This window comes from Capricornis sumatraensis, chromosome 9 (genome assembly GCF_032405125.1).
Source record: "Capricornis sumatraensis isolate serow.1 chromosome 9, serow.2, whole genome shotgun sequence".
NCBI classification, from domain to species: Eukaryota; Metazoa; Chordata; class Mammalia; order Artiodactyla; family Bovidae; genus Capricornis; species Capricornis sumatraensis.
Window position 1 is genome coordinate 6,112,907 of NC_091077.1, and position 137,847 is coordinate 6,250,753.

General features: G+C 54.6%; 6 protein-coding genes and 1 non-coding gene across 14 annotated transcripts; 5 read left to right on the top strand and 2 right to left on the bottom strand.

Moving 5' to 3' along the window:
• The first annotated feature begins 20,137 nt into the window (after positions 1–20,137).
• HOMER3 (homer scaffold protein 3) lies at positions 20,138–30,695 on the top strand. Of its 3 annotated transcripts, none has more exons than XM_068981341.1 (10): positions 20,138–20,175; positions 22,312–22,393; positions 22,478–22,634; positions 23,086–23,217; positions 24,872–24,979; positions 26,057–26,178; positions 26,733–26,889; positions 27,223–27,333; positions 27,443–27,526; positions 28,640–30,695. In XM_068981341.1, the coding sequence occupies exons 2-10, from the start codon at positions 22,380–22,382 to the stop codon at positions 28,829–28,831; spliced, it is 1,077 nt and encodes a 358-aa protein (XP_068837442.1). In that variant the 5' UTR covers positions 20,138–20,175; positions 22,312–22,379; the 3' UTR covers positions 28,832–30,695. The 3 variants fall into 3 exon arrangements, with proteins under 3 accessions (XP_068837442.1, XP_068837439.1, XP_068837440.1); XM_068981338.1 differs by lacking the exon at positions 20,138–20,175 and adding an exon at positions 20,522–20,613; XM_068981339.1 differs by lacking the exon at positions 20,138–20,175 and adding an exon at positions 21,176–21,294.
• On the bottom strand, positions 29,693–37,460 carry DDX49 (DEAD-box helicase 49). The gene is made up of 13 exons (XM_068981337.1): positions 37,320–37,460; positions 36,104–36,227; positions 35,372–35,457; positions 35,161–35,282; positions 34,402–34,589; positions 34,120–34,260; positions 33,104–33,179; positions 32,734–32,810; positions 32,471–32,568; positions 31,203–31,277; positions 30,502–30,590; positions 30,322–30,393; positions 29,693–30,223 (listed from the first exon to the last, which is right to left on the bottom strand). Exons 1-13 carry the CDS (start codon positions 37,432–37,434, stop codon positions 30,035–30,037), a joined length of 1,452 nt encoding a protein of 483 aa, XP_068837438.1. The 5' UTR covers positions 37,435–37,460; the 3' UTR covers positions 29,693–30,034.
• A 339-nt stretch (positions 37,461–37,799) lies between these two features.
• Positions 37,800–55,442, top strand: COPE (COPI coat complex subunit epsilon). 4 transcript variants are annotated; one of them, XM_068979628.1, is made up of 10 exons: positions 37,800–37,965; positions 44,771–44,833; positions 46,446–46,546; positions 49,629–49,781; positions 50,909–50,962; positions 51,419–51,521; positions 52,528–52,683; positions 53,877–53,945; positions 55,010–55,084; positions 55,251–55,442. In XM_068979628.1, the coding sequence occupies exons 1-10, from the start codon at positions 37,840–37,842 to the stop codon at positions 55,296–55,298; spliced, it is 948 nt and encodes a 315-aa protein (XP_068835729.1). In that variant the 5' UTR covers positions 37,800–37,839; the 3' UTR covers positions 55,299–55,442. The 4 variants fall into 4 exon arrangements, with proteins under 4 accessions (XP_068835729.1, XP_068835730.1, XP_068835733.1 ...); XM_068979629.1 differs by having other exon boundaries at positions 51,419–51,500; XM_068979632.1 differs by lacking the exon at positions 52,528–52,683 and having other exon boundaries at positions 51,419–51,500.
• Positions 40,192–40,264, top strand: TRNAG-CCC (transfer RNA glycine (anticodon CCC)). The gene has a single exon. It is a non-coding gene; the product is annotated as a tRNA-Gly (tRNA).
• Positions 55,443–58,217: 2,775 nt separating the features above from the next.
• On the top strand, positions 58,218–77,262 carry CERS1 (ceramide synthase 1). Of its 2 annotated transcripts, XM_068979626.1 has the most exons (7): positions 58,218–58,454; positions 60,643–60,802; positions 65,765–65,945; positions 68,054–68,215; positions 68,605–68,752; positions 68,960–69,069; positions 77,220–77,262. In XM_068979626.1, exons 1-7 carry the CDS (start codon positions 58,218–58,220, stop codon positions 77,260–77,262), a joined length of 1,041 nt encoding a protein of 346 aa, XP_068835727.1. The 2 variants fall into 2 exon arrangements, with proteins under 2 accessions (XP_068835727.1, XP_068835728.1); XM_068979627.1 differs by lacking the exon at positions 77,220–77,262 and having other exon boundaries at positions 68,099–68,215; positions 68,960–69,073.
• Positions 77,263–77,603: 341 nt separating this feature from the next.
• GDF1 (growth differentiation factor 1) lies at positions 77,604–79,327 on the top strand. The gene is made up of 2 exons (XM_068980047.1): positions 77,604–77,928; positions 78,543–79,327. The coding sequence occupies exons 1-2, from the start codon at positions 77,604–77,606 to the stop codon at positions 79,325–79,327; spliced, it is 1,110 nt and encodes a 369-aa protein (XP_068836148.1).
• Positions 79,328–79,736: 409 nt separating this feature from the next.
• UPF1 (UPF1 RNA helicase and ATPase) lies at positions 79,737–112,745 on the bottom strand. Of its 2 annotated transcripts, XM_068979653.1 has the most exons (24): positions 112,524–112,745; positions 100,967–101,109; positions 99,258–99,347; positions 96,821–96,988; positions 96,223–96,403; positions 94,926–95,087; positions 94,215–94,299; positions 93,933–94,031; positions 93,357–93,465; positions 93,040–93,199; positions 92,820–92,938; positions 92,236–92,400; positions 92,031–92,145; positions 91,093–91,236; positions 90,513–90,726; positions 87,421–87,538; positions 86,836–86,992; positions 86,520–86,662; positions 84,975–85,149; positions 84,370–84,451; positions 82,924–83,085; positions 82,575–82,792; positions 82,143–82,265; positions 79,737–81,556 (listed from the first exon to the last, which is right to left on the bottom strand). In XM_068979653.1, the coding sequence occupies exons 1-23, from the start codon at positions 112,743–112,745 to the stop codon at positions 82,146–82,148; spliced, it is 3,351 nt and encodes a 1,116-aa protein (XP_068835754.1). In that variant the 3' UTR covers positions 79,737–81,556; positions 82,143–82,145. The 2 variants fall into 2 exon arrangements, with proteins under 2 accessions (XP_068835754.1, XP_068835755.1); XM_068979654.1 differs by lacking the exons at positions 99,258–99,347; positions 100,967–101,109; positions 112,524–112,745 and adding an exon at positions 97,077–97,347 and having other exon boundaries at positions 94,182–94,299.
• Between the last annotated feature and the right edge of the window lie 25,102 nt (positions 112,746–137,847).

A 137,847-nucleotide genomic window follows, 5' to 3' on the forward strand; every position in this document is an offset into this window, starting at 1 on the left:
GCGCTGGTCACCACTGAAGCGACCTAGCAAGCAGGCAGTAACTACTCAGTCATTCCCGACTGGTTCCACCCTTACTGCAGGAACATCTGGGAACATCTATGGCTGTTTTCCAGCAGACCCCAGATGGTCCCTTAGAGAACACTGCCCTAGAAAGGCATAAAGCCTGGGATACGCCTGGCGCCTTTGAAGACGAGATTGTTGAGGGTGGCTGGGGTGGGGAGGGGCAGGTGCTGGGAGACTGAAAGCTGAGACGGTATGTGGGCTGGGGAAGCGAGCCCAGAGCCTCCTGTGAGCAGGACATGCTCCCACGTGCCCGGGGTCGGGGAGGAGGAGGGTGCATCCAACCTGCAGTTTCATGGGGCACGTGGCGAGGGAGGCGCTGAGCAGCCAACTCTGGGAGTTGCGTCCTGGCCTGGAGTCTGTCTGACTCTCCTCAATCTGTCCCCCCGGAAAGACACCTCACCCCGACTCGCACCCCAAGCCCCAGACACACTGAGCCACTGGGAAGAGCTGGGAGGATGGGAAGGGTTTGGCAGCCCACGCCCGAAGCCCTGCACTGCCGCTGTCTCTCCTGCCCTGTGGGCCCTTGGCCACAGCCATCACAGTCCATGGGTTAGATTTCTGCGTCTGTGTCATGGAGATCACCACACTGAACTTGGGAGGTTCAAACGCCGCGGAGGTGGGGAGGGTCTGGTCAGGTGTTGGGGAGCGCAGGGCCGGGGGTGGGGGTGGTTCTCTTTAAACGGCTGTAGGGCGAGCAAATCCAGCCCGTTCAGTTTGGTCACTGCTCATTATCAGTAGCTCTGTTGTTTAGTTGCTAAGTAAGTCGTGGCTGACTGTTTTGCCACCCCATGGATTGCAGTGTGCCAGGCTCCTCTGTCCATGGGATTCTCCAGCAAGAATACTGGAGTGGGTTGCCATGCCTTCTTCCAGCCATCTCCCCACCCAGGGATTGACCCATGTCTCCTGCACTGGCAGGCAGGTTCTTCGCCACTGAGCCACCTGGGAAGCCCCAGCGGCATTTGGGGGCCCCTCAGACTGACCCTAAGACAAGGACTCGACGGTCCCTGGATTACTCGGGAGGTGACCCCAGGAAGAGCTGGTGGGGGGGTGAAGACCTCAGATGCGGGAGCTGGAGGATGGAATTCTGCGGGCAGTGCTGCAGGCTACGGGGGCTTGTGTCCATTGAGTCTCGCAAGACGGCCTAGAGCACAGCTCGGAGCTGTGCCACCCCAAGGCTGACGTCAGAGTGGCCTGGGCTGATCTGGTATCACTGGCCTGGCACTTCCAGCCGGCCCCCCAGGTAGGCAAAGAGAGCCACGGCCACAGAAATGGTGCTGGGAGCTGAGCAGGTGCAGGGGGTACACAGGACGCCCCGTCAGCGGCTCCTCTTCACATCTCATCCCAGCAAACCCTCACTCAGCCCTAGAGCCTGGTGTCAGTGTCCACTGGCATAGCTGAAGCGAGTAAGGCCCAGAAGGGGGGTGCACCCGCCCCTGTCACACTGTCATGTGGACAGCCGAGCTTCCCCCCGCCCACGCCGTGGGGTCCCTATAGCACAGACTGGCTCTCAGCAAAGCCCTGGGCACTTCCTCACCGCTCTGTTCTGCTCCCAGAGGACAGGTACCCGCACAAGCTCACAGCCACCATTCAGAGACCGTCATCATGAAAGAGCCTCCTTAATCCCCAGTCCATGGGCTCTGTGGAGCTGTCTCCCAAAAGAGAAGGCCACTCCCTCCTCAGTCCTTGCTTGGCCCATGGCCAGCTTCTCCCTCAGAACAAATGACTCCTTCAGACACCTTATCCCCAAAGATGTCTTATACAGTCAGCCCTCTGTATCCATGGGTTCCGCTTCTTTGGATTCCTCCAACCACAGATGAAAAATATTCAAGAAAAACAAATTCCAGAAAGTTCTAATAAGCAAAATTTGAATTTGCTTTGTACCAGCAACAACCATTAACATTTACGTTGTATTAAGTATTATAAGTAATCTAGAGATGATGGAAAATGTGCAGGAGGATGTGCCTGACTCATATGCAAATACTACACCATATTATATAAGGGACTTGAGCTTCCACAGATTTTGGTATCCAAGGGGGATCCTGGAGCCAAGGCCCCATGGAGACTGAGGGACAACCGTAGGACATCTTCTTATCCCAAAGACATCCCGACTCAGCCCACTTCTCTCCACCCTGATGCCCCCACCCAAGCGGCCCCAGTCTCTTCTGGGAGGCCCCAAGCCCTGCTTCCTCCTCCCCCTCCCTACTTCTGCTGAAGGGTGCTTCTCCAAATCCTCCTATGCACCCCCAGCCCACTAGGGATAAAACCCCAGCTCCCCATCAAGACCCTGCCCCATCTTGCCCCTCCTGATGGCCCCAGCCCGGAGAGTTCAGGCTCTGCCTCCCTCTGGTCACAGTAACATCTACCTCATCCCCACTCCTAGGCCTTTGCACAGGCAGCACCCTTCGTCAGAAACACCTTCTCCTGTGCCTGCCTCTGTCACTGAGTTCTCCATCCCTGAGCTCCCACCATCCTCCAAAAACCTTCCCCAGCTCCCCAGCCCAGCTTAAGTCACCTGATAAAGCTCTCATGGAACTAATCCTTTTCTTCCCAATAGCTCCATTCAAACTTAGACATTTATTTCTCTGACTGTGTCTTCTGTGGGCTTCCCAGGTGGCCCTAGTGGTAAAAAACCCGCCTGCCGATGCAGGAGACATAAGAGATGTGAGCTCGATCCCTGGGTCTGGAAGATCCTCTGGAGGAGGCAATGACAACCTGCTCTAGTATCCTGGCCTGGAGAATTCCATGGACAGAAGAGCCTGGCGGGCTCTTGTCCATAGGGTTGCAAAGAGTCGGACACAACTGAAGTGACTTAGCACGCAGGCACAGATGTGTCCTGCACTGAACTGTTACTCCGTGATAATAGACCCAGGTCTCTATTTGTCCCAAGTGGCATCCCAGGCTCAACCCAATAGGATTCAATGCATGCTGAATAAACCTCCGCCGCACTCCCCCCAGGCCTGGGCCTCCCTGTGTGTATAGCCCTCTCCACTGTCTCCCAGCCAGTGTTTATTGAGGAATGACTATGCCCCACATGATTCGCAGGATTGCAGGCTGGGAAAGGACTTGCATCCCAGAATCCCAAGCCAGAAGTTCCCTGGATGTCCCTCTCTCAATGCCATATGTCTCCAAAGCATCCTTGGTGTCAGGCTGTCGTCCTCATCCACTCCAGGCCCCTGAGACCAAAACCCCTGTTGCCTCTCAAGCCCAAACCCACATTCACTCAGGCCTCTCGTCCTGACAGCTCTCCCTCCTCAGTCCTCAGCTCCACCCTGGTGGCTGTGCCTCAGTTCCTCCCCACACCCTGCCTGGGCTCACCCTGGAGGGTCACGGCTCCCCAGCACCCTCAAGCATTAGAAGGGTGCTCTGTCTCAGCCCTGCCCACCTCAAGGCCCTGCCCAGGGTGCAGAGCCTACTGGAGGCTAGGAGGCCCAGGAGGAGGCCAGAGAGGAGACTGTGGGTTCCTGTAGGCTATTTGACACCCATCCACTCCATCCCAAGGCTGCTGACTCACAGAGGGAGCCTGTTTTTGGAGGTTGGAGGCAGGCTCCAGCTCAGAAGCCCCCAGTCCAGGTGCCCCGAGGCCTCCTATTTGTGTCCTTATGGAGCTGCACAGTGGCGCGGAGCTGCTACCAGCTCACCTTTGACAGAGTTCCCTCCCTACTGTTCCAGGGCCCTGCACTTTGTCCACTGCACCGCCCCCCCGGCCTGGCCTCGTCCCCTAGTTCTCGCTGGCCCACGGAGGCAGAGACCAGGGGTATTCCTTGCTCCCTTTTCACAAGCAAGGGAATCGCGGTGTCATGGCACACTGGGATAGGAACCCTAAATTTAGGGTCCTCAGCTGTCTTAACCACACTCATATAAGCCCATCACAAGAATTCACAAGTGCTGGGACTTAACTGGTGGAAGACTTAGCCTTCCAATGCAGGGGGTGCGGGTTTGATCCCTGATCGGGGAGCTAGGAACTCACGTGCCTTGGGGCCAAAAAACCAAAACATAAAAAACAGAAGCAATATTATAACAAATTCAATAAAGACTTTAAAAGAAATTCACGAGTATTGAGTCACCTCAAAACCAGGGACATCCTGTCTATTTAAAGAGTGGGTTCAAAGACTGAGCATGGTTTTGCAAGGAGGGAGGGGAAAGGGCATTCCAAGTGAAGGGCACAGCATGGGCAAAGGTGTGGTGGTGGGAAGGGCTGGGGGGTGTGTGGTTCTGAGGCCAGGTAATAGGACTGATGTCACTGCACTGGAAGAAATGGCAAGAGAGAGCAGAGCTGAATCACAGAGGCTTCTGAGGCCTACGAGACCCATACTGGAATCGACAGCACCTACCGCACACAGGCCGCTTGGCACTCAGCGCTGTTTGTACGTGACGACTTGGAAGCCTGTGCTCATCCCCACTTTTCCTTCCTCTTCCTTTTAAGTTGTATTTATTAAATTTTGGTTGCCCTAAGTCTTCATTGCGGCACCCAGGCTTCCTCTAGTTGCAGCGAGCGGGGGCTGCTCGCTGTTGCTGCGCTGGTCTTGTCATCGCAGCGGCCTCTCTCGCTGCAGAACAGGCTCTGGGGCACTCAGGCTTCGGCAGCTGTGGCGCACGGACTTCGTTGCTCTGCGGCATGTAGAATCCTCCCAGACCAGGGATCGAACCTGCGTCCCCTGCACTGACAAGCAGATTCTTATCCACTGTGCCACCAGGGAAGTCTATGTCCCCACTTTCACACAAGCCCACGAGGCTGGGAACACAGGGTGGAAAGGGTGGCCTGGCGGTGGGACTCTACCCCGCAGCCTGCTTCCTCCCTGCTTTGCGTGTGTGGGGGTGGGGGATTAATTCAGAGCATCTAGCTCGACTAAGGGAAGGGTGATGTCCGGCCGTCCTCCAGGTAGTAGGGGACACACGATGGAAAGACTCCTCTGCCACCTCCACGCAGCTCTCTAGGCAGAGATTGTAAACTCTGACCAGGGACCAGGAAACACAGTCAAGCAGCCCCAGGGCCTGGGCTTTGTGTGCAGGGACCAATGTGGGTGTCATCTTAAGCTCTAGGAGAGAGTGACACCTCTCTCTCTGGCCACCGCCCCCTGCTGAGCCCCGCTGTTCAGCCACTCAAGACCCAGCAGTCCCTCCTTTGGGCCAGGGTCCCCCAACTTGTCACCAAAGACACCTTCCTTCCCTCCCCTTTAACCGAGGGGAGCCACTCTAGAAAATTTTCTCCCACCTCGCATACTCTGTGTGATGAAACACACACTGTTCATTTTCCCTTTATAAAGACAGACATGAGGAAAATACATGAGACTTCCCTGGTGGTCCAGGGGCTAAGATTCTGCACTCCCAATGCAGGGGACCCAGATGTGATCCCTGGTCAAAGAACTAGATCCCAGGTGCTGCAACTAAAAAATCCAACATGCCGCAGCTGGACTCGGCACAGCCAAATAAATTAAATTTTTTTAAAAAGGGGAAAGAACAATCAGGGAGGGCTGAGAACTGTGCTCTCTAGCACCTCCACTCCCTTGCCTCTCCCTCATCACCCCTCCTAGCCTGGATGACCGTTTTGGGGTGGATTGTGGGGGTTTTTTTTGCCTGGGTGGGATTTTTCTGTGGTACACTGTGTCTGACCTTTTTGCCTGGCAGGGTGGCAATAATTGGGTCATGGATACTATTGTCATAAACATCGATTTTTACAAATATTCCCTAAGGACCTACTGTGTGCCAAGCACAGGTAGTGAATGAATGAATGAATGCCAGGAAGTAATAAGAGCTATGAAGATAAAGAAGACAGATGGAAAGTGCTGGAAGAGATGCAGGGGCTTGGATGTGGTAGTGAGGAGAGGCTTCCTGAAGGAAATTTGAGCAGGGTTTCGGGGACTTTCTGGAAGCCAGAGACCCCAGGTTGGGGTCTCTGGTTTGTTGGCTAATTGGCTGGTTTTGATGTAAAATTCACATAACATGAAATTATCCATTGTGGGGCTTCCCTGCTGGTCCAGTGGTGGGAATCCACCTGCCAGGGCAGGGAGCACAGATCCAGTCCCTGGTCGAGAAGATTAACTACGCACAGGCAACTCAACTACCGAAGCCCGTGCTTGGCAACAAAAGGAGCCGCTGCAGTGAGCAGCCTGGGCGCTGAAGCTAGAGGGTGGCCCCGGGCCTCTGCGAGGAGAGAAAACACACGAGCGCTGCATCAGCAGGCTCGACACAGCCAGAAATAAACAAAGCTTTAAAAAGCAGCAGAAAGAAAGTAGCCATTATAAACCACACAATCCCGTGGCGTCCGGCACACTCAGTGCTGTGCCGGTCCACCATCACCGCTATCTAATGCCAGAACATTGCTGAAATCACTCCCCAAAGGAAACCCCACACCTATGAAGCACTCACTCCTCAGGCCCCCTTGGGTCCCATTGCGCACCTCTGATTTTAACCCGCATTTTGCAAAGTAAATGTCTCTAATATTTATTTGCAAATGTCAAATGTTCAAAGAAATGGACAACGTCTCCCCAAACACTGGCCGAATTTTGGACCAAGAGGAGGAACTGAGAAATGGAATATTACCTGCCAAATCAATCAACAAGGATGACACAGTCATCAGCCATTCAAGTCCTCCAATGTGAGCTGGTGAGCCCTGAGGGAACCCAGGAAGGAGAATACCTCCCAAACCCATGTCCATTGTGTCGGTGATGCCATCCAACCATCTCATCCTCTGTCATCCCCTTCTCCTCCCACCTTCAATCTTTCCCAGCATCAGGCTCTTTTCCAATGAGTCAGTTCTCCGCATCAGGTGGCCGAAGTATTGGAGTTTCAGCTTCAGCATCAGTCCTTCCAATGAACACCCAGGACTGATCTCCTTTAGGATGGAGTGGTTGGATCTCCTTGCTATCTAAGGGACTCTCAAGAGTCTTCTCCAACACCACAGCTCAAAAACATCACTTCTTCGGCACTCAGCTTTCTTTAAAGTCCAACTCTCACATCCACACATGACTACGAGAAAAACCATAGCTTTGAGTAGATGGACCTTTGTTGACAAAGTAATGTCTCTGCTTTTGAATACACTGTCTAGGTTGGTCATAGCTTTTCTTCCAAGGAGCAAGTGTGTTTTAGTTTCATGGCTGCAGTTACCATCAGCAGTGATTTTGGAGCCCCCCAAAATAAAGTCTCTCATATACATAGAAAGCACTAAATTCCTTAACTTGGGATACCTGGTTTTCTTTTTTCCCCAGATTTTCTTCTCTTTACTCATGCTGAGCCGGGTCTTTCTCTCGCTGCGGCGAGCGGGAGTTACTCTGAGTTGCGGTGCCCGGGCTTCTCACTGCAGTGGTTCCCTTGTTGCGGAGCACAGGCTCTTGGCACAAGGGATTCAGCAGCTGTGGCCCACGGGCTCTGAGGCACTGGTTCAGCCGTGGTGACCCTGGGTTTAGTTGCCCCACAGCACGTGGGATCTTTCCAGACCAGGGATTGGATCCGTGCATTGGCAGGCAGATTCTTTAACTCTGAGCCACCAAAGAAGCCCCTGGTTTTCTTTAGTTGGCAATAATCTTTTGACATTCAGACCACCTGCCCTTTGTTGCAAAACTTCTGTATAACCTGGCTCTTCTCCTCAGAGCAGTTCTCTCAGGGTTACTTGAGATGCAGTCTCAGCTTGAACTCCTAAAAATTTCTGCTGCATAAAATATAACTCTCAAAAAAAAAAATACACACTCACCCAATGGGACTGGAATGAGATATGGGTACCCCTATGGAAATACAGAAGCAGGTGTGGCTCTTAGTATCCATAAGAAACCCTGAAAAATGTACAACAAAGTGATTCCACTTTTAAGGCTTTCTCCAAAAAGCACTCATCGAGGAAGCAACCTAGATGCCCAACCATCGGGGATCAGTTTCGTAAATCATAGAAGAGCCTTCAGCTGGACAATGATGAAGTCTTTCAATGTAAGAGAGTCTAATGGTACTGATTGGTGTGGGAAGTAGGCCTTGACTGACAAGTCGTACAGTGTACGTACACAAGTGTACGATGTGATTCCATTGTAGCTGAGAAAAAAGAATCTGGAGTGAAATAGACAATCATGTTAGTAACAGTGGTTTCTGGACGTTGATTTTATTTTTTAAATTTCATTCACTGGACTTTCCTGGTGGTCTATTGGTTAAGGATCCGCTTGTCATCTGCTGTATAGAACAGGGAACTCTATCAATATTCTATAAAAGTTAAATGGGGAAAGAATCTGAAAAAAATTCTACATATAATATATATGCGTGCTTCATCACTCATTCGTGTCTGACTCTCTGCGACCCCATAGACTATAGCCCACCAGGCTCCTCTTTCCACGGGATTCTCCAGGCAAGAATACTGGAGTGGGTTGCCATTTCCTTCTCCAATATTATATAATATACACATATACATAACTGAATCACTTTGTTGTACCGCAGAAACTAACACAACATTGTAAACCAACTATACACCAATAAAAAAAAAATAGAAAAATTAAAAAAAATCAGCAAGTAAAAAAGGTGGGTTCTTTTTAACCCACCTATCAAACAGGGGACATGGGTTCGATTCCTGGTCGGGAAAGATTCCGCACGCTGTAGGATAACTAAGCCCGTGAGCCCCCAACTGCTGAAACCTTCGGGCTCCAGAGCCTGCGCTCCGCAAAGGAGAAGCCACCGCAATGAGAAGCCCACCGCGCGCGCACACGCGCACAGCAACCTCGCCCGGGAACAAAGACCCAGTGCAGTCAAATAAATAAATAAAAATGTCATTCACTCAACACTTCGCCAGTGATTTTTTTTAACTTAACAGTGAGCACTGGGCATATCATAGGTACATAATAAAAATTCACTCAGGAAATTAAGTGCTATGACAAAGGACCTATTTAGATTATTTATGTTATGCTTGCTGCATTTTCTGAAACTCTTTTTACACTGAGCATGTTACTCTGGCAATCAGGAGAGAAAATACATAAAGCTAATTCCATTAGAAAACGTGTGCTGGTATCTTTCACCCCCTCCTCACCCATCATCACTGTGGCTTATCTTCCTAACCACCCCCTCTCCTTTCCTCCAGTCTAGTTATTCCTGGCCTCTCATCCAGAGTAAAGCTGGTTCATCCCAGCTCCTGGGGTCTGGGGCTGCGCTGGCACTTCTAGAAAATATGCAGTTAGGATAACAGAGAGGTAATTCCCTGGCAGTCCAGTGGCTAGGCCTCTGAGCTCTCACTGCTGAGGCCCGGAATCAATCCCTGACTGGGGAACCAAGACCCCGAAAGGCTCGGGTTGAGATGGAGAAATTTCCAAATGGGGGAACTGAGGCTCAGAGAGGTAGTCTGACCTGTTCAATGTCACGCAGCACATAAGTGTCAATGGCAGCTGTCTGCGCTTAGAGCTCCTGCTCCCTGGAAAGGACTCAGGCCAAGCCTGGCTTCCTTCCGTCCCTGAAGCCATTTTATTAGGCTTATATGATGGTGGCTTTATTATCGATAGCCCACAGGGAGTTTGATTTCTCGGTGGGTCATGAGCAGAAATTGCTCGTCTTTTCCATCCCCGGTGTCTTAGTTGGTAAAGAATCAGCCTGCTGTGCAGGAGACCCGGGTTCGATCCCTGGTTCGGGAAGATCCCCTGGAGAAGGAAATGGCAACCCACTCCAGTATTCTTGCCTGGAGAATCCCTTGGACAAAGGAGCTTGGACTGTAGCCCACAGGGTCGCAAAGAGTTGGACACAACCGAGCAACGAACACTTTTGCTTCGACTTTTCTTCGTCAACACCTCACACTGGTACTGCCAGTTCCCTGAGAAGCCTCAGCGCCAGGCCTGGGGCTGCCAAAGCAGATACATTTGCTCTCTGCTCCATGGGATCAGGCCTGGGCCAGGTGCTGTGTCTGAAGAATCTGGAGGGCTGCGTAGAGGAGGGGACATAGAGTTGGGGCTTGAAGAATGAGTAGAAGTGTGCTAGCCTGAGAAGTGGAAGGCTAGCTGGCTGGGTGTATGGACAGAGGAGCAGGGGGTGGATCATGGGTGGTGGATCATTTCTGGAAGGTAGGTGGGTGGATGGGTGACTGGGTAGGTGGATGGATGGACAGATGGACGAGTGGATGGACAGATAGTGAGCGGATGGGTGGATGGATGAATGAGACAAGGCAGGCCACTCCCAACCACTGACTGACCACCTGGCCAACCCTGTGGGGGTCACTCAGCCCCTCCTCTCTCATGTCTCTGCTCTTCTCCCTGGAAGTTGCCCCCAGGACAGCAGAGACACTCCCAAGGACTCAGTCCAGCAACTAGACACATCCTGCGTGGGCCCCAGGCTGCAATGGTGGTGGTGGTTTAGTCACTGCTGTGTTCGACTCTTGCAACCCCATGGGTTGTAGCCCGCCAGGCTCCTCTGTCCGTGGGATTCTCCAGGCAAGAACACTGGAGTGGGTTGCCATTTCCTTCTCCAGAGGATGCACTGAGACCCCAAGTCTTTTTTTTAAATTTTTTTTATTTTTGGCTGTGCTGGGTCTTAGATTGCTGCACGCGCGATTTCTCTGGTTGCAGTGAGCAGAGACGACTCTTCATTGCTGTTCTCGGGCTTCTCATTGCAGTGGCTTCTCTCCTTGCAGAGCGTGGACTCTAGGCACTTGGGCACTTGGGTGGTTGCAGTTCCCAGACTCTAGAGCATGGGCGCAGTAGTTGTGGCACACGGACTTAGTTGCTCCACAGCATGTGGAATCTTCCCGGACCAGGGATTGAACTCTACACTGGCGGGAGGATTCTTATCCACTGTACCAGCAGGGAAGTCTGAGAGACCTCAAGTCTTGATGTGGCAAGACTAACACCTCTTTCCCAGACTCTGAATTCCCCACTCAATTTGGGAATTGTAATAGTAGAGAATTAAAGGATTTTGAGAAGAATACCACATCTTTGGGGGCTCCAAGATGTGACAAGAAGGCTGAGTCTCAACTGCCCCTGCTACACTCATCACACTTGTTACCATTTCAGGAGGCTGAGGGGGTCAGCTTCTGAGCTTATGGCTCTGATGTTACAGTCTTTAAAGATCTGAATAATTTTTTGACAAGGGGCCCTGCACTTCCTTCTGGCACTGGGTCCTATAAACCGCACAGGCTAACACAGCAATGTGCTCCCGCTGCCTCAGTCAACAAGCATTTAAGCTGTGCCAGGTGAAAGCAAGCAGAGCCAAGCCATGGTTCCCCTCCCTGGAAGCATGTGGCCGCTACTCTCAGGCCTCCCAGCCAGAATAAGACAGAGAAAGATTCGAACCCAGGCTTCCCAGGTGGAGCTTCTGGTAAAGAACCCACCTGCCAATGAAGAAGACTTAAGAGATGTGGGTTCGATCCCTGGGTCGGGAAGATCCCCTGGAGGAGGGTGAGGCAACTCACTCCAGTATTCTTGCCTGGAAAATCCCATGAACAGATGAGCCTGGCAGGCTACAGTCCATAGGGTCGCAAAGAGTTGGACATGACTCTGGGGGCTTCCCTGATGGCTTAGATGGTAAATAATCTGCCTGCAATGTGGGAGACCCTGGGTTCAATCCCTGGGTTGGGAAGATACCCTAGAGAAGGGAATGGCAACCCACACAAGTATGCTTGCCTGGAGAATTCCATGGACAGAGGAGCCTGGTGAGCTACAGCCCATAGGGTCGCAAAGAGTCACACACGACTGAAGTGACTCAGCACGCACACACGGATTCGAACCCAGGCCCCTGACTGCAGCCGGGAGGTAGTGTCTCCGCTATATGTGGTTGGGGTCCAGTGTGTGACCCTTTCTCTGTCCCTTATGGTCCCCCTCCTCCAGCCCAGGGTAAAGCAGGCCCCTCCATGACCTCCCTTGGTACTAGAGGATCTGTGTGCTCCGGAAACCAGATGTTTCCGGCCTATTGGAGGCCTGGGATTTCAGTGATAAGGCCAGAGCCAGCGTCAAGAGTTTCTGAGAGAGAAAGAGGAAGGCCAGACAAAGCAGAAAGGGGGTTGCTGAGATGAGCTTCCTCCTCAAGGACCCGGGAGGGCCATGTGCTCAGAGCCGGTGGCCGTCCCTAAAGATACAGTGATAGCTGATAACAATGTCTCTTGTTTGTCAAGCACGGTCCAGGATGCCCTCTGCTTCATGATAACGAAGAGGAAAGTATTAGAATCACCCTCCTCTGTCCACTTCTGGCATCCTGGCGAATCTTACCTCAACCTATAAAAGCACATCCTGTCCCTCTCCTGCTCAAAAGGCTCCCATGCCTCCCCAGTCTCCATTCTTCACCGGGCCCAGGAGGCTCCTCCTGACGCCCAGCCCACGCGGCCCCCAGCTGTGCCCCCACTCACTCTGCTCTAGCCACACCTGATGCTGCTCCGAGAGGCTGAGTGCGTTCCCACCTCAGGGTCTTTGCACATGCTCTTTCCCCTTGACCCATCATCTCAGAGCAGCCTTTGCCAACCAGCTGTCTTTGTCCACTGTTTTGCTTGGCTTTCCTTCCTTCTCATAATGCTGACTGAGATCAGCCCGTTCTGTCCTTCGCTCGTCATCCATTTCGTCCACCCGACGGCTGTGAGTCCCCTGAGGGCAGAGCCTCCCAGAGCACTAGCATATAGTAGGTGCTCAAGAAACATAAGTTACAAAGAGAAGGGACTTCCCTGGTGCTCCAGTGACTAAGACTCTGAGCTCCCAGTACTGGGCCCAGGCCCGATCCCTGGTCGGGAGCTAGATCCCACATGCAGCAACGAAGAGTTTGTATGCCGCAACTGAGACCCAGCACAGCCAAATCAATATTGTTTTTTGAAAAATGAAGAACCTCCTTCTTAAAGAGGAGGAAGCAGGGAATTCCCTGGTAGTCCAGTCCAGCCATTAATACTCCAAGCTCTCACTGCTGAGGGCCAGGTTCAACACCTGGTCCAGGAACCAAATCCTGCAAGCTGCATCAGTTCAGTTCAGTTCAGTTCAGTCACTCAGTAGTGTCCGACTCTTTGTGACCCCATGAACCGCAGCACGCCAGGCCTCCCTGTCCATCACCAACTCCCGGAGTCCACCCAAACCCATGTCCATCGAGTCGATGATGCCATCCAGTCATCTCATCCTCTGTTGTCCCCTTCTCCTCCTGCTCTCAGTCTTTCCCAGCATCAGAGTCTTTTCCAATGAGTCAGCTCTTCGCATGAGGTGGCCAAAGTATTGGAGTTTCAGCCTCAACATCAGTCCTTCCAATGAACACCCAAGACTGATCTCCTTTAGGATGGACTGGTTGTATCTCCTTGCAGTCCAAGGAACTCTCAAGAGTCTTCTCCAACAAAAAGCATCAATTCTTCAGCTCTCAGCTTTCTTCACAGTCCAACTCTCACATCCATACATGACTACTGGAAAAACCTTAGCCTTGACTAGACGGACCTTTGTTGGCAAAGTAATGTCTCTGCTTTTTAATATGCTGTCTAGGTTGGTCATAACTTTCCTGCCAAGTAGTAAGAGTCTTTTAATTTCATGGCTGCAATCGCCACCTGCAGTGATTTTAGAGCCCAGAAAAATAAAGTCAACCACTGTTTCCACTGTTTCCCCATCTATTTCCCATGAAGTGATGGGACCGGATGCCATGATCTTAGTTTTCTGAATGTTGAGCTTTAAGCCAACTTTTTCACTCTCTACTTTCACTTTCATCAAGAGGCTCTTTAGTTCCTCTTCACTTTCTGCCATAAGGGTGGTATCATCTGCATATCTGAGGTTATTGATATTTCTCCCGGCAATCTTGATTCCAGCTTGTGCTTCTTCCAGCCCAGCGTTTCTCATGATGTACTCTGCATAGAAGTTAAATAAGCAGGGTGACAATATACAGCCTTGACATACTCCTTTTCCTATTTGGAACCAGTCTGTTGTTCCATGTCCAGTTCTAACTGTTGCTTCCTGACCTGCATATAGGTTTCTCAAGAGGCAGGTCAGGTGGTCTGGCAAGCTCCATGGTGTTACCAAAAAAATTTTAAAAAAGAGAGGGAGAGAGAGGAGGAGGAAACAGAGGGCCAGGGAGGTCCCCAGGGTATCCACGGAGATGGGACAATTGGAATGTTTGAGTCTGAGCCTAGATTATGCCAAATCTACCTGCAGGCAAGTGAAAGCCCTTTGGGTAAACAAGACTCTGAAGGTTTCAGGGAGCAGAGTCTGGCCTGTCAGATTCAGGTTCCAGGCCAAGCTTTTCCACTCAGCTAGTTTTTAATTTGGGGAACTGGCCTGAGTCCCTTGAACCTCAGTTTCCTCTTCTATAAAAACAAAGTTAGAGGATGAGATGGTTGGATGGCATCACCAACTCAGTGGATATGAGTTTGAGGAAACTCCGGGAGACAGTGAAAGACAAAGAAGCCTGGCGTGCTGCAGCCCATGGGGTCGCAAAGAGTCAGACATGACTGAGCGACTGAACAACAAGAGGGACTTTACTGGCGGCCTGCTGGTTAAGCATCAGCTCTCCCACTGCAGGAGACGTGGGTTCAATTCCGGGCCAGGGAACTAAGATCCCACATGTCACACAGTGTGGCCAACAACCAAAAAATGAAGTTAGAGATCAGATCAAAGAGGCAACCTGTGGGGTCCTGCCTTGGGCTGCCACGGCAGCTGTCTCCCTTTCTCTTTGTACCCCACACTGGGGGACAGCGGAACCCCTGAGAGCCCTTTACTCAAGTCAAGACTCTGAGGGACTCCCAGTCTGGGGTAAGGGCAAAGCCAAAGAGAGATACCCCTGTGTCCTGGAGGGTCAGGCTTGGGGTAGTGGAGGGAAGCTGGAAAGGCTTCCTGAAGGAGGAAGTTTAGCAGAGCTCATATTCTAGGCCATAGATGGGGTCAAGTACAAAAGCTCAGAAACGAGGCCAAGTGCAAAAGTTCAGAGATGGGGTCCAGCAGCTTGGCCAATGGAAATGAGGTGCTAGATTCTCCCTCTGAAACCTCCAAGAGACTCATGGAAGTTCCTGGAGCAGGAAAGTGAGCCATGCCACCAGTTAAGGGATCCTGGGGGTGGAGATGCTGGTTTGGGGGCGGCCCAGAGGGGTGAATCCTGACTCTAGCCTGTGCCTGGGGACCAGGAACGACCTCCCCTGGCAGACCGAGGGAGGAGGCTGAGGCATCTGAGTCACCCAGTTCCTGCAAGAACATTCGGCACCCAGCGGCCTCACGTGGGCTGTCACCAAGCGGGAACACTGCCCCCGGAGCCCCTCCACGCAGCCTTCCCCGAGGCCTCCCGCTCTCTGTTCCCGCAGCTGTTCCTTCACGGCCACAGAAGGCGAGTAGGAGGAGAGGGCAGGCGGAAGGGAGTCCATGTAGGCTGCTTGGCCGGAATTTGGGAGCTTGGGGTGGGGGGAGGTTCCCTGGCTGAGAGTCCAGAGTGCCCTGGGGCTGCCAAAGCCTCTGGACTCAGTCGGGACTGGGAAACTGAGGCCCAGGGTCTGCCACTGTTCTGCACACTGTATAGTGTTCTGTGTGTGTGCTAAGCCACTTCAGTAGTGTCTGATTTTTGTGACCCTATGGACTGTAGCCCACCAGGTTCCTCTGTCCATGGGATTCTTCAAGCCAGAATACTGGAGTGGGTTGTCATGCCCTTCTCTAGAGGATCTTCCCGACCTAGGGATCAAACTCGTATCTCTTGTGTCTCTGGCACTGGAAGGCAGGTTCTTTACCACTGGAGCCACCTGGGATGCCCATAGAGATACCTAGTTCTCTCCTAAGAGTTGAAACCCTGGGGAATTCGCTGGTGGTTCAGTGGTTAGGATTCTGCACTTTCACTGCCAAGGGCCTGGGTTTAATCCCTTGTCTGGGACCTCAGACCCTACCAGCCTGCAGTGCACATCCGCTCACATCTCTCCCTCTGGCTCCAAACTCTCCTATGGCTCCCCAGTACCCTCAGAAGGAAACCCACCTGCCTCACCACCACCCATGAGGTTCCACCTGGCTCCTGTGGCCTCCTTAGCCCTCAGCATCCCCTTGCTTTCTTCCTACTCACGCTGTTCTGACCACCCTGCCGTTCTGGCTGTTCCAACACGCTAGTCCACCCTCACCTCAGGGCCTTTGCACATGCTGTGCACTCTGCCCAGAGCACTCTTTGTAATTTGTGATCCCTGTTTGATCCCTCAGGAAAGATGCAAAGAGAGAGGGTCACGTGCCCAGGAACACACATCAAGTTGGAATGACTCAGGACTTAAACCCAGACCTGTCTGACTAACACCCGCAATCCAAACCCTCTCTCACCAGTTCTTTCACATTCAAAACAGGCCTCCAGACCAATCCACCATGGAGACGAATGAGTCTCAGCCTCTCCAGGTTTTGCTGCAGGTAAGTGCCAAAGACCCTCAGCTTTAGGCCCAGATCCCCTGCTCAGGGGGCTCCTAGGCCAACTGGACTCTCAAGTCTCCCACTGTCTCTCCTGATGTGGTCCTGGTTTTTCTGCCCCACTTTCTGCCCTTCACATGAACGGATGGTAGAGCCTTCAAGGACGGCACAGCCAAAAATAATCAGGCCCCGACCTACCTCCCAAAAGTGGGGCAGCCCCGCCCAGCCACCTGGTACAACGGAGGTAATTAGTACATGTGGCACATGAGGGTAATTAGGTCTGTGGGAACCAAACCACGGATCCAGGTTTGGAGTTTGGAGGGGGCTCAAGTTCTGCTTCCCTAACCCCCAACCCACCCTGGTCCTGGGAGGTCTAGTCCATAATCCAGTGACAGACCCCCTGCCCCAGCCCCTTCGTGCCAGGGCTGGGGTGGGATGGGGTGGGGGAGGTGGGTACCTGACTTCATTACTTCCTGGGGGCTGTTTGTTTAATGAATTAACCTTGGCCTTTGGCAGAAATTGAAATAGATCTGAATTTAAGGTAGAGTCAGTTTTTGTGTGTGAGTTGAGAATCATCAGACTTCCCTCTGCCATGAATCCCAAGCAGCTCACCCGTGCTGAAAGATGCCAAATCCAAGAGATGCCTCAGCTGAGCCCTTAAGATACCCTTGGGCTTGGGGAATCAGCCCTGAACACAGACACTTCCACCAGGAGGGAGGGTGTTAGGGAGGGTTTAGCAGGAAAGAAGCCTTCTTAGAGAAGAGGGCATGGGGTGGGGGTGGGTAGGGGTTTGAGGAATGGATAGGAGTTTGCTAGGAGGATATGATCCTGTGGCTGTCCCAACTGGCAAACCTGGGGGCATAGAGAGCAGGAGAAGGAGGGTGGTTAGAGAGGCACATGAAGGGCCCAGAGCTAAAGATTTAGAGGATATCATGCCACGTTGGACCCATTTCTGTCCTCAAGAGCTCACATCTGGTTGGGACCCTTCAAACCCTGAAAGTCTTAAGAACTTGGCTCAGTATCAAAACCACCTGTCCAGATAGCCAAGAATAACTATGATGTTTATAACTAGCAAACATTTATTAAGCTCCTGGCCCTCTTCATGCCAGGCCATATTGGAGCCTTACAGCAAGCCTCAGAAGTGGGTACCATTCTTAATGCATGTTTTATAGATGGGGAAACTAAAGTACAGGGAAGGAAAGTGATTTCTTTAAGGTCACCGTGCTGCTAAGAGGCACCCTGGCTCATGTGACATTGAAGGCCACCAAGGACCTAGGCAGGGCCCTTGGGATCCCTTCCTTCTGGCAACATTTACAGAGTTCCTGCTGCAAGTCAGGCTTGCTCTAGGTGGCAGGACAGAGGCTTGAACAAAGTGGGCAGTAACCAAATCATGACATAAACAGACCTGAGTGGTCCCTGTAATCCATGCCATGAGGTTGGGCACGTGGTTTTGGGGAAGAGTGACAGACATCTCCCCTCTTTGCTGCTCTGGTGGGACAGGAACCCTCCAGGGAAGAGAGACAATATAACTTCAGCCCAAAGTCTGGGTCAGAGTTAACGAGACAGAGGCCAGAGCCTCACCTGTAAGAGCTGCTCTGTAGTGCTGCAGTCCATGGTGTCACAAGAGTCAGACACGACTGAGCAGCTGAACTGAACTGAGCTGAGAGCCAAATAAGCTGCTCTGTTTCCTGCTTGGTCCCTCCTACGGTAGGAAGCACATTCCCTCATGTCCTTCCTCAGCCCCAAGAGGAAGCTGTCATTTCTAGTCAGCCACCTTGGGTTGGTGGCCTCTGTTCACCCCTCAAGGACATTCCCAGTCCTTTGTAAGAGAGGCCCAAGGACCACGCAGAGGAGGGCTCAGGCTGAGGTGGGAGTGGCCGCTCAGGGCAGCCTCCTACTCATCTATGCCCAGGGAACAGTGAGAAGCTGATGGTGTTGCCTGGATTCTTCCTGCCTCCTCCTCCCACCCCAGCCCCATGAGCATCAGCCCATTCTCCAGGCAAGAAAGCCCAGTTTACACGGACAGAATCATTCTCTCAGTTTGAACTGGCCTAAGACAACTGCAGGTCAGGGCTGCTCAGGGCCAGCTCCATCCCAGTCCTTCCTGGAGACTTGAGAGGGGACCCAATTCTCCATCACACTGTTGCCTCCTCGCCCACCCGCCCCCACAGAACAGCCACCTGACCCCAGTTCTACAGCTGGCCAGTACTCAGCACACGCTGAGTGGCCTCCAAAAGCCTCAGCCCTGCCAGCACCTTTCCAGTTACATTAAAAAAAAAATTTTTTTTTTTTTTTTTTGGTTATAAGGAAAAGTCACTCTCTGCACGGAACAGACGGTATTTTCTTTGTTCCCTACAGTGTTCAAGCGTTGTGTGGCTTCGGGCCTGAGAGCGAAGCCAAATCCTTTGCTTATGCAGATGCCGTGTGAAGTTAGAGGCAGGTGGAGAAAGTGAGGCTGTGGCTCTGTTTCCTGAGCAGGAGTGATAGTCCCTCTCACGCTGAGTGAGGTTCAGGCTCGAGGATGGGTCAGTTCTGGCCACAATCGAACCAGTAAATAAGTCAGGGACCCCAAAGAAAGGGATAGGGTGGTGCAGCAGGGGTGGGCGAGGTCCCTACCAAGCTCAGGATAGTCAGAGAAGCATCTGGGAGGTGAGGGGGCAGTGGAGCTGAGCCTAGAAGGACAAAACAGAATATGGGCCTTTGAGAAGGGCATTCTAGGTGAAGGAAACAGCTTCGGCAAAGGCTGGGAGGGAGGAAAACTCAGATCTTGGCCTGGGATGAAGGCTCCAGAAACGACGCGACCTAGGATTCACCTACAGGTAATTTGAAGGGAGCGACCAGCTCAGGTGTGGAGGAAACAGACAAGAACGAGTAAAGGAGACAGAGGAGAGAAAAAGCAAGAAACCTTGAATGTGGGCTTCCCAGGTGGTGCTAGTGGTAAAGAACCCGCCTGCCAATGCAGGAGACATAGGAGACGCAGGTTCCATTCCTGGGTCGGGAAGACCCCCTGGAGGAGGAAATGGCAACCCACTCCAGTATTCTTACCTGGGGAATCCCATGGACAGAGGAGGCTGGCAGGCTACAGCCCACAGGGTCACACAGAGTCAGACACGACTGAAGCGACGGAACATGCATGTACACGACGCTCAGAGCTTCATGGAAGTGCAGGCAGGCCTTCCTTGGTTCAGTGCCCCTGGCCGTGAACCGATGGCACTGTGTGACTCTGGAGAAGTCTCCAGAGAAAGGGTGGAGCTGGGACTGACAAGGGGGCTCCACAGGCTTGGAGCAGGAGATCCTGGCTCAGCTCTAGAAGGGCTGTCTCCCAGAAGTGTAGGAAGGAAGTAGTGACAAGCCCAGGCCTGTGGACCTCCAGGCAATTCACCCACTCGGTGGCAAGTGGACATGGACATTCTCCCCACCTGGGATTTGGGGACCGTTTAACAGCATTGATAATCCTAATCCAACCTCATCAACGCTGTGACAGCTGTTTGGGGAGACACAGAAGCCCCAAGGTGGCAGAAGCTCCCACCTGGGGATCAGAGTGGTGTGGGAGAGCAGGCAGGAAGGAATCTGAGCAGGGCACCTGGGATCAAGCCCCATTAGGGGCCTACTGGTTGCCTCTCTCTCATCTTCCAGCCTCCTCTCAGCCAAGGTCTCTTCATTTTCTGCATATCGGCACTGAGGACCAGCCACGCCTGGGTCCACCAAGGGGCAGATGTGCCCTGCACCTGGACTCCCTTCGGGTGAAGAGGGACCTGACTCCTCATCACAGACAAAAGCAGCCGTGGCCCAGAGGATCGGGGACACCCCCCCCACATACACCCTTGAAAGGAGGACGAGGCCACATTCTCCTTTGTCCGCCCAGGTCTGTCTGCCTGTCGCCTGTGTCTCTGCCTCTCTCCTCCGTCTGGGTCCGGGTCTCTGGCTCTACCCTCTGACTGTCCCCCTCCGCACCCTTCTTAACCTCTTGCCCCCCACCCTCCCCCTCTTTCCCCCTGCTCCTGCCCCTCCCTCTCTCCCGCCCCCCCGCCGCGGAGGGCCGGCAGGGGGCGCTGCGGGGCGGCCTCGGCGGCCCGGGGAGGCGGGGCGGGCGGCGGCCGCGTCGGGACCCGCCGCGATGGGACCGGAGGCGGCGCGGGCGGCGGCGGCGGCGCAGACAAAGGCGCGGGCGGCGCGGAGGGCGGCGCGGAGGGCGCGGGCCCCGGAGCCAGCGAGCGAGCGGGGCGCCGGGCTGCGGGGAGTCGGCGCCGCGGGGCGGCACCCGTCTCGCGCCCGGACACTTGCGGGGCGCCGAGCCGGCAGGGTGAGCCCGGCCAACCGAGCCAGCGCTGGGGGTGCGGGGGGCCCCGAAGTTCGAGAGCCCCGGAGAGGGTGCTGGGGGGTCGCCGAAGTTCGGGATACGGAGGCTGGGGGCGGCTGGGGGAGCCCCGAAGTGCCCGAGCTTGAGAGGGCAGGGGACCCCGAAGTTCCGGAGTCGGGGTCAGGGAGGGGACATTGGGAGGGGGTTCCGAAGTTCCGGCCCCGTCGTTGGAGAAGGCTGTGAAGGTGTCTCCGAAGTTCCGGACCTGGGGTGGAGGGGCGACCCGAGGGAACCCCGAAATTCCCGACCTGGGGATGGAAGGGTGGCAGGGGGTCCCCGAAGTTCAGGAGTCGGGGACAGCGCTAAGGATCCCCTAAGTTCTGGACCTGCGGTTGCAGGAGGTAGATAACGTGTCCCCAAAGTTCTGGACCCGGAGTGTTGGAGGGCCGTGGCAAGGGATCTTGGAAGTTCCAGGGCTGGGGGCGACACTTCCTGAAGCTGGGGTGTCCTGGACCTGACGCGGGTGGGGTTTTGATCCCGAATGAATATCCGATCCCCTGGACAGGGGCTCGTGGGGTGGGACTTCGACCACCGAACGCAGTGTTGGATCCCGGACACCGGGCGCGGTCGGGCTCCCTTTGGGGAGCCCCGCGGCCGGCGGCGTCCGAGGCGCATGACTAGTTGGTGAGTAACTTTCCCCAGTGCAGCAAGTCGTGGCAGGAGCGTCCAGACGGGCAGGAGGGACCTGAGTGTCTAAGACCCCTGCGCCCCGGGAACCCCGGCTCGACCCGGGACCCACCCCCAAGGCCGGCCAAAGTCACCCCCCCTCCCCCACCCCAGCTCCGGTTTCAGACCCTGTGACCAGGACAGCAGCTGCCCAGAAGGGAGGGGGTGCACTCCCCACTCTGACCACGGGGGCTACGGAGTCTGGGCCTCCCTTCCCTCGGTCTGCCTGCCCTCACCTGGGTCTCTCCAGGACCTGGTTCCCGCCCAGCCGCAAGTACTGGGATTCAGTGGTGATGGGTGGCCACCACAGTGGACCTGTTCAGCCACCTCTTGTCTCTTTAACTAGGCTGCAGGCTCCCTGGGGATTTTTGGACTTTGACTCCAAGGCGTGCCTCTGCTCTAGAGTGGAAGCTGGGGGGTCTCTTTGGGGGTCCTGTGGGGGACAGGTCTCCCAGTAGGCACCCGGTAACACCCCACTCTTTTGATGGAGGCCCTGCTTTGAAGAGTGCTAAATGAATTTGTCAGAAGGTGCTGAAGGGGAATTGGCCTTGGCCTCCTCGGCCCAGCCCAGAGATAGAGAAGACTTCACTGGGAGTCCTGTAAGCAGGAAGATGCAAGGTTTATGCTCAGGATGTCAGGTGCCACCTGGGTCCTGTCAGAGGCCATCTCCATCTGGAGGATGCTCCTGCAACACTCAGGACAGGAGATGGCCTCTGGTGGCTCAGAGGGTAAAGAGTCTTCCTGCAATGCAGGACACCCGGGTTTGATCTCTGGATTGGGAAGATCCCCTGGAAGAGGGAATGGCTACCCACTCCAGTATTGTTGCCTGGAGACTTCCATGGACGGAGGAGCCTGGCGGGCTACATTCCCTTCACTTTGGGGTCGAACTTCTGTGAATGGTGTACGTGGGGTTGGACGTGCTTGGCCTCCATCATCCTGGCCCGGGGGACACTCACAAACCCCCTCTCCCTCCAGAGGCCAAACCGGCAGTTCCTACCATCCCACTGGCTGCTGCTTGGAGCCCACCCAGACCAGCCTGACCAATGTCCACAGCCAGGTGAGCCCCTGCTTCTGCCAGCTTGACCCTGAGTCCTGGGGGTGGGTGTATTTGGCCCCCACTGAGCACCCTCTCCCCACACAGGGAGCAGCCCATCTTCAGCACACGGGCACACGTGTTCCAGATCGACCCGGCCACCAAGCGGAACTGGATCCCTGCGGGCAAACACGCACTCACTGTCTCCTACTTTTACGATGCCACCCGCAATGTCTACCGAATCATCAGCCTTGGGGGTGCCAAGGTCCTGGTGGGGCCTGGGTGGGGTGGCAGGGGCCAAGGATCCCAGGACAGGACTGGGTCCATTTGCTGCCTTGCTGTGTGTCTTGGGGGCCAGGGGATACTCTGAATTTTTCTGGGTCTCCATCTTCCTCCTGAAATGGCTCAAGCCAAGTGGTGCCAGTGGTAAAGAATCCACCTGCCAATGCAGGAGACGTAAGAGACATACGTTTGATCCCTGAGTCAGGAAGATCCCCTGGAGGAGGGCATGGCAACCCACTCCCATTCTCCTGCCTGGAGAATCCCATGGACAGAGGAGCCTGGTGGGCTACAGTCCATAAAGTTGCAAAGAGTCGGACAGGACTAAAGCGACTTGGCACAGAAGGACTAATAGAAGGCGATTTTCTCTGGGGGTTTCCTATTGATTATTATTACCAGTTCCATGAACTTTTCTCCCTGACCTCACCTTCCCCCAGGCCATCATCAACAGCACTGTCACTCCCAACATGACCTTTACCAAAACCTCCCAGAAGTTTGGACAGTGGGCAGACAGTCGTGCCAACACTGTCTATGGTCTTGGCTTTGCTTCTGAACAGCATCTGACTCAGGTGGGCCTGCGGGGGTACATGGTGGGAGGAGCAGGGCTGGGGTTGGGTCTTCTCTTGTGTGTACTGTGGGACCCTGGACAGATGCTGGGCCTCCATCTTCCCAGCTACAGAATGGGCATAGAGTTGGACCAGCCTATAGCCCCTTCCCACTCCCCTGGTCCACATCCCAGCTCAGCTGGCCACCTGCTTTGATTTTGAACACACCCTGCTCCTCTCTGGGTGCCTTTAATGGGCTGAGTGCTTCCCCACACCCCTGGCAGTACCTTCATCACCACCTCCTTCCACCCTCTGCTGTTTCTAGAATTCGGCGTTGTCTTATGAATTGTTTCCCTGTATGGTTCATGCTCTCTGCAATGCTTTTCTTCTCTTTTCTTCTAGAAGCATTAGTTTCCCTTTCAAATTTAGATCTGGAATTAATTTCTGCAGGCGGTATAAAGTAGGAGTATTTTTTTCACATATGAGTATTCAGTTGCTCTTGGGACTTTTTTTTTTTGGCCACACCATGTGGCATATGGGATCTTTGTTCCCCACCTGAGGATTGCACCCCCTGCACTGGAGGTGTGGCGTCTTAACCACTGGGCCACCAGAGAAATCCTGGAACAGTTTTTGAAAACACTGCCTACCCCCAATACCCTCAGTGAATTGCACTGGCCGCTTTGCACAACCCAAAGGGGGTGTATATCTATAAATATTTTAAAAATTACTTTCAAGCTAAGGAAATTTATTTTAAAATTTTAAAAGGGCTTCCTTGGTGGTTCAGTGGTGAAGACTCTACCTGCCAGCACAGGAGAAACGGGTTCCATCCCTGGACAGGGAAGCTGTTAGACGCTGCAGAGCAAGGAAGCCCGTGCACCATAACTATGGGTCCCGTGCTCTAGAGCCCGGGAGCTGCACCTGCTGAGCCCACGTGCCCCAGAGCCTGTGCCCTGCAACAGGAGAAGCTGCAATGGGAAGCCTGTGCACTGCCACCAGAGAGGAGCCCTTGCTCGCTGCAACCAGAGAAAAGTCTAAGCAGTGATGAAGACCCAGTACAACCCAAAATAAATAAATACATAAACAAAAATTTTTTTAAAAAGGGCTCTCTGGTGGCCTAGTGGTTAGGATTCCAGGGTTTCACTGCCATGGTCCAGGTTCAATGCCTGTTCAGGGAACTGAGATCCCACAATCCACTTGGTGCAGCCAAAAATAAATAAATAAAATGGAAAGCAAAAAAGTGTATCCTACTCTAGCTGGAAAACAGGTATGGGAGATTAATGTAAACTATGACAAAAATGAGAACAGGGGGATTACTTTCCCACTGGCTGCAGGTGCGTGTCAGAGGCTCCAAGTCCAAGACCTGCTTTCTCTTTGTCACAAAGGATATTCACAAGCGTCCCAGGCACGAAAGACAGATTAGCACCCACCTGAGGCTCTCCTTACTGAGATAAGCTGATTGAGGGGAAAAGGGGATCTCTTTCTCAAGGTGGCCTCCGTGAACACCCCACCCCTGCCCTCTAGCCGGATACCCACTCTGCTCCTTGGGTTTCATTTTCCAAGCCTTCTTCCCTCTCTTGCAAAGTGACAAAGCTAGTGCTGGGTGGGAGTCATGTGGTGGGGCCCTGGTGGAGGGGGCTGGGAGTTTGTTGACTGTCTGTTCCTAACCCTCATCCCTCAGTTTGCTGAGAAGTTCCAGGAAGTGAAGGAAGCAGCAAGGCTGGCACGGGAGAAATCTCAGGATGGGGGAGAACTCACCAGTCCAGCGCTGGGGCTCACTGCCCACCAGGTCAGCACTCCTTGTCCCAGAACTCAACTGCCATGGAGGGGAGGGGTCTAAACGCTATGCCGGTGCTCAGGACCAGATGCTCACTGATGATGTAAACCTAGAGCCATGACCGTGGAAAAGGGTCGTGGGTGCCGTGGGTGCCGTGGGGGCATGTCGTAGGCCTGCCTGAAAGGAAGGCCAGGAAACCAGCTCATGTGGCAGCGTGGGAATGTGAAAGTTGAAATGGCCAAGTAGTGGCACATGCTTGCACACTGTCGCTTCAGTCGTGTCCAGCTCTTTGTGACCCTATGAACTGTAGTCCGCCAGGCTTCTCTGTTCATGGGATTCTTCAGGCAAGAATACCAGAGTGGTTTGCCATGCCCTCCTCCAGGGGATCTTCCCAGCCCAGGGATATCGAACCTGCGTCTCTTATGTCTCCTGCACTGGCAGGCGGGTTCTTTACCACTGAGCCACCTGGGGAGCCCTAAGTAGCGGGGTGGGGAAAAACTGTCCCTGAGCATCCCCCCCACTAACCTATTCAACGTCATTGACTGACCACCTACTGTGTGCCAGGCCCAGGACTGGGCACAGGGCTTAAGCAGATAAAAGAAGTAGGCTGGTCCCCGCCCTCAGGACTGTGGTCCAGTCACCAGGTGGATTCATAATGAATTTAGCCTAATAGAGTAGGTTTCTCATAGGAATTTTAAATAGCTGTTGCAATTTGGCCCCAGGAAAGGTCATTGCGGTGAGGGAATAGCACCGAGGCTTCAGATTGCTCCCCGATTTGCAGATTATGAGTATCTGTCTCCCTGGGTTTAGGCTAGCCTGCATTAGGTTGGTTGCTGGTGGGTTGGTGAGAGCCCAGCAGGCAAGGAGGCGGGACAGGGCGCCAAACTACAGCCCAGGGGCCATGTGGGGGCCGTGGATGGTGGGGGGGGGGGTGCGGGGAGAGGGACGATTGGATCCCAGTGCTGGGAAGGACCTCCTGCGCCCTCTCAGCCATGACCCCTGACATCAGCCCTGACCCCAACCGTGACCTAACTGGCCCTTAACTGAAGCCACGCCCTACTGTGACTTCACTTCTATCCATGCCCTTAGGTGCCTCCGAGCCCCCTCGTCAGCGCCAATGGCCCCGGCGATGAGAAGCTATTCCGCAGCCAGAGCGCGGATGCCCCGGGCCCCGCTGAACGCGAGCGGCTCAAAAAGATGCTGTCCGAAGGGTGAGGGGGTAGCACAGGGTGCAGGGGCGTGACAGGACGAAAGGTGGGGGAGGCGGGAGGAAGTTCTCAGAAATTGCTGGGACTTGTTCAAGTGGCGCAATCTGACAGTGGATCCATGCCTGGGATCCCAGTACAGGCCTGGGTTGGAGAGGAGACACCCAGATTACGCCCCTTCCAGAGCCGACCCCGCCTGCCTCATCCATTCCTCGGGGCTAGCCCTGGCCCGTCCACACCTCCCCCAGCTAATTCTAAACCCACGGATGCCTCCCCACCACCTGGTTCTGTCCACATCCCATGGGTTGATACTGAGCTCCATGTGGACTGTCTCGCGGAGCGGACACAGAAGGGCCTGCTCTGACCCCACCTCCCGGGAAGACCCCGCCTCCCGGGAAGACCCCGCCTCCCGGGGAGACCCCGCCTCCTGGGGACGTCCCCACCCCCTTGTCTCGAGGTCTCTTGACCCCGCCTATAGCACCGCCCCAGCCCCGCCTTCGCCCCGCCCCCGGCCCAGTGAGGCCCCGCCCTGCTCTCTGCCGACTCCGGCGTTCTCGCAGCTCCGTGGGCGAGGTGCAGTGGGAGGCCGAGTTCTTCGCGCTGCAGGACAGTAACAACAAGTTGGCCGGCGCCCTGCGAGAGGCCAACGCGGCCGCCGCCCAGTGGAGGCAGCAGCTGGAGGCCCAGCGCGCAGAGGCTGAGAGGCTGCGGCAGCGGGTGAGGAAGCCCCACCCTCCCAAAGACCCCCAAGTGGCCCAAGGGTCACTGTGAAGGCCCTGCCTCCTATTTGTGTGGGTTCAACTGGCTGGATGTGTGATCTCGGCAGGTCACTTCCCAGAGTCTTAGTTTCTTGCTCTGTAGTATGGGTCTGAAGTACTGTCGGCCACAGAGGGTCATCAGACCCTGGAGTCCTACCTGCCAGAGGTGAGGTAGTGGCCCGGATTGAAGGGATGAGTTCCCTGTCATGGGCTTGACTGACCAGGAGGCGTATCCCTGGGGTGAGGAGGGTCCAGACTGGGCCATCCGGGACTGACCTGCCTGTCTGCACAGGTGGCTGAGCTGGAAGCCCAGGCTGCGGCGGAGCCACCTGCAGTCAGTGAGAAGGAGGGACCCAGCCAGTCATTGGAGCAGCTGGAGGCGCTAGTGCAAACTAAAGACCAGGTGTGTGAACGCACCTGTGTGCACGTGTGCTTCCTCGGGCCTTGCCGTCCTTGATCTCCCGCAGCGGAGCCAAGGACCGCAGAACAGATTCTGGGAACTTTTCCACCAGGAGATCCAGACCCTGAGGAGCCAGACTAGTGGATCCCGTGAGGCCGCAGACACCGAGCGCGAGGAGACGCAGCAGAAGGTGCAGGTGTGTGTGGTTGCTGTGTGGTGGGGTGGGGTGACTACCCGTGGCAGCCAGTCCCTGGTACGGGACGGACATGATCTTCCCTTCCCACGGGTTCTGGGCAGCCGTGGGCCTTCCTGAACCTCTGTTTCTTCACCTATAAATGGAGTCAGGAAGACATCTAAGGTTGTGAATGATTCAGATGACCAGGTGCATGGAAGGACTGAGTCAAATGATGGTTATTAGGACAATGTTTCATCTTCCATTCATTCAACAAGCAGTTTTTGAGTCTCTGTTGAATTTCCATTCTTGACCCCTATCAAATCCTCTCACATCCCCGTCTGAGGCCAGAAGCTTGCATTTGTACCCAGATGTGGCTGGCCTCGGAGAAGGCAATGGCAATCCACTCCGTACTCTTGCCTGGAAAATCCCATGGACGGAGGAGCCTGGTGGGCTGCAGTCCATGGGGTCGCTAAGAGTTGGATATGACTGAGCGTCTTCACCTTCACTTTCATGCATTGGAGAAGGAAATGGCAACCCACTCATGTTCTTGCCTGGAGAATCCCAGGGATGGGGGAGGCTCGTGGGCTGCCTTCTATGGGGTCGCACAGAGTCGGACACGATTGAAGCGACTCAGCAGCAGGACCAGCAGTGGCTGACCTGGCTTTCGCTGAAGACTTTATCTGAGGAACGTTCATAGGGGCATGTCCTGTGAGTCCAGCAGGTGGAGAAGTTAAAGGATCTGGTGCCTCCAGAGAGAGAGTATTTGAGGGAACGCTCCCTGTTGTCTCCTGGGCAGCGTGCACAGCAAATGCAGAGGCCCTGAGGTGGGGAGAAAGTATTCAAGGAACCACAAGGAAGCCAGAAAGGCTGAGCAGGAATGAGCAAGGAGAGGAGGGAGGGGTCTGAATTTCATTCCCAGAACAATGGGTGACAGGAGGATTTCGAGGAGGAATGTGGTCAGTTCAAATTGGCTGGGGCACCACAGACTGTCTTGGGTACAGGTAGCTGGGAGAAAGCCAGCAGACAGGAAGAGTTTGGCCAAGAGTGGGGGCTGTGGTCCCCAGCATCTGCTTTGAGATGCTGGACCCTTGAGACTTTCTGGGGCCCCCAACACTGCCTGCCCTCTCCCTGTAGGATCTGGAAACCCGAAACGCAGAGCTGGAGCACCAGCTGCGGGCCACGGAGCGCAGCCTGGAGGAGGCCCGGGTCGAGCGGGAGCGGGCACGGGCCGAGGTGGGCCGGGCCGCACAGATGCTGGACGTCAGGCTGTTTGAGCTGAGCGAGCTGCGCGAAGGGCTGGCCCGCCTGGCCGAGGGCGCACCCTGAGTCCAGCCTCCGGGTCTGCATAGAGGAAGGGGCCTGTGGGAGCTGGTTTTACACAAACGGCTCCGCCTGGGGCACAGGCCAAGCCGCAGGCGGCACGGTGGGCCAAGCCCCGTGGCAGGGACTGGGGCCCAACTCAGCCTGGGGAGGGCTTGTCCACAGGACTCCAGCCAGCCCTGGCTGTTCACAGCTCAGAGGCTGTTTTTGAGCTTTTCATTGTGTAGAATTTCTAGACTCCCCAGGGCGCGTGCTGGTGCCCAAATTACATTTCTAAGTGTGGCTGTGTGCGTGGTGTCTGAGCAGCCCGGATGTACCCAACCGCCAGCACTGGGCCCTCTGTCCATGTGCCCTCAGCCTGGTAAGCCACCTGGAGGGCGAGGTTCAGAAAGCCCAAGGGAGCGTGCCCAGGACACATGGCTCTGCTTCCCCATCTCCTTAAGCCCTGCCCATCTTGTCTGGACCACCTTGAACTAACGTGGACCCTGATTAATCCCCCCGCTTTCACTTCACTCTAGCCACAAACCCCAAATACAACCCAGTGGGCAAGTGGTGAAGCTCCTAGAATGTGGCTGTGTTCACTAGGCATGGAAACGATCTCTCCAAAACATCATGTCTACATCTGGGTAGTAGAGTGGTTCCCCATTTTCCAGATGAGGAAACTGAGGCCCATATAAGGGACTTCACCCACCCAAGGTCACTCGGCTGGAATGGTCAACACTACAGTCCAAAGCTTTGGGCCTGGCCCGAGAGAAAAGAACTAGTGGGTGGGGTGGCAACATGATGTTCCGGGGGGCTTGAGAAGCACAGGCAGCCACACCCTCTTCTCACTGCCCCTGCTCCCCAGAGTCAGACTGCAGAAGCTAAAAAGCCTCATTTATTAAGCACCTCCTGCAAGTGACACACCTTTGCTCACTGCACATCCAGGGTGACCCTGGGCTGGGGTCACTGTGCCCCAGGTGGACCGGGGCCCAACCTCACAGCCAGTGTTCTTTCTTCCTCAGCAGCCCGCCTCTTGGCCAAGGCTCTGAAAAGGGGCCACCAGAGGCTGCAGGGTGGAGGGCTGTGCACTGTACAATGTGTGTGTCAACGGGCTCTGCTGAGGGGCACTGGGCAGGTTGGGAGAGGGTTCTGTCCTCAGGGGAGGGCGCTCCAACCCTCAGCTTGATGAAGGAGTCCCAGGCTGGGCAAGTGGGCGCTGTGCGGAACTCAGGCTGGACCCTGAGTGGGTGCTGGGGACAAGGAGGCCTCAGGCCGGGTCCTGGGTGGGCGCCCTCTGCGGTCAGCCCTGCTGGCCTTTTGCCGCTGCAGTGTCTGCTCCACTTTCTCCTTGAAGCGCCGGTTCTTCTGCTTGATCTTGGCCAGCTCGGCCTTGCGCTTCGCCTCCAGGTCGGGGTCCTGGCATGGGCAGGACCAGAAGGTGGCTAAGCTGAGCATCCTCCCTGGGGACCCTTGCGCCCTGCCCCTACCACACAGACAGCTCAGCCAGCCCTTACCTTCCCCTCCAGAATCATCTGCTTCCTCTTGTTAATCTCCTTCTTTTCATCGAAGTTGGCTGCCTCCAGTTTCTGGGCAGAGGGGGAAAGAGTAGGGGAAGGGCGAGACCATCACGGCGGTTGCCACCTTCAAGGAAGCACCCTGAGTCCCTGAGGACGAGCCCCTTCCCTGACACTCACAATCTCACACTCCCTCCGCACCACGTTGACCTGTGTGAGGATCTGTAGGACCTGGGCTTCCTCCACTGGGAACTCCTCCAGCTTCTTCTCTGTGGGGACAGCAGGGGCCTGGGGTTGAGAGGGGGCAGGGAAGGGCAGGCACCACAGGGAGGAAGATTTCAACCATGTAGCTCTCCATGCAGCAGGGCACGCAAGGCCATAGAGAGTCATATCAGATAAAGATCAGGTGGGCAAGAGCTACGTACAGATTGCTCTCTCTTTCTGGTTGTTAACAACACTATGAATTTGATTAGGAGTTGTCATTTTTTCTGAAAACAGTGTCCATTAAAGTCAAGACGTTTCTGAATCGCAGGACAGTCTGTGCAGTGGTTGGAGATGCCCCAGAGCTTCTCGGTCCACCCAAGGGGATTTTTAAAAACCTGCCTAGGCCACAGCCCTGGGGCTTCTGACTCATCTGCAGGGACCACCCACACACTCTGGTCTGAGAAACCAAAGTCCCTTCCCATCAGTTGTAGTTTTCGGCTGCTGGAGGCCATGATGGAGTTTCTGAAGCAATTGCTGGGCCAAAGAAACTTCTATGGGGGTTGCGTAGGAAGGAAAGTGCAGTTTAAGCCTCTTCACATGAGCAGACAAGCAGGCATTGATAGAGTGAGTGGACGTCTCACCCGGAGGCACCACCCTCCCTTCCCCGCCCCACTCACTGATCTGCTCCTCGATGGCGTGAACCAGGTGGATGTCATACTGCGTCACCAGCGTGATGGCCTGTCCCTGTCGCCCTGTGGGGACACACCCAGACTGTGTGCTGGAGGCCAGAAGGGGCCGATACAAGCAGGTCCTGACCGCTGGGCGGCTCAGAGCTCCTCTTGATCAAGGAGAACTGTACAGGAGCTCAATGGGTGGAGGAATGAGTGGAAACCAAGGAAGCTTAGAGCATCACGTCTCAGCCCCCTGCTTGACCTCTGTGTGGCAGGCAGATCTGTCCCAGGGGAGCAGCAGGACTCCAGGGAAAGGCAGCTCTCCTGCCAGCTTGGCCTTAATCAGGGGCTGGCGATGTGGCTGATTTCCCTTTTTGCTGTGGCTGCCAGGGAGCTCAAGCCCAGTTCTGTCAGCAGGAAGCCCAGACAGGCTTCAGCTCCAAAGCCTACATGCCACCTTCTCTGTTCCCGGCTTCCATGAGACAATGCGCTAGAACAGCCCTCGGAGCTGACCATGCCTAAGACCCTCAGGGCAGCCCCAAACAGGCGTCACATTCTTGTCACCCATCGTTGGACGAGGTGGTGGGGGCCCAGAGACCTGATGTGACTGACCTGAGGCCACAGTGCAGGAGAGAAGGGCCAGTCTGGCCCCAGAAACCACGGCTCTGCCCTCTCCAGGTGTGAGAAAATCTCCTGGACTCTGTGCCCCTTCCAGGTGGGGCTGAGGAGCAGACACAAGGCTCCTACCGGGAGCCACAGCAAGTGGTAGAACTTGAACGCTGAATCCCACAGGGCAGCATCTTACCCATCAGGACCCGTACACCTGCTTGCTGCTGGGCTGGACGGCCAGCCCTGACAGGCAAAGGGGGCGCGGGTGAGGCAAGAGGTAGTGGTGGGGAGGGGGTTGTGTGTGCCGTGTCCCCAGGGGACACCTCAGTGCTGCCTGGATCATGTGGAGAAGACAGCACCCTCACCTATGTCTTTTTGTTTGTTTTGGGGGGGGTTTTGGCCGTGGTGTGCAGGATCTTCCCCAACAAGGGATCAAACCCGTGCCCCCTGCATGGGAAGCGCAGAGTCTGAAGCACTGGACGGCCAGGGAAGTCCCCACCTGTGGTTCTGAAAGGAGGATTCCCCCAGCTTGCAAGCACTGCCTCTGGTACCTCTCACCTGCAGCCTGTGGCCCTCCCATGCCCCACCAGCTCGCGACTGGCTCTGCGTGCTGTGGGCAGGCAGGAGGGTGGGTGCCCAAAGGCTGCCCTGCCCTGTCTGCTCACCTGCGCGAGCTGTCCGGCCAACTCGGTGGATGTAGATCTTTGGGAGTCCGGGGGTGTTGTGGTTGATGACCACCTGCACAGTGGGAATGTCCAGGCCCCTGGAGGGAAAGGTCAGTCAGCGCCTCTGTCCATGTGGGGAAACCGAGGTTGGGACTCACCCAGGGTCACTCGGCGGTGAAGCTGGGGCTACCTGAAGCCAGCCTCCCTCTCTGGCCCTTTTGTGGGGGCCACCGTGGGGGAGGGAGCACCCTGGAGCCGCTCACCGGGAGGCCACGTCCGTTGCGATCAGGATCCGGTAGATGCTGGACTTGAACTTGGCCAGGGCGGCGAAGCGTTCTTTCTGTGCCACATTGGGAGAGAATTGGGGTGGGGGGATATCAGGTAGCATCCCAAGAAATGTTTCAGAGTTTATGGTTACTGTGTGAGGCCTGGGGACACGCACAGCAGAGGCCAGGACGGTCTCTGCGCTCAAGCGAGAGAGATGACCTTGAGGAGGCCAGAATGGGGCAGATAGGGTGGCAGGAAGAGTGTTCCAGGCAGAGGAGAGGGCCTGAGCAAAAGCCCGGGGGCCGGGAGGAGGCCCCAGGGCGAGGCTGGTCGGGGAGGGCTCTGGGCGGCCACCTGGCACCTCACCTGCTTCATCATGGAATGCAGAGCCACAGTGGGGAAGCTGAACTTGCGTAGCATCATGCATAGGATCTGGCAGGTCCTGGTGGGAAGGACAGGCTGCTGGTCCTGGGAAGGTGCTCTGCCCCCGCCTCCCCGCCCCGAGACCTCTAGCAGTGGCCCTGCATGACTGGGGAGGAGCAGCAGGGGTGCCACGTCCTGCCTGCTGACCCCTTCCCTGGCCTGAGCCAACAAGAGAGTGCTCTACGTCTAGCCTTTTCTCTCCTGGTAGCCCAAGAAATTCTTGGGGGGCAGTGGTCAGGAGGTCTCCTCCACGTGCTGTGGGCTGCCCTTCTATGCTGGCTCAGGCTAGACCAGCCTACAGCTCCTTGATGCTCTCCCCAAATATGTCAAAGGATTTTGAAATCCCTGGGTCTGTGGAGAGGACAGCCGTGGGGGTGATGTGCTGGGCCTCAGTGAACCCCTGAGACCACAGCGAACTGGCTGCTTCAAGGCCTTCCCAGCTGCTGCAGGGGTCTCCTGGGGAGGGCCCAAGGCCCTCAGCTCTTCCAGTTAAGAGCAGGTCTGAAAAAGTCAAAGTGTTAGTCCCTCAGTCTTGTCTGCCTCTTTGCAACCCCATGGACTGTAGCCCACCAGGCTCCCCTGTCCATGGAGTTCTCCAAGAAAGAATACTGGAGTGGGTTGCCATTCCCTTCTCCAGGGGGTCTTCCAAACTCAGGGACTGAACCTGGGTCTCCTGCACTGCAGACAGACTCTTTACCATCTGTGCCCCCAGGAAAGGGCAGGTCTGAGGACCCCCAAATCCTGGCTCTGTCTTGATGAGGGTGACCTTATTAGCAAACTGCCTGACCTCTTTGAGCCTCCTTGAGTGAATCCTCTGAAACGGTCGGAGCAGAGGCCCTGGAGTGCCAAGACTGGCCCTGTGCCTGACACCTCCAACCACAGACCACCTGCTGGACCTCCAAGAGGTGCAGGGGCAGCGATGCCCGGGGGACGGGAGTGGCAGGCCCGCCCATGCTCACTTGCACGTGTTGGTGAAGATGATGATAGACCAGTCCTCATGCTCGTCCTGGAAGTTCTGGATCAGGTGGACCAGGTAGGCATCCTTGACCTTCTCAGGCACTAGCAGGTAGCGCTGGTCCAGCTCTTCTACGGTGCGCACCCTGGGCACGAGCAGATTTATTTCCCCTTCTGCTGAATGAGGTCAATGCCCACCCCACCCACAGTCAATGACCTTTGTTGGACACCCCTGCCTCCTGCTTGCCCTCCCCCAGCCCCCCGCCAGAAAGTAGCTGTGGACTCACGGGGCCTGAGCCTCCCAGAAGAAGGGCTGGTTGGTGGCCAGGCCCTGAAGCTCCCTCAGTGTGTCGGTCAGCGTGGCGCTGAAGAGCAGCGTCTGCCTGCGGGCAGGCACGGCTGCCAGGATGACCTCCAGGTCGACGGTGAAGTCAGTGCAACCCTGCTCCAACAGCCTGTCCGCCTCATCCATCACCTGTAGCATCAGCCGCAGCAGGCATGGGGTGGGGACCCAGGGTGAGGCCGCTGTCCGAGGCCTGACCACCACCCGGGGCCCAGCCTGCCTCCTCCATGTGCCTCCTTCCTGGGCTGAGATGTGCACCCTGGAGCACTCTCCCTTAAGGTCTTGGAGGCCTGCTTTCTTGCCCATCTCAGCTTCAACGTTAACTCCTCAGAGAGGCCCTGCCCTCAGCTAACTTTTTTAGCGTGTGCATGCACGCGTGCTCAGTTGTGGCCAACCCTTTGTAACCCCAAGGACTGTCGACCTCCAGCTTCTCTGTCCATGGGATTCTCCAGGCAAGAATACTGGAGGGGGTTGCCGTTTCCTCCTCCAGGGAATTCTCCCCACCCAGGGATCGAGCCCACGCCTCCTGCATTGGCGGGTGGACTCTTTACAACTGACCCACCTGGGGAGCCCGTCTCCTCTGGTGCAGGCCCCCTTTTGTCGGTCCCCGAGATGTCACTGTCACCACTCCTAACTTGGTAACGGACGGCCAGCGGGACACACAGTTCCCAAATGGAGGAATCGGGGCCCCAGGCTGACTCACCAGGAAGCGGATCTTCTTTATGCTGAAGGTGTTAGAGCTGCGGAGGTGGTCAGCCAGGCGCCCTGGTGTGGCAATGACTACGTGTGGTTTCCGGGAGAGCTCCAGGGCCTGGGCCACCATGTCTGTGGGTGGAATGAGAGAGGTGGGGCTAGGTAGATGGTCTGAGGCTGCAGCAGTCCCATGCCCAGACCCTCCTTGGGTCCCGCCATACCCATGCCGCCAACGATGATGCAGTCTTTCAAGCCCAGTGGCTTTCCCAGGACCCGGAACTGCTCTGCGATCTGATAGGCCAGCTCCCTGTGGGCATGAACGGGCCAGCCTGAGTCAGATAGGGGGTTTGTGCCTGCCTCTCATTCCTGTCTCCATCAATAGGGCCTCCTGCTTGCATCTTTCCTGGTCACACACCCTCCATGGCTCCCAGTCCCCTTTGGACAAAGGTTCTGATACTGACTGTTGGAAGCCCATTGTGGCTCCTGCCCTCTCAATAGGCTGGGTGCCCGAACAGAGTATGGCTTGTCCTCGGCCAGCCCCACCCAAACCGGCCTTTCCTCATCCCATGTCCTCAGCAATGGCCTTGACACCACAGTCATCAAAGCCCGAGACCCAAGTGTTAACCACCCCCCGCACCCGTACCCCCCCCAATCCCGAGGCTGCTCAGTGGCCAAGTCCCCTCCTGTCTGCCTCCAGCTCTGTCCAGGCCTCTCCTCTGGCCATTTGCCTACTTCCTGGCCTTCTTGCTTGCCCTGAGTCAAGCCCTGTGCTCAGCACTTTTCACACACCGTCTTGCTAATTCTTCAGCACCTCTAAGGGTTGGGCTAATTTCTGTGCCCATTTTCCACACATAGCAAGTGTATTCAGAGAGGTAAAGGCACGTGCCCAAGAGCACACAGCTAGTTCACTCACCTGAGAGGCATGTGTGTGTGTGTGGGGGGGTGGGACTCACCTGGTGGGTGTCAGCACGAGGCAGAAGATGCCATAGGGATCCTCAGACAGCTTCTGCAAGATGGGCAGGACAAACGCTGCTGTCTTGCCGCTGCCTGTCTTGGCACAGCCCAGGCAGTCCCGACCTGGGCAGAGAACACAGCAGCGTCACAGGTGCAGACAAGTATTCCATCAGGCACAGTTTACAGCAGCTAACATTTAACGAGCAATGACTATATGCTCAGGTTTCCCTGGTGACTCAGTGGTAGAGAATCCACCTGCCAGTGCAGGAGACATAGGTTCCATCCCTGGGTCGGGAAGATCCCCTGGAGAAGGAAATGGCAACTCGCTCCAATACTCTTGCCTGGGAAACCCCATGGACAGAGGAGCCCGACGGGGTACAGTGCACGGGATCACAAAAGACTCGGGCATTACTTAGCAACTTAACAATAATGACGAGAACTATATGCTCAGTAGCAACCTGTGCCCTTCCTGTTGAAGACATTATGACAACTTTCCATTTAGAGTAATTGACACATTTAAGGAGAGTGAGGCCATCATTGTCCCCATTTAACAGAAGGGGAAACGGAGTCAAAGGTTTGCCCAGGACATACAGCCAGTAACAGCATGGACTGAAACCCACATCCATTTGACCTGAGATACTTGCTACTAACCACAATTTCATTTTGACTCCTTCCCTGGGATCAGAGCTTGGGAAACTCAGAATGTCCTCCTCAGTCCAGAATGCCCTCCCCCAACCTGAATCCTATTTTCCCTACTGACTCTTCGTCCCTATTTAATGCCTTAACTTGTCACATCCTAGGCTTCCTGAAGGCGTCTCTTTAACGGCAAAACTGGGCTGGACCAAAGGGGTAGAGAGAAGAGCAGTCTAGGGACCAGAGTCCTGGATTTACCAATAGTCTTGACAACCTCAATTACCATTTGTAAAATGAAGATAGTAAAGCAAGTTGTACCTAATTTTCCCAGTACTATCTATTAGTTATTCACCCTCCCAGTGATGATGCTACGAAAGTTTCAGAGATTATATCACTTGTGCAGGCGAGTCAGTCGTACAGCCTAAACGCCAACATTACCTAGTCGTCCTCCGGAACCCAGGATCGCCCGGAAGGCCCAGGGCTGCCCCCTGCCTCACGGGACCCGCGTGGGCAAAAGCTGAGAGAAGGCAGGAGAAGCGACAGTATCGGGGAAGCCTCCTGGAAAGGCCAAGCCACACTCACCCTCCAGGATGGCGGGGATGCAGCCCAGCTGCACGGGCGTGGGCTGCTTCAAACCCATCTGCCGACACTGTTCCACGAGCCACGAAGACAGCCCGAGCTCCGCGAAGCCTGCCATCCTCGCAGCCGGGGCAGTGCGAGCGCTCGTGTGAACGGTGCTTCCGGCGCGTGTCGATGACGTCAGAAAGCGTTGCCGTTCACTGGATCTGCCTCCGGCTTGGTCCCACCCTCTCCAACTCACAGTTCAAAGCCTCGACCACATCCTTACCCTGTTTTCCCGGACTCCCGCGGGGCGAGGGGGGGGGGGGGGGGGGGGTCTCAGCCTCGAGTTAAACTACAGTTCCCAAGATGCCCTACGAGACGCACTTGCGTCTCCCGCCCCTCTGTTCCCCTTTACGAGTCTTCTATTGGCTCCTCTCCAGGGAGGAGCCAGTAAACTACATTTTCCGGCGTGCCCGTAGGTGGCTGCCTCCTTCCGGCCGACGTGTCTTTCAGGAAGGGGAGCGAGAGAGAGGGCAGCGGTATGGCTCCTCCGGCTCCTGGCCCGGCTTCTGGCGGCTCCGGGGAGGTGGACGAGCTGTTCGACGTGAAGAACGCCTTCTACATTGGCAGCTACCAGCAGTGCATCAACGAGGCGCAGCGGGTGAAGGTGCGGCGGCTCCGGGGCTGGGAGACGCTGGGGGCGGAGCCGGAAGAGGCTTCCTGGTGGCCGCGGGTCGGACTCTGATTTTAAAAACCCTACCTTTTCTCCTAGCGCCGTTTCACCCCCCACATCTCTTCACAGCGCGGTGAGGAATTGTCTTTGTCCCTTGACAAAACTCAGAGCAGTACTATTTCGTGATAATTCTCACTTTGACCGCTCACTCTGCACCTTACGAGGCGTTTGAATAAGAGAGAGATTCATGCTTCTATAGTAATAGTAACAAATGTAATACTACGCTGCGGTAATAATAATAGTAATAACAATAATAGTTCTCATTTGTTTCCGCCATGCCCTCAATACCCCTAAAGTAGAGACTATTATTTATCCTCATTTTACAGATGAGAGAACAAGGAGGCTCAAGAGAGAGATGACTTCTCGCCTGTTACCCTGCCCCACTAGCCAGTTTATTTCTCCCCAGACTTGCTCATTCATTCATTCCTCACTGATCATCTGTATGGGCCAGGCCGTGTATCCGTGCTAGGCTCAAAGCTGTGACAAAATAGATAAAACTATCTTTCTTGGAAACCTCAGGTCCCAAGGGAGGCAGATAAACAATAAGAAAGTAAATAAACTACCAGGGGCATCCCTGGTGGTCCAGCGGTTAAGCCTTGGCATTTCCACCACAGGGGGGCATGGTTCCAACCCTGGTTGGGGAAGTTCCCAATGCCACGCCAAGTGCAAATACAAATAAATAAAAGTAAGTCATTTAAAAGGTGTCAGGAAGTGGTGTGATGGAGAGTGGTGGGAGGGAGCCTGCTTGAGAGCTAGAACCTGCAGCTGGAAAGGCCCAGGCAGTGAGTGGGTGACAGGAGAGGGGGCAGCCAGGACTGCTAGCAGCACCTTTTTGGGAAAGGAGATGGATGGTACTGTCTGTCACTTTGAGAGTGAGCTACTGGAGACTTAAAAAAAAGTATTATTATTACTATTTTGTATATTTATTTTTGGCTGTGTGGGGTCTTCATTGCTGCTCAGGCTTCTCTCCAGCTGCAGAGCGCAGGGACTGCTCGTCACATGAGCTTCTCACTGCGGTGGCTTCTCTTGCTGCAGAGCACGGGTTCTGCGTTTAAGGGCTTCAGTAGTTGGGGCTTGCAGGCTCTAGAGTGCTGGCCCAGGGGTCGTGGCACATGGGTTCCGTTCCTCTGAAGCATGTGGAATCTTCCTTGACTCATCACTGGCAGGCAGACTCCCTCCCAACCACTGGACCACCAGGAAATCCCGAGGATTTTTAAGAGCCGTGAATGGGACAGGGTCTTTGCCTGGCCTCATGGTCTAGTGTTCTGAAGAGAGTAAACAAGTAAAGAATCGAGTGAATACATAATTACAACTTGAGCCCTGCGGGGATAGGAGATAGAAAGTGCTGATCACATACTGGGAGGGTGGGCCGCTGCTTCATGTGGGAGTGGTCAAATCAGACCAAGCTTCTGTGACTGTCATCTAACCCTGTGACCAAACCTTGAGAAGGCTCTCACTTCATGGGTGAGAGTCCCAAAGGTGCTGAGGCAGGGGTGAGCTCTGTGTAGTCAAGGCCTAAGAGGCTGGGGTTGCAGAAGTGGGGTGAGCACAGTGGGAGAGATGAAGATTGAAGTGCGCAGAGTGAGGGGCAAGGCCTGGGGGCAGGGGTGGGCACAGCAAGGGTTTGGAGTTTATTCCGAAGGTGTGGGAGGCCGTAGGAGCACCATGCAAGGGAGTGGCAGACGTCTTCACGGAGGCGGCCGGGGGTTGGAGAAGTTTGGATTCTGAAGTGGAGAAGGCTTGCTTTCCCTTTTGGCCCTTGGCAGTGAGCCCCACGTCCCTGCGTGTCATCTGTGGCATGGAGGGTAAAACCTCAGGCTTCAGTAAGAGGTTCCGATTCGTTGAAACGCCGTTTGCGTGATTGTATTATTTTTCCATTGTCAGTGTGAGAAAGGACAGCTCAAGGCAACACACGTTTACTATCTTGCAGCTTCTATAGGTCAGAAGTCCAACCCTGCTCTCACTAAGCTAAAATCAAGGTATCGGCAGCCCGGCTGTGTTCTTCCTGTAGATTCTGGGGAAAAGCCACCTTCCTTACTCATTGAAGTTGCTGCTTCTTGGCCAGGGGCCACCCTTAGCTCCTGGAGGCTTCCAGATGCCTCTCTCCAGCCCTCAACTTCCCATACCACCCTTCCATCTCAGAATCAGCCATGGGGGGCTTTTCTGGTGGTCCAGTGGTTAAGACTCTGTGCTCCCAATGCAGCGGGCCCAGGTTCGATTCCTGGTCAGGGAACTGGATCCCACATGCTGCAGTGAAGATCTCCTGTGCCGCAACTAACATCTGGTGCAGCCAAATAAATTAAAAAAGAGAAAAAAAAGATCCAGGCATAGGGGTTCTTGGAGTCTTGCAAGTTTCCCCTTCCCCTTCATTCCTTTTGTCTAAAAGTCCTCTGCTTTTAAGGGGTTCTGTATTGGACTGGACCCTCCCAGATTACCCAGCATGGTCTCCCCACGTTCAGGTCCATAATTTTAATCGCACCTGTGAAGTCCCTTTTGTGACGTAAGGAAAGCTGTCCCAAGGGCTGCCGTGGACATCTCCCGGGGCCTTTCTGCACTCAGCGTCACAGTTGTTAACGTGCCTCCCTGCCGGGTAAAGCAGACCACAGGAGGGTTCAGACAGGCCTGGCTGCCTCAGGTTCTGGCTCTTCTGTGTGCTCTCTGCAGCCAGGGCTGTCACGGCACCCCCGAGCCTTGCTTTCCCCTCCTGTCGGATGGGAGCCATGACTTTCATCTCAGTAGGGCCCCACGAGGTTCTGCGTCATACTCAGCGATCCACCTTCTGTCTTCTGTTGCGTGTCTGTTCTGTGTATGTGATAGCAATGTGTTCTTTGAGTCTTACTGTGTCTTAATATGCAAATTTTACTTCCCTGCTGAAGGAAGCAGCGCGACCTGCTGTATGCAGAGAGCTATGGAAAGCAAAGGAAACCAGATCAGCTGTCAGATCACTGTTGGAGGCAAGGCTGTGGCACAACCTCTGAGCTGGGGCCTGGGTACCCTCTTCTGCAACATGGTAAAGATGCACTGGCACCAAACCAAGAGATCCTCCCTGACACGGCCAGAAGAATGGGAGTTCCTTCCCTGCTGAGCCCTTTGGCATGCGTTAATTCTGGTCCACAGGCCACCTGAACCCTCCTCGGCAGCCTGTATTGGGTTAAATGGTGTCCCTGATGAGATGCATCCACTCGGAACCTGTGACTGTGACTTATTTGGAAGAGGGTCTTTGCACACTGCCAGGTGGTGCCTGGTAAAGAATCCGCCTGCCGACATGGGAGACACAGGAGATGAGGTTCAATCCCTGGGTCAGGAAGATCCCCTGGAGGAGAAAATGGCAACCCACTCCAGTATTCGTGCCTGGGAAATTCCGTGGACAGAAGATTCTGGCAGGCTACATCCATGGGGTCACAAAGAGTCACACACTTCTGAGCAAACATGCATGGAGTTGTAATCCAGTGAAGGATCTCTGGATGAGATTAGCCAGGGTTTAGGATCGGCCCTAGACAAACCTAGACAGTGTATTAAAAAGCAGAGATGTCACTTTGCCAACAAAGGTACCTATAGTCAGAGATATGGTTTTTCTAGTAGTCATGTATGGATATGAGAGTTGGACCATAAAGAAAGCTGAGTACTGAAGAATTGATGCTTTCAAATTGTGGTGCTGAAGAAGACTCTTGAGAGTCCCTTGGATTGCAAGGAAATCAAACCAGTCAATCCTAAAGGAAATCAACCCTGAATATTCATTGGAAGGACTGATGCTAAAGCTGAAACTCCAGTACTTTGGCCACCTGATGTGAAGAGCCAACTCACCAGAAAAGACCCTGATGCTGGGAAAGATTGAGTGCAAAAGGAGAAGGGGACGACAGGATGAGATGGTTGGATGGCATCACCAACTCAATGGACGTGAGTTTGAGCAAAATCATGAGATAGTGAAGGATAGGGAAGCCTGGCGTGCTGCAGTCCGTGGGGTCACAAAGAGTCGGACATGGCTGAGCAACTAAACAGCAACTAAATCCAATGACTGGTGTCCTTCTAAGAGAAAGGCAGAGAGAGGCTTGAGGGAGAAAGAAAAAGTGGTGGCAGAGGTTGGGGTGATGCAGCCGCCAGCCAAGGATGAGGCAAAGGCGGGTCCTCTCGGCCTATGGGAGGAGCCCAGCTCTGCTGGCACCTTGATCTCAGACCTCTGGCCTCCAGAACCACAAGAGAACAAGTTTCTGTTCTGAACCCCGCCCGAGGTGGTGGTTGGTTATAGCAACTTCAGACAGGCACCCCCAGAGGTGGCCCCAGGTGGAGCCCCTGGTGTGTCGCGATGCTGGCACCGTCATGATGTCTGTTTCCCTGCTTGTCAGCCGTTTCTCGAGTGCCCACAAGATGGCAGGCACCGCACAGGTGTTAAGGGTGAAGCAGCTAAGAAAGCCTCCAGGAGCTGATGGTCTGGTGTGGTCGGGTGACACTGATGGCCCGTCAGAGGATGGGATGTGGTCCCCTTCCCCAACCCCATCCCTGGCCTCCCTGGACAGTTAGCCTGGCTCTCAGGCCTGGCTGCACCTCTGAGCTGTTTGCAGGCAGTTTGATGTCACTGGTGGATGTGAGCCTCCTGGCTTTTCTGATCTTTGAGCTCCCAGCTGGTGCTGATGAGCCGTCAGGACTAGGCACCAGGGCACTCCCCTGGTGACATGCTTCATGGTTCCTGGGGTTCCTTGGTCTGTACGCCTGTCTTCGTTCTTATGCCTCCCAGAAGCTCTTCTTTTTGGCTGCTTGGGAAAGTCCTGAGGTCTGCGTGTGGGGTCTCACTGACCCCCCCTCAGCCATCCTGCGGGGTCGGTGGTGTGCCTGTTTGACGCAGAGGGCAGCTGAGGCTCAGGGTGGCCTCTGGTCCCTCGCAGGGCATCTCACTGTGTCTATGCTTCAAAGATACCAAGAGCCAGCATTTGTCTATCTCTTTTTTTGAAGAAAATAATCTTATTTATTTTATTTTTGGCTGTCCTGGGTCTTCGTTGCTGCACGCAGGCTTTCTCTAGTTGTGGTGAACGGGGGTTCTCAGTGCGGGGGCCTCACTGCAGCGGCCTCTCTGAGAGCTTGGGTTCTAGAGCTGGGGCTTTAGTAGCTGTGGCACACAGGCTTAGTGGCCTTGCAGCATGTGGCTATTCCCGGATCAGGGATTGGACCCGTGTCTCCTGCGTTGGCGGGTGGATTCTTTACCACTGAGCCGCCAGAGAAGCCCCTTGTCTGTCTCTCTTTTTATACTGAAGGTGGTGTGGGGACCCCAGCTGGGTTGGCCTCACCAGTGTCCAGCTTTGAGGGTCTTTTGAGAGTCACTTCTTTAGGAGACACTGTGTTCCAAGTTCTGGCCAGATCCCGGCTGGCCACCGTGGCTGGAGCAAGCTGCCGAGACCCCATGGCGAAGCTGGCTGGAGTCCAGCTGGGGCCAGGAGCCAGGCTTCTTGTTTGCAGTCTCCAGTGGCATAAGAGGAGGACATGTCCGCCGCCCTCACACCCTGAGGCTGGGAAGAAGGCCCGGGCTCTTGGAGTCTGGTTCTCAGCCTCGGGGAGGGCAGTCCTGGCATGCTCACACTGGTGGGGCTCCAGGCCATTGTTCCCCAGCTCGGGGAGCTTGGCAGGCCGTTCTCTCAGCTGGTCCCCAGGCCCCGTGGTTTGGAGTGGCGGCTCCAAGGTGGCCAGGCCCACTTGCCCGGTCACTTTCCTCTCCCGGCCCCCGCGTGGCCTGTCCCAGCACCCCCGCACCCTCTGGGCTGAGTTGCTCTGTGCCTGCCCACCCCAGGCACCGTGGGGCCTCCAGGAAGTCGGCCAGCACTCCAGGGCATGGTCCAAGGCTGTTCCCCCGAGGAAGGGCCCCTCCCGTGCCCGCAGCCGCACAGGGGCCCTCTTCAGGGTACTGCAGGGAGCTCTGCATGAGCTCGCCTTACAGCTGCTTCTGGGTTCTGTGCGGTGACTGGGCTGACTGAACGTGGCCTGTGGACCTCGGCCCTATGGACACGGCGGTCCCCAAGGACTCCCCCCGCCTGGCTAGAACCCAGCATCGCTGTGCTGGGGCAGCCAAGCTGAGCTCTTCCAGAAAGGTCCTCTGAGTGAGGCGAATCTTTGTCTCTCCTGTTTGTCACTTTTAAAGAGCATTTTGAAATCAAAGCAGCATGGAAGGATCCGCTGCAGACAGTAAAGTCCCCTCTGCATGTCCCCCACCAGGTCCCATCCCTTCTCCAGCATCAGCCATCCATCTTCAGATGGGAGTCTTCCCAGGCCTGCTTTCCGGACTTGTACAGACTTAGGCATCAGTGCACGCCCAACCCCGACCCCACTGCAGGCGTCCTCGGACCACCTGGACTGTTGAGCTGCTTCCATTTTGGTCCGCTGCGCCTCGGGTCCTTCCTCATCGGCATGAGCAGCCCAGTGTCCCGTGGTCAGAAGCGTGGCTTCTGCCCCGGCCGCTTCTGTATGGCTGGGGCTGTTTCAGCACTGTTAGTGTCCCCGTCCCTCACCCAGCTGGATGGGAGTGACAGTCGAGCCTCCTTTCCCAGGAGGATGTCCTGGGGGCACAGAATGGGGTGCCCAGCATGCTGCGTGCCGTCCGTGGTGGCTGCTCTCCTGTGGCCGAAGGTCCTAAGGCGGCAGAGAGCCAGGGCGGGGACTAGGGCCCAGACTCCTGGGAAGGCTTCCTGTGGCTGGCCTCTGTGGGGCTGCTGGCTGCACGGCCCCCACGAGTCCTGACCTGCATTTGCTTCCGCAGCCATCCAGCCCGGAGAGAGATGTGGAGCGGGATGTCTTCCTGTACAGAGCGTACCTGGCCCAGGTGAGCGTGGGCCCTTGACCATGACTGCCGGTGCCCTGGGACAGGAGAGTCAGGAGCAGAGTGTCGGCGGGGGCAGGAGCCACGCAGCCGGTGTGGCCGCTGCAAGTCGGTGACCGCGTCACTGAGGCCCTGCAGCACCAGCTCAGGAGACCGGTGTTGGGATTTCTTGTTTTTTTTTGTTTTTTTTTAACTTAATCAGTAGATTTTACTCGTTTGGTATGGTACTGGGTTTACAGATAACCGAGCAGATGATAAAAAGAATTCCAAATCCCCAGCCCCACCCCACAGGCATTTTCTCTCATTAACAGTTTGGGTTCGTGGGGTGCTTTTGTTAGAACTGATGCACTGGTATTGATGCTGTTATTAACTAGAGCTGGCAGTTTAGATGCTACAGTTAAAGTTTTAAAAGCATCGTTGCATGCTCTGCTCAGTCCTGTCCAACTCTTTGTGACCCTGTGGGCTGTAGTCCACCAGGCTCGTCTGTCCATGGGATTTTCCAGGCGAGAGTACTGGAGGGGGAGCCATTTCCTGCTCCAAGGCCTTCCCACCCGGGGACGGAACCCACGTCTCTTGGTGTCTCCTGCGTTGGCAGGCGGGTTCTTTACCTGGGTCTTAAAAAGCAGCATTCCCCTGGGACATAATGCAGTGAGAGTTCATCCCCGTGTTGTATAGACAACCCAGACTCTGCAGAGAGGATTGAACTGTGCCCGCCGTGTTCCCCCCCCAGGCCCACAGCACGGGTGTGGCCACCAGCCTCGTCCCCTTAGAGCAGCGGGGAGAGGGCAGGCCTGGGCTGCTGTGTGGGGGGCACATGGCTCCACAGGTGCCCCCACCTCGCGTCAAGCCTCAGGTGGCTTCCCAGGTCTGTTTGCATCTTTCCCTCTGCGGAGCATTCTAGACCCTGAGGGGCCTCCCGCTGTGGCCCAGGTGCTCCTCCCCGCCACCTCCCTCCTCCCGGGTATGTGTGCCCCCGTCAGAGGAGGGTGCCCCAGTGCACTGCAGAGTCTCCTCGGACGCGCTCTTGTCTGCACGTGTCTTTAAAGATAAGCACAGGTAGGGACTCCCCCGGTGGCCCAGGGGTTAAGGCTCTGTGGCTTCCATGCAGGGGTCACGGGTTCTCCACCCCTGGTCGGAGAACTAAGGCCCCACATACTGTGTGGCAAGGCCAAAAAATTCTTTTTTAATAAATTTTTAAAAATTAAACGTGAAGACACGTAGAAGGCAATGAACACACTGAAACTGCCTAGAAAGGAACAGGGAAATGGGTCCCTGATGCCGGTTTCCCTTCGCAGTGACCTCCCTACTGGGTGTCTGTGGGTGGGGCGAAGCACGTGCCCAGACTCCCTGACCCTGGTGACCCCCTCCCCTTCACCACTTGGGGCTGTACAGTGACCGGCCAGGGTCTGCAGCTGGAGCAGCGGGCACTGTGGCTAACGGGGGATGCTGTGGTGGCTCCCGAGGGCCAAGGGGCGTCCCTGGGAGCGGTAGGTACTGGGGCTTCACCAGGGCGATGCTGTCACCAAGCAGCCCTTGTATGTTCCCTGGGGTCTGGGACACAGAAACTGCACCGGGAGGTCGGGCAGGGCTGACGACGTCCGTGTCCTGCCCACAGAGGAAGTACGGCGTGGTGCTGGATGAGATCAAGCCCTCCTCTGCCCCTGAGCTGCAGGCCGTGCGCATGTTTGCAGAGTACCTGGCCAGCGACAGCCGGCGGTGAGGCTGGGGCGCTGTGGGCGGGCCTGGGTGGGCCGGGGGTGTCTGGTGGCTTCCTTGCTGTGCCCTCTCGCCTCGCTGAGCCTTGGTTCCCCTCACCCGCACAGGGCGGCAGTGAGGGGCCCTGCTTCCAGGAGATCTCTGCGGGGGCGGGGGGCCAGAGGTGGGGACTGCACAGCTGCCTAGGGGCTGCGGGAGCCTCGTTGCCCAGAGAGCCTCCCCGGGACACGCGGCGGGGACCCTCCCCACCTTCCACTGCTGCTCACCTGTGTTGCGGGGAGGCGCTGGCGGCTGCGCTGCCTGTCATTCATCTCTGCAGACGGGTGGGAGGGCGGACACCGCGTCCTCACTCTGAGCTGCATGTCCGCCTCGTGCCGCTCATCAGCTGTCATCAGACTCCGTCAGGCGGTGGCCGGGAGAGGCGAGGGTCAGGGCTGTAGGGACCCGGAAGCGCTGGGTCTTCCAGGACCAGGCCTGCCTGTTCTCTGCTGCCCGGCGTGGGGTCCGAGACCGCTCACGGTCCGGCCCTTCTGGCTTCAGGTGGCTCCTGCGCAGGCAGGTCTTGGGCTGGGATGCTCACCCAGGTGCCTGTGAGCTCAGCCTCTGGCTGGGAGCTGTGTGGCCCTGCCTCACCTGTGCGTGGAGCACCAGCCTGATGCAGCAGGCTTTGTGGTCCCCTGCACCTCGGTTCCCCCCACCCCCAGAAATGGACTGCTCACAAAGCCCCCTGGGATTTCAGAGGTGAAACACCCCCCAGAGGGTGGCTGGGCTAGAAGGCGGGGCAGCACAGCGCATGACAGGGAGACGCTCTGCTCTGTGAGCCGACCCCAGCTGCCCGTCCCAGCTCTGGGGCCTCGCTCACAGCACTGTGATGCCTCGGGGAGTCTCAGGGGCTCCTCTCCTGAACGCTGCCCCGTGGAGCTTGTTAGACCAGGATGTGGGCCTGACCTCATCGATACTACGCCTCCATCGTGGGCTGCTGCAGCCCTCTGTGGGTCCCAAGTGTGGATGTCTCCTGTGACCCCCACTTCTGCTCCTCATGAAGGGCAGCACCCCGTGCGCAGCCTCCTTTAATCTGGCTCCTTAGTCCACAAAGAGACCTGAGGGGTTTCTTCAAAGAGGCTTAAGCAGTGGCAGCTGAATGGGGACCCCCAAAAGCTGTGAACCTGACCTCGTTGGAAACGGGCTTTCTGCAGATGTAAGTGGTTAAAGACCTTGAGCTCATCTTGGATGTAAGGTAGGCCCTAAATCCAGTGACGGGTGTCTTCAGAAGAGGGGGAGAGAAGACGCAGACGCGGAGGCCACCTGAAGACGCAGGCAGAGATCTGGACAGAAGGACTGCCACAGCTCCGAGAGCCGGGGGGAGGCGGCCCCGGACACGCTGTCCCTTGGAGCCCTGCAGAAGAAACCAGTCCTGCCAGCACCTTAAAAAAAAATGATTCGGCTGCACTGAGTCTCAGTTGCCACAGGCAGGGTCTTTGACCCTCACTGCAGCATCTTCAGTTGTGGCATGCGACATCTTAGCTGTGGTCCTTGGGGTCTAGTTCCCTGATCAGGGATTGAACCAGGGCCCCCTGCGTTGGGGGCATAGAGTTTTAGCCACTAGACCACAGGGAAGTCCCCTGCCAACACCTTGATTTCAGCTGCTGGCTTCTGGAACTGTGAGAATACGTCCTGCGTTTCACTGTTTCCTGGTACCTGGTGCTTTGTGATGCCCTGGGACAGTTAAGACAGGCGCCCTCTCTGCACCTCACTAGCCTGGGTGATGCGCCCTTTGGGAAGGGGAAGGAGCTCCGGGGCTGCTGCGAGCATTACAGGAAAGAACCCCCAGGAGGCCCAGGGCATGGAGCTGGTGCTCAGAAAAGCAGAGGTGCTCACAGTGCATCCGTCCTGACAGTGCAGACTGCCACCCCACGCAGACTGCCTGGCAGGCAGGTGGTGGAGGAAGCGCCAGAGCCCACGGGATAACCGCAGCACCTTCCAGTAACAGCGTACGCCGCTGACAGGAGGACAGGCAGGCCACGTGTTCACTGCCGGTGCACCGGGAAGCAGGCAGAAGCTTTGTGAGGTGGCCTTGGGGTGGCGCATGCCAGCCCCGTGGGGTCCCTGCACAGTCGTGCCGCATGCGCGGCGGGTAGCACACGCAGCTGTGAAGTCACGTGTCTGTCAGGCCCCTCTCTGGTGGGCGCGGAGAGGCTGACAGACCCGTCCCTGGCCTCCAGGGACCCTGGGGTACACCACCCCTCAGCAGCCCACATGAGACATAGGCGTTTGCTGAGACGGCATCGGTCCCGAGCCACAGCGTTTGTCCAGTAGTGACACAGGGCCCTTCTCTCGTTCGTTAATTGCTCAGCAGCCCTTTGAAACAAGAATCCCAACTCCTCAATTCAGTTAAGCAGTTCATTTCTGGTGTAATGCGACGTGTGGGTGCACCCAGCTGGTCCTCAGGCCAGCCTGGACTCCGGCCTGGTGCTAGCACCCAAGCCCCAGCCCAGCACACCACCCACCTGTCGGAAGCAGTCAGGCTGGGGAGACAGGGACGTCTTGGCCGCGGGGCATCCTCCCACACAGCCGCCCTCAGGACCCAGGCCCAGTGCTGACCGAGGTAGATCTGGCCCCTCTGCTGAGACCACCAGCCTCCAGGGGAAGCTGGTGGCGGCATGAGGTTGAGGTGCCCCTGTGCAGCCTCATGTCCCTGCAGCGGGAGGTGCCCCTGGCAAAGCCAGCCCACCCCTCTGCATTGGGGTGGTGTGGACACCTCAGCCCTTGAGCGCTGATGCCGGGGGAGCGTGGGGCCTGAGTGGTCATCTGTGGGCAGGGCCAGGCACGACCCTACCTGCACCGCATCTCCCCACGAGGCCTGGCGCACCTGACCCCACTTCTGGCCTCGGTTTCCCTGTCTGTGTGAAGGCTGAGAAGTGCCTGATGAGGTGGGGAGACTGGCACCCAGAGGGGCTTGGCGCAGACAGCTGGGCCCATCCTGCCCACTGCTGCTCTGTGCCTGCGGGGGCCTGTCTGTTCCCCCTGGGGGTGCGGCCACCTCCTGCCCCTGCCTTGGGCCATGAGCAGCTGTGTCTCACAGGGACGCGATTGTGGCCGAGCTGGACCGGGAGATGAGCCGGAGCGTGGATGTGACCAACACCACCTTCCTGCTCATGGCCGCTTCCATCTACTTCTACGACCAGAACCCAGACGCAGCCCTGCGCACCCTTCACCAGGGGGACAGCCTGGAGTGGTGAGTGGCCATCCTACACGGGGGTTTGCGGGGGGGGCTGTCTGAGAGGCAGCTCAGAGCCTCATCAGCCGTTGTCATAGGAACGGCGTGGGGGGCTGCTTGGAAAGTGGGCCTGGGGTGGGGCGCAGGCCTCTCGTTCCAGCTCCAGCTCTTGTTCCCAGTCCCAGAGACGCTCTCTTCCGCACGGCTGGGCTGCTGCTCTGAGGACAGGGCACCCTCCGCTGAAAAGCGTCTGTTCCCAGCAGCAGAGCTGAAAGCACCTTTGTCTCTGCCCGAGGCCTCTGTGCCCGCCCTCCCTCCATGAAGCCTTGTGCTCCTCTGTCCAGGGCCCTGGCCTGTCCACCTCTTCCTTGGGCCCTCAGCACCCTCCGCTGAGGCCGGCCCTCGGGCACTGCAGGCCTGGGCCCTGGAGCCCCCAGCCCAGGAGGCGGCTCTGGGCTGTGCTGTGACCCTCGCTCTGGCCAGGGCTCCACGAGCGCTCTGGTTTCTGCCTTCCCCTGGTCAGTCTTCCTTCTCGCTCGCTTATATCCCACCTCAGTCCCAAAGGGGGTGTGCAGTTGGCCTGGTGCGTGGCTGAGGTGACGGTGGATCCGCGAATGTTTCTCATGCCCCTCCCCAGGCTCTCCCGGGCACTGGGTCACGTCCTGGCGGGAAAGCTCTGGCACAAGAGGCCACAGTAGTGATCGGGTCCCAGCTGTCTAGGCCTGAGAAGGGGTGGTGGGTGTGATGCTGAAGGCAAGGACCACGCGCTTCCCTGCAGCACTTCATCCGGGAGCACTGGGGAGGGACTGTGTTTGGAAAGAGGAGGGGGGTGCAAACCTGGTGGCTGGCCATGGGGTGGGCAGGGAGCGGGCCGCAGGGCTGGGGACCCCGTGGAACTCTCGGCCTGATCCTGCTTCACGGAGGCACAGGGCCTGGGAAGCGATGGGGCGCTGGTTGCGGCGAGCAGTGCCCACAGAGTTTGATTTTACTGGGCTGATGGTCAGCCTCAGTTTTCCCCTCTGCAAAGTGGGACTGGTGGCCCGAGCACTAACAGGAAGTTTCGGGAAGATGGTGCTTACAGAGTGAGCTCCCAGTGGGAGGGTACGGTGGGGCGAGGGTTCACGGACCACACGCCTTTCCCGCAGCATGGCCATGACAGTGCAGATCCTGCTGAAGCTTGACCGCCTGGACCTTGCCCGGTAAGCCCGTCCCTGCCGGGGCTGCTGGGTGACGGCCTGTGCCTGGGGGTGGGAGGCGGGGCTATCTTAGCAAAGGCCAGGCTGTGCTGGGACCCTGAATTCTCCAGAAACCGGGCCTCTGTCTTCAGTGGGGACCACCCCGAGCACGCCCCCTGGCTCAGATCATCAGCAACACTAATGTTTCTCCATGTAGTGCGTTCTGGTCCACGGGGGTGGTGGCACCACTGGTTACCTGCCCGGCCCTGCACGGTGCTGCCTGGGACGAGGGGCGTTGCTGCCGGTGCCTCAGCTTCCTTCCGAGAGGCTGGCAGCAGGGCCCGGCCTACAGGGTGGGTGTAGGCTTCAGGCGTGTGCGGCCGCAGGGGCTGCCAAGGCCTTGTGAGCAAGGACCTCGGGCAGGGGTGGGGGACAGCGGCCGGGCCCCGCAGCCACTGGGCACCTCTCCTCTGCCCCCAGGAAGGAGCTGAAGAAGATGCAGGACCAGGACGAGGACGCTACGCTCACCCAGCTGGCCACCGCCTGGGCCAGCCTGGCTGCGGTGAGCCCCTGCCCAGCCTGGGTGGGAGCACGGGGGCAGGAGCAGCTGGGCTTCACGGACACCCAGGGCCTCGTGCTTTCTTGGGGGGCCAGTCTCCTGGAAGAGCCCAGAACATTTTCCCCATCACTCAGCCTTGACCCCTTCTGGCTTCCTATAGCCCAGTAGCTTGGCCAGAGCCAGGGTGAACCGACTGGGGGGCTTGGAACTAGACTCGGCGTGCCTGTTCCTGCACGCACTCCCACTCCCACCCGGGTGCGGGGAGCCAGCCTGGCAGCACACCCTCCTCTGGGGCCTGGCCCCAGGCTCGGCTGCTGCTCAGCTTGCTCTCCAGGCTCCTGGCACAAAGCTGGGGCCCGAGTCCTCCCTCGCGTACTCCCTCCTCGAGCCCAGCCCCGCTACCCCCACATGCCTGGGCACCCCTCTCCTGGCAGCAGCCCCATTTCTGTCTTGGGCTTTTAACTTCCTTTCTCTGAGTTCACGCTCTTGTCCAGGCTTTTTAAAACGTGCTCCTTGTCTGCGTGCATCTGCACGTCGTTTTGCACGGCTGAGGCCTCACCCCGTAGGATCCATTCAGTGCAGGGGACACACCCCAACAGTCCTCTCTGTAGCCTTGCATTTGTTCACAAGTGCATCTCCGTGTCAGGCTCCCCTGCCAGCGTGACACTGTGTTTCTACCAGGCAGACAGAACCTGCTATTCAGAGTGCGGGCGGGCAGGCTCAGGACCGACCATGGAACAGAGGCTGGTGGGCCGTGTGTCCCAGCCCAGACCTTGGCCCAGCTGCCAGTGCGTTGATTCCTCTTCCTCGAAGCTGAGCCTTTCAAGTCCATAAACTGAGGGCTTGAGGGAGCCGAGTTTGAGGGGTCTGGACATTGCCTCGGCCCCTTCGCAGCACAGGCTGCTCAAGGGCCTCTGTGTGGAAGGGGACGGCGTCCCCAGGATGCCTGCCCTGAGATCCGTCCAGGAGGGAGCAGGCTGGGGCAGGGCAGCAGGGTGACAAGGCGGTGATGTCCCAACTGTCCCCGCAGGGAGGTGAGAAGCTCCAGGACGCCTACTACATCTTCCAGGAGATGGCCGACAAGTGTTCGCCGACCCTGCTGCTGCTCAACGGGCAGGCAGCCTGCCACATGGCGCAGGGCCGCTGGGAGGCCGCTGAGGGCGTGCTGCAGGAGGCGCTGGACAAGGTAGGGGCAGGCCCAGCCCCACCCCAGAAACAGGTGTGGCAGGGGCCCCACGCCGGCCTGCCGGCCTGCTGGCCAGGCGGGGATTCTCACGCTGACTCAGCTAAAAGTCGGGACTGTGAACCACAGTCCTCATTCTGACTTCTCTTGAAAATGGGAGGATCCCGTCAGCCCAGGCCTGAGCTGAGCGGACACATGTCCCGTCTTCTCACTGATGCCGCTGCTGCCTGGCCTGGGCCCTTTCAGGGTGATGACCCCTGACCTGGATCTGTGCTTGAGAGAGACCCCTCCCGTTGGCTGCTGAGGAGCGAGCACAGCACACACACGTGTCGCCTGTGCCCGTGCTCGCCGAGCGGAGGCCCTGAGCGTGCCGCCCGCGGGGGCTGGGGGCCGCCGTAGTGGCCTGCCTTCTCCTGACCGAAAGCTGAGGCGGTTTTTGATACAATGAGAAACTGATGTCAGTGGGCAGCCCCTCCCTCTTCACCTCTGTGAGGGGCCAGGCTGTCACGGCAGGCCATTGGCCATGCAGAGACAGGCCAAAGGGCGGTGGTGGGGTCATCAGGCTGCGCGTGTGGAGCTGTGCCCTGTGCCAGCCAGCGGCCAGGGTCCACACGGCCCCTTGAGCCTGCGACACCCCGGGCAGCATGTCCCTGCCTCGCCCCCCCATCAGGGCCTTCGGGCTGGTGTTCCCGGCCAAGGCAGCGGCCGAGCCCGTTCCCAGGATTCCCCGGGCTTCAGCGCCCAGTGTGGGCGGGTGAGGGGAGGTCAGCTGCTTGGAGGTTCTGGTAATTTCCTGCAGTTTCCTGTCAGGTCCCCTGGGGAGTGGGCGGGCCCTACCCCACGGTCTCAGGCCTCATGGCTGCAGCGGGAAGACCAGCTCGCTGGGCTGCGATACGTTGAGGCTCCCTTGGCCTAGACTCTGTCACCTTAAGATTTGTGATAAGTAAATAGGCCCCTTGGAAACTGCAGCAAGCGGAGTCTCCGTGTCAGTCTGGCCTGTTCAGGAAGCACCAAGCCCCTGGGGAAAGTAGCTGGTGTGGGGAAGCAGAAGGGAAGCCTCCAAGCTCACCACCTGGCCAAGCATCCAGTCACGGGGCACACTGCATCTCGTAGCCCCAGCCCTGTCTGAGTTGGGGGTGAGTGGGCCAATCCAATGGCCTGGAGAAGCTGACCCTGCCCGTCCCCTTTGTTGCCAGGACAACAGCCACCCTGAGACGCTGATCAACCTCGTCGTCCTGTCCCAACACCTGGGCAAGCCTCCTGAGGTAGGCCCCTCCCCGCCCCCAGCCAGGTGCAGCAGGGTTTTCTGGTTCTCACAATGCCAGCCTGGTGTGGGCAGGGGTCTCCAGCAAGGCCCCAGCTCCACAGGGAGCTTGAGGTCACAGAGTCTGAACTTCAAGGCTAGCCTGGGGTTGGGGCAGGAACCTGCTCCCCATGAGTGGATGCGGCTGTGGTTGACCCTGGGAAGTTGGTGGTACAGTCACTCCCCCAGGGCCCCACCCTGCCCGGAGCTCTGAGTCCTCTGGACATGTGAGCTGAGGCTCAGGGCTCACAGGGTGGGAGCCAGCCTGTGTCACCTCACAGTCGGGAGCAGGCAACAGGACAGAGAAATGGGGCCCAGGGGAGCCATCCCGGTGAGCCTGTCTTGTCTGATGGTGCAGGGGAAGGATGCGGGGCACTGCCCATTAGGTGCCAGGCCCAGGCGGCCAGGGGCCCGCCACCCCAGAGCTTCATGGGGGTCTGTCCCCAGTGCCTGTGGAAGGGCCCACTGGGCAGCCTCAGGGCTGGGGAGGTGCGGGACAGATAGGACAGCGCCCCCACTCAGCACAGAGACACCCCCAGACTACCAGTTGGGAAGAAGCAGAGCTGCACAGACGCCCACAGCCCTGTATGTCGGGACTGGGCCCAGGGGTAGGGCCAGGCTGGGTGCGAGGCTCTGTCTTGGGCCCAGTTCCCATCCCCAGGCCTCTGAGGTGTCTCCATACAGTGCGCCCAGAACAAACCCATCTCGTGTCCCAACCCCATCCCCCGACCTGCCGTCTACTCTGTCTGGCCGCCTGCCTCTCCCTGGGCCTGGGTCCCCACCCAGCCCCATCCCTGAGCCTGGGGCATCCCTTCAGTCACGTGCAAGTACAGGCTCCTGGCCCCACCCTCCAGGGTCCCCTCTAATTCAGCATGATTCCGGGGTGTTGGGTGATGGAAAACCTTTGGGGAAATTGGGGCTCTTGCTTGGGTCTGGCTGGGTGGCCCTTGTTTCATCCCATTCTGCTCTCCAGGTCAGAGCCAACGTGGGGTCCCCATGTTTAGCTAACCTTGCCTCCTCCCACAGGTGACAAACCGCTACCTGTCCCAGCTGAAGGACGCCCACAGGTCCCACCCCTTCATCAAGGAGTACCAGGCCAAGGTGAGCCCTTGTGGGTGGCCCAGCTCTGTGCCCCAGATCCCGCAGGCTCTACTAGGTAAGGTGGGGACTCGGGGCCTGGCTCACAGGTTCTCCTGTTTCTCTGTCTCTCTGTACTGCACCCCCCCCCGCCCCGCCCCTACCCCTGCACCCCCAATTCGCATCGAAGGAGAACGACTTTGACCGGCTGGTGCTGCAGTATGCCCCCAGCGCCTGAGGCCCGCCCCAGACGCACTTCCGGAGGAGCTGTGGGAATGCAAGGCCAGGGCTCTGCTGCCCTCTCTGCCGGGCACTTGCCCTTTGGTTAGAAGTACAGGCTGGAAGCCCAGCCCAGCCTGCCGTTTTTCAATAAATGTCTCCCTTCCAGGAATCCCCATCCAATCCGTGTTTGCTCCAGCCACTTTGAAGGGGCAGATAGGAGGGACCCCTGGTGACCAAACAGCTACCCCCACACTCAGTTGGCATCCAGAGAAGCTGAGGCGCAGGGAGGTCACAGCCATCACAAGGGGTACCAGGATTTAAACGCAGCACCCTTGGGAGGTCTGGAGGTGGTGAGGGTGCCGGAAGTACTCAGGCCTCAGCTCAGTTAAGTGGGGAGGGGCCGTGCCAGGTCCTCACAGAAGTAAACATCACCCTACCGCCCCGGCCCCTGCTCCTTGCTGCCGTGTGGTGAGTCAGGACAGGCCCGCCATGATGGGGGCGTGGGTGCCAGAGCAACGCTGTGGCCGGAACACTGAGCTCCCTGCCCAGAAAGATGAGTGCCTAGTGAGCGCCCCTTGATAAGTAGAAGCTGGACAACAGAGGGAGGGGGAGTGGCCGGGGCCTCTGGGATGAGGTCACCGCGGAGCTGTGTCCGCCTGAACAAGGAGGATCAGTCAGCCCAGGTTCTGGGGGCTGAGCCTCCTGTGCAAAGTTCCTGGAGCCGCACTAGAGTCAACAGGCCGGATGGGGCTTTGTCTCTGGGCCCTTGCCTGGGGAGGGAGAGAAAGAAGATACTTGGCTTCCCCGAGCCTGGCCTCATCTGCCTCGGAGGTGGCCTTTGACTGCCAAGGCAGGACAGAGAGCAAGGGACCCCCGGCCCCTCCCCTCCAGGTCAGCAGGGGATTGAGGTGGCAGAGGCCTTCCGGGGCAGAGGCGTCAGTCAGGGGCAGTGGTGTGTACGAGGGTGAGGGCTGGGGTCAGCTCTCTGGGGAAGAGGAGGCCTGCCCTTTCAGGAAGGGCAGGGTACAAGTCCCTTTCTTGGGACTTCAGCAGCCCCCCCTCGGAGCCCTTGCCTGGGAGCTCTGGTTCCCAGCTGCCAGCGCCAGGAGCCCCCTTCCGTTTCTGCTCTGCACCCACCCGTTGGCAGCCTCCTATCTGGGCCGTGCCAAAATGAAACTTGAGGCTGGGCTGGGGCTGGTGTGGGGGGCAGCTCTCCCCTTACTGATGGGTGCCATAGTGACCAGATAGTGCCTGGAGGGGTGGGGGCAGAGATGGATGGTTGGGATGGTGCAGGGCTGCCCGACTGGACTTACGGAGGCATGTCCAGCAGCCGGGGACCCCTTAGCTCCCCTCAGCTTGCCAGGCCGGCTATGGAATTGGGTATCTTTAATGGACAGAATTCTTGCCCACACGGAGAGCACATTAAAAAATAGGCAGAGCAGGACAAACGGTGACACGTGCCACGGAGAAGGCTGATGGGGCAGGGGGATCCGGGAGGTGCAACGACCAGGTGACGTTGTAGGTAAAGCCTGAAGGGGAAGGAAGAGCCCCGCCAATACCTGAGGAAGCAGCCAGTGCAAGGGCCCTGGGGGAGGACTGCTTGTGGAGAGCCTCCTCCAGCTGTGAGGCCAGTGCAGCTGGAATGGAAGCAGCAAGGTGGAGAGAGGAGGCCGTGAGGGTGGGCTGTGAGTCACAGTGAGAAGGTGGGCTTTCACTCTTGGTGATGGGAGCCATGGAAGGCTGTGAGCAGCGGAGGAGCAGGTAGGTTTCCTCTGGCCTCTGTGTGGGGTCAGGAGGAGGCACAAGGGTGGCCAAGGGTTCAATAAGGCTGTTCAGATGCAGAGACTTCACGGATTCTGGAAATGTCTGAAGGTGGAGGGAATTGGATGTGCTGGAAGACTAGGGGTCGGGACAGGCAGTAAGGGAAAAGAGGGATGGGGGTCCTCTTGACCCCTCTCTTCCATTTTCACCTGTGTGCTTGAAGGCCAGGTCAGGCTAGTGGCTGTATGGAACCCAGCGGGGCTCCTGCAGGGCCCACACTGATTGCTTAACTCCGCACCTTGAAAGGTGGTGGGAGGACTCCTAGGTAGGGGGAAGGGAGGGGCACAGGTGCACAAGAATCCCGGGGGCTGGAATGAAGGCTATCAGTGGCAGGAGAGACGATGTCCTCGAGAGGTGACCTTTGAGGGCTTTGGACAGGGCCTGGTGGGTGGATAATAGACCACGAGGGTTGGTCCCAATGAAGCAGTGGTTTGGATTCAACCCAGGTGGCCCCCACACACCTGGGGCACCCACTCCCTTGGCCTCCCTGAAGGTCTGTGAACCTGCTGCAGTGGCCCGCCGGGTCCTCAGGGGGGAGAGCGGCAGGTGGCCCTCAGGCCAGGACGTGATGAGGCGTGAGTGTGGGGCAGGGCAAGAGAGACAAGCCGGAGGCCTGGGAAAGGGGATCGCGGGTCCCGGGTGCGGTCTGCTGGTGCTCGCTGTGCCTGGTGGTGAGGGTGAGCAAGGGCATACGAGGGGGGACGAGGGATGGGGGCACGGACCCGCTCCGGTCCTTCTTGGGTTCAGGCCTGGCCGGCGGCAGGCCAGATGCCCGCTCCACCTCTGCCCCGCCCTCCCGCGCCTGGGTTTCCTCCACTGGAAAATGAGCCCGAGCGCTGGCCCGCCTCCAGGACGCGGCGCGACAACGCCGGGACTTGTACACCCGAGGTCGACGCAGCCGGTGCCTCCGGGGGACCCCGCTACCGCGCGCCCCGAAATCGTAAACGCCGCGCCCCCTCCCTGCGGGGCGGAGCTAGCGCCAGTCCCGCCCCTTCGTCCCAAGAACTCCCGCCAGCGCGCCCCCCGGCCCAACTGCAGCGCGTGACGCGGGGCGCGCGGCTCCGGCGGCCACCGTGGGCGGGCGCAGACTGCTGGGGCGGCGGGGAGCGGCGGCATGGCGGCGGCGGGGTCGGCCGGGCCCGAGCCCATGCCGAGCTACGCGCAGCTGGTGCAGCGCGGCTGGGGCAGCGCGCTGGCGGCGGCGCGGGGTTGCGCGGACTGCGGCTGGGGGCTTGCTCGCCGCGGCCTGGCCGAGCACGCGCACCTGGCGCCGCCCGAGCTGCTGCTGCTGGCCCTCGGCGCGCTCGGCTGGACCGTGCTGCGCTCGGCGGCCACCTCGCGCCTCTTTCGGGTCAGTGCTGCTGGGGGTTAGGACGTGGGGGCCCCGGGCTGGAGGAGCTCGGGCCGCGGAATCGTGGGCCGCCGCGTGCCCTATCGGTCAGGGAGAAGTGGGAGTGGGGGTGGATGCGGGGGTGTGACCGGGCCGGGGAAGCGTGGGCGTGGGGACTCCGACTCGGGCAGGGTGTTCAAGATGGGGACCCGATCCGGTCAGTGAGGCACAAGGAGGCCCCGGGAGGTGGGAGGGCCTTGGCTGCTGCGCACTCTTTCGGACCCGGTGGAGCCGGAGATCGAGGAGCGGAGGACACAGGGGGAGAAGGTTCGGCGCACAGGGGCCGTCTGCGCCTTGCTTCTCCGGGTCGTGCGGGGCGCTCTCCGAACCGTATTGGTGTCTTGAGTCGGTGCGGCGGCGGAACTGGCTTGTCCGCTGCTACGGGGAAGAGGCCGGAGCTGCCCGGTCGCTGTAGCTCGTCTCTCTGGAATCAGCGCCACCCTCTGATCAAGGGCTGCAAAAGCCGGGGCTCCCTGGCGACGCCGTGTTCTCAGTCTTTGGGAGAGGTCGCGCGGCGTGGGTCCTCAAAGCCGGACTGTACGGCCCCGAAGGGGTCGCGACAGAACTACTGAATTTCCGGCGAGCCTGGGAAGGCCACCTCCCCCACCTGGAGAGTGACCGGGGGTGACGTTGGTGCCTGGACTCCCTCCCTTCCTTGAGGAGGGGTCGATGCTCTGGGAGCTTGTGGGAAGGCGTTTGAACTCATCGCTGGGCTGTGACTCCCCTGAGGACCAGCTAGGGTCACTTCGCCCGTCTGACCAGAGCTGGCAGGGGGTGCAGGGACAGTGCCCAGAGCCAACAAAGGGGCCTTTCTCTGCTGGCGGGGAAGAGGCTGGCCCTTGTTAAGTCAAGGATGGGACGTTGTCTGGCTGCTTGTCCCCACCCCCATCTGACCCGCATGGTGGGTAGGGACCCCAGCCACCACCCTGCTCCAGGGAGGGGGCGGCAGGCGTGACGAGAGCCCCTCCGTATGTCAGCTCTGGTCCCAGTCTGGCTTTGTTGCTTCCCCCACCTTCCTAGTTTCCAGCTGGGAGGTGGGAGGTCCAGGAACACCAGAGCCCGGGAAGGGGATACGGTCACTTTGGGACTACCTGGCTGGAGCCGGCTTCCTCCTCACTTCCTGAGGGAGCTGGGTAGGGGACAGCAAGGTCACAGCGCCCCCACTTTTGGAATCCCCGGAGGTCTGGCACTCACTCCAAATTTGTGGCTCGCCCTTCCCCAGAAACGGGTGGAGGGGCTGCCTCGTCCTCCAAAGCTCATCTTCTTGGCAGTTGTCTGGTTGCCAGGGGTTACTGGAGCTGGCTCCAAATGTCTCCATGGCGACTGTTGGTGCTCCAGCCCCTCAGCCTCTCCTCGGGGGAAGGGGGCGGGGCTTGGCCGGCAGCTGTGGAGCCCCGCCCCCAGGGAGATTGAGGCTCTGAGCCCCTCAGATTCCTCCACGCCTCACCGTTGCATGCCCCACTTCTCTTGTGCCTTCCCCGATGTCCCTTCAGATCCGCCCATCCTCTCCCTGACCGTCTCTCTTCCTCTCCTGCACCCTCCCTTTGTCGCCCTGCATTCCCAGGTCTTGCCGCACATCCCTACCCCATCTTCCACAACCCTCTGTTCCTCTAAGGTCTCCCCAGATCCCACCTCTGAGGCACCCCCTTCCCCTCAAGTTTCTCCCCCTGGCGATCACTGGGTTCCAGCCCCCTGTGTCCCCCACAAATGCCCCCAAACTTGCCTCCGTGCTCTCTTCACAGGTCCACCCCTACCACCCCTTCCAAATCTCTTTAATCCTCCCTCCTCCCTGCCCTACCTCCAGCTCCTGTTGAGACCCCCCCCCCACCCCCAGTCCCCGGGACTGACCCAGTGATCTCCCTGGCTTTACGCCCACGTGTCCCCTTCCTCTGCTCACCGTCTCCCCTCACGTTTCCTCTCAGGTCTCCCCCATCACCCCCCTCCCTAGGCCACTGTGACTGGACAGCTGGGCACTAAGTTTAGCCCTTGGCAGGCACTCGTGGGCTCTGGTTCCAGGAGGCTGTGGGGACCTGGCCCGGCCCTCCCAACACTGCCTGGCCTGGGGAGTCCCTGGGCTTTGGTTTCCCTTCCCTGGAGGAGTGGACCTGAGCCCCCAGTGCTGATGGCCCACCCACCTTCTCACCCATAGCCCCTAGCCAAGCGGTGCCGCCTCCAGCCTAGAGATGCCGCCAAGATGCCTGAGAGCGCCTGGAAGTTTCTCTTCTACCTGGGCGCCTGGAGCTACAGCACCTACCTGCTCTTCGGCACTGACTACCCCTTCTTTCACGACCCACCCTCCGTCTTCTATGGTAGGGCCCCTCCCAGGGGTGGGCAGGCTGGGGGAGGGCTCTGTTCGGGACCCGGACACTCAGGAAACATCCCATACTGGACATCAGCCCTGAGACAATGGCGATCGAGGGGCCTGTGGGCCAGGAAATGGGGCACCTGACACTGTGTCAGGACTCAGGGAGACATCCTAGAGGAGGGGACCGCTTGTGTGGGCCCTGGCAGTCAGTCCGGCACGTGCAAAGGCCCTGGGGCTTGCGTGAGCTCGATATGTAAAGATGAGAGGAGGATGGGCAGGAGCTTGAGTTTCATCCTAGATAGGGTGGGTTTGTGGATTATAAGAAACTTCTGGCTCCCAGGAGATGAATCCTGGGTAAGAAGGGGAGCCGGGCCCAGAGGGCAGGTGAAAGACCAGTGTGGCTTGGACCAGCTTGGCGAGGAGATACAGGTGGGGAGAAGTGGCTGCATCCACCGAGTGGATTCGACGTGGAAGTCTCAGGCAGGCCTGAGCTCTGGGTGGGGGGTGGGCAGGAAGGTGACTGCAGTGTCGTCTGTCACCAACCGGCAGGCTGATAGAGAACAGTCTGCAGTGAGGGGTCAGACTTCGCTACCCTTGTGCTGCCCACACAGGCCGTCTGGGACACACATGGACGTGTTTCCTGCCGCGTGATATAAACACCCTGAGAGGGTTCGTGTGGCACCAGGGGGCTGAGCATGGAACCCCTGTGTGTCTGTCTTTCTGGGGCTCTGCTGTCCGCAGGGCCACTTTTCCCATGCCATGCATCCCTGGGGGGAGGTTTTAGTTGCCATTCGATTTTCTTTTATGAGAATGAACTGTAATTGAACTCTTTCAAAGTTTTGGGCATGGACTTGGCTCTGGCTCCTCCTTATAAATTATTCTGTGAGACCACACTTGCAATGTAGCTGCTTCTTTGGGTGCACATTTATTGAGCACCTACTGTGTACCAGGCGCTGTGCTGGCACAACTGTGGGCAGGTTAGAGAAAGGGCCCTACCCCCGTGTTTTGGGGTAACAGACCATGAAATAGGAAGTCTGTTAATAGTGAAAAGTACAGATGAGAAATCTTGAGTGAGGAGAGGAGAGGGGATATGGGGTGTCTGGGAGGTGGGGAGAAGGGCATTTTCTTTAGGGATGGGGAAAGTGTTAGCTAGTGTCTAACTCTTTGTGACCCCATGGACTATAACCCACCAGGCTCTTCTGTCCATGGGATTCTCCAGGCAAGAAAACTGGAATGGGTAGCCATTCCCTTCCCCAGGGAATCTTGCTGGTCCAGGGACTAAACCCAGGTCTCCTGCATTGCAGGCAGATTCTTTACCATCTGAGCCACCAGGGAGGCCACAGGGATGAGAATGGTCCCACTAAAGGTGACTTCTGTGTGGGGACTGGGAGGAGCCTGGGGCAGATAGGAGATGTAAAGGCTACTGTCAGACAGACACGCTACTGGCTGATCAGAAACAGCAAGGAGGCCAGTCATCTGGGGCAGGGGCACTGGGGGCCTTAACCAGAGGGCAGAGAGCAGAAGGGGTGGACATTGACAGGATGACTTGAGGGGCTGAAGGCAGGAGCTGGTGTCTATAACCAGAACAGAAGGAGGGAGAGAAGTGGTTAAGAACTGTTTTAAGGAGATTCCCCCTGGCGGCCCGGTGGTTAGGACTCTGCTTCCACTGCACAGGACAGAGGTTTGATCCCTGGTTGGGACCAAACTAAGATCCTGCGTGTCACTCAGCATGACCAAAACTAAAAGAGAGAGATCATATCATTAAGAAAATTTTTGAAAGCAGAATTGATAGGATTCACTGCCAAACCAGAGGTGGGCGTGAGAGCGGAGGAGGGTGGAGCTGATGCTGGGGCCTAGTGGTGGAGGCAGGGCAGGTTTGGGGAGACCAGGAGCTGATCCTGGAGGTCGAGGAGGGGGATGAGGCGAGGGGGATGTGGCGAGTCCAGAGCAGCAAGGGAGTGTGTGTGGAGACCAGGTCGGAGGTCCAAGGACAGAACCCAGCCCTACCTGCCCCCCTCCAAATGTGCTAGGAGGTACAGACACAGCTCGGATGGGGAATTATCTGCTCCTCATTTCCCTCTACCCCAGATCCAGGGCCCAAGGCTGGAGAGGGGATGCTTGGTCTCTACTGTACCAGTCTTGCCAATGCAGTAGGTGGAAAAGTGGGTGTCCAGTTTCCACAGAGGCTTCTCTATGTCCCTTCCTTCTCAAGAGGGACAGAGGCACCTGGCAGGTGCGGGGTGGGGGGCCCTGTCTGCTGACTGCAGCGCTGCTACGCGGCTGCACACACAACGTGGTGAGAGACCCTCCCAAGTCTGTGAGTTTGGCTGCCGAGTCTCGGGAGCCCTGGACGTGTTAAAGCTGGAGGCAAGTGATCTGTCAGGTGTTTTGCATTTTTTAAATTAGTTAAACATAACACAGAATTAACTATTTAATTTTATTTATTAATTTATTTGAGTGCACCATGTGGCTTGCAGGATCTTAGTTCCCTGGCCAGGGATTAAGCCCATGCCACCAGCAATGAAAGTGTAGAGTCCCAACCACCGGACTCCCAGGGAATTCCCAGGATTAGTGATTTTAACCAGTCACAGAAAGACAGATATTGTGTGACTCTGCTTGTATGAGGCAACACTTCGGGCTTCCCTGACAGCTCGGTTGGTAAGGGGTCCGCCTGCAATGCAGAAGACCCCGGTTCAATCCCTGGGCTGGGAAGATTCCCCTGGAGAAGGGACGGGCCACCCACTGCAGTAGTCATGGGCTTCCATGCTGGCTCAGATGGTAAAGAATCCACCTGAATGCGGGAGACCTGGGTTTGATCCCTGGGTTGGAAAGATCCCCTGGAGAAGGGCATGGCAACCCACTCCAGTATTCTTGGCTGGAGAATCCCATAGACAGAGAAGCCCACCAGGCTCCTTTGTCCATGGGGTCACGAAGCATCAGACACAACTGAGCGACCAAGCACAGCACAGGATTGTCAGATCCACAGAGACAGAAAGTAGGGTGGTGGAGGCCAGGGCTTGGGGGAGGGGGAGCAGTGGGGGTGTCTGGTGGGAGCAGAGTTTCAGTTTTACAACGTGGAAAGAGTTTGGGGATTGGTTGCACAACACTGTGAATATACCCAGTGCTGCTGAATTTAAAAGTGGCCTAGATGGTACATTTTATGTTATATATATATTTTTAGCACAATTTTTCAAAATTCACTATTTTAAAGTGAGCAAGCAATACAGTGGCAGTTAGCACAGTCAGTATTGTCCAAGCACCATGCCTGTCTAGTTCCAGAACATTCCATCTTGCCCCAAAGGAGACCGATCCCCATCAGCAGCTCCCTATCCTCCCTCTCCCAGCCCCAGGAACGACTAATCTGCTTTCAGTCCCTATGGATTTGCCTGTTCTGGTCATTTCTTCTACATGGAATCATTGTTTTGTGATTATCTGTGACTATTTTGTGTCTGGCTTCTTTTACTCAGCATAATGTTTTTGAGGTTTATCCACATTGTAGTGTGTTAATGTTTCTTTCCTTTCTGTGGCTGCACAATATTCCACGGTGTGAATTTATCCCGTTTTGTGCATCCATTCACCTGCTGACAGGCACTGGGGCTCCTCCCTTTTCCTTCCATGAACCTGGATGTAAAGGGCCCCTGTCTTCATTACCCTTGGCCGTAGGCCGAGTGGGCTTGCCAGGTCACGGGGTCTGTGTATTCCCAGCCATCGAGGTGGCTGTGGGGAGAACGGACCATCAGGCAGTCAGGAACAGGCTCTGGAGGCCAGGAAGCTGGGGCAGCGCTGGGAGGAGATGGCAGTGCCTGGTCCAGGGGTGGGGTCGGGGCAGGGGGACCAAGGAGAGACCCTCTGAGAGGGGCCCAAGTGGATCTCTGTTGCAGGAGGGGCTGGGGCACAGATGAAGGCTTGTCACTGGAGGAGGCAGCAGAGGAGGCAGCCAGGGGACAGGGCTCCAGGGGGACCTGAGAGTCTAGCTCCAGGTCATGGAGGCAGGGGGTGGGGACAGGGGGCCTGGGATGGAGCCCGCGGAGGCCATTTCAGGATGCGGTGAAGAGAGGAGGAGCTGCAGACAGCAGGGCACAGCCCGGAGTTCTAGGTCAGATCAGGCAGAGACTGGTGATGGGCTGAGGAGGGGAGAACGGAGGTGGTAGAAGTAGCTGGCGGTCGGCGTCACTGGGAAGGCTCAAGACCGGGGTGTGGGTGGGCGCATGTGTCGGGGGTGGGGCGGGGGGTACTACAGGAGGAGGGGAGGTGGAGCTGGGCCTGCTGTGCGGGAGCACCCACACTCATGGGCATTGGCTGGCACAGCGAGGCAGGTGGCACCTCCATCAGTCTAGATTTGCTGAGAGGGTCTCGAGCAAGCCTGGTGAGTAAGAGACAACAGGAAGGGGGCCTGGGGCAGAGTTGGAAATTCTTGCAGGACCGATTCCGGGGCTGTTGTTCAGTCGGTCAAGCATGTTCAATTCTCTGCAACCCCATGGACTGCAGCACACAAGGCCTCCTTGTCCCTCACCATCTCCCAGAGTTTGCCCAAGTTCATGTCCATCGAGTCGGTGATGCCATCCAATCGTGTCATCCTCTGCCACCCTCTTCCCCTCCTGCCTTCAGTTTTTCCCAGCATCAGGGTCTTTTCCAGTGAGTCAGCTCCTCACATCAAGTGGCCAAAGTATTGGAGCTTCAGCTTCAGCATCCGTCCTTCCAATGAATATTCAGGGTTGATTTCCTTTAGGATGGACTTGTAGGAGTCAGTTTGAGGGTAGCAGCACCTTTTTCTGTAGGTCTAGAATTGGTCTAAACGGTAATGCCTGTCCTTAAACAATGACGGGTGGAGAGTGGGTAACAAGACCAGTGACCTGCACATCTGCAGAGATACGTGGTGCCCGCCTGGCTTGAGGGGGTGAGTGGGGTCGCTTGGGGGTCCCAGAGGCCCTGTGAGTCCCTGACGGCACGGTACGGCCCTCCCCAGACTGGAAGACGGGCATGGCAGTGCCACGGGACATTGCAGTGGCCTACCTACTACAGGGAAGCTTCTACGGCCATTCCATCTACGCCACGCTGTACCTGGATGCTTGGCGCAAGGACTCAGTGGTCATGCTTGTCCACCACGTGGTCACCTTGGTCCTCATTGTCTCCTCTTACGCCTTCCGGTGAGTCCAGAGGGAGACAGCAGGGTGGAGGGAGCTGGCGTGAGCAGTGGCAGGAGGCTGGCACAGGACAGAGGCTGATCCTTGGGTCAGGCATGGGAGTGTCCGTGGGGGAGGTTTCTGGAGAGAGACTCTAGAGTGATGGGGTAAGACAGGTGCAGAGAGGCCCTCCTGCCCCCACCCCATCTGTGCCACTCTGACCCCTCCTAGATGGCACCCTTGGCCGGGTCACAAAGCAAGTGTTTACTGAACACCTGCCATGTGGCAGGTGCTGCTGGGGGTGCGACCATGAGCCCGACAGACAGACCCTGATGTTCCAGAGCCCACTGTGGCCACCGCATGCGGTCGCGGTGCTTCAGGCAGAGCCTGTCCAAGCCACGAGCTGCTGTATATGCAGAAGCCACTCTGATCCCAAGGCAAAGCAGAGTGGAGATGCCTGCAGTCCCTTTGTTACTCATTTACATGTTGAATGACGATGTTTCAGATATACTGAATTATTTAGAATATACTATTAGAATTCATTTTACCTCTTCCACTTTATTTTTTTCTAAACATGGCTGATAGAAAATTAAAAACGAAATTGGGATTAGCAGATGTAAATAATTACATATAGAAGGGTTAAACAACAAAGTCCTACTGTATAGCACAGGAAACTATATACAGTACCCTGTGATAAATCCTAATAGAGAAATATGAAAAAGAATATATATATACACACACACACACATATGTATGTAAGAATGTGCTTAGTCACTCAGTTGTGTCCGACTCTTTGCAACCCTATGGACTGTAGCCCGCCAGGCTCCTCTGTCCATGGGATTCTCCAGGCAAGAATACTGGAGTGGGTTGCCATTCCCTTTTCCAGGGGATCTTCCCAATCCAAGGATCGAACCCAGGTCTCCTGCATTGCAGGTGAATTCTTTACCAGCTGAGCTACCAGAGAAGCCTTTATATATATATAAATACATATATATATAAAACTGAACCACTTTGCTGTACAGCATAAATTAACACAATATTGTAAATCAACTGTACTTCAATAAAATTAAAAAAATAACGACATATACAGCTCATATTCTATTCCTATTGGACTAGCTGTGCCCTCCAGCACAGTAGCTGCTGGCCACAGGTGGCCTTGTTAATGTTAATTAAACTTATATAAAATCACACATTCTGTACTTCAGCGCCAGTATGTGGCTGGTGACTCTGTGGCTGGTGACTGGGTCTCAGGTTTAGAACATTCCTATCATCCCTGAAAATTCTATCAGACAGCCCTGCTCTAGAGGGTAGAGTCAGATAACATCCCCTCACCCCCCCAAAAAAAAGCCCCACATTTATCTGAAGGTGATAACTGGAAAATTCGAGTGGAAAGATGAGGACTGCCAAGGTGGGGAGGTTGGGTGGGGAGGTTGGGTGGGGAGGTTGGGGGTGACAGGTGAGCAGAGACTGAAGGGCGGTGAAGGAAGGCTCCGGGAACACCAGGGATGTTAGGTGGTGAGCACAGCCTGTGACTGTTGGGAGCCTGAGCTGTCAGGAGGACAGAGTGGGGACGGAGACGTGACCGAGGCACACGGCCACATCCAGGCTGGACTCAGGCTGCTGGGCCACACGGCTGTGAGGGGTTGGGAGTGGGGCTCCAGGCTTCTGCAGATCGCGGTGGGGACCCAGCCTGTCTCAGGCAAGCCTGCAGATTGTGGCCATGTTTAGGTTTAATGTATAAACCTGGGAACATCAGCGAGGCAGTCGTGTGTAAAGTTTGAGGGGTCTGGACATGTGAGGGTCAGGGGTTACAGAGGGGTCAGGGGTCACGGGTGAGGTTACCCGTGAGGGGGTGAGGAAGGATCAAAGAAAGTACTTCCAGAGAGGTTCCTGAGTCACGAGGGATAGGGTGAGGTCCTGGGTGGGGCTACCACAGGGTGGACTCCGTCTGGGTGTTATTGCTGACCTAGCCCCGAGAAGGGATGGGCAGGGCAGCCAGGCCAGGGAGGATGGCTCTGAACCCGCCCAGAGGAAGCCTGGGGGGCGACCAAGGGGGCCTGTGCTTGGGAGCCTGGGTGTGGGTAGGGGTCCTGTGTAACTGGCCCTCTCTGCTCTCCCGCTCTCCCCCCCAGGTACCACAAGGTGGGCATTCTTGTGCTCTTCTTGCATGACATCAGCGACGTGCAGCTGGAGTTCACCAAGCTCAATGTCTACTTCAAGTCCCGCGGAGGCGCCCACCAGAGGCTGCACGCCCTGGCCGCCGACCTGGGCTGCCTCAGCTTCTGCCTCAGCTGGTGCGGGGAGGAGGCGGGCCCAGTGGAAGGGGCGGGCACTTGGTGGAGGCGGGCGAGGCCAGGTCGGGAAGGGGGTGGGGTTTAGACGAGTGGGCGTGGCCGAGCAAGGAGAACGCGGGTCCCAATGATGGGGTGGGCCCGGCAGGGAAGCGGGTGGGGTTTAGCTGAGTGGGTGGGGCCTGGCAGGGCAGTAGGCGGTGCGAGTCGGGAAGAAGCAAGTGGGCTGGAAAGGACAGAGCGGAAAGGAGACAGATGGGCAGGAATGGACAAGGGTGGGGTAAGGAGATAGGGACAGATGGGTGATTCCAGCCGGGACAGGCCAGGCACGGGGTGGGGCCATCCTCCGCTTCTCCCCCACAGCCTCGCCGAGCCGCCCCTCCCTCCTGCAGGTTCTGGTTCCGCCTCTACTGGTTCCCGCTCAAGGTCCTGTACGCCACGAGCTACTGCAGCCTGCAGTCGGTGCCAGACATCCCCTTCTACTTCTTCTTCAACGTGCTCCTGCTGCTGCTCACGCTCATGAACCTCTACTGGTTCCTGGTGAGTGCACGTGCGCAACGCCTCGCCGCCCGGCCCTCCTCAGACGCCGGCCCTGTTCCGGTCCCCGTCCCTGAGGAGCCCTCCAGGTGCAGGCCCTCCTCACACAGGCCCAGTGAGAGGGGCAAGGGGCAGAGGGCCTGTGGCTGGAGCAGACGGCGGTCAGGAGGCGCAGGGCTCTCTTTTCACCTCTGCCTTCCCCTCTCACAGTACATCGTGGCTTTTGCCACCAAAGTGCTGACGGGCCAGGTGCGGGAGCTGAAGGATGTGCGGGAATATGACACGGCGGAGGCCCCGAGCCCCAAGCCCCGCAAAGCTGAGTGAGTTTGGAGGGGCCGGCGGCCCTGGTTCATTCTTTAAGCTACCTCTGTCTGACGGAGCGCGCGCTGAGGGCGGGTTCTGGAGACGCAGCGGCGGATGAAACCCAGGTGCCCGCTGCCCTCCACCCAGAGCCTTCATTCAAAACAGAGACTGCAATAAAGGCATGGAGGACATAGCTACAGAGTTAGACGCTGTCGGAACAGACAGTGAGGAAGGTGGGGGCAGAGAGGTGCCTGGTCGGGGCAGAATGTTGAGGGGTGAGATCAGGGTCTCAGTGGTGAGAGCTGTAAGGGCCAAGCCCAGTGGTGAGGGACGGCGGTTGGCCAGGACTGACAACAGCCTCTAAGCAGGTGGCAGTGGAGGTGGGGGCAAGGGGTGCTGTGGGCGCCAGAGCCTGCACTCTGTTCGTGCTGATACTCCCTGGCTTCAAGGTCCCTGAGGCAACCGCTGGTCAGCCAAGCAGGAGATGGGGCTCGGGGTTTGGGCCCCGAGGAGTCATAGGGACGGAGAGCAAAAGGGACCTCTGGAAGCTCTCTGGAGGTGGGCCTGGGGACTTCCAGCCCTGGGATGTGAGCCAGATGGCACCCAAAGCCCCTGGCCTAGAGGGGCCCCAGGGGTGAATGGGGCCTGCTGGGGTGACCAGCCAGGTCCAAGGCATGCAGCGCCCCACAGGCAGTGCGAGGAATGGTTCAGCAGCACTGAGGCGGGGCAGGCGGAGGCTGCTGGAGGCCCCTGGGGTGCTTCCCAGCAGACCCTCTGGTTTGGCCCCTGGACTGACAACAGTCCAGGGAGGTCGTGAGGGACCAGGCTGGGGAAGATGGTTCCCAGGAAGCAGTGGGCTCAGAGCGCAGTGACGCGTGGGTCAGCAGGGGCAGCGAGGAAGAGGAAAACAGGCCTGAGAAGGGGAGCAGAGAGCTGCGGGCTGGTCAGAGAGGCCAGAAAGCCAGCGCCCGGGGTCGACAGAGGAGTCAGGCCAGGGAGCGGGGATGGCGGACACTAGAGGGCTGGGCAGCAGGTGAGGCCACCCCAGTGGTCAGATCCCAGCCGTGTTGGAGAACTAACCAGGCTTGCTCTGGATGTAGGTGAGACAGAAATAAAAGAATCAAGGACGATCCAAGACCTCTGGCTGAGCTGCCGTTTACCAAGATGGGACTCAGGGCAGGGCCGTGTGCACCCATGGGGGTGGGAGCTGGGAATCTAGTTCTAAGGGTGTTGGATTGTCCGTGCCCAGCGATTTGAGTTGGGAATTGCACATAGAGATCGGTGAGGCCTCACCAAGGAGTCTGACCAACCCTCAGAGGCTTCTGGAAGAAGTAGGGACTAAAGATGACTTCAGGGATGAGGTCAGGGAAGCACTCGCTCGGCCAAGTCTGAAACTCTGAAAGCTCTTTCTGCTGTGAGATAGTGAACTCTGGAAAGCCCAAGGCAAAGAGAAAGTCAGGCCCCCTACCCACACCCCATTCCCTGCTCTGTCTCCCCCAAGAATGTCCAGCCAGAACATGGGTTGGGAGGCTGGTGCTCCAGCTGCAAAGGGCAGCATTCCCGCTGGGATGGCAAAGAGCAAACTCCATACAGAGATGACAGGGGACCAGGGAACGCTGCCTGAACCTAACCCTTAAGGATAACTAGAACAGTTGAATGCAAAACAAGATGAGATAAAAAGCAGTGAGAACGTGGGATGTGCCACCGAAGAGCTCAGGACACCTCAAAACTGTCGGGTCATGGAAGACAAGAGACGGAGGGGCTGTCCTAGCTCAGACTGACTGAATGCAGCTGTGGAGTCCTGGGCCAGAAGAGACGGCTGTAGAAGAGCTGGTGAAATTCAAACCGAGTCTACTGTTCAGCTCACAGGAGTGTCCCCAGTGTTGGTTCCTCAGCTGTGACAGATGTACTGTGCAGATATAAAATGTCAGCATTTGGGGAAGCTTGGACAAGGCCTGCCCTGGAACTCTTGATACTATCTCTGCAAATCTAAAGATTATTCCAAAGTTAAAAGTTTATGAAAAATGTGAAAGACACGAGAGACCAGTGAAAACAGCATCGGATGTTGTTACTTTCCTGGGCCTGCTGTAACAAAGTGCCGCAAACCAGGGGGCTTAGAACAACAGAAGGTTAATCTCGCACAGTTCTGGAGACCAGACGTCTGACGTGAAGGTGTCAGCAGGAGCCGCAGACTCTGTCTGAAGGTCTAGGCAGGGTCCTTGCTCGCCTTCTCCAGCTTCTGGGCGCTCCTTTGGGCTTGTGGCGACGTCACTCGAGTCTCCACTTCCTGTCTCCACGTGGCCTCTGGTCTCCAGCTCTTCTCTCATAAGCACATTTGCCATTGGACTTAGACCACTGTCATCTCTTTGCAATTTTCCTCACTTAGTTACATTTATAAAGACTCTTTTTCCAAATAGTCACATTCACAGTTCCAGAGATTAGGATGGGAACATATCTTTTTAAGGACCCCTGTTCAACCTACTGTAGAAGTTGTCTCCCACAGTTAGATAGAGCTTAAAAGAGAATCGGTAAATTGAAAGCTGTGGAGAAGTCATCCAGAATGCAGCTAAACGCATGGAAAATATGACAACTTGAATGGTGAGAATTACCTGGCCGAGTTCTAAGGAGAGACGGACAGGGAGAGAGAACAGTGAGAAGACAACGCTGAGACTTCTTCCAGAAAGTGACAAGCCACAAATCGTCAGCAGCATGGATAGAAACGCATCCTTGCCCCAAACGTGGGGCTTCCCTGGTTGCTCAGATGGCAAAGAATCTGCCTGCAGTGTGGGAGACCTGGGTTCAATCCCTGGGTTGGGAATATATCCTGGAGAAGGGAATGGTTACCCACTCCAGTGTTCTTGCCTGAGAATCCCATAGACAGAGGAGCCTGGGAAATGTAAAACAGCCGCAGAAAAGAAGAGATGGCCTACAAAACAGTGACGGACTAACAGCAACAAGGGAAGCTGGAAGACTGTGGAGTCAGATATCACCTCAAACGCTGAAAGAAAGTAACAGGAAACCAGGACTCTTGTATACAACTGGAAAAACAGTTCCTCAAGAGAAAAGATATGTGTTGGCTTGAATGAGATCCTGGCTTGAATTGTCCCTAGCATCCCCATCAAGAGAGAAAAAGAAAAAAGAATATCCACAGGAACAAAAATTAAGAATGCTCAGCACTTGCAGATCTTCTCTACAAGAATATTACGGAAAACAAGAAAACTATACCCGAGAGATACATCAGCAGAGAAACTGACACATATCTGGGTAAAATTCTTGTCAATGCCTAATCGCGGAGATTTTAAAAAAGTTGGAGCTGGGACTTATCTGGCGCTCCAGCGCGTAGGGCTCTGCGTTTCCACTGCAGGGTGTGCAGGTTTGATCCCTGGTTGGGAACCAAGATCCCACATGCTGCACAGCCGAAAATCAAAAAAGAATCACAAAGAGGCCATGTTTGGGTCAAGCTTAAAAAAAATAATAAAAATGAAAATAAAGGCCTTGCCCTCCTCCGGGGGGTCTTCCCGCCCCAGGAATCAAACCTGCGTCTCTTGTGGCTTCTGCATGGGCAGGTGAGCTCTTCAGCACTGGCGCCGCCTGGGAAGCCCCAGGGGATCACCTCTGGGTTCTCTATGTTAGTCGCTCAGTCGTGTCCAGCTCTCTGCAACCCCATGGACTGTAACCCATCAGGCGCTTCGGTCCGTGGCATTCTCCAGGCAAGAATACTGGAGTGGGTTGCCATTTCCTTCTCCAGGGGGTCTTCCCAACCCAGGGATCAAACCTGGGTGTCCTACATTGCAGGCAGGCTCTTTACTGTCCGACCACCAGGGAAACCAGCTGTAGTGAGTACTTACGGTAACGCTATTAGGGTGTAGAGGGGAGAATGGAACAAGAAACAGGCGTAACAAACACAGAAAAGGAGAGCTAGAAGAAACAGAGTAATAATGCAAAATAGAGCTCAGAAGCTCAAATAATAGGCATCCAAATAAATCTTTATGGAATCATCATGACATTTACGAGACTGGGCTTTTAAATAAACCCACTTCTGACCTGGTTAAAAGACTTCAACTCCAGGATAAATGCAAGTTGCAAGTAGAGGACAGGAAGAGACACTCAGGTGTAACCTTTGATCTGGAGGAACCTGCACAATGCAGCCCTAAACCATGGCGAGAGGGGACCCGGGGAGGTTAAGTCCGCGCTCCTCGGCGGGCGGCTCAGAAGCAGGAACAGACGTTCTTTTCTGTGTTTTTGAACTTAATTTTTATGATGTATTTTTGTCCGTGCTGGGTCTTTGCTGCTGCCTGGGCTTTCTCGAGTCACGGTGAGCGGGGGCTGATCTCTGGTCGTGGTGCTTGGGCGCCTCGTCGCGGTGGCTTCTCTTGTCTCAGAGCGCGGGCTCTAGGGCGCACAGGCTCGGTAGCTGCGGTTCCCAGGCTCTAGGGTACAGGCTCAGCAGTTGTGGTGCGTGAGCTCAGTTGCCCTGAGGCATGTGGTATTTTCCCAGTTCAGGGATCGAATCCATGTCTTCCTGCACTGGCAGGCAGATTCTTTACCACTGAGCCATCAGGGAAGCTCAGGGACAGATGCTCTTTTAAAGCACAGAACACTGTTCAAAATTGAAAAAAAAAAAAACAAAACAGGCCACAGGAGCAACCTCAGTTGCTCAGAACCAGGATCACACAGACCATGTATGATGAGAAGATTCAGTTAGGTCTGAAAACAGTAAGAAAACGGCGACTGAGAATCACTTCGAAGGACCCCGGAGTGGAAGAGCAAAGCCTGTGGCCGGGCGGCACCGATGCCTCCCCTGCTCCTGCTGGTTCTCTTCTGATCCGCCTCCACGCGACCCCTCCTGGGCCTCCAGCTTCAGACCCCTGCAGTGACCCCCACGCCCTGGGCACAACCTCGGCCTGAAGCCCCCGTCATCCTCTCAGGCTGGTGGGACTGCCGTTCATCCAGGCCCCTCGCCGCACTCTGGCGCTGCTGACTTGCCAGCCCCACCTCCCCAGACATTGGCCTGCTGTATCCGAAGACCTGAGACCCATGTGTCTGGCCACAGCAGCCACGTGGGCCAAGGGTCCTAGTGATGCCGGGGTGGTGCCTACGCTCCTGGGACTCTCCCTTCTCCTCGGCCACCAGCTGTCTTCACCATTGTCCCCTCACCTGATGACTGGCCCCTGTGTCCCCAGGAGGAGGACGTCCACCCTCTTGCCTGGCTGGCTGTTTGGTAGTGGTCCATCTCCTTCTGAAGCCCCCGTTTGGGCCACCGATGTCTCCCCCTTGCCTGCTCAGGGACATTCTGATAAAGGAGAGAAGCCGCCTCTCTCTCTGCCCTTCCCTGCCAGTCTAGCCAGCATCTTCCCCACCCCATCCCCCTTTACAGCACAGCGGCCCCCTCCCCTCCCTTCCTGAACCTAGCTCCCTCTGGGATCTTTCCCCCATCAACCCCTGAGACCAGTCCTGTCTGCTCCACTGATGCTAAACAAACCTGGTGGTCACTTAACCCCTCCCCATTTTAAAAACAGTTTTATCAAGATAGAATTCACACACCATGCAGTTTGCCCATTTACCATGTAGAATTCAATGTTTTTGGTCCATCCACAGGGTTGTGCAACCCTCACTGTGGTTTTAGGACATTTTTGCCAGCCCCCTAAAAGAAACCCCGTACCCAGCCCGACCCCTCCTTTTGCAACCACCAGTCTCCTTCTGCTCCCCACTTCACTTTCTGCCGCCTTCCTGCTCATGTGCCTGGCTTCCCGCCCCCGCCCCCCCGCCCCCCGGGTCACTGAATCCAACCCGACTTCCCAGTGCCTCTCCCAGCTCCCAGTGCTGCTCTGAGCGCCATTCTCAGCACCTTCTCAAATATCCAAAATCAACCCCCAGCCCCACTCCCAAACTACCTCTCCTGTACATCTGCCCATCGCAGCTGATGGCAACTCGAGGTGAAAACCTTGCAAAACCCTCGAGAGACCCCCTTCTCTCCCTTCTCCTTACCCGCAAGAAAATATCCAGAAAGCCCTTGGGTCCCTGCCTGCCCACATCTCCCTCCAGCTTCCACCCTTTTTTTTGCTTGCCCTGCAGTGTTGCACTGAGACTACAAAAGTGTAAATCTGATACTGCAGAGAGGCCATCCTGCCAGAATCGGGCACTCCCCTCCCCCCACAAATACTAACACTGGTTTTGAGGAGGGAGGGGACACTTGGAAGCTTGTGCAAAAAAACAAACCTGAATCACCCCAGGAAAGCTCTGATAAAAAGGTCCAGGGCAGGGAATACAGATCCTTGGAGGTATTAAACCTATAAAAGTATAGGAATTAAAAACAGCAGGAACAGAGCTGAGCCCATCAAACTTAAACAAAGAAGGAACCCCCGGGAGGGAAGAAGTGTCAGTGGGACGCTTCCTTGGTAACTATCTTTATCTCACATAAGCCCCCAGCACAAACTTCCAAAAGATCAAAGATGTCGGTGCAGAAATGAAAGCTGTGCAATCGAATAGGAGCAGAAACGAGAGACTGTCTTCCAACAACGGAACTGTGAGAAGACTCGAGAAGCCAGGAATCCCACCTAAGCTCTGTTGGAGGGACCAACAGGCAAAGCCAGAAGCTATGGGACAGATGGGCGGTCCACAGGGGGCTTATCTCTGATCTCCTAGATAAAGAACTCCTGTGGTGGCAGTGAGAGAGCAGCAACCCACGGAGAAGTGGGCGGAGGGGGAGAGACGTGCTCCCAGGAAGGGACCTCCAGGGCTCCAGCCCAAGGGGAGAGCGAATCACAGTGACTGAGACGTCTGCTCAGGAAAGTCTGCGTCCTCATAGGAAAGGGTCTGTGGGCCAGAGAGCTGCAGGGGGCAGTAATCCACATACGTCTGTGAGGATCCTCAGGAAAACTGGTGGATTGCTCGGAGTCATCCAGTCAAACTGAGTTTGCTGTGCTTTCTGATGTCTAGATCATGAGAATATATTTGTTGTTTAGTTGCTAAGTCGTGTTCGACTCTTTTGCTATCCCCTGGTCTGTAACCCACCAGGCTCGTCTGTCCACGGGATCCTCCAGGCAAGAATAAAGTGGCTTGCCATCGTCTTCCCCAGGGGATCTTCCCGACCCAGAGATCAAACCCACGTCTCCTGCATTGGCAGGCAGGATCTTTACCACTGAGCCACCAGGGAAGCCCAAGAATGTATTACTGGCTCAAAAAAATACATTTGTGTGTAAGCGGGACTGTAGAACTCACTTCAGCAGAGACTGATGGATCGATCACGTGCAAAGGCATGAAGGATTCTCATACGTGGGAACAGGAATGGCCAATGGCCGTGACCATTAGGCTGCAGCGAGGTCCATCTTGGCATCAGCAGACCGGCAGTTAAACAGGGCATAGCTCTGAGCAAGGGCTGGCAGGAGCAGGGAGGACCAGGGCAGACCTGTTGGGTCCAGTAAGGTGGGGCTGGGTAGACCCCCCAGAGCGCAGGTCCACTCCCAGTGGGAAGCCCAGAGATCTGCCGCTAACACAGGCAGGGGAGATGGAATTAAGGAGAGCGCCAGAGCACATGGGTGCCATCTCAGCCGCACCATTTGGAAAATTGAAGGGAGCACACATCTTTCTAGACAGTTCGAAAGAAGCAGACCGTGCACATTGTTTAGAAGTTAGGGGTCTTTCTCTGGGATCTCAAGCTGGGCACTTATAGTACGGATTCTTTTTTAAAACACTACATAACTTGTTTTAAGGACATGGAAGCAAAATAGGGCTGTGGCAGATGTAGACAGCGGGCAGTGGGTGGAGAATCGTGGCCTGGGAAGCCTTTCTTGGTAAGGCTCCTGGAGGTGGGAAGGAGCCTGCCCCGCTCCAGTGGGGTCACAGGAGGCTCTGGTCAATTCTGCCTCCTGTGGAGGCAGAGGTCCAGGTCCTGGTTCAGGCAGAGATGGTAGGTAACTTGCCCTCCAGCAGCCACCGGTGGCTCAGGAGGTGGGGAGGGGAGAGAAGGGTTTAATTGTGGGGAGGAGCAGGGACCACTTGCCCAGCAGGCAGATGGCAGGGTCTTTTGGCTTTATAGGCTGGGAGGAAGGATGGAGGCGGAGCTGGGAAAAGAGATGTGAAAGGCCAGGAGGGCAGGACAGGGGTGAGGGGCGCTCCGCAAGGGCACGGGGTCCCCAGGCTAACCTGGGCCGGTTCTGGCTCGCAGGAAGCCGCTGAGGAATGGCCTGGTTAAGGACAAACGCTTCTGAACTCCTCCACCCCGGCCTCGCCGCCCAGGACCCAGTCCCACCCAACTTCCCCCTCGGAGACCAGCCACGCGGCTCCCCAACCCGCCCCAGGGACCCTAACCCTACCAGGCTCCGCTCCCTCTCCAACCCACTCCTCCTTGGCCACTCCCTGGACCCCTGCCCCGCCCCCCGGAGACCCCGCCCCCGCAATTGGTCCCTATTCGGCTTCAGGATCGCGGCCACACCCCCCGGGACCCTGACCCAGCCCAGATCTCTCCAGGGACCCCGGTCCCGCCCCCAGCCCACAGGTCAGGGAGCCCGACAGGCCCTGAACACTCGCCCGGCCGCTGCCTGTGAGGAAGATGCCACCTCTGTGCCGCCGTCCGGGCCACCAAGTCCTTCTCCTCCTACTGGCCCTGCTATTGCCCTCATCACCCCCGGCCTGCGCTCCCGCGCCCCCGGGCCCAGCCGCCGCCCTGCTCCAGGCTCTCGGATTGCCCGACGTGCCCCGGGGCGCCCCCAAATCCCGGCCCGTACCCCCTGTCATGTGGCGCCTGTTCCGCCGCCGGGACCACCAGGAGGCCAGGGCGGACCCGCGGAGGATGCCCCCGAGGGCCACCTTGCGGCCGTGCCACGTGGAGGAGCTGGGGGTCGCCGGAAACATCGTGCGCCACGTCCTGGACAGCGGTGAGTGGGGTCTGCGCTGGCGGCGTGGGTCTGGGAGGCCGAAGAGCCCTGAGGATCCCCAGCCATCCCGTCCAGCCCGCAAGCAACCTGGGCTTTAGTACTCCATGCGGTCCTGCGCGTGGACACCTGTGGAGACAGGGGATGGGGGACAGCGAAGGGAGCGGTCCGAAAGCCAGGCTCTTCTACTCCGAGCCGGGCCCCCTGGCTTGCAGCTGAAGCCCTGCCCCCACTCCATCACAGCCGCTCTGCCGCTTCACACCACTTGATGCCTTCCTGCTGATGCCACCCCGCCCCAGCATCGGTTCCCCTGGCCCCAGGAGGGCTTTCGTTCATCCCCCACTTGCCGATCTCCCCCCATCCCCGCACGCGGTCCCCTGTCTGCCGAAGTCCCCAACGGCGGGTTGACCCCAACTGGGTAGGGCCTCTTCCTCGCAAGTGATGCCCTTCCCCCACCCCCTGGCGCTTCACACCACTTGACGCCTTCTGACAGACAGTGCGGCCCCACCTCCGGACGCTCACCTTTCTCTGCAGCCCCCAACCCAGAACCCCCTCGTGGGCCAGCCAGCACCGAGAGGGGACCCAGCGCCAGCCAAGCCCTCTCCCTTTCTTCCCAGGAGCGGCCGCCCGCTCTCCGGAACCCGCCTCAGCCGCAGGGCAGTGCCCTGAGTGGACCGTCGTCTTCGACCTGTCGGCCGTGGAACCAGCCGAGCGCCCGAGCCAGGCCCGCCTGGAGGTGCGCTTCGCGGCTGCGGAGGCGACAGCGGGGACGACTGGCGGCTGGGAACTGAGTGTGGCGCCGGCGGGAGCAGGCCTCGGGCGGGTGGGGCTCCGTCAGGTGGTGCCCACCCTGGGACAGCCGGTGCGTGCTGAGCTGCTGGGCTCCCTCTGGGCCCGCAACGCCTCGGCGCCCCGCAGCCTCCGCCTGACGCTGGCGCTGCGTCACCAGACCCTCGCGGCCTGCGCGCGCCTGGCCGAGGCCTCGCTGCTGCTGGTGACGCTCGACCAGCGCCTGTGCCACTCCCTGGCCCGGCCGCGGCGCGAGGCCGAGCCGCCAGTGGGTGGTGGCTCCGGGGACTCGTGTCGCGCACGGCGGCTCTACGTGAGCTTCCGCGAGGTGGGCTGGCACCGCTGGGTCATCGCGCCTCGCGGCTTCCTGGCCAACTACTGCCAGGGCAAGTGCGCTCTGCCCGCGGTGCTGTCTGAAGCTGGCGGGGCTCCCGCGCTGAACCACGCGGTGCTGCGCACGCTCATGCACGCGGCCGCCCCCGGCGCCGCCGGCCTGCCCTGCTGCGTGCCCGCGCGCCTGTCGCCCATCTCCGTGCTCTTCTTCGATAACAGCGACAACGTGGTGCTGCGGCGCTACGAAGACATGGCGGTGGACGAGTGCGGCTGTCGCTGAGGGGCGGGCGGGGCGGGGGGGCAGCAATAAACACTCCGTGGTCCGCGCAGCTGTCCCCACTGGTCTTGTTACGTGGCCCGGGGGGTGGGGGGCTGGCAGCCACTGACCATCACCGTTGACCACGAGGGTAATAGGTGGGGGTTCCCAACAGTGATGCCACGGGAGAAACCGTCCCAGACCCCAACATCTAACGTGCCTGAAACCTAGGAACCGCCCGGCCCAGGCCCTCTTCAAGCCGTCTCAGCTTTGTCATCAAGGTGGCTCTGAACCCCACATCCTCAACTAGCCAGACCACCCCCCTCCCCCGCCCCGCTCCCCGGGCAAGTGCTCTGCCACACACCCCTGCAGTTATCCAGCCCGTGTGAAAGCAAGAGATGTTTATTAAGATTTTATTGGTGACAAAAGAGCTTAAAACAAATTGACCAAAAACCAAAAGTTACATTGCCTTGGTACAGATGTTTTTCTAATTTGGGGAACTTATAGTGACTGCTGCTAAGGTGGAGAAAAAAAGCAAACAGCACAAAGCAGAGGCAAAGCATTCCCAGGAACAGAACAGGGTGGTGGGTGTGTCACCCACGGGACGGCACACGAGGGGTCACAGCAGAAACCTATCCAAACTATGCAGCTACCAAAAGAAGCGGGGGCCGAAGGCCCTGCAGCGAAGGTGATAAACAAGAGGCCTGCCAGAGGCGGCAGCCCGTGCCCCGCCCTCCTGAGTGCCAGAGGAATGGGGCCTGCGTCCCCTCTCTCCTGTGTGCCAGCTGGAGGCTGTGGGATAAGGCACACTGGGAGGGGGATGGTGGGGTCAGGGGCACCAGGGCCTGGACAGGCAGGGTTAGGGCTAGATGGTCCCCAACCAGGGCCGGCCAAGGAGGCTAATACCCCACCATGTGCGAAGAGCTGGGCGTCAGGGGTCCGCAGGCAGCAACAATAACTTCAAGTTGCAGTTCAGACCCAGGCAGAGGCCCCATGTAACACCTGATGTGACGAATTCTTTCACGCCCTTTAGCACAAATTCAACTTATTTTGGAAACTTACTCCTGTCTCTCTCCCACAAATGACCCCACCTCATCAAAGCTGTGCCTGTGTGTAGAGCGGCTCCAAACTAGTGGGGCAGGTGGGGAACAAGGTGGAGGTGGGGGGACGTTCAGTGACTCCAACTGGCCTCAGGGATGGTGGGGGCCTCCCTGGGGACGGGGACGGGTCCTCCTGACTGCCGCCTTTCACCAAATCCTCAGGAAAGACCCTGGGGAAGCAGCAGCTGGCCAGGGATCAGCCACCTTCCAGCCTTCTGGCCTCATAGCCAGTCCCGCCTGAAGCCCCTCCTGTGGGGCCAAGTCCACAGTGCACGGGAGGCGCTCTGCTTCTTGGGAGTCCAGCAGAGCCTCGGAGCTGCCTGCCCGGCCCAGGACTGTGCTCCCTCACTGCCCTGATGCGCTGGGAGAAGCTGCTGGAAGCTAAGAACTGAAAACAATCCTCGGCCCATCGCAGGTGTTGATTCTAATCTTGAGTTGTGTTGGCATGTTTAAACTTCGTTTCTGGAAGCTTCTCGCATCTCCCAGGCCCACCACTAAGATTTGAGAGACAAACTCAGCAAAGTATATTTTTCAGTACTCCTTAGAAAGAATTTTTAAAAAACAAACAGAAAAACACAAACCACCATATTTTCTTGAAATGAAAACCCTCCTAGAACGCAGGCAGCATGAGCGCGGCGGTATCAGAGCCGGTGTGGACAGAACCCACACTCTGCAGGGCTCTCCCGGCACGGCCACCACTGCAAGCAGCCTGCTCAGCACAGAAACGCCAAGTTTTTTCCTGCTAAAACGTAGTCCCCTTTCAATAAAAGAGAAAAGTAAAGAAAGAACAGAGGAAAGGGCTACTCTGAGATGAGGGTCTTCCTCCCTCCGCCCTGGTCGCAGACCCAGGTGTGGATACGGCGGGCGAGCTGGGCTCCTCGCGAGCGGGGCTGGCGGGGCTCGCTGGCGGCGGTCCTCCGCGGCCGCCCCACCTCCCGCGCTCCCTTCCGGCTCCTTGCCGCCACGTGCCAGCAGTGGGCGCTCGCTCTGTCTCGGGCTCCTCTCTCCCTCGGGTGCTCCTCTCCCTCCTGTTGCTCACAGTGGTGCTTCAGTTTTAGCAGTGGAAAACAGGTATCCATTTATTTTTATTTTTTATTACCCAGAATAAGATGCTGATGGACTAAGCCACATAGCTTAGCTCTTCCGCTGCCACCTGTCAGGGAGAGAGGGAGGGCAAGAGGCTTTAGAACAGGTGGGAGCCAGGGCAGCTCACAGACATGGCCTGGAAGGCTCCCCCATTCCAGTGGCCAGCTGGGAGCCTGGACCACTGACTTCCCACCCAGAGAGAAGGTGGCTGAGAGTCACGGCTGCTGGGCCTTGTGCAATCAACAGCCCCACCCCTGCTCCCAGCATCACCAGCTCCCGCAGCCCCTGGTCACTGGCGGGTGGGGCAGGCCCAAGGCCTTCTAACTCCACTCTGGCCTTGTTATGGGCAGACAACCAGGACACGGGGCCCTCGAGGGACCGAGACGCACACCCAGAGGCGCCGCAGGCACCCAGGGGCTGGGCCCTCTCCACCCTCGTGACCAGCCTTGTCAGGGTGAGGGGACACTCTGCCTCCTGGCTGCCCACCAGAAGCAGCACTAAGACCCTCTGGAGAAGCCTGTGGCAGAGGAGCGCGCATGCATCTCACATCCCCTGCAGCTGAGCAGAGGCACCGGGACCCAGAGTGACAGGCAACAGGGTGGGCGGGCCCCTGGAGGACTCGAGACCCACACCTCCTCCAGAGGCCAGCTTGCCTTCTAGTACTGGGACAGCCCCGTCACTCCACCGTGCTGGTACGCCCGCTCGCCCTGGTATGTGGAGTCTTGCGACAGCGCCACGTCGATCTGTGACTTAAACTCATCCCCAAGGTAACTGTCCTGCGAGACAAGGTTGGAGAGAGCAGCACTGAGTCGAGGAAGCGCATTCATCCTCCCAGCCGTGAGAACCTGCTCTGTGTCCAAGCCGCCACTAGCCCCAAGGAACCATCTGGAAGCTTACCTCGAAGCCCAAGCGGCAGGAAGCCCACACTGGCTACCTCACCACTGGAGATGTGCTACCCAGGACTGCGCGTGGAGCGTTCTAGACCCACAGTCCCAACGCGGAGGTCGTTAGGGGAGAGTGGCTCCCTGGGCGGCTCTGACCCCTGCGGGTGTGCGCTGCTTCACGCTCACGTGGCCAGGGCTCACCTGGGACAGCTCAGGCTGGGAGAGGCCGGGCTGGCTCATCTGGGAGGGCTGGCTCATGGAGATGTAGCCTTGGGTCAGGGCGCCCTGGGAGAAGGGCTGGGACGCCACATCCTGGCTGGCCTGGCTGTTGGGGAGGTTCGTCTGACTGGGCCCAGGAAGCCCAAAGCGGTTCTTCTGGCGCCCCCCACGACCAGTCTTGCCTTTTGGGGTGCCTCGGCCTGAAAGACAGCAGTCCAGGGTTCCCTGAAAGAGGTTCTGAGCCTCACAGACAAGCACGCCTGCTCAACCCTACGGTGTGACCCTAGCCCAGGCCAAACCGGCTTCCCACGGAATCCCGCTCAGTGCTCACCTGCGGCTGGCCCGTTAGCTTGTCCAAAATACCCCGGTGGTGGCATGGGCGGCATGACCAGGTTGAAGGGAATGGGGATGTTCATGGCAGCCACGTGGCTGGGGCCGGCACTGATCATGCCGATCTGGTCGTGGGTCTGGAAGTACATGTTCGAGGGCCGGCCTGTAAGACACAACATGAGCGGCAGGCGTCACACTGCATCCAAGCGAGTCCACTGCCCGCTGCTCTGCCCACAGCGGGAACGTCTGTCTTGTCCTCTCACTGCCGTCTGTCCCAGTGTTTCCTGGTGTGCTCTGACAGCAAAGTCACCTGATACAGAATCTCACAACACATCCTCCCCACCCCCAACAGCCTCCTGGGGCTGGTGTCTGGGAGTGAACTTTTTCTCCTGGGAGATTCTGGCAACCATTGGCCTATAGGGGATATGAAAAACGGAAACCAAGCTGCATTTCTGATTTCTTTAGATAGCCCTTTTTACTGCAAATGTTATATTACATGGTACCACTGCCACCCTGCCACCCCTAAGAAAAAGCCTAAGCTTGATACACCAGTGGATCTCACTGAAGACAAAAGCCCCCAGGGCAACCTTTGGTCAAGGAAGATCCACGGGGGCCTCAGGGATGAAGGATGGACCCAGGACACCCTCAGCTACACAGGGACAAATCAGATATGGTGACAAGATCTGTTGTTATTTAAGAACACAACCCCCAGTCTGAGCCTAACGACCAGAAGAACACTGCGGCAGGGAAAGGGTCTCAACGATTTCCTATGGAAGAGGGGCAGCCGGGGTCCACCTGCCCTGGAGAGGAATGGCAAGCATGCGGGAGGCCAAAGGCAGCTGCGAGACGTGGGCAGGTGGCAGAGACTACATGGGCGAGGCGCTGGCCCTCCACGACAGCTGGCTCAGGGAAGGGTCCCGGGAGGCAGGGACCTGTGGGATGAATGGGGACCTGCGACAGACTGCCGCCTCAGGCCGGAGGAGTCCCAGGCAGCAGGGCCAGGCTCGGCCTTAGCACACAGTACACAAAAGCCTCACCCAGCTAGAGAGGCGGTGCGCCCAACCCTGAGGTCTGACAGACGGAGCTGAAGTTCAGGGAAAGCAGCAAAACCTGAGACGAGGCTGCAGGTGTGACCCTCCCAACGGAGGAGAGCAAAGGGCAGGCAGGGTGGGGTTAGGGCGTAGAAGCAAACTGACCAAGCTACAAGATTTGCTGAGACACCACTGCGTACGCAGAGCTGTATTATTTTAAAAACATCTGTCATTTGAGAAATTGCCCAAGACCAATTATTTGATTTCAAGCAAGCGAAGCTGAGAAAGAACTCACTGTCAGGCAGGTTTCTGTGGACAGAGGCATGAGAGGTCACTCAGGAGTGACAGGGCTGGAAGGTGTGGGCGTGGGAACAGTCAACAAGTGCGGGGCCAGGCGGTCCCCTGCAGAGACTCACCCTGGCTGCTCCGGTCGTAGACCGACCCTGGGATGATGGCCTCCCGGGCATCATACATGGCTGTCGTCATGAAGCGGGCTCCCTGCAGAGGGTTTAGGTCAGTGAGGAATTTGTCATGCTGACAGGAGGAGGAACTTTTCAAACACCTGGTGGCCTGGGAGGTGGCCAAGCTGCACACACAGATGACAACCCAGAGGCTGGCCACTCGTGCGCTCCGGGCTTCGTCCACCTTTCCGCGCCTGACCCGGCCTTTGATGCCCAACAGCTCAGGCAGCACCCACTCCTTAAGCCCCAGAGCACCATGGGTTTACCAAGCTCCCAGCTGCTTGGGTCTGACTGTGAGCGGCTGGGTGCCACCTGTGACACAGTGTTCCACAAGGACCAAGAAGAGAGAAGCCTCAGAGCACCTGAGACACCTGGCGTGGGAGCTCTGCAGGGACAGGCTAGCACGCACCGCTTCTCTTCACACACTGACACTCTCAGCCCACCCCCAGCTCGTACTCGTCCCAAGTCCCACGTGCCGTCACTCGCGGCCACAGGCCCAGAACACCGGCCCGGGAGAAGGGGTTCCCAGCAGTCTCGCCCTGCCCGTGGCAGGCGCTCACCGGGTTGATGGTGTTGACCAGCTTCCTGGGCTTGCTGAACTGCATGAGGCTCTCCCGCAGGTTGTTCAGGGGTCCCTCCACCAGCACCTTCTGCTCCTTGTAGTAGTTCAGCAGGTGGTTCCACAACGGCTGCTTGGACAGGGCCTTCGGGTTGCCCACGATAATGACCCCATATCTGCAAGAGATAGGCACCAAGAGTTTAGTCAAAGCTATGGCTTTCCAGTAGTCATGAATGGATGTGAGAACTGGACCATAAAGAAGGCTAAGCGCCGAAGATTTGATGCTTTTGAACTGCAGTGTTAAGAGAAGACTCTTAAAAGTCCCTTGGACTACAAGGAGATCAAAACAGTCAATCCTAAAGGAAATCGACCACGAATATTCATTGGAAGGACTGAAACTAAAGCTCCAATACTTTGGCTACCTGATGCAAAGAACTGACTCATTTGAAAAGACCCTGATGCTGGGAAAGATTGAAGGCAGGAGAAGAAGGGATGACAGAAGATGAGATGGTCCACTGACTCGATGGACATGAGTTTGAGCAAGCTCTGGGAGTTGGTGATGCACAGGGAAGCCTGGCGTGCTGCAGTCCATGGGGTCGCAAAAAGTCGGACATGACTGAGAGACTGAACTGAAAGTACAAGGTGCCCAGGCAGCTCCCCTGGCACCCTGCCCACCATGCCCCTGTCTTCTCAGTGCACAGGAGCATTGAGAGCCACCCTCAACCTCCCTGCCTAGACGCCTGGCCTGCCTATGCAGCGCCCTCTGGGAATGCTGGGGATGGTTGCGTAACTGCGAACTGGGGTGACTTTTCACTGGATCCCATCCTGTAAGCTGCCAACCCTGCACATGGGTTTATTTGAGGGCAGGTTTCTGTTGAGCCCAGATGTCAAAACATCTCTGTGGGAAAATGAACTCAGAAACGAGTCTCTTCATTTGCAGACCTGAGTCAGCCTCCTGGGCAACTAAGTCACACGTGGCAGGGGCAGACTCCACAGCTGCCTCAGGCATTTTGATGGGCTGGGCACTTGATGCCCAAGCCAAGCTTCTGGGGGAAAGCTTACATTCATCAGCTGTTTCGGGGCTCCCCCGCCTATGCTGGCTACCAAATGAAAAGCAAGGTGCCCTCAGTGGGGAGGGAACCAACATGTGAATGTGAGTCCCGCTTGCAGCTGGTACAAGGGTGGCTGCTGTCTGGTTTCATGTGGGGGTGACATGGGGTCCACCTGATTCTCTGGGTCCCTCACTATTTCGAAAGTTATATTCCAGAGCTAAACAAGGCAACTGGACAGAAAGCCACCAGGACACAGAAACAAAGACCACTCACGGGCGAGAGGTCCTCTCCAGACTGCTGCTGGGAGCCCTCTGCCACGGCACTGCTGAGGCCCCTCTACTGCGCCCCGTGCCACAGCCCAAGGCGCGGCTGGGGTGTGAGAGCTGACAGGAAGAGAAGCAGGCTGGGAGCAGCTCTCAGGCCAACCCCTCCCAGCACTTTGGAAAGCCTCCTACGCACGAGGGGCCGCCCCTGCAAGATGCAGCTCTCCCTACCGTGCTCTGGTCAAGGCCACGTTCAGGCGCCTGGGGTCATTCAAGAATCCAATGCCTTGGTGCTCATTGGCCCGCACACAGGAGAGGATGATGAAGTCCTTCTCGCGGCCCTGGAACGCGTCCACACTGGCAATCTCCACCTCCTACAGGGGCAGTAAGCACGGTCAGCCAACAGGCTTCCTCCAAGGAGCCCTCAGGCTGCGCAAAGTCTGCCTAAATGCACCACCAAACCGCACGGCTGAGCCTGGGGCCTGAAGCCGGCAGGCGGTGGAGGGCAGGGCCTGGGGCGGGCCCGGCGGGGCAGGCGGGCACGCACCTGGTAGAGCTTGGTGTGCAGGGAGCCGCTGAACTGCATGTACTGCACCAGGTAGGAGCGCTGGCCCTCGTAGGGCGTGATGATGCCGATCTGGTCCGGCTTGGCGCCCGCCTTCAGCAGCTTCGTGGTGATCTTCTCCACGTTGGCAGCCTCCGTCCTAAAAGAGTCAGGCTTTCACTTCCCAGGCTCCATCTCTGGGCTCCTGAGACCCGCCCCCCCCCCCCCCCCCCCCCCGCCCAACCCCGGACTAGAGGCTGTGGAAGGCTCAGGGGCAGCCTCGCCTCCAGTACAACCCTATGGAGGCCCTGCTTGGCACACCCGTGGCCGGGCAGCCCACCATTTACCAGCTGAGTCAGGAGGGACAGAAAAGACTCACACGGGGGCTCCTAAAGGATCTGCTCAACAGGAAATATACACTGAAAAGATGAGGCTGGACCTATGCTGCTGGTTTGAGAGTGTGAACAGAATGAGCGCAAGGGAAACAAGGACAAGGTTCACCACCACATTAAACGAGACCACAGGCGCACACTCACTGGGAGAGCTGTCACTGAAGCCAGCAGGCACCACAGACAAGTCTCTGCTTACCTGTTCAGGTAGGAGGTGCCTGAGCTGGCAATCTCCTCTTGGCCCTGGGTCACATAGAAGAACATTGGTTTATCCGGTTGGGGCCACTGAAAGTCAAACCCCTTCTTTACACGATCCGCTGGCATCGTGGAGAAGAAAAAAGAAAACATCCTGTTAGAGAAGCAAAGTGCGGCCGGTCTGGGTGCGCTGAGGTGGAGAGCAGAGTGGAGGCCACTCCATCCTGTGCAGAGGCACACGGCAGAGCAGGAAACGGCAGGCTCCAGCGACTGACCCAGGTCTGTGGGTCCCAGGGGAGGCCATCAGCGGGGGTCCTCTGAGCGAAACTCCCAGTAACACTTAGCACTATACCTGGTACAAAGCTGGCTTACTTGCGGAACAGATCTCACTGTTGGTGTTTTCTGCGGCCTATGTCTGCCCCAGGGTAGAGAAGATATTCTATCTCCTTTCAGAAGGTTTATGATGTACCTTAAGGGACTCACATGCACCCACACCTGGCTTTTAACAATGACACTGTTGACGCCCAACGTCTTGTCCCAAACCAGGGCCTGTGGACAGGCGGGTCTGCCTCTGGACTCTCCCAGGCCCTGCGTGCAGCGTCTCTGGGACTGCAGCTGGACAGTAGCTCGTGACATCGAGTATGAGCTGCCACCATCCTCAAGCTCTTTCATGCTCATCTTAAGTGCTCAGTCCTCTGCAAGTCCTTACAATGCTGAAAATCAGTCTGTCCAATCAGACAGTCCACCCATTCTTTTGGGAATTTCTGACTGGAGTTATACCTAATCAGATTAATGTAAGAAAACTGGAATTTTTGCACCAAAATAGACTACCACAGATGAAGGAAGGGCCTGAGCTGTGAGGACACACGGTATGATCCCTTTTATGTCAAGCTGATAATGAGGCAAAGACTCAATGTTTCAAGTGAGGGCAGCGGCTAGAGCAAGCTCGGCGCTGGCAAACGTTTAACCACCTGCCAGGGACAAGGCAAGGGCTGGCCAGTGCCGGCTAATTTCCAGGCTGTAGATACGCCCACACCACTGATGTCGGCCACCCCAGGGCAGGGCGCCAGCACCATCCCAGACAGGGCTCACTGCCGGGCTGCAGGGCGCTGGGGAGGCGGCGTGCAGGTGCAGATGCTGGTAACAGACGTGGTCCCCTAATGAAAACTCACTAAGCCTGGCACTTCTTTACACTCCTCAGAGTTTTTTAAAAAGTTACTTCGGGGGTGCCATGTCCCAGACACTGACGGTCCAGCAGTGAAGCATCGCCAGCAACCTCTATCCTGTGGAGCCGACGCCATGGAGAAGGTGGAGCGAGGCCAGCGGGAGTCTGTGCCAGAGCTGGTGGTGGCTTTCCCAACAAGCGCCGACTGCGCCCCAACTAGCTCCTCGTGACCTGGCCTTTCCTAGTCCTGCCACCCACCAGACCAACAGCACCCCGAGGGTCGGGACTGTACTGCACAGCAGCCGTATGCCGCGGACAGGCACTCACACGTCCCACCTCAGTCTCCTTATCCACAAAGTGGGCTAAACAAAGCCGGCGTGATGGGCTGCTGGCATTAACAAGACTCTAAACCAGCAGTTCTCAAACGAATGGTGCACTCAGCATCTCTTTACACTCTGAAAGAGGAGCAGTCCAAACAGCTATTATTTCTGTGCATTACAACTACCGATATTTATTGTATTTTAAAACCCCAAAATTTTAAATAATTAAAGGTTCATTTAAAGATGACTATATTAACTTAAAAATATTTTTATGGAAAATAATATTTCACTAAAATATATATTTAGTGAATTTTACCAACTCACTTCACTCTCCAGCTTATCGACTCCTGCTGCCAGTCTCCTGGGAGCCCTCACAGCATGTGATGGACAGGCCTCACAGATGCACGTGGTTGGAAAAGGGAAGCATGTTTGTTTTGAAGTATCTATTTGGCCGTGCTAGTTCTTGGCCGCAACATTTGAGGCCTCTCGTTGCGGCACAGAACTCTCACTCGCACTGTGTGGGACCTCAGTTCCCTGACCAAGGGCTGGCCCCGGGCCCCTGCACAGTCTCAGCCACTGGGCCACCAGTGGAGTCCCAGGAAGCATCTTTAAGACCTTTCCCGCTGCCGTGGGATTATCTCAGTTCTACCTGGAAACCGGATGGGAGGCTGCCCTGTGGTCCAGGGACCATGGCCTTTCTGCGCTGCCCTGACTTGCGTGGCCTCTGACCCCCAGTGACGTGGAAGCACCTTTGCTACCTGTTGGAATGGGAAGTGCTGCTCACCCTGTCAGGCAGGGCTTCCAAAGGCTGATACCCCTGACAAGTGTCACCACCACGATCTCATCGTAAAGTTTACTCAGCACCTGGAAAACACGGTAAGCTTACACTAGGGGACATGTGTTTTCCAAAACTCTCATTTTGATGTGAAGTCTCATATTTTATCACTGGTGATGAATACTGTGAGTTGTTTTCCTCGAAGCCACAGGCCAGGTTTGATCCCTTTGAAGAAAACGCCTGCTAACTGTCCAGTCTGTGTAACTAGCATGTGAGTCCTTCCTTCAAGCACCTCACACACCTGCCAAGCATCTCGGGAGACGATCCTCTCCCACACAGGATCCCTAGGACGCGCCTCAGGAACCAGTAAACAGAGTACTCCTCACTTTGAACTCAGGCCAGGGCCTGAGTGTGTGTGGCCACAGGTGTGTGGTATGGCGATACACAGCAGCCTGGGCGCACCACAGGCATCAGCACAGCCTGAAGGCGCCCAACACCCCAGGGCCACCGCGGAAGACGTCTGCTCTCGGGCGTGCACAGGCCTTGAGAACCACCGACAGAGGAAGGAGTGGGGCAGGCGCTTGTCTCTGCTACCTCCTCTTCTGTGTGTGATGCACCAATGGAGGGAATCCTCGCGGCTGACTCTGCGAATCTTACCGAGATGAGGACCCCCCACCCCCGGCCCACGCCGCAAGAATGGCCTGCACTCTAGAGCACGCATTGCCCCACTGGGCCTCTCGGAGGGGCCCCTACACACGCAGTCACCACGTAAGGCCACTTGAGAAGGAAGCGAGACCAGGCACTGTCCCCAGACACCGGCACTGGGCCAAGCTTACCTGCGGTAACGCCGTTCTGGAGAGAGCCCTCGTAGAAGATGTTGGATGGGAAGGCGCTGAGCGCGGGGTGCATCCGGTACTGGACCTGGAGGCGGATGGGGCGGATGCCCAGCACCACCAGGCGCTCAAAGAGCGACTGCGACAGCCCGGCCTTGGCCGCCTTCTTGCACATCACCACAGGGCCCAGCTGGCAGTGGTCACCCACGAGGATCAGCTGTGATAAGAGGCCCACATCACAGTTCAAACATGGATAGCCCACATATCTATTCAGGGACTAAGAGGACTGGGGTCCATACAACCACCCAACTACACTAACTCAAGTGGCAAGACACTGACCTGGAGTGGGAAAGCTGCCCACCGTACATGTGGAACATGCTCTGAACCTTCACGAAGGCACTCTGTGCCACGCCCACCCTTGACAGACCCCTCAAAGGCCTGCTATGCACCCCTCTGTGCTCTGCCAGGGCAGGAACACAAGAGCCTAGGACACTAACGCAAACCTCCACACTAAGTGCCGCACAGAACGAGAGGGACGCACTCAAGCGCCAAGTCAGGCCGTGGCGGACGCGCTGGGGCCCACCTGCTTGGCTCCAAGGACCACAGGCACCATGCACTCTGGCTCGGTGGCCTGCGTGCTTTCGTCGATTAAAATGGAACGGAACTGCATCTTGGCGAGCCTCGGGTCTCCTGCGCCCACACACGTGCAGCAGATGACATCTGCGTTCTGGGGAAGAGAGTGCGCCAGGTCTCAGGGCACCTGCAGGTTCAGGCTCCCAGAGCCCAAAGGGCAGGCAGGACGGGACGCAGACGCCGCTCTGGTCCACACCCTTCCCGACAGCATCTACAGTCCAGGCTGTGGTGACCCTAAGCGCTTGCGAGTCACGCCTAAAAAGGACTTGGTGCCTTGAGACAGCCTCTGAGGGGCAGTGCTGAGCCAGGGGAACCGTGGTCTCAGTCGGTTGTCACCTAGCGCGGGAGACGGTGCTCTGAACCTGCCCGAGGCTCCAGGCACAGACCAGGCTCCCAGAGTCCAGCAACAGGCAGGCTGGCAGGGAATGCAATCTACCTCAAACACTTGTGCTTTTCAGACAATAAGATGTCTCTGTGTGACCTCAGAGGAAGCACACGGAGGACAGCATCAGAGTTCTCCCCTCAAATGGAAAAGAACCCACTAATGGCGCTTCACATGGACTTAATGTATCCAAACAGGTCCGTTGGCCCAAGTGAACAAGTGAAACTCAAAGCGCTGCTCAGCCATGTCCCACTCTTTCCAATCCCACGGACTGTGGCCCGCCAGGCTCCTCTGTCCACGGGATTTCTCAGCCAAGAATACTGGAGTGGGTTGCCATTCTTTTCTCCAGGGGAATCTTCCCAACCCAGCAAACAAACCCGGGTCTCCTGCACTGCCAACAGATTCTTTACCGTCTGAGCTGCCAGGGAAGCCCAAGTGAACAAGAGAAGACAAAAGCCCAAAGGCCCAGACCCGTTCCTGGGCAGCAGGGCAGGTGAGGAGCTCACCATGAGCAGCTCCCTCTCGGCAGTGCGCTTCAGGGCTCTGTAACGCTTCTCGTCCGCCGACGACAGCTCCCCGGTCTCATCCTTCAGCTGCTGCAGCTTCTGGAGCTCTGGCATGCTGCGAACACGGCGTGTGAGCGGGAGGCGGGTGCCGCCAGGGCCTGCCCCGGGGAGACGCGTCTCATAAGGCCAGGGACCCGACACCCACCTGTCCATGTTCCTGATCTGGTTGTGCAGGGCCAAGAAGGACACCGGGGAGTCTATGGCCTCGCGGCTCTTGGCGCAGAGCCGCACGACTTTCAGCCCGGTCTGGTGGATCTTCTCAGTCAGCTGATCCACGGCTATGTTGCTTGGAGCACAGACCAGCACGGGCCTTCAGCAAAATGTGAGCGAATGTCAGCGCTCGCCCAGAGAAGAGCCCAGAGCGAGACCACCGTTTGGATCACAGGTGGTAGGGGAGCCGACTCAAGCCCTAAGACTACAGCCGGGAGTGACACGGTGCTGAAGGGACAACAAGCTAGCTGGCCTGGAACCTCCTGAGCTTCACGCTGCGCATGCCACTCCCCACTAACTCCTGATCCCAGCGCCATCACCTCCTGACCACACTGGTAAGACTTTCCAAGCTCTGAGGTGCACACAGGCACAACAAAACCGAGGATGAATCTACCCTGTGCAAGCTTACTTGTTAAAAACAGCCACAAAGGCCAGATCTACTACCAATGGCGTAGGAATCAGCACGCCAGGTACCCTGGGCCCCTCCATCTCCCCACCCTGGGCTGTACAGAGCCCTACCCGTTGCCTTGCCGAGCCAGGTGGTAGACGATGGTGGCTGAGGTCACGGTCTTTCCTGTGCCCGGTGGGCCCTGGATCAGACTCAGCGGTCGCTGCAGCACAGTCTTCACGGCGTAAACCTTCGGATACAAGCGGCCGTTAGGGGTGCAGACAAGGCGGAGGACTGCTCGGCAGGCACCGTGAGGTCCGGAACCCTCCTGCCCCTGGGACAGGTGAGAACCTGAGAGTGGTTGAGGTCGGGGAGCCCCTGTGCCGTGAAGCGCTTGGGCAGCTGGCACTTGATGATCACATCCTCCACCTCGTGGCCAAGCAGTTTATGGTAGATATAGCCCGACACAGAGGTCTCGTCCACGGCAAAGGTTTTCAGTGCGCTCTGCATTCTGAAGGGGAAGCTCTGGGTCAGCAGCGGGCACATGGAGCTGCCAGGCAGCCTGGCTCCCCACAACACGGAGCAGTGGGGAGGCTGCAGGCACACTGAGGGCCAGGGCCTGCCAAGCAGATGCAGGCAAGCGGGGGCAGGGAAGGGGGCGGACATACCTGTCAAATGAGGTTGACTTCCACACGAAATCCACCTGGAAGTTATGAGTCACCTCCACAGGGGCACCCACACTGCTCCGAAGCTCAATAGCAATCTCATCACCATAATCTACACCGCCGAGTTAAGTCTCACCCTTGTCAAAGCCTTAGGAGGAGCCCTCACTCACGGAGGAGACAGCCCCTCCTCCGCACCAGACACAGGAAACACAGCAAGGGACCCGTGTTCTCAATGGCAGGTTCCGGTCACTGCAGCCAGGGGCGTCTTCCCCATGAGCCTAGGGTGGCACCCAGCAAGGAACAGCCAAGCCCAGGGCCCAGGTTCCACAGAGCCCTCGGGCACACGGTTCAGAGCACCCTGGTTTCTGCCTAAGCAGCTCTGTATCAGCTAGGACAACTGAAGAGCCTGACGGCTGGAGACAAACCAGAGTCAACGGGGCTGCACACAGCCTTCCCTGCATCCGAGGCCCCAAGACTGCTCTCCACGGCGACCCACACAGGTCTCCTGTACTCGGGACAAGCCCGTCGGAGACTGGGCCAGAGGGTGCCTGTGCCGGCCCTTCTTAACACAAAGGATACTATCAGGGACCTTGATGACATGGCCGATCCCTTTCCAGAGGGGCGCCAGGTCCCCTTTGTACCGCAGGCATATCTCATCCCCTTGCATGAGCCGCATGTCTTATAGAGAGAAGACAACAGGAAAACCGGCGTTTTCACACGCATCACAGACACCACCACCAACAGTTCAAATTCAGGGACACTTTACAAGGGTGAAACTAGGAATTTTATGCTACTTAGAGTCACAAATATTTTAAAACTTAAAATCACCTCTTAACCAAATTATGACTAAATCCTCATTACCAGAGTCAGTCTTGGGCAAAGTGAAGTAGGCGATTCTCTTCTTGTTAAGGCCCAGGTCCCACCTGACCGTGATGTTATCTTGAGTCTGAGCACATAAAAAATAAGAGCCCTGTTAGCCTGCAACACAGACACGGGCCTGGGCTCCTCGTGTCTGTTTTCCATAGGCAGGTGCCGCACGGCAAGCAGCACCCGACAGCCTGAAACACCAACAAGCGCACATCCGGGAGAGAAGGCGTGAGGACCCTGAAACCTGCAGAGGACGACCGGAAGACCCCCCACACGACGTCTGTTCTTGGAGACAGCGGCTCTGTGGGCGGCAGAGGCAGAGAAGGAAGCTGACGGCTGAGGACACGGCCCGTGAGCCTCGGGGCTTCCGATTCCCGTGCAGTTTCCGAGGAACGGGCACAGGAGGGTCCTCAGGGTACTGCGGGCTCCTGGGGTCTGCCTCTCCCCACTGCAGCAAAGGCTACAAACCCAACTGGAAGGAATGTTTGTTGGATTTTAAATCAGACAGCACCTATATATGGATGTTTGGCCATGAGTGGCGGGGCACCTGCCCACAGGCCTGTCCTTAATCCACGGCTCCGTCTCTCAGGGGCTGCACCGTGGCCCAAGTCAGCATCTGCAGTCTGCAGAGAAACCCACCCTCCGCAGACCTGAGGAGAGAGGCTCTGTTAAAACGAACAAGCCCTCGTGCACACACCACATCACCTGCGACTCTTTCAGCTTCTTGTCGTAGTCAGCCTCCAGCTTGACCAGAGGCCCGAATATGTTCTGGTACTGGTAGGCGTCCTCGTAGCGCAGGAGGACGTGCTGTGGCTCCTCATCCACTCCGGGCTTCTCCAGGTCCTCCAAGGTGGCAGAAGGGTTCTCCTAGAGACAAGAGCCGGCTCCACGCTCTTCCCCATTCTCACCTCCACTTACAACGCGCTGTATGCGAGTGCACACCCGCCACCACTTCTCAGGACGAGCAGGGCTCCCAGTGGCCCAGCCCTCTCATCAGGAAGCCCACGTGGCACATAGAGGGGGAGGCCCCAGGAACACAGCCTGACACACATCCCACCAGGTGGCCACGTTCTTCCACCAACACCTCGCCCCTGACACGGGAGAGGTTATTCTTCCCAGTTGCCAGAAAGAGCACTGGATTTCCTGAGTGTGTACACAGAAAGGAAGGCCCGCCTCCCCATTTCCTCCTGACCCCACTACGCGGCACCAAAAGGAGAAACACGCTCTCGGCAGTAAGTGGGCTGTTTAGATATAAACAAGGACGGTGAGATAACTACAGCAGCCTGAAAATCGAGGTGGAAAGGTTCCTTGCTAGCCAATGCTTCAAACACACTTTGCCCTGCAGCTGAAGAGAAGATAAATTCACATTTTTAAAATTATATGGGTGCCTAATTAAAACTTCTAGCCTAATTAATTAAAACAGCAATTAGGAATTCTCGGCCATTCACTAGTTAAGATGCTGAGCTTCCATTACAGGGGCTGCGGGTTCAATCCCTGGTCAGGGAACCAAGACCCCACATCCTGCACCAAAAATAAATAAAAATGTGTACATGTGTGTCTGTGTCTGTGTGTGTCTGTGTGTGTGCAAGCAGCCAGAACCAGAGGAGGGCTTCCTTGGAGTAATGGCCTATGGGCAGGGCAGGAATCTTGCAAGCCCCCAGCCTGGCGTCGCCCTGGCTCCAACATGTCACATGTCTCAAGCCCAACCACGTTTCACACAGTATACCGCAGTCCTGGCTGTCTGCTCAGGCCCGGCTCCTCCTGGCGTGTCCAGCCGCAGTCGCTGACAGCCAGCTCCCATCCTCCTCCTTCCCACCAGCCACCCCTGCCCTCAACAAGAAGAGAAAAATTCCACTGGCCAGAGCTTTCCTTTCCCAGAGGCCTGGCGGGAGGCATCGCTGGCACCCTCCTTCCTGTTTCTGAGGACCCCAGTCCCGGTCCCAGCCCCCTACCCCCCACCACCTGCCACGGAGCGGGACGGGCTTCGCCGGCAGGCCCTCACCTTCCAGAGCTCCTCCAGCTTGTTGATCTGCTGGGCAGTGATCTGCCGTGCCCGCAGCTGCTCCTGCTCAGAAGGGATCTTGACCAGCCAGGACAGGAAGCACCGGTCCTGGATCAGGGGCTGCCACTGGGAGCTGTCCCAGTTGATGTCCTTGAGGCTGCTCTGACTGGCACAGGGCTGCCTGCAGAAACCCCGAGGGCGGGGAGAGCCCAGGTGAGGATGACCTCTGCCCCCCGCCGCAGGCTCATTACCTCGCACCTCAGAGTGGTACTCCCTACGTTTTACTGTATGATCACAGTGCCTTTAAACTGTCAGCAATAAACGCATCTCCCCATGCACTTGAGCTCTGAACTCTTAAAACTCAGAACAGACTTTGCTGTTACAGAATTTTATGATTTAACCAGAAGACACCCCAAAAGGGTCATGACATTCCTAGCTCTGTAACAAGCCCCAACCCTCCAAACCTCCTCAGACCTTGCCAGTTGGCAGAAACCATTTAAAGCTATTTTAAAGCTCCAGAGAGTTGGAGCCGTGGAGAGACTGAGTCTTCGCCTGAAAGGCACCCCCCTCAATGAGGAAAGTGGGGCCCTGCCCTCACCTGCACAGCAGCACCACAACCGAGTCGGCCTTGGCAGGGATGAAGCCGAGGAGGAAGACGTTGCGGCAGCCGCAGTTGTAACACTCCAGAACCGTCTCCCCTAGGGGCCCATCCTTGTGCAGGGTCACCTCTTTGCATTTTGCCCTCACAAGGTGATTTACAATGTGGCTGAAACCAGGAAATGATCAATAGTTAACACCCAAACTTTGGCTTTTCACCACTTCCAATTTTCGAGCTCCGTTAAAAGTTCCGGTACCGTTCACGGTCCATTAGCAGGAGCGGTCACACCTCATCCATCTGGCATCCAGAGGGACTGGCCTGCCCCCGAACTGGCTCCCCACTGAGCACAAAATCGATCCAACTTGAACCATTTCTAAGGAAAACTTTCCTAACATGCTTCACACAGTTCCCTCTTCCCCCATTCCTGCTTTCTTAAATCCAGCTTATTGGGCCTGACTGAATCTAACGCGGGTGCCAAGGCTGCTGTCTTGGAGAGGAAGGCTCGCCCCTTCACTGCTCCTATTCACTCAACGTAGTTTCTCTGCTGCTTCTTTCAAAGTCACTTCTCCTGGCCCCCGCGCCTGCTTCCAGGAGCAACACCCCTTCTCATTTGCTGCAGGCCAGGAAACCTGATAACCAAATGTACTAGAAACCTGAAGACAGCAAAAAAATAAGGAGTGGGGGAGGTCAAGGCTACTCTCCGGAAACACAGGGCCAGCTCTGAACTGTCTGGAAGCCGAGCTGTCTCAGCTCTTTCCTTGTTGCGCGTGGCCACTCTTGACGTCTTTCTCATTTCCGGGACACGGCTCACCTAAACTGGGGCCTGAGTCCCTGGTTTAGCCGCTGAACTCGCCCTCCCCAACGCCCGCCTCACTCAGGGCCCCAGGCAGTGCCTGCCCCTGCCTCAGGCTCTCCCAGCCTCCCCAGCGACCCCCAGCCTTGCTGTGGGTGTGTCACATGCTGAGCGTGCCTGCTGGGCCTCCAGCCTTCCCTGCTGCTCCCCTCGCGTCCCCTTGGGAAACCCCTCCTGTGCAAGCTTTGGCTCAGAGGCCAACATCCTAATCCTCTCTGGCCACACAAAGACTGTCAGATTACCCAGCTAATCATCACTGCTCTCTGTACCTCCAAAGCCCCTCCTCCCCTCCTGGAGCAGCCACCCCTGGGTATTCTACGGGAATCAGTGATTTCCTCTTGTCTTTTCTAGGCCCACCACGCTCCATCACATTGGAAGCTTCCTGAAGGCGGGTGGCTGCCCCATCACCTTCACAACTTGACCTTGCACAGAACACACAGTGCTGGCCGATGAAGTCTGTTTTCTCTTAGAGGTTCTCTGCTCACTTCCCTGACCCTGGCTCTGCTGACCTGAAGATGGGGTTGCCAACTATGGCAAGTTTTATTTAATCGCTTTTCCTGCAGGAGGAACTAATGCAAACACAGTAACACTTAAATCACCCAGAACATTTGGAAAGTGGGATACCAGTCTCTTCTTGGTACCCTAAAGATGCTTCTCCTTTCATATCCCTAAAAAACCTCAGCTCCCTTTCTCGCCTCACTCAGAAGCCCGTAATTTGCATTACTAACTCCACGGTGACATGAGATCTGACCACTCTGCGTCCTACACAAGATGGTGAGCCCGGGTCCAGCTGCCGAAGACATAGGAAGGGTAGGGGCTCTGCAGAATAAAGCCGGCTACGGAACTTCGTCACTTTATTTCTATAAAACGGGAATCTCAGAGGGAGATGCTGCTTCTGTCCCACGGAGACTCTGCTCTGCTTCTCTGTGGCAATGGCCTGAGTCCTTACCTCACGGCAGCCCCAGAGAAGCCAACAGGACCAGACCCGTGCCAGTGGTGGGGGCTGAGGAATCTCACCACTCGAGCTTAGATAAACGGACTCTCCCCTGGAATCTGAGTACCCACATCATGCTGGTCTCACCCAAACCCAAAAAAGGGACCTAGTCACAGCTGCCAGAGTCGACGATCAAGTGAACTTAATTTAATCTGATGATTCAGGATCTGGCCCGTATTAGCCTCAGGACTGCTCCAATGAGCTAAGGCCAGAGGGAGCCTTCTCAGGAAGCAGCTCCCATGGATGCCCATGACTGTCTTGGGAACATCCTCCCCAGGCACCCAGTAATGAAGATGAACGGGCATGCCAGGAGCTCATCTTGCAGAAAAATATAAATAAAAACTGGGAATGAGAATTAAACCAACCCTCCTTGCATAATAAAAAGAACCGCAGAGAATAAATCAAGGGTAAATACATTAAGGCATTCACACACCACCATCTGTTTCAAGTTAAACCAGTCACAGAGGAGGAGGAAAAACCAGGTTTGTTAGCGTGATTTTATATTGTGCTTCGCTTCAACATTTCCATAATTTACACACAAATCTGAGCACAGCACTGATTAAAGACACATGCGCGGTTTGATTATCTACCTGCCAGAAGTATTTCCACGTCCATTACAGAACCACTTCTTGCTGGTGTTACAGTAAACCACGCAAGCAGGATCATGTATTCCACAGTAACTAAAAAAGTCAAAACATCAACAGTTAAAGTTGGAAGACTGCTCTCTGGTTTTAATTTGGCAGGATGTAAAATTCTTTCCTCTTACAACATTTTTAAGTTTTTCATTAAACACATACTCAAACCCAACGATCCCACTAACAAAATCCAATCAGTTAACTGCAGAGGCTTCCTGACCCTGTGAACACAGGGCAGGGGTCAGGGTGCTGTGGAGACTCCTCAGATGGCAGCACAGACCCTTGCAGGCAGGGTCGGGGCTGTGGGGCACAAGAGCGGTGCAAGGTGCCAGGTGAGCCCAGCAACGTAGGCCTAGCACCCCCAAGGTGACGGAGCCATCTCCCTCACTCTCAAGTTTCAGGAGCGGTGACTTGTGAGCAGGGAAGTCAACATCCTGGCTCTGGGCGCACAGAAAGTAAGCTGAGACCATGCTGCATTCAGAGCCTCACATGCTCCGGCAGAGGGCGCCATGCTCCCGTGAACACTCAGTTCAACCCAGCAGTGGAGGGTCCCACAAGGAGCACCTCAGGAGAGCCCCCGGACTCCCTTTTCTGAAAATCAACACACCAAAAACAAAAGCACTGGCTCTGGCTCCGCACAGAGTAAAGTTCTGTATGTGCATGAAGCCAAGACTTCATCTCAAACCAGAATGTGCTCTGGCCAAGCACCTTCCCCGCGGCACCTCACGCCAGGACAGCTCTCCCTCCTCCTCCACTCCACTCCACGCGGACGGCAGGAGTGCGAGGGGGTGCGCAGACTTTAACCACTTCACAGGCCTGTTGAGAACAGGAACACTAGTACAGACGTAAAAATGCACTGTGAATGAGAGGGAGCACAGAACCAACAAAGTCAGACAGCCTGCCCGTCAGGCAGGGAAGGGGCAGCCCTCTGTGCCGCCACGGGTGCTGATCGTGGAGGGCCGCGCGCCTGAGGGTGGGCAGGGCCGAGAGGCCCAGTGCCCTGACTGGCAGAGTGCCCCAAGCAAGATCATTTCACCTCTTTTGGTCTCAATTTCCTTGTGTGCGTGTAACAAAAAAGCAAGAGTAAGTCCAAACACAAGGGATGGGTCCTCCTCTAGATCAGAAATCCAAATTTGGTCAACACGCAGGTCTTTTATTATTATTTTTTGCTGCCCAACAGAGCCTGTGGAATCTTAGTTCCCCGACCAGGGATGGAACCCACGCCCCCTGCCCTGGCAGCATGGACTGCCATGGAACTCCCCAAAGCAGCTATTTTAAAGAAGCCTACAGGAACCTTGCTGTGAGCGAAATCTCGGATGCTCTTACCCTCTGGACCCAGATGCTCACCCCATGTGCCGAGTTCTTTCGGATGAGTGAGGGGGCAGGTTCCGGGGAACAACCTTAAGGCCTGAAGAAGGCAGAGAAGGGGACTCTTTCTCCCTCCAGCTGGGAGAATCAGGGATGACAGAGGGTGCTGATCCCACTCTCCTGCCCAGGATGAGGGATTTATGTGTGTACAAGGGCTTGAGCAACCTTATTTCCAAGCACAGTGTTTCCAAGTGTCACAGTCCATGTGTCTTAGACGGGCCTCTGTAAAGTCAGAACTTGCATGTGGAAGGTGGGTGCTCTGGGAGGCAAGTCCCCCCCCGTACTGAAGCACTCACCTGCAGGCATGTACAGGGAGATCCTTTGTGTAATAGGTATCTTCTTCATCTTCTTCAAAGTTCAACTCGGCCAACAACTGGCTGGTCTTGGCCACGCTGTCGTCCACGGCCCCGTTCTGCAGGATGCCCTCAGGGCCACCAACCTATGGCAGAAGGGCAGCATCACCATGAAGGGCGGCAGTTTCTGGGCCTCAGCCCAGGCACCTGGCATCTCTCCACGTGAGCAGTCATGGCAACCTTCCCGTGAAGCACTGGCCTGCTCTCCACTGTGAGGCAGTCCAGCTTCTTCCGATGTGACTTCATACTCTCCTCCCTATCAAACCTGCCTGGCCAGAAACAGGGCACGCGCAGCAGAGGCCACCCGCCCTGCCACGTGCATACCCCAGCCAAACCCCATCTAACCACAAAGCCACACCCACCAGGATGCGGAGGGCCCAGAAGGAGCAAGAGGACAGCTCACAAACCAGGCATGGTCCCCCCGAGGACAGATGCGCAACGCCAGACCAGAGGGCCTGGAACCCCACCACGGTGAAGGGGCCGATCCCCCATTCCTCTGCCTAAGCACCAGAAGCAAAGGCTGAGACTCCTGCAGGCGTAGGAATGTGGTTCTCTTGCTAGTCCACAAATTTTCTTCACTGTCAGTTCCCCTCTCTGGAAGGCAGCCCTTAACCAGGAATTAGAAACTGAATGTTAAGACAATCTTCTAGTTTCAGGATACAATCGTACTAAATACACTACCTTTTGCATGTTGTAACAGCAAAAACATATGAACAGGCAACTTTAAGTAACCAAGCGGTGAACTTCACAGGCACTTCTGCTGAGCTCACACATCCATTCGTCGGCACACAGAGCTCATCCGAGGGGAAGAGACGCTCCTATTAGCTGCCCTCCAGGAACTGCCCCCTCAGACGGCAGCCAACAGTCCCCGTCACCCCCAGGGGCCACAGCCCACACGAAGCTGGGTCAAGCAGAGGGAGCAGCCTGTGACGAAGGACAGGGAGGGACAGGAGCCCCGGGTTTCTCTGAGCTGAGAGACGGGTCAGACACTGGCCTGGTGCCCTGGCAGAACCCCTGCCACACACAGCTGGCAGACTGAAACCATAACCCACGTCCACGCCGCGGAGGGTCGGCCAGGCCAGCCCCTGTCCACTGCTCCAGTCACCCATCTGAGCAGGAGAACACCACGTCTCCTGAGAAGGGCACCCCAGAAATTTCAAAGACGCATTCGGGTTGTCAAGGAAGCCAAGAGCCCGTTACAGGAATCCCTGTCTCCGTAATGGTCTCACCCAGATCAGAAGCCCATTTCAGTTTCTGCCACCACTTCAATATACTTTCATTTTCAGAACGCCCAGGTTAAATGTAAGGAGACTGTATGCTTTGTTTGGGGGAAATTTTTTTAAACAAAAAATCAGTATCAACTTTTGGGTTTTAGTGTCATGAAGATAATATTATTAACATCATCACAAGCACCTCTCTGTGAATCCCTGACCTCCTTTTAAAAAAATTTAAGTGGTTCTGTGGCATTAAGCACATCCACCTGGCTGTTCAAACACTGCCACCACCCACCTCCAGACCTTCCTCATCTTCTCAGACTGAAGCGCGGCCCGTCTTCCCGCCCTCAGGCCCTGGCAACCTCCATTCTACCTTGTTTCTATGGATTTTACTACTGCCACAGGGACTTCAGGTCAGTGGAGTCATGCCCTTCTGTGACTGCCTTATTTCACGGAGCACAAGGGGTTAAAGGCTCATCTATGTCATAACTGTGTCTGAATTTCCTTACTTTTAAAGGCTGAATAATATTCCATTGTACGGACACAACATTTTGCTTATCCATTCATCTGAAAATGGGCAGTTGGGTTGCTCTCGCCTTTTGGCTGTTGTGAACGATTTACTATGAAGTCCAAGTCTTTCTTCGAGTCCCTGACTTCAATTCTTTGGGGAATATACCCAGAAATGGAGTTGCTGGATCATACAGCTATTCTCTGTTTAACTTTCTGAGGAAGTTACTACTGTTTTCCACAACAGCTACACCATTTCACTTTCCCACCCACCAGCAGTGCACAAGGGTCCTAATTTTTCCACATTGCTGACAACACTTGTGGTTTCTGTTTGTTCTCGACAGTGGCCACCCTACTGGGTGTGAGGCAGTAACTCACCGTGGTTTCGATTTGCCTTTCGTGGATTGTAACGATGCTAAGGATCTTTCACTATGCTTGTTGGCCATTTGCATATCTTCTGTGAGGAAAAGTCTATTCAAGTGCTTTGCCCGTTTTTTCATCAGGCTGCTGAATTCCTTGTGGTGCTTTGTTTGTCCAAAGTCACCTCTCCTCCCGGCAGCACTCCCCCTGCCACGCACAGTGGCGGCACTGGGGTGAGGCTGCCGACAGAGAGCAATGCGTCTCTCGGGATGACCGCCGCAGCACACACACGCTGGTTTTCTCAGTGTGTGGCCAGATTACGGTACCTGGGTTTCACTTAATGGCCACATATATCATGCTACAGGAGACAGAAGGATGTGGGCCACAATCTCAAGCTCAGAAAAGTATTTACATTTTTAAATGGTTGAATTAAGTACCTCATAGTAGGTACTTAATTTGCTTCTTGTCCCACAAAGTCTAGAACATTTAGTACCTAGCACTTCAAGAAAATGTTTGCCAATATTTCACCAAAGACATACAGATGGCTAACAGGTACATGACAAGATGCTCAATGTCACTAATTATTAGAGAAATGCAAACCAAATGAGGTATCACCTCATATCAGTCAGAATAGCCACGACTAAAAAGGCTACAAATAATAAATGCTGGAGAAGGTGTGGAGAAAAAGGAACCTTCCTACACTGTTGGTAGGAATGTAAACTGGTACAGCCACAATGGAGGGTCCTCAAAAAACTAAGAACAGAGTTATCATATGACCCAGCAACCCCACTGCTGGGCACACATCCCGAGAAAGCTCTAATTTGAAAAGATGCGTGCCCCCTGATGCTCAGAGCAGCACTACTCACAACAGCTACGACACGGGAGCAGCCTCAATGTCCACCGACAGACGAGTGGGTGAGCTGTGGCGCGTACACACAACGGAGCATCACTCGGCCATCAAAAAGGACCAAACAGTGCCTCCTGCAGCAACGTGGATGGATGGGAGAGCATCGTATTAAGTGAAGTCAGACAGAGAAAAACAAGTATCATATGGTATCACTTATATGTTGGAATATTAAAAACAAGCAAATAAATAATGAAACAAATGAACTTATTTACAAAACAGAAAGACTCACAGACACAGAAAACAAACTTATGGTTTCCAAGGGGGCTCAGCGGGAAGGTGTTAACTAGGATTCTGAGACTGGCACATACACACGGCTGTGTATAAAACAGGTAAACAAGAGAGGTCTATAATATAAGGAGCTCTATTCAGTATCTTGTAATAACCCATAACAGAACAGAATCTGAAAAAGAATATGCATATGTATGTGTGTAACTGAATCACTTTGCTGTACACCTGAAACTAACACAGGACTTTAACTATACTTCAATTTTAAAAATGGTTAAAGGAAAGAAAAATGAAAATCTCACCAACTCCTAGAGAAGGAGCTCCTAAAATGTGTCATCAGGCTGCATAAACTTTTTTGTTCAAGGAAACATTAGTGATGTGGATCTTTACTTTCCTGAAATGCCAAAATTAGTATGTAGAGTAATACAGAAACCTGCGTGCCACCAGGGGCCCTCATTCTACCCATCCTGCCTCATCAGGCCTCAGACCGCACACTTCTCCCCTCAGAGGGAGGAGGGAACCAGCATCGGCAATGTGTGAGGCTCTTGGAAGCGGCGATCCTTTCTCTGCATCACTGTTATGAACCCTTCCGGCTTCACAAGAAGCAGGAACTCTCAGTCTGCTCTAGGAACTCTCCTGAGAGACAATGCAATACAGACAAGACAAAGTCAGATGGACTCTCCCTCAGCCTCTAAGGCAAGGAGACCAGAGAGGAGTCCAGACTCCCCAGCAGGCTCTCAGCTGTGTGGCTGGGAGTGTGGGTGTGACCCTTCTTACAAGGACTTTTGCACACGTACATGTGCATGTCCAACCCCTGCCCGGCCCGACTCCTGCCCTGCTGTGACCTGACCACAACACAGACTTCCATAGCTGGGTTGTTAGTTTCTCCCTCTACTTTCTGGAAAGTTTTAAGATAAACATTAACTTCAAAAATACATTTGACCTTAGAAACTATAATTAACTGAATTAAAGCACTAAAGAGTGCCTGGCAGAGAAGGCACACAACCCAAGCCAGGCAACATAACAGAAGGGAGGGGACGGTCCTTGTCCGGCACAGGACTGACTGAAGTTATCAACCCCTCAACTACAGCCAGGAGCCCTGGGTCCTGCTGGGCGCAAGAGGGGAAAGGCCTCCCCAAGCCTTCCCCTGGGCTCTCTGAGCACACCCCCAGGCACCAGGTCACTGGGTCTAGAAAGCCAAAGAAACAGTTTCCTCCCCACCTCTGCTCTGGACACTATGACCAAGGCCTTGCAGGGATTTTCTGCCAAGAGAGTTTCTTGTGACCCACTGCAGAATTCTGTGCACATCAGAGAAGCAGGAGGAAAAGTCACTTCATTCTCACGGAGGAAACGGACATTAATTAAAAATCACCACTAAATGTGTTGGTAAGAACTTTTAGACCACACATTACCCAAACCCTGTAAGCGTCAACCACTCACCATAAAATGGGCCTTCCTCTTGGTCCCTGAATGGGCCCGCTCCCCAGGCCTTGGCACTCACTACCCCCTTGGCTTCTGCACAGACAGCTCCTGGTCCTTCAGTCTCCGTCCACAGCACACCTCCAAGGGAGGTCACCCCTGACCCCATCTGAGGGATGCCAGTGGGGCCAGCTCTGCCTGTTCTGCTTCTTGCTATGACCCCAGCACCCAGAACTAAGCCCACACCCCAGTATGCTCTCACAGGACAGGCTCAATGAATACATCTTCTCATCCAAAATATAAACGTTGTGATGAAAAATGATTCATCATTTCCTCTTTTCTTCCACAGTCTAACTAAAGAAGAGTGAATGGGAAACTGCCTTTCCTGAGCTGGCCTGAGGCAGAGAGGAGCTACTGGGTCTCTGAGCCCTCAGGAACAGCCTAACAGAAGACCCCTCACCCTCAACTTTCGAAAAAGTTTCAAAACGACAGAGAATGAATGACCCGCTCATCCCCCATTTGGATCTACCAGCCACTCACATTTTACCAGGCTTGCTCTCTCCCTCTCTTGCTCTGCACAAGCACGCACACACACAAATACTTTTACTTTCCCGATCCACTTCAGAGTCACAGGCCCCAGGACAAGAGCTTTCTCCACATAGCCACAATATGAGCATCACACTCAGGAATAATGCTAATATAACACTGCTATCCAACACACATACACACACGTCCCCAGTGCCCTAATAACATTTTTTATAGTTTTCTAAATTCAAGATCCAGTTAATGATTACACATTGTGATATAATCTCTTAGCCTTCTTTAATCTGTTTTAATCACAAGAAACTATTGCGATTTGACCATTTTTGACCTGCAATGAAGGGGACTGCTCATGGCCCCACCCAGCACAGCAGCCCCTAAGCTTTGAGTTAAAGGGGCGCCACCTGCCTCCCCTTTTCTTGTTCTCATCGAGAGCTGAGCCCACCCCTGCAGTTCATTCCAAAGCTCATGAGTACCCTCAACCTGTCTGGGGTGGCTGAGGCTTACCTCACCCCTGACTACCCAGTTCTGGGGTCAGCCACTTTTCAGAGGAGCTCACAGACTGAAACAGGATCCACCCACACCTGCAGGGAGAAGCCAGACTGTGAGGAGAGGCTCGGTCCAGGAGGCAGGGCCCCTCACAGGACAGTGACCTGGACAGGATCCTGGCTCGGGGCATGAAAAGGAGAGAGAGAAGCTGCCCGGGAGAGCAGGGCCGGAGACACGACAGGCAGTCACGTTAATGCCAGACCTCGCAGGGGTCTGGGCCAGGTAAACAACGTGACTGTGGAGAAAGGAAGTCCCATGTATAAGACGATCCCGGAAAGACTACCGTTGGTGCTGTTCATCTGATAACAGCAGTGAGGCTACGAAGATGCCCTTTCTCTGTTTTTAAGAATGCATTCTAAATATTGTAGGTCTAAACGGCCGACTATCACTAACTCATATGGCTCAACCTCAGAAGAGCGAAATAAGTTGGATTTGCTTTAAAACACGTCAGAGAAGGAAAAGAAAAAGGAAAATCTTTACAATCATCAAACCAAGAAGAAAGAAGGGCAGGGTTTGCTTTCTTTACTTATACACGAGAGAATCCATAACATACATTTTTATACAATACAGGTGGACAAAGTGCTGCCTGGAAACTGTCAGCTCTGCAGAGCCATGCACTTGAGCGATGGAAGACAAGCACAGCCAAACGCCTTCCACCCGGGGACAAGGAGTGGCGCGCCAGGCTCACGTCACCCCCAGCCGGTGAGCTACGAGAGGAGCTGGAGTGGACGGGCAGGTGCCATCCTCAGTCGTGACAAAGGTCCCCAAAGCTCCACAGGCTGCCTAAGCCAACTGGAGGTCTAGAGGCCATCCCAGCCCAGTCCACAGGGGTCCCGAGAAGCCGGGTTTGGCTGTCCAGCTCGCAAGCTGCTACTGGACCAGCACACGTTTAAAAAGGCACAAGAGGATCTGATGCCAGCTGTGGGGCCCCAAGAGGAGGAAGGGCCACCTGGTACATGAGCATTCTCTGTCACACACACAGAAGGCTACACACCTGACCCCAGCACTCTCTACCTGAATCCCCCTTCTAGCTCCAGCCACACTCTGCCAGGCCTCCCGCCATCTAAGGGCCCCGCTCTCAAGTGAGCTCACAGCACCCCTCAGCAGCAACACAAGGCTCCCAGATCGAGCTGGGCCCCTCGGTGTAGACACTGGCCCTTGCCTGCACTCGCTAGCCCTCCATGCCAAGCCCTGCGTTCCCTGCCAAGTGGGCGCACCTTCCTGAACGACTTAAGGATTTCACTTTCACCACTCGTAAAGGCTTTCACTTTGCCGGGCAGACCACCCCCTCCTCTGGACCCTCACTGTCCCCACGGCCAACTGCAGACTGGGCAGCACCTGCCATTTCTAATACAGCAGCTGCAGTTGACGAAGGACTCACTCTGCCCCCCAGCAGGAATCACCACCCACAGCGCTCCTGGAGCACAGGAGAACGCAGAAAGGGAAGTACTGAGGGGCAGCCGTCGAGAATCAGGCCAAGGAGGGGAGCCTGGGAGCCTGCGTCGAGGGAACTGAAGAACAGACCCACGGGGCGCGCGGGCTCATTACTGAGCGGGTGGCCAAGCCTCCGCACTCCGGTGCAGAACCCACACAGGCCACACACGTCCCCGACGGGCCGGCTGAAGTGGCCAAGTGTGGGCTCACCCGATTCCCTACCTCAGGGCTTTAACAAGAGACTACCAAGATCAGCAGGAGCAAAACAGAAGAGGAAAGAACGGTGGCATGAAGGAGAAGAGAAGACAGTGAGTGGCTGTCTGATGGCTGCACAGCTTAAAAAAAAAAACAAAACCCACGAATCAAACACTTAAAAACAAGAGGACTCCATGGTGTATGATCATACCTCAGTCAAGCTGTTTGAAAGATGTCTCCTTTTTGGTTGTGGGACCTACATTGATAGAGAATTTTGCTATTGTGTTAGTGTTCAAACTTCCCCCTCAATCATGCTAAATCTGGGTAAAGAAATTAATTGGGCAAACAGAGTTAGAAGCTATTTCAGCTATTCAGCACTAAGCTACGTAAGTCCTCCCTTTTTGTTTTCAAACCCCGGAAATCCAATAAAAGACAAGTGCTACAGAATACTTGCCAGAGCGCCTGTGAGGTTCGCAGCATCTTATCTCCAATTTCCTCAAAGCGTACTATGTCACAGTTGTACTAACCAAGTCTTCACACAACCAAAAAAGGTCCACACAAATTTTAAACTCACCATTTTCAGGAACCCTGGGACTGTAAGGAACTCACTCCTCATCATAAGCTAAGGGCCAGGAATGAGAGGACGATCTGTTTACCTAGATAGTCAAGGATGCGTCAGGACAACCTTCCTGGACTTCTGAAGGCAGCCAGCATTTGAAAGCAAGGTAGCAGCTCTTTACAGCTTCTAAAAGCGACACACACTGATGTCTGTAAGTACTCATGAATCCATCACCCCAGCCTCGTCCTGCCTTTGTCATCCCCTCCCTGCTCTCCTCCCCTCCCCGCAACCGCTGTCCTACCTTCAACCTCATAGGTTACTTGGCACTTTCTAGAGTTTCATGAGAAGGATCATATACACTCTTTTTTTAAGCACATCTTTCACTCAATGCGATCATTCTGAGACGCGTCCACGCTGCTGTGTGCATCCGTGGTTCACTCCTTTTTGTTTGGTAGTGTTCCCAGCTCAACATTTCCATCGTCCTAACTCAGTGTTTGGAGGAAACACGACAGCAGCACCAAGGGGAACTATTACAGCTAAGCAGGCCAGAAGGCCTGTGAACTCACCGTTCCATGCCCCTGGAGACGTTGGGAGACAGGCCCCAAAAAGGGTCGAACACTCAAAGGAAAACTGTTGCCTTATCTTAAGGACACCTGACAGGGCTGTGACAAATATCAGTTCGTTTCATAAATAAGAAAACAAGTGTTATCTGAACCAACTCAGTTCACCTCAGCGTGCCATTCTCCCTGCCGCCCCAAGACACACATGTGTTACCTAAACCTTCAGGCAAAACCAAAGCTGGCAGTCAAGACTGATGTTAAAGGTGATATCAGTGATATAGAAAGCTACACATCAGAAAACAGTCTGGTAGCCCCTGAAAAGGTAACAGGCAGCTGTCACCAGACCACCCAGAATTTCCACTGAAGGCTTACACCCACACAGCAATTTGTACCCAGATGTTCACGGCAGCATTTCCCACAGTAGCCAAGCCGAAGGCCCACCAACAGACAAGGAGATAAACAAAGCATCTGTGCACGCTACGGAGCACCACTCAGTCATGTAAAGGGATGCAGCAGACACGTGCTACAACGCGGGTGAGCCTTGAAGCCATACTCAGTGACTGAGCAAATGACCACAGGCACAGTCGGACCACATACAGTCCATTTACACGAAAGGTCCAAAGTAGGTAAACAGAGATCAGTGGTTGCCTGGGGTTAGAGAAGGGAGGACTGGTAGACTGAGGGGCACTAGGTTTCTTTCCATGGCGATGAAAATGTCCTAAAATCGACCGTGGGCAAGGCTGCACAACCCTATACTAAAGCCACTGAGGAGTACACTCGGAATGGCTGGGTGTATGGTATATGAATTCTATCCCAATAAAGCTATGGAACAAAAGTAGTTGCCCGGCACTTGACAATTCACAGCCACTCATCCAAAAAGATAAAATCAAAAGGCACCCAGAATAGAAGCCCCACCGTACATTCGGTTATACAGCAAGTCTTGAGGACAAATAAGGGAAAACTCCCCAAATGTCGTAGGCAGCCAATGCCACCAACACAGGAGATAATCAACTTTTCACTCCCCTTCCCCAAACACAAATCCAAAGTTAGGCTACAGGTGGGTGGGTCACCAGAGTTACTTAAAAGTGAAAAAGGACAAACCCCTTTGGTGTCATAACAAGTGAGCTCAGCTGTAATGTTTCCCTCTGGCGGAGTGTTTCAATGCTCTTATTCAGTACAGTTCGGTGTTCAGGTGCAGTAAAAGGAATCAATTACTGTAAAGCAATTATCCTTCAATTAAAAAATAAGTAAATTTAAAAAAAAAAGAAATCAATTACTTCCACAGAAAGAGAAAGACACGCCCCACAATTAATCAAAAACAGAACCCAAGGGACAAAACTAGAACTCAGAGCTGACCCAAGTTTGCTGTTTTACAGTCTACAGTTTAAAAAGGATTTGCAATAAAACAATAACGTTCCACAAAACAGCCCTGAACTGCCACGGATCGTGGCACACTGCTCAGCCAAGAGATCTTTAGCCTCCGTCTGCTGGACACACTGGACACAAATTACAGACAGCACTATCTGGTCTATTCATTCAAACATGAGTCCAGATTTCAGGTATGTTTAAAAGTAACAAAAATACAGCTGTTGCTTCCATGTTACCGCTGTGGAAACAGCATCCACAGAGCATGAAACTACTCTGGTAACAGGTGTTATCATGAGCTTACAGCAGCTCACTTATTTCCCAAGCACACTCTCCCTTCCCCCATGATATATCAACAAAACAGAAAAAACACAGATATGTGCACACCTGTTCTCCCTGATGCCCCACCCATTAAGCTTCTATTTTTAAGGAATCTGGGGTTAGAATGAGTCAAATGTTTTCTGCTTCTATTAGGGGCTAAAAGAAAGTCCAAGTGGGTGGTCTACCCACGGGAGTGACTCAATCAACTAGAATGCAAGCCCCCAGGAGACAGTTTCAGCTCACGCTGGCTGAAGCTGGACTGGCTCCCCCACTCTGGCAGTGGGTCCTCATGCGAAGGGACACCTGTGACAAGGTGAAGCCTATAGCTCCTCTGTGGCTGAGAATTCAGGAAAATAAATGAGGGAGGTGCCAGGCACAGGAATGGAATTTGAGACCCACAGGATGATGGCTACAATCCTGGGGAGCCTAGCCCAAGACCATAGCCAGCGCCCTCTCCCATCCCGGGTCAGGGACCCAGATCCAGGAAGTGTATGCCGGATACACTCTCATAACACAAACCCAAATTTAAAATAACCAAGCAGCCTTTGCTGAATGTTCACATCATCAAGAACAAAAGTTCCTGACGTGGCAGAGCCACATATATAAAACCCACTACCACTCACCCACTGGAGGAACAAACTCAAAACCAACTTTTCCAAGGCAGGGCTGCGGAGTTACGTAACAGGTCGGTTTCAGCAACAGGCAATGCAAGAAGAAAAAACAAAACGCAAACTGCCTCCTCAACAATCTTAAAAGTCTGCGAGCTTAGGGTCCTCTACTGAATGCAGAAATTCCGTTTCTGCTGGAGGAGCCTCAGCCCTCCTCTCGCTGCACAGTGGGCATGAATGAGGGCAGGGGTGCCCAGACTGCGACCACAGGTAAGGGGGTGGGGCAGCGGTCGGATGAGACTGAGGGGGAAATCGGCGCAGATCAGGAGCTGGCTTGAGCGGGGCACTGACCCAGCTGAAGGAGAACTCGGGGACAAGTCACCCCTGCCCAGGCCAGAGACGGACCTAGGACCGGTCACTTCGGACAGGCCCGGAAGGGGACTTGGGACCGATCAGCTAACACTCAGTCTGGAACTAGATTCTGAGATCACTCGAGAGAGAGAGACCAGAGAAGGACTTGAAGTAGGTTTACCCGGGTCGGGCTGGAGAGCAGAAACTGGAGGCACGTTACTCCGGACCTGTACTGAGCGGGAGATACCCGGCCGGGTCACTCTGGACCAGGCGGGACTGCAGGAGGCCGAGCAGATCAGCCCCGGCACGGCCGGAGGGGAAACCCGACCAGGTCCCCCGCCGCCGAGGCCCGGCCCCGGCTTCCGGCGCCGCCATGTGCCGCTCACCTGCGCGTCGAGCTGTCCGGCCGCCGCGCCCGGGCCGGCTCCGACCGGGGCCCCCGCGCCGCCACCTCCGGGGCCGCCGGGGGGCGTCTGCGTCTGGCTGGGGAGGGTGAAGTCGGTAAACTCGAACTCGGAGCCCTGGGTGTCGGCGCCGAGCAGCTCGGCCTCCTCGGTGTCCAAGAAGGTGAGCGTCTGCGAGCTGGGCCCGTACGCCTCCACGCTCATTGTGCCGCCGCGTAGGGCCCTCAGGCCGGCTCCGCGCCGCACTCGAGCCCGCCGCCGCGCTGAGGCCTAGGCCGCAAGCCTCGGGTCGCCGCCGCCGCCGCCGCGTCCGCGCCCCTGGACCGGCTCAAAACGCCCGCCGCGGAGCGAGCCGGGTTGAGAGTCACGCGCGCCTAGCCGCTGAGCCCCTCAGCTCCGCCGCTTCCTTCGGGGCCGCTCGCCCTCGCAGCCCCCGGCAGGAACCGCCGCCACCGCCGTCGTCGCCGCCGTGCGCGTGCGTGAGGCCGGCGCCGGCGCAGGTGCGCGTGCGCGAGCCCGACGACGGCGCAGGCGCGCGCGCTCCGCGAGGACGCCTTCAACCGCGCCCGTACTGCCGGAGCCGAGCGGGCAGACGCGGCGCGCAGCGCGCACGCGCGGGGGCGGGGCTTCCAACCGCCGCCCGGGCGACCACACGAGTTCATGGGTCCGCCTCTGCCGCTGCCTGTGGCTCTCGGGCAGCGGGACGTGCGGCCGTGGTCGTCTGTGCCCCTAGAAGCGGCGACAGTGCCATGGGGTAATTGAGCGCCAGCTGGATGCCTTACCGAGGTGGAACACCCAGCTGGGGAGGCTTGGCGAGGAAAGTGTGGTGCGTCCCCTTCACTCGGAGAAACTCCCTGGGCTAGTTTCGCCAAATCTTTAAGATGAGGGCGCATGGCACATAGTAGCTGCTCAGTGTGCACTGGTTGAATAAGTGAGTGGGGACAGTCCTTACCACAGAGCCTAGCACGCAGAAAAGGTGGTTGCTGCTGCTCTGGACAATGGTATTATTCAGAGGCATGAAATAACAGCAATTGGGAGCATCGCTCTGGGTTGAAACCCGAACCTGGCCACCTACTGGCTGTGTGACTTTAATTATACCAGCGATTTTACCTCTCGGAGCCTAGCGTTTCCTCAGCTGGGAAAAGGAAATAATAGCCATTAAGATGGGATGAGGGGAACTTTCCTGGTGGTCCAGTGGTTAGGAATCTGCCTGCCAATACAGCAGACACTGTTTGATCCCTGATCTGGGGTGAGCCCACATGCTGTGGGGCAACTAAGCCCCTTGGACCACAACTACTGAAGCCCAGACCCCCTACAGGCAGTGCTCTGAAACAAAAGAAGCCGCTGCACTGAGAAGCAAGTGTACCACAGCTAGAGAGTAGCCCTGCTAAATCGTGTGAGGAGCATCCAAGACCCAACACAGCCAAAAATAAATAAAAAGGTGGAATGAGGAATAAACGAGCTACTCTTTACTCCCAGGTATTTACAAAGAAAAGTTCCATGTGGACAGGGCTGACTGTTCCTCACATGGTCTTCTCTGTGGGGACAATAACTGCCCACACAGGAAAGGTGCACAGTAAAAGTTTAATTACTAGTTTATGAGCCTTACTCTCCTAACTCCTAGCCCCAGCTTCCTTTTCTGTAAAGTGTCTTGGAGAACCCCCCACTTCCCAAGATTCTGGGACTAAATACTTGAAGTCAGTTCACAGGGCCCCTGGTTTGCATGGCTGTTCCTAAAGTTCCAGATGCTGAATGATTCCCCATTTTCCAGTATTCCTGTCATGACATGATAAAAGATTCCTTTTTCCTTCTTCACATCTTTTTTGGCTTCCTGTGCATGAAAACGTGGGAATATAAAAAATGAATCATTAGGTGCTCCCCCCCCCACTACAGGAAGACACAGTTTAAGGGAGAATCCTAGCAAGCTAACAGATGCTTTCAATAAAATGCAAAGCCCTCTATGGAAAGTATCCAGTCGAATTGGTAGAATCATTTGAGATCAATCTGGTAAAACTTAGCAGTTTCAGTGCATGCCCTGCCCTGCCCTTGACCTAGTAATTCCACTTCTAAGGATCTCCTCTTTTTTCCTACATAGCCTCACATTTGCAAAACGACATTGTGGATGATACACTAAAACATATCAATTTAACACAGAAGAAGTTAGTAATGGAAGAATTGAAAACAGACATGACATACAGAAAGCAAATAGCAAAATGGCAGAAATAAGTCCTTATCAATATTACACTAAATGTAAATGAATTCAATGCTCCAGTTAAAAGGCAGAGGTTTTCAGAGGGTTTTTTTGTTTTTGTTTTTGTTTTTAAATCATGGTTCAGCTATGCTGTCCGCAAAAAAAAAATCATTTTTTTTTTCTCTTTGCCACTTGGCATGTGGGATCTTAGTTCCCTGACCAGGGATCAAACCCATGCTCGCGCGTTGGTAGTGCAGAATCTTTACCACTGGACTGCCAAGGAAGTCCCCAAAGACTCACTTTAGATGCAAAAACAAAAAGTAACTGGATGGGAAAGGATACTCCAGGCAACTAGTAACCGAAAGAGCGCTATATTAGCTATACTAGTATCAGATAAAACAGATGTTAAGACAAAAATAGTTACTTGAGACAAAAAAAAATTATATAATGATAATGATAAAATTTCAATCTATCAGGAAGAAATAATAATTATAAACATGAAAGCACCTAACAACAAAACCCAAAAATACATTAAGAAAAATGTGATAAATTGAAAGAAATAATTCAACAGTAACTATAGTTTACTATCAAGGAAAGGAGTCAAAAGCTTGTGAAGTCACTCAGTCGTGTCTGACTCTTTGCTACCCTGCGGAGTATAGCCCACCAGGCTCCTCTGTCCATGGGATTTTCCAGGCAAGACTACTGGAGTGGGTTGCCATTTCCTTCTCCAGGGGATCTTCCTAACCCAGGAATCGAACCCAGGTCTCCCGCATTGCAGGCATATGCTTTAACCTCTGAGCCACCAGGGAAGCCCAGGAAGATGAAAATGTTAGAGCAGATTTATCATTTAAGATCTCCTCACCTCCCTAAGCTTTTGAAGATGGATATGGTTACCACAATGGACAGCAGAGTCAAAGGAGCAATCCAGAGAGAAAAAAAGCAGCAATCAGAAGAGTCTGACTTATAGAGCCTTATGGCATTGACTAGCTGATCATGGCATTCTTAGAAGTAAGATAGTTGGGAAGCCTACTAAATTCTTACTTGGTCTGTTTAAGCAGAAAAGTTCTAGGTCATGTGAATAAAAGTCTAATTTGAATCTTAAAAATGGAGTATCATGGCCCCTCAGTCAATTCTCAGACCTGATCCAATTCACAAACCCAGAACATCTTTAATGAAGAAGAGGCTGAGTCCCCTTGAGGAAGGACCCAGTACACTACCAAAAATTCTTATATTAACCTTTCTCCCAGTCTTCTCCAACGGAACCTTTGGCCCTTTGCCAAGGTGAACATGCACTGGGCTAAAGGAAATACTTAGGCCTTTCACAGATTACCAGACAGTGGCTGTGAACCAACACAAATCTCAGGACACCCAAAACATCACTGTGGTCCATCAGTCAGAGCAGGGGCTTAATGGAAGTCAAGTTATCACTGGAATTTTATCTGGTTCATTTTCCGGCGGATCCCTGAATTCACCTTGTGTTGTATCTCCAGTTCTGGAATGCATAATTGGAATAGATACACTTAGCAGCTGGAAGAACCCTCACATTTGTTTCCTGACCTATGGAGTGAGAGCTATTATGGTGGGAAAGGTCAAGTGAAAGCCACTAGTACTGTCTCTTCCTAATAAAATAGTAAACCAAAAATAATACTGCGTTCCCGGAGGGGTGGAAGAGTGTCAATTAGGGGTGGAATTAGTGTCACCATTAAGGACTTGAAAGATGCAATTGAATGCACATCCCCATTCAGTTCTGCTATTGGGCCTGTGCTGAGGACAGATGGAGCTTGGGGAATGACGGTGGGGAATCACAAGTAACTGGGTAGTTGACTCCAGTTGCCCTACCAGATGTGGTTTCATTCCTTGAGCAAATAAACACATTCTCAGTATCTGGTATGCAGCTATAGAGGTGGCAAATTCCTTTTCTCCATCCTTGTCCAAGACCGGAAGCAGTCTGCTTTCAGCCGGCAGAGCCAGCAATATTCCTTCACCGTCCTACCTCGGCGGTGCATCAGCTCTCCAGCCATAAGTCATACTTTAGTTTGCAGGTATTTTGATCAAATTACCCTTTCACAAGGTGTCACATTGGTCCATTATATTGATGACATTATGCTTATTGGACCTAGTGAACAAGAAGTAGCAATGATTCCAAACTTAATGGTAAGACATTTGTATGTCAGAGGGTAGGAAATACATTCAGCAAAAATTCAAGGCTCTTCTAGCTCAGTGATATTTTTAGAAGTCTTTCTTATATTCAGTTGACCCAAGATTTCTCTTTGGCCCTAGATTCCAGAAGATCCTGCAAAACATGCAGATCCCACCAGAAGTGGACAGCTGGAAAGCTACAGCCTCTCTGTGACAGCCCTGAAGGACAGCCATGAAGGGGAGTCCTCCCGGTGGGCAGAACTTCAGCCAGTGCACTTAGCTGTTTGTTTCGCTTGGAGGGAGAAATGGCCAAATGTATGACTGCACACTGATCCATAGGCTGGAGCCAGTGGTTCTGTTGGATGGTCAGGGATTTGGAAGGAACACGATTGGAATTTGGGGGACTAGAAAGTCTGGGGAAGACTGTGTGGATAGACCTCCCTGAATGAGAGGGTGGGGAATGTGAAGTTACTTGTATCCCATGTGAATGTTCACAAAGGCTGAACTCAACAGGGGAGGAGTTTAATAATCAAATGGACAAAGTGACCTGTTCTGTGAATACAAGTGAGCTTCCCTCCCCAGCCACTCCTGCCCCCATGCAATGGACCACATCAACAAGTGATCAAGGTGGCAGGGATAGAGGTTATGCACGAGCTCCACCATATGGACTTCCATTCACTAAGGCCAGTACAACTATCAGTTAGTTCATTTCAGTTGCTCAGTTGTGTCTGACTCTTTGCAACCTGTGGACTGCAGCACGCCAGGCTTCCCTGTCCGTCACCAACTCCCAGAGCTTGCTCAAATTCATATTCATTGAGTCGCTAATGCCATCCAACCATCTCATCCTCTGCCCTCCCCTTCTCCTCCTGCTTTCAATCTTTCCTAGCATCAGACTCTTTTCCATTGAGTCAGTTCTTCATATCAGGTGGCCAAAGTACTGGAGTTTCAGCTTCAGCATCAGTCCTTCCAATGAATATTCAGGATTGATTTCCTTTAGGATTGACTGGTTTGATCTCCAAGAGACTCTCAAGAGTCTTCTCCAACACCACAGTTCAAAAGGATCAATTCTTCAGTGCTCAGCTTTCTTTATGGTCCAACTCTCACGTCTATACATAACTACTGGAAAAGCCATAGCTTTGGCTAGATGGACCTTTGTTGAGAAAGTAATGTCTCCGCTTTTTAATATGCTGTCTAGGTGGGTCGTAGCTTTTCTTCCAAGGACCAAGCATCTTTTAATTTCATGGCTGCAGTCACCATCTGCAGTGATTTTTGGAGCCCCTCAAAATAAAGTCTGACACTGTTTCCATTGTTTCACTGTCTATTTGCCATGAAGTGATGGGCCAGGATGCCATGATCTTTGTTTTCTGAATGTTGAATTTTAAGCCAGCTTTTTCACTCTCCTCTTTCACTTTCATCAAGAGGCTCTTTAGTTCAAGGATTTTCCTGCCAATGCAGGGGACATGAGTTCAATCCCTGGCCTGGGAAGATTCCACATGGCTCAAGGCAACTAAGCCTGTGAACCACAACTACTGAGCCTGCATACTGCAACTACAGAAGCCCTTGTGCCTAGAGCCTGTGCTCCAGAAAAAGAGGAGCTGCCACCAGCCCGTGCAATGCAAATAAGAGCAGCACCCGCTCACCACGACTTGAGAAAGTCCACTCACAGCAACAAATATCCAACACAACCAAAAATAAATAGAGAGAATACATTAAAACTATCACCTGTGGGATTCTAGAAAGTCTCGTCTACCACCATGGTGTTCCATACAGCATTCTTCTGATTGAGAAGCTCACTGCACAGCAAATGAAAATGAAGCGTGGCAAGGAATTCATTGATCTTACCATATTCCCCATCATCCTGGAGCAGCTGGTTTGATAGAGTTATAGAATGGCCATTTGAAGACTCAGTTACAGGACCAGCAAGGTGCAGGGCTGAGGCACGGTTGTCCAAGAGGCTGCATGTGGTCTGAATCTGATAGGCAAGATTCACGGACCCAGGAACTGAGGTTTGGATATGGGAGTGGCATCATCCACTATTACCACTAGGGATACCTAGCAAAAAATTTGCTTCCTGTCATTGTGACCTATGCTCTGCTGGCCTAGAGGTCTTTATTTCATTTTTGTATTTATTTTTTGGTTGCACTCGTGTGGCATGTGAGCTCCTAGTTCCCCAACGAGGTATCGAAGCCTCAACCCGGCACTAGGAGCACAGTGTGTTAACCACTAGACCACCAGGGAAGTCCCAAGGTCTCTATTTCAAAGGGAGGAGTGATTAGCCTGGGAGAAAAACAATGATTCTATTGAACTGGAAGTTACAGCTACCTGGCCACCTGGCCATTTTGGGTTCCTCAGGCCCCTGAATCAACAGGCAAGGAAGGGGGTTACTGTGCTGGCTGAGATGATGGATCGTGCTGTCCAAGAGGGAGAGTAGCCTGCTACTCCACAATGGAGGTACGGGAGAATGTCTGGACCACAGGAGATCCATGAAGGCATCTGTTAGTATTGTCGTTTGTTGTTTAGTCACTAAACTGTGTCCGACTCTTTGAGACCCCATGGGCTGCAGCACACCGGGCTTCCCCATCCTTCACCATCTCCCAGAATTTGCTCAAATTCATGTCCGTTGAGTCAGCGATGCCATCCAACCATCTCATCCCCTGTGGTCCCCTTCTTCTCCTGCCCTCAATCTTTCCCAGCATCAGGGTCTTTTCCAGTGAGTTAGCTCTTTGAATCAGGTGGCCAACGTATTGGCGCTTCAGCTTCAGCACCAGTCCTTCCAGTGAATATTCAGGGTTGATTTCCTTTAGTTTCCTTTAGACTGGCTTGATCTCCTTGCAATTCAAGGATCTCTGGAGAGTCTTCTCCAGCACCACAATTCAAAAGTATCACTTTTTCGACACTCAGCCTTCTATATGGTCCAACTCTCACAGGAGTATTATCATAGTCGTGTGATTAAGGCCAATAAAGAACCACAACCCAGTTCAGTCAGGACTACGAATGGTCCAGACCCTTCAGGAATGAAGTTTTGTGTCACTCAATGAGGTAAAGAACCACGATCGCTCAGGTGCTTGCGGAGGGCAAAGGGGATATGGAACAGGTGGTAGAAGAAGGCAGGTAATACCAGCTATGACCACATGACCAGTTACAGAAATGAAGACGGAAATCATCACGAGTACATCTTCCTTTCTAAAAATATATTTATTTATTTATTTATTTTTAATTGAGGGATAATTGATCCATAATATTGTGTTGTTTCTGCCAACCCTTCCTCTATTTATTTATTTTTTTGCTGTGAATGTGTGTGTAATATCTCTATAGCAAATATCTTTGCTTTCCTCATCTTATCCTCTGACCATGTAATGATATATTACTTTATTTATTTGACTGTGCCAGGTCTTAGTTCTGGCACACAGAATCTTCAAACGTCATTGCTGAATGCAAGATCTTTTCTGTAGGATCTTTTCACTGTAGCATGTGAACTCTTAGTTGCAGTGTGTGGGACCTAGTTTCCTGACCGGATGGAATCAGCAATTGGTAGCGTAGAGTCTTAACTGCTGGACCACCTGGGAAGTCCCAACATTCAGTATATTGACTATAGCACAACATTTAAGTAGTCCTGAATATTCACTGGAAGGACTGATGTTGAAGCTGAAGCTCCAATACGTTGGCCACCTGATTCAAAGAGCTGACTCATTTGAAAAGACCCTGATGCTGGGAAAGATTGAGGGCAGGAGGAGAAGGGGGTGACAGAGGATGAGATGGTTGGATGGCATCACCGACTCAACGGACATGAGTTTGAGTAAACTCCGGAAGTTGGCGATGGACAGGGAGGCCTGGCGTACTGTAGTCCATGGGGTCACAAAGAGCTGGACATGACTGAGTGAATGAACTGAACTTCACATCATAGTATTTAACTTACAGGATATCGAGGACAAAAGTAAATATCACCCAAGGACTTTGTATTCTCTGCTAGAGAAAGGGTTAGTACATTTTCACTGTACTTGTGTTAGGTAAGTTGTAATGGTGTTAGGTTAAAGTATGACCTGGTTAGCATCTTTTTTTGAAAATTAAGTGTGGTTTAAGGAGATGGGTATGATTGCCAAGTTGACAAGAGGTGGACTTGTGATGGTTAATTTTGGGTGTCAATTGCACTAGGCCATGGTATCCAGATATTCAGTCAAATATTATTCTAGATCTCTATGAAGGTATTTTTTTGATGAGATTAACATATGAATATTAACACTGAAATGAGTCAGGCCCAGAGGGACAAATACCATATGATTCCACTCCTGTGAGATACTGAGAACAGGCAAATTCATTAAGACAGGAAATGGAATGATGGTTGCCAGGATATGGAGGAGGGGGTTTGCAAAAGATACAGGGTTTCTTTGGGAGATGACAAGAATGTTCTGGAATGAGATAGTGGTGGTGGTTGTGTAACATTGTGTGTATACGAAAAATCAATGAATTGTCATATTTTTGTGTGTTTTGTTTCTGTTTTGGCCACACTGCATCGCTTGTAGGGTCTTAGTTCGCCAACCAGAGGTCAAACCTGTGCCCAGAATCCTAACCGCAGGACCACCAGGGAACTTCCAATGAATTGTCTACTTTAAATTTTATGCTACAGGATTTTGCCTCAATTTAAAAGTTGCCCAACATTTTGGAATGTGACTGGACTTTAGTGACTTGCAGCTAATGAATAGAAGGCAATATAGAAGGTGACAGAAGTAACTGCATGAAGCTGGAGGAACTGGGGATTCTGCCTTGCCCTCTGCTGGCCACTTACTCTAGGTTAAGCAAGCCACCACGTCCTGAGGACCAGGGAGAGGAAACTAAAACCTCTCAAGTGGAGACAGACTTTATTTTTTTGGGCTCCAAAATCACTGAGGATGGTAACCGCAGCCATGAAATTAAAAGACACTTGCTTCTTGGAAGAAAAGCTATGACAAACCTAGATAGCATACTAAAAAGCAGAGACATCATTTTGCTGACAAAGGTCTGTATAGCCAAGGCTGTGGTTTTTCCAGTAGTCACGTACAGATGCGAGAGTTGGACCATAAAGAAGGCTGAGCGCCGAAGAATGGATGCTTTTGAACTGTGGTGCTAAAGAAGACTCTTGAGAATCCCTTGGACTGCAAGGAGATCAAACCAGTCAATCCTAAAGAAAATCAATCCTGAATATTCACTGAAGGGACTGATGCTGAAGCTGAAGCCCCAACACTTTGGTCACTTGAAACGAAGAACTGACTCATTAGAAAAGACCCTGGTGCTGGGAAAGACAGGGCAGGAGGGGGGGGGCAACAGAGAATGAGATGGTTAGATGGCATCACCAACTTGATGGACATGAGTCTGAGCAAGCTTCGGGAGATAGGGGAGGACAGAGGAGCCTGGTGTGCTACAGTCCATGAGATGGCAAACAGTTGGACACGACTGAGCAACTGAGAAACGGTGACTGTCAGGCAGCACCTGCTGCCCCCCGCATGTGGTGGTGAGCTCTGCGGCCTCAGGAGCGTGTCCTTTAGCTGCAGCTCTAGCCACCATCTTGACCTCAAGCTCCGAAGGGACTCGGAGCCAGAAATGCCTGGGCAAGCCACTTTCTAATTCCTGACCTATGGAAACTATGAGATAACAAGTGCTTGTTATTTTGATCACTAACTTTGGGCACAATTTGTCATATAGCAATGGATAACTGATACAGACGTGTGAGATGTTTGCACGTGTGTGTGCTCAGTTGCACAGTCACGTCCCACCCTTTGCAGCCCCGAGGACTGTGGCCTGCCAGGCTCCCCTGTCCATGGAATTTTCCAGGCAAGAATACTAGAGTGGGTTGCCATTTCCTATTCTGGGGGATTTTCCCGACCCAGGGATCAAACTCACGTCTGCTGTGTCTCCTGCATTGGCAGGCAAATTCTCTACCAATGCAACACCTGGGAAGGCCCTGCAAGATATTTAATCGCAGGTTAGTTGGTAAAAGGGAAAGATTCAAAACAACTTACGTGTTTGTCACTAGTAATAAATGACTTGTCCCAGCCTCAGATTGGGGTGTTACATCCCTAAGGGTAGGTCAGCCCCAGCTGTCATGGGCTGGAAGATATCCTGGCTGAGGTGCCTCAGGAGGGCAGCCAGCCCTAGAATGTGGTCTGGAGCAGCTGAGCCCCAAGCCCTTCCAGTGCACTTTAGTTTTCTAGCCTTTTTAGAGACACGGTCACCAGAATTCCAGACCCATGCCTTATCCTTCTTTTCCCAGTCACCCCAAGACTTCCTTTCCCTTCCTCTGATGGAGCCCTTTTCACAACCAGAGTTTGTAACTGAGCAGGACCCTATAGGACCTTCACAGGACAGACCTCGCTTCCCATGTCCTTCACCTGCCTCTCCTCTGTAGAAATAACTTTAGCCTCCTAGGCCTTCCCCAAATTCCAAACAAATTTAATCAGAGAAGTGAGAAAATGCAGCGAGAAAAGAAATCAGTCAAGCCAGACAAAATAGCAACAATCTAGTAAGCAGATTCAAGAAAATTTAGTTCTTCCTCAAGGGCGATAGATAATATTCTGAGTCCTGTCCTTTGAATTATTTTGCAGATACTGAACCCCCGACCAGGCAGAAGAAGTTAACTGCATGCTGCCCACAAGCGCATAGACCCCAGACCTGTTGGAACCAGGAGGTTGATGATGTTTACTTCCAGTTACCTCACCGCCAGCCAATGAAAGGAATGTCCACAAGCTGATCACAACACCCCAAACTCCCCTCCCCCACTCTGTCTTTAAAAACCTTTCCCTGAAAGCCATCGGGGAGTTCAGGCCTTTTGAGCTCTAGCTGCCTGGACTCCTTGCTTGGCGCCCTGCAGTAAATGCTGCACTTGGTGGCTCAGAGGTTAAAGTGTCTGCTTGCAATGCAGGAGACCTGGGTTCGATCCCTGGGTTAGGAAGATCCCCCGGAGAAGAAAATGGCACCCCACTCCAGTGTTCTTGCCTGGAGAATCCCAGGGACGGAGGAGCCTGGTGCGCTACAGTCCACGGGGTCGCAAAGAGTCAGATACGACCGAGCGACTTCACTTCACTTCCTTCATCACAACCTAGTGTCAGTAGATTGGTTTTACTGTGAGTGGGCAAGTGGCCCCAAGTTTGGCCTCATAACACATTGATTATAATTGTGATTAAATTATTGTCAGTGGGATTTTTTGATGCACAGTATCTCTTTGGAGAGGAGGCTGTAGGTGCCTCGCTCAGATCTCCTTTACCGGCTGGTGCACCTAGCTCAGCTGCCGCAAATATTGTCTGCTAACAGCTCACAGTCACCTACTGTGAATTGCCCTCATCCTAACTGCCTCAGTGGGGAGGTTACGCCTCCCAAGACACACACCTAGGCAAGCCCACACCAGTGACCAGCTGGCATGGGGAACCAGGAAAACGAGACCAACTCTGCTGCTCTGCACACTCTCGAGTCCACCCTGAAGAGGTGGAGGCTTGACTCCAGCTGAGCCCAGTTCCTTGCCTGCTCCTTCTCTAACTTGTGCATTCTCTTCTCCCTCATTGGTTTCTCCCAAACCCATGCAACCTTGAACCCCTATCTCAGGCTCAGCTTCTTGAGAACCCAACCTAGGTGGGAGCAAACATCAGTTCTCTGAAGGCAGGAACTGTGTCCATCCCATTCACTGTTCATTCACTGCTGTCTGCTCAGGGCCTAACACAAAGCTGGGTACACAGTAGGTACTCCGTAAATGTTCCGGTGGTCAAGTCACAAGCCCACGTTAGCGCTCAGGGAGAACAGGGAGGAATCCCATTACCATGGTTACAGGGTAAAGGGAAGACTGAAGGGTCAACATGCTTCATCAAGATCTTCCATTCTCTGTTATCTCCGGCACGTTTCTCCTGCAAACTCAAGATCCACCAACACCTTCACCTGCTTTGAGGGCCCCTCGGCAAAGAAGGCACGTTGATCTCCTTGTTGCCTCTGTTGCTTGTCCTGTGGGTGTCATTTCCAAGAAACCATTGCTAATCCAAGGTCATGGAGATTAGCTTCTGTGTTTTCTTCTAAGGAGAAGAAATTCACTGCAAGGAGATCCAACCAGTCCATCCTAAAGGAAGTCAGTCCTGAATGTTCATTGGAAGGACTGATGCTGCAGCTGAAACTCCAATACTTCTGGCCACCTGATGCGAAGAACTGACTCATTGGAAAAGACCCTGATGCTGGGAAAGCTGGAAGGCAGGAGCAGGAGATGACAGAGGATGAGATGGTTGGATGGCATCACCGACTCGACGGACGTGAGTTTGAGCAAGCTCTGGGAGTTGGTGATGGACAGGGAAGCCTGGCGTGCTGCAGTCCATGGGGTCGCAAAGAGTCAGACATGACTGAGCGACTGAACTGACTTTCTTCTAAGAGCAGTATGATTTTGCATGTTATGTTCAGGTCTTTGACCTATTTTGAGTTAATTTTTGCGTATGGTGTGAAGTAGGGGTCCAGCCGCTCGGTCTTTACACATGAATATCTAGGATGCCCCGTTGTTCTAGCGCCATTGCTGAAGAGACTCCTCCTTCCCCATCGAGTGGTCTTGGCACCTGTTATAAGCTGAATGTTTGTATCCCCCCCTAAATGTGTAATCGAAGCCCTAACCCCCAGTATGATAGTCAGGAAGTGGGGCCTGTGGGAGGTAGTTAGAGTTTAATGGATTCAGAGAGTGGGGCTTAATAGTGGGGATTAGTACCCTGGGACGGGGAAGTCTGGTGGGCCGCCGTCTATGCAGTCGCACAGAGTCGGACACGACCGAAGCGACTTAGCAGCAGCAGCAGCAGCAGTACCCTTATAAGAAGAGATACCAGACCTCTCTGTCTCTCTCTGTCTCTGCCAGCTGAGGACACAGCAAGAAGCCAGCCATGTACAAGCCAGGAAAAGAGCTCTCACCTGGAACTGACTTGGCTAGCATCTTGATTTTGGACCTAACAACATCCAGAACTATGAGAAGCCGATGCCTGTTGCTTAAGCCACCCAGTCTCCTGTAATTTTGCTATAGCAGCTCAAGCAGAATGAAACAGCACCCTTGTTAAAAATCAATTGACTGGGCTTCCCTGGCGGCTCAGGGGTAAAGAATCACCTGCCAAAGCCAGAGACATGGGCTCGATCCCTGATGCAGGGAGATTCCACACGCTGCAGGGCAACTGAACCCATGCCCCGGCAGCTGCTGAGCCTGTGCCCGAGAGCCTGTGCTCGGCAGCGAGAGAGGCCACTGAGGGCGAACTAGAGAGCAGTTCTGGTTCAACGGCATGGAGTTCTGGTTCCAGCCCCTGCCCACCGCAACTGCAGAAAAGCCCGCACGGCAGGGAAGACCCAGCACGGCCAAAAATAAATACTTTTAAAAAAATCAATTGACCATGAATGGAAGGCTTTATTTCTGGATTCCCAGTTCTATTCTATTGATATATTTGCTTATCCTTATGCAAGTACCATGCTGTCTTGATTACTGTGGCTTTGGAATAGTTTTTGAAATCAGAAAGTGAGGTTTTCCAGCTTTGTTCTTCTATCTCAGGTTGGTTGTTTTGAGGAAGAAATGTCTACTCACATCCTTAGCCCTTTTAAAATTGAGTTATTAATATTTTTATTATTGAATGGTAAAAAAAAGTTATTTTTGTATATTAAATGTAAGTCCTTTGTCAACTGTATGATTTCTGCTTGTTTTCTTCCATTCTGGGGGCTGTCTTCTTCATTTTCTTGACGATATCATTTGCAGCACAAAACTTTTTAATTATGATGAAGTCTTAAATTACCTGGTTTTCCTTTTGTTGCCTTGCTTTTGCCATCATAGCTAAGTAACTGTTGCCTATTCTAAAGTCCCAAGTGGCTCAATTGGTAAAGAACCCGCCTGCCAATGCAGGAGATACAAGAGATGCTAGTTCAATCTCTCGGTGGGGAAGGTCCCCTGGAGTAGGAAATGGCAACCCACTCCAGTATTCTTGCCTGGAAAATTCCATGGACAGAGGAGCCTAGCAGGCTACAGTGCATGGGGTCGCAAAGAGCCGGACCCGACTGAGCATGAGCCCACCCCACTCCATCCTAAGGTCATAGATATTTTTCCCCATAGACAGCAGGTATCCAACTCTGTACTTTCACGTGTAGGTATCCAATTATCCCGACACCTTTTGTTGAAAAGACTGTTCATTTCTCACTGAGCACCCTTGTCAAATGCCTTTTTAGTATAATTGGATGCCATGCAATAATTGGGACAAATCAGGCTAAAATTTCTTCTATGTTTATCTGAAATTCAAATTTACCTGGGTCTTCTGCACTTGTATTTTCTGAATCCTGCAACTCTATACTGGCATCTAGTGGGTAGAGGGCAGGGATGCTGCCAAACATCCTCCAACACTTGGGACAGTTCAGTTCAGTCACTCAGTCGTGTCCGACTCTTTGCGACCCCATGAATTGCAGCACGCCAGGCCTCCCTGTCCATCACCAACTCCTGGAGTTCACTCAGACTCATGTCCATCGAGTCAGTGATGCCATCCAGCCATCTCATCCTCGGTCGTCCCCTTCTCCTCCTGCCCCCAATCCCTCCCAGCATCAGAGTCTTTTCCAATGAGTCAACTCTTCGCATGAGGTGGCCAAAGTACTGGAGTTTCAGCTTTAGCATCATTCCTTCCAAAGAAATCCCAGGGCTGATCTCCTTCAGAATGGATGGGTTAGATCTCCTTGCAGTCCAAGGGACTCTCAAGAGTCTTCTCCAACACCACAGTTCAAAAGCATCAATTCTTCGGTGCTCAGCCTTCTTCACAGTCCAACTCTCACATCCATACATGACTACTGGAAAAACCACAGCCTTGACTAGACGGATCTTAGTCGGCAAAGTAATGTCTCTGCTTTTCAACATGCTATCTAGGTTGGTCATAACTTTTCTTCCAAGTAGTAAGCGTCTTTTAATTTCATGGCTGCAGTCACCATCTGCAGTGAGTTTGGAGCCCAGAAAAATAAAGTCTGACACTGTTTCCACTGTTTCCCCATCTATTTCCCATGAAGTGATGGGACCGGATGCCATGGTCTTCATTTTCTGAATGTTGAGCTTTAAGCCAACTTTTTCACTCTCCTCTTTCACTTTCATCAAGAGGCTTTTTAGTTCCTCTTCACTTTCTGCCATAAGGGTGGTGTCATATGCATATCTGAAGTTAATGATATTTCTCCTGGCAATCTTGATTCCAGCTTGTGCTTCTTCCACCCCAGCGTTTCTCATGATGTACTCTGCATATAAGTTAAATATGCAGGGTGACAATATACAACCTTGACATACTCCTTTTCCTATTTGGAACCAGTCTGTTGTTTCATGTTCAGTTCTAACTGTTGCTTCCTGACCTGCATATAGGTTTCTCAAGAGGCAGGTCAGGTGGTCTGGTATTCCCATCTCTTTCAGAATTTTCCACAGTTTCTTGTGATCGACACAGTCAAAGGCTTTGGCATAGTCAATAAAGCAGAAATAGATGTTTTTCTGGAACTCTCTTGCTTTTTCAATGAACCAGCAGATGTTGGCAATTTGATCTCTGGTTCCTCTGCCTTTTCTAAAACCAGCTTGAACATCTGGAAGTTCATGGTTCGAGTATTGCTGAAGCCTGGCTTGCAGAATTTTGAGCATTACTTTACTAGCGTGTGAGATGAGTGCAATTGTGCGGTAGTTTGATCATTCTTTGGCATCGCCTTTCTTTGGGATTGGAATGAAAACTGATCTTTTCCATTCCTGCGGCCACTGCTGAGTTTTCCAAATTTGCTGGCATATTGAGTGCAGCACTTTCACAGCATCATCTTTCAGGATTTGAAACAGCTCAACTGGAATTCCATCACCTCCACTAGCTTTTTTAGTAGTGATGCTTTCTAAGGCCCACTTGACTTCACATTCCAGGATGTCTGGCTCTAGGTGAGTGATCACACCGTTGTGATTATCTGGGTCATGAAGATCTTTTTTGTACAGTTCTTCTGTTTATTCTTGCCACCTCTTCTTAGTATCTTCTGCTTCTGTTGCTGCTGCTGCTGCTGCTAAGTCGCTTCAGTCGTGTCTGACTCTGTGCGACCCCATAGACGGCAGCCCACCAGGCTCTGCCGTCCCTGCGATTCTCCAGGCAAGAACACGGGAGTGGGTTGCCATTTCCTTCTCCAATGCATGAAAGTGAAAAGTGAAAGTGAAGTCGCTGAGTCGTGTCCAACTCTCAGTGACCCCATGGACTGTTAGGTCCATACAATTTCTGTTCTTTATCGAGCCCATCTTTGCATGAAATCTTCCCTTGGTATCTCTAATTTTCTTGAAGAGATCTCTAGTCTTTCCCATTCTGTTGTTTTCCTCTATTTCTTTGCATTGATCGCTGAGGAAGGCTTTCTTATCTCTTCTTGCTATTCTTTGGAACTCTGCATTCAGATGCTTATATCTTTCCCTTTCTCCTTTGCTTTTTGCTTCTCTTCTTTTCACAGCTATTTGTGAGGCCTCCTCAGACAGCCATTTTGCTTTTTTGCATTTCTTTTCCATGGGGATGGTCTTGATCCCTGTCTCCTGTACAATGTCACGAACCTCAGTCCATAGTTCATCAGGAAATCTACCTATCAGATCTAGTCCCTTAAATCTATTTCTCACTTCCACTGTATAATCATAAGGGAGTTGATTTAGGTCATACCTGAATGGTCTAGTGGTTTTCCACACTTCCTTCAATTTAAGTCTGAATTTGGCAATAAGGAGTTCATGATCTCAGCCAGTCAGCTCCTGGTCTTATTTTTGTTGACTGTATAGAGCTTCTCCATCTTTGGCTGCAAAGAATATAATCAGTCTATTTCGGTGTTGACCATCTGGTGATGTCCATTTGTAGAACCTTCTCTTGTGTTGTTGGAAGAAGGTGTTTGCTATGACCAGTGCATTTTCTTGGCAAAACTCTTATTAGTCTTTGCCCTGCTTCATTCTGTACTCCAAGGCCAAATTTGCCTGTTACTCCAGGTGTTTCTTGACTTCCTACTTTTGCATTCCAGTCCCCTATAATGAAAAGGACATCTTTTTTGGGTATTAGTTCTAAAAGGTCTTGGAGGTCTTCATAGAACCATTCAACTTCAGCTTCTTCAGCGTTACTGGTTGGGGCATAGACTTCGATTACTGTGATACTGAATGATTTGCCTTGGAAATGAACAGAGATCATTCTGTTGTTTTTGAGACTGCATCCAAGTACTGCATTTCGGACTCTTTTGTTGACCATGATGGCTACTCCATTTCTTCTCAGGGATTCCTGCCCACAGTAGTAGATGTAATGGTCATCTGAGTTAAATTCACCCATTCCAGTCCATTTTAGTTCACTGATTCCTAGAACGTCGATGTTCACTCTTGCCATCTCCTATTTGACCACTTCCAATTTGCCTTGATTCATGGGCTTGACATTCCAGGTTCCTATGCAATATTGCTCTTTACAGTGTCAGACCTTGCTTCCATCACCAGTCACATCCACAACTAGGTATTGTTTTTGCTTTGGCTCCATCCCTTCATTCTTTCTGGAGTTATTTCTCCACTGATCTCCAGTAGCATATTGGGCACCTAATGACCTGGGGAGTTCCTCTTTCAGTATCCTATCATTTTGCCTTTTCATACTGTTCATGGGGTTTTCAAGGCAAGAATACTGAAGTGGTTTGCCATTCCCTTCTTCAGTGGACCACATTCTGTCAGACCTCTCCACCATGACCCGCCCGTCTTGGATGGCCTCACGGGCATGGCTTAGTTTCATTGAGTTAGACAAGGCTGTGGTCCTAGTGTGATTAGATTAACTAGTTTTCTGTGATTATGGTTTCAGTGTGTCTGCCCTCTGATGCCCTCTTGCAACACGTACCATCTTACTTGGGTTTCTCTTACCTTGGACGTGGGGTATCTCTTCACAGCTACTCCAGCAAAGCGCAGCCACTGCTCCTTACCTTGGACGAGGGGTATCTCCTCACTGCTGCCCCTCCTGACCTTGAACGTGGAATAGCTCCTCTAGGTCCTCCTGCGCCTGGGCAGCCACCACTCCTTGGACATGGGGTAGCTCCTCCCGGCTGCCGCCCCTGGCCTAGGGCATAGGGTAGCTCCTCTCGGCTGCTCCTGCGCCATCGCAGCCTGGCACTCTCGGCCGCTGCCCCTGACCTCAGATGTGGGGTAACTCCTCTTGGCCGCCACCCCTCGGGCATGGGGTCCTCCCGGCTTCTGCCTCTGACCTCGGACGTGGGGTAGCTCCTCTCAGCCGCACTAAGTGTGCCGGTCACAGCCGAGACAGCCCTCCACAAAAAGAAAAAAAGAAAGAAAGAAATCTTCTCCAAAATGTCAGTAACTCTGAGGCTGAGAAACCCTGGTGTGAAGCAGATACAGGGATAGCATTGCTTGACAACCAGCACCTCAGAAATTCGGAGAGTAGGAGGGCTGCCCATCTTCCAGGAGTGGAAACAGGTTCAGAGCAGGTGAAGCAAACCCAGGGGACACTGAGGGTGGGATTCACTTGGTTTTGTGTTTTTTGATCATCCAGGATAATCTGTCCCAGAAGGGACAAAGGGGCTTTTCAAAAGGAGCTGGGCTACCCCCTATGGGTGCAGGCATCTCAGATCAGTCTCCAAGGATCCCAACCGCCACCTCTGACAGACCCTTAGCCTGAGAAGAATGTGGGCAGAACCAGGCATTTGCATCTTAACACAACTCCAGGAACTCTACTCAGTGTTCCGTAATAACCTATGTGGGAAAAGAATCTGGAAAAGAATGGATATATGTATATGTATAACTGAGGCACTTGGGCTTCCCTGGAGGCTCAGTGGCAAAGAATCCGTCTGCCAAGGCAGGAGACATGAGCTCAATCTTTGATCCGGGAAGATCTCACATGTCTCAGAGCAAGTAAACCGGTCTGCAGCAACTATTGAGCCGGTGCTGCAGAGCCCACGTGGTACGGCTACTGAAGCCTGCACGCCCTGGGGCCCGTGCGCCACAGGGGAACCCTCTGCAATGAGACGCCCGCACACCGCAACTAGAGCAGCCCCCACTTGCCACAGCTCGAGATAAGCCTGCGCAGCGCTGAAGACCCAGCACGGCCAAAAATAAATAAAGTAAAAAATTAAAAAAGTTAACCACTCCACAGTACACCAAAACTAACACAGCATTATAAATTGACTATATTATAACATAAACTAAAATAAAAACACACTCTGCGCAGAGCACTTCTTTACAGTATCACACGAAGAGGATGAAAAATAAAATAATACTTGATCTAGCCACATTCTCACCACTGGAGCATCCGTGGCCACTTTTGTTTATTAGGTTATTAGTCATTTTTAAAAGCTTACCAAGCAGCCATTGGTATTTGCCCCTCCACCGGGCTGTCTGGTGTTCCCCCAAGAGATACGTCTAAGCCTTCACCTCCAGAATCTGGGAATATGCTCTCATTTGGATAAAAGAGTCCTTGCAGATGTAATTAAGTGAAAGATTACAAGTGACATCACCATGGATTTAGAGGGAGCCCGAAACCCAGCGACAAGTATTAGGAGAGAGAGAAAAGGAGGAACACAGAGGAGGAGACCGCGCAATAACGGAGGCAGGAGCCACAGGCTCAGAAACGCCTGGAGTCCCCAGAAGCCGGAGGAAGCAAGGAAGCCTCCTCCCCTAGAGCCTCCAGAGAGAGCACGGCCCTGCCAGCACCCTCACCCTGGACTTCTGGCCTCCAGACCTGCGAGAGAATAGAAGTCCTGTTGTTTTAAGCCATCCAGTCTGTGGTGGCTTGTTACAGGACTCCCAGGACATTACTGTTCCACCAGATGACCCTCATCTCGAGCCCCCTGTTCAACCCTTGTACTGTGTGTTTCATAGTTCTAATAATTATTAAAAATGCATATGCACCTGTACTTTCATTGTATAAAAGGGCATCAGGCTGCCTGTGACCTTGAGGTCACTCTTTTTCTATTGCTGAGCTGTGGCCATATTGGCATTCATCCCTCCGGGCATACTTTTTTTAAAACTTATTTTTATTTATTTATTTTTTACCTTTGGCTACACTGGGTCTTTGCTGAGGCACATGGCTCTTCGTTGCACCTGGGCTTTCTCTAGTTGAGGCGAGTTGGGGTTACTCTCTACTTGTGTGCGGGCTTCTCACTGGCAGCTTTTCCTCTCGTGAAGCACGGGCTCTACTTGCAGCTCACACGCTTTGTAGGTGCAGCTCTAGAGCGTGGGCTCAGTAATGATGGCACACGGTCCCAGTTGCCCATACGCCCAGGAGCATGTGGGATCCTAGCTGCCAGAACAGTGACTGAACCCACATCCCCTGCACTGACAGGCAGATTCCTAACCTCTGGACCACCAGGGAAGTCCCCCTCCAGGTTTGATTTTTAATGGCTGTATAATATTCCACCACCACTATCCAGCATTCAGGCAGATTCCAGGTGTGGACACCTTCAATACGTCTAGCAATTTCTCCAGGATGTGTCACAAGGCAGTGAGTATTCCACTTGAGGAGGAAGAACAGGGTGGCCACTACAACATGACTGCCCCCTCAGAGCTTTCTATGAGTTTCCAAGAAGCCCCATTCCCACCACACTGGGCAATTTTTGCCAACGACTAAGGTCCGTCTAGTCAAGGCTATGGTTTTTCCAGCGGTCATGTATGGATGTGAGAGTTGGACAGTGAAGAAGGCTGAGCGCCGAAGAATTGATGCTTTTGAACTGTGGTGTTGGAGAAGACTCTTGAGAGTCCCTTGGACTGCAAGGAGATCCAACCAGTCCATTCTGAAGGAGATCAGCCCTGGGATTTCTTTGGAAGGAATGATGCTAAAGCTGAAACTCCAGTACTTTGGCCACCTCATGCGAAGAGTTGACTCATTGGAAAAGACTCTGATGCTGGGAGGGGTTGGGGGCAGGAGGAGAAGGGGACGACTGAGGATGAGATGGCTGGATGGCATCACTGACTCGATGGACATGAGTCTGAGTGAACTCCAGGAGTTGGTGATGGACAGGGGGGCCTGGCGTGCTGCGATTCATGGGGTCACAAAGAGTCGGACATGACTGAGCGACTGCACTGAACTGAACTGAGCTGGATGCAGCATTATATCTCAGGCTATTCTAAATTTTTAAACGCAGTTCACTTAACGTAAAATTCACCACTTTGGCTATTTTTCTTAAACGGCATTTAGTAGACTTACACTGCTGTGTGAATATCAACTCGTTCCAGAACATTTTCATCACCTCCAAACATACCTTCAATGCAACTTTAGAGCAAAACTAAGTAACTGTTTGACTGGTACCTAATTCTGTTTTTATACCTGAGTTTCTTTCTTATTAGTCTATCTTTGGTTGTGTGGGGCCTTCTTCGCTGCACGGGCTTCTCTCTAATTGCAGCGAGCAGGGGCTACTGTTGGTTGCCGTCCCCTTGCTTCTCCTTGCAGGGGCTTCTCTTGTTGCAGAACGCAGGCCACAGGGCACGTGGGTTTCAGTAGCTTTCACAGGTAGGCTCCGTAGCTGCAGCTCCTGGGCTCTAGAGCACAGGGTCAATAGTTGTGGCACACGGGGTTACTTGCTCCAAGGAACGTGGGATCAAGGATCAAAACCGTGTCTCCCGTATTGGCAGGCAGATTTGTTACCAGTGAGCCACCAAGGAAGCCCAGTATTTAATTCTTATTTGTTTTTCCTGTTTGGGAAAAAACAAAATGTATACATGGGATAGAGGATCCTTGACTATAAAAGTATCATATTATTGATGCTGGAAAAGAAGATAATCAGACAAAATAAAAAAGTAGAAAGAATATAAAACCACCTGGAGTCTCAGAGCACAGTGCCCCCCATGACCCCCTCCCCTAGTTGGCCAACATGAAAAAGACTGACATCAGCAAGTGTTGGCGAGGATCGGGAGGAACCGGAACTCCCATCCAGGCTGCTGGAAACGCAAACTGCTGCAGTCACTTGGAAAGGCGATTTGGCGGGTTCTTCAACGGTTAACTTGAGTCAGCCGCTCCCTTTCCTCAGGATTTACCCTAGAGAAATGAAGGCAGGTGTTCACAGAAGACCTGATATATGAATGCTCACAGTGGCTTTATTTATTAGCAATCACACCAAACCGGAAATAACCCCAAATTTCACCTTCAGGGGAAGAGATGAACACACCACGGAATACTTCTCAACAATGAAAAGGTGTGAACTGTCGACACTCAAGCCACCGGAATGCACCTCCAGCCCATTATGCTGAGTGAAAGAATCCAGATGCCAAAGGCTACATACTGCGTGATTCCTTTCATATGCCATCCTAGAAAGTGCAAAGTAATGTAAACTGACAGAAAGCAGGACAGAGGTTTCAGGGGAAGGGATGAGAGGGAGAGAGGGATGTCAAGGGCGGAAGAGAACCTTTCGGGGTGCTGGCTGCGTTCACTGTCTAGATGCAGAGACAGCTTCACAGGTGAAGCATATATCAAAGACATCAAACTGTGCACTTTAAAAATGTGCACGTTTTTGTATGTCCGCTCTAACTGAATAGTACTGTTTTAAATAGCAATGTCCTTGAGAGTATTATATGAAAAATGTATGCAATAAGAAATGTGTCAGAGAAGACAATGGCACCCCACTCCAGTACTCTTGCCTGGAAAATCCCATGGAGGGAGGAGCCTGGTGGGCTGCAGTCCATGGGGTCGTGAAGAGTCGGACACGACTGAGCGAGTTCCCTTTCACTTTTCACTTTCATGCATTGGAGAAGGAAATGGCAACCCACTCCAGTGTTCTTGCCTGGAGAATCCCAGGGACAGGGGAGCCTGGTGGGCTGCTGTCTCTGGGGTCGCACAGAGTCGGACACGACTGAGGCAACTTAGCAGCAGCAGCAGCAGCCAAGAAATGTGTATGGTAAGGAAAAAATTATAACAAAGCAGACTTCCCTGATGGTGCAGTGGATAAGAACCTGCCTTCCAATGCAGGGAGCACGGGTTTGATCCCTGGTCCAGGAGGACTGCACGTGCTGCAGAGCAACCAAGTTCAGGTGCCGCGGCCGCTGGGCCTGCACTCTAGCACCCACAAGCAGAAGCTGCTGAGCCCACGTGCTGCAACTACTGAAGCCTGCTTGCCTAGATCCCCTGCTCCCCGGCAAGGGAAGCCCCCACAGTGAGAGGCCCGTGCGAGTAGCCCCCACTCGCTGCAGCTGCAGAAAGCCCTTGCCAAGCAGCGAAGACCTACCAGCCAAGAAGAAATAACTAAAGAAAAGAAAGAAATGTAACGAAGGGATTCAAAGTTGCGACTCACAGATACTTGCATGCGCCTTTTCATAGCAGCCCTGTTCACAGTGCCCTGAGGGTAGAAATAACCCAACTGTCCATTAGTGGATGAACGGGTAAAGGAAATGTGCTCTGCCCACACAATGGAATATTACTCAGCCATAAAAAGGAATGAAGTGCAAATACACCTTAAAAACATTGTGTTGAGTAAGAGAAGTCAGACCCTAAAGGCTGGGTGCTTGCATGTTGTGAGATTCTAATTCTATGAAACGTCCAGAACAAACAGATCCGCGGGAACAGAAAGCAGGTATTAAAGATTAACTACGGGGGAGGAGAGGGGGTGATGGAACTTATTGCTTAATCAGCCCTGGGATTCTATTTGGGGAGATAAAAAGTTTTGGAAGTATCAAACGGTGATGCTTGCACTACAGTCCATGAATGCACTTAATATTAATACCATTGAATTGTACAGATAAAATGGTGAATTTTATGTTAGGTATATTTTTCCACAAAAAAAAAGAAGTCTAAAAAGAGGGCTTCCCTAGTGGCTCAGTGATAAAGAATCCACCTGCCAACGCAGGAGATGAGGGTTTGATCCCTCGTCCAGGAAGATCCCACACGCAGCAGAGCAACTGAGGCCGTATGCCACAACTACTGAACCTGTGTCCCAGAGCCTGGGAACCATAACCACTGAGCCTACGTGCCCTAGAGCCTGCGCTCCGCAACAAGAGAAGCCCCCACAATGAGAAGCCTGCACACTGCAGCTGGGGTAGCCCCCGCTCACCTCAACCAGAGAAAAGTCTGCACAGAGCAACGAAGACCTGGTGCAGCCCAAAATAAACATATAAAATCATTTTTAAACTTAAATTTAGGTAATTTCAATCACCTAGGGTAATCGAACAAGGTAAATTTCAATTCAAGGTAAATTTTAATTCAAAAGAATAATACTTACCTGGTGGTCCCGAGGTTGAAACTCCACGCTCCCAATGCAGAGGGTCCAAGTTCAACCCTGGTCAGGGAGCTAAATCCCCCATGCCACAACTAAGACCTAGCACAGTCAAACAGATAAATATTTTTTAAAATGCAGTACATGGCTGTGTTGATGGATTTGGGTTAATGAAAGCAAGTCTGGGTTTACATTCCCACTCTGCTCTCGGTTTGCTGTGTGACCTCTCCCACATGTCTTGGGCTCTCTGTGCCTCACCTGTGGAATGGGATTCTCGTGGTTCCAACACCGCCACAGTGTGTTCCTCAAAGGGGGGCCAGCAGCCATCAGGCACCAGTTCTCAGTTCTTTTCTTTGTCTACATTTTAACAATTCAATTGAAATTTTTTTTTAAAAAGGGACTTCCCCGGTGGTCCAGTGGTTAAGGCTGTGCAGAGGCTGCAGGTTCAATCCCTGGTCTGGGAACTAAGAACCCACATGCCACGTGGTATGGCCAAAAAAGAAAATTTTTTAAAAATTTATTTCAGACCATGCCAAAGTCCTGACAGGCCTCCACCACAGCCCAGGCTGGATACCAGGTAGATGTCAGCCAACCCCAGGGCTGTCCCACTCAGTGACTTAACCCAGCACAGATCACACTCTGGAATTCGCTTGCCAGTCCTGAATTCACAACTCTGCCCCACATCTCAGTCAAGCTCCTCCTTGAGTTCCATGCCAGCCTCCGAGTCCAGGAAAATGGAATTCTTCTTTCATACCAAGAGAGGTCCCTCGAGGGTAAGCAGCGGCCATGGCTGCTCCAGGGAAATTCCACGACTTTTGGGGAAAAAAAGACATTTAGGATCTT

What these genes read in the sequence shown, in the direction of transcription:
- UPF1 (XM_068979653.1), bottom strand. Translation starts at nt 112,745, where the DNA reads ATGAGCGTGGAGGCGTACGGGCCCAGCTCGCAGACGCTCACCTTCTTG. An exon ending in CCGACCTCAACCACTCTCAG is followed by an intron (nt 92,939 to 93,039) that starts GTTCTCACCTGT and finishes TTGTATCCGAAG; the next exon opens with GTTTACGCCGTGAAGACTGT. An exon ending in TGGTCCTTGGAGCCAAGCAG is followed by an intron (nt 90,727 to 91,092) that starts GTGGGCCCCAGC and finishes CTCTTATCACAG; the next exon opens with CTGATCCTCGTGGGTGACCA.
- GDF1 (XM_068980047.1), top strand. Translation starts at nt 77,604, where the DNA reads ATGCCACCTCTGTGCCGCCGTCCGGGCCACCAAGTCCTTCTCCTCCTA. An exon ending in GCGCCACGTCCTGGACAGCG is followed by an intron (nt 77,929 to 78,542) that starts GTGAGTGGGGTC and finishes CTTTCTTCCCAG; the next exon opens with GAGCGGCCGCCCGCTCTCCG.
- CERS1 (XM_068979626.1), top strand. Translation starts at nt 58,218, where the DNA reads ATGGCGGCGGCGGGGTCGGCCGGGCCCGAGCCCATGCCGAGCTACGCG. An exon ending in CCACCTCGCGCCTCTTTCGG is followed by an intron (nt 58,455 to 60,642) that starts GTCAGTGCTGCT and finishes TCTCACCCATAG; the next exon opens with CCCCTAGCCAAGCGGTGCCG. An exon ending in CCCAAGCCCCGCAAAGCTGA is followed by an intron (nt 69,070 to 77,219) that starts GTGAGTTTGGAG and finishes TCTGGCTCGCAG; the next exon opens with GAAGCCGCTGAGGAATGGCC.
- HOMER3 (XM_068981341.1), top strand. An exon ending in CTGAACAGCATCTGACTCAG is followed by an intron (nt 23,218 to 24,871) that starts GTGGGCCTGCGG and finishes CTCATCCCTCAG; the next exon opens with TTTGCTGAGAAGTTCCAGGA. An exon ending in CTGAGAGGCTGCGGCAGCGG is followed by an intron (nt 26,890 to 27,222) that starts GTGAGGAAGCCC and finishes CTGTCTGCACAG; the next exon opens with GTGGCTGAGCTGGAAGCCCA.
- DDX49 (XM_068981337.1), bottom strand. Translation starts at nt 37,434, where the DNA reads ATGGCAGGCTTCGCGGAGCTCGGGCTGTCTTCGTGGCTCGTGGAACAG. An exon ending in CTCGTGCTGACACCCACCAG is followed by an intron (nt 35,458 to 36,103) that starts GTGAGTCCCACC and finishes TCATGCCCACAG; the next exon opens with GGAGCTGGCCTATCAGATCG. An exon ending in CGCCATCGAGGAGCAGATCA is followed by an intron (nt 30,591 to 31,202) that starts GTGAGTGGGGCG and finishes CTGTCCCCACAG; the next exon opens with AGAAGAAGCTGGAGGAGTTC.
- COPE (XM_068979628.1), top strand. Translation starts at nt 37,840, where the DNA reads ATGGCTCCTCCGGCTCCTGGCCCGGCTTCTGGCGGCTCCGGGGAGGTG. An exon ending in CTGGCCAGCGACAGCCGGCG is followed by an intron (nt 46,547 to 49,628) that starts GTGAGGCTGGGG and finishes TGTGTCTCACAG; the next exon opens with GGACGCGATTGTGGCCGAGC. An exon ending in GACCGCCTGGACCTTGCCCG is followed by an intron (nt 50,963 to 51,418) that starts GTAAGCCCGTCC and finishes CTCTGCCCCCAG; the next exon opens with GAAGGAGCTGAAGAAGATGC.